The 143,966-nt window shown below is 33.9% G+C and overlaps 2 protein-coding genes and 4 long non-coding RNA genes across 30 annotated transcripts; 5 read left to right on the top strand and 1 right to left on the bottom strand.

Annotated features, from left to right (window-relative positions):
- Window positions 1–11,316: 11,316 nt before the first annotated feature.
- On the bottom strand, window positions 11,317–13,135 carry LOC147388229 (uncharacterized). The gene is made up of 3 exons (XM_086420302.1): window positions 12,348–13,135; window positions 11,721–11,796; window positions 11,317–11,388 (listed from the first exon to the last, which is right to left on the bottom strand). Exons 1-3 carry the CDS (start codon window positions 13,133–13,135, stop codon window positions 11,317–11,319), a joined length of 936 nt encoding a protein of 311 aa, XP_086276428.1.
- A 20,118-nt stretch (window positions 13,136–33,253) lies between these two features.
- On the top strand, window positions 33,254–34,601 carry LOC147388228 (uncharacterized). The gene is made up of 2 exons (XR_015171419.1): window positions 33,254–33,399; window positions 34,001–34,601. It is a non-coding gene; the product is annotated as an uncharacterized LOC147388228 (long non-coding RNA).
- A 24,131-nt stretch (window positions 34,602–58,732) lies between these two features.
- Window positions 58,733–64,432, top strand: LOC147388227 (uncharacterized). The gene is made up of 4 exons (XR_015171598.1): window positions 58,733–59,491; window positions 60,019–60,082; window positions 60,408–60,466; window positions 62,492–64,432. It is a non-coding gene; the product is annotated as an uncharacterized LOC147388227 (long non-coding RNA).
- Window positions 64,433–77,764: 13,332 nt separating this feature from the next.
- On the top strand, window positions 77,765–85,257 carry LOC147388226 (glyceraldehyde-3-phosphate dehydrogenase GAPCP2, chloroplastic-like). Of its 25 annotated transcripts, none has more exons than XR_015171429.1 (9): window positions 78,250–78,601; window positions 78,719–78,744; window positions 79,542–79,678; window positions 80,221–80,850; window positions 81,904–81,974; window positions 82,115–82,321; window positions 84,174–84,248; window positions 84,938–85,027; window positions 85,117–85,257. XR_015171429.1 is itself a non-coding variant. In XM_086421448.1 (9 exons), the coding sequence occupies exons 1-4, from the start codon at window positions 78,539–78,541 to the stop codon at window positions 82,211–82,213; spliced, it is 489 nt and encodes a 162-aa protein (XP_086277574.1). In that variant the 5' UTR covers window positions 78,250–78,538; the 3' UTR covers window positions 82,214–82,321; window positions 82,709–82,766; window positions 82,914–83,087; window positions 84,174–84,248; window positions 84,938–85,027; window positions 85,117–85,257. The 25 variants fall into 25 exon arrangements, 21 of the variants coding, with proteins under 21 accessions (XP_086277572.1, XP_086277574.1, XP_086277583.1 ...); XR_015171427.1 differs by having other exon boundaries at window positions 78,716–78,744; XM_086421448.1 differs by lacking the exons at window positions 79,542–79,678; window positions 81,904–81,974 and adding exons at window positions 82,709–82,766; window positions 82,914–83,087 and having other exon boundaries at window positions 78,716–78,865; window positions 80,221–80,397.
- A 13,406-nt stretch (window positions 85,258–98,663) lies between these two features.
- LOC147388225 (uncharacterized) lies at window positions 98,664–99,756 on the top strand. The gene is made up of 2 exons (XR_015171472.1): window positions 98,664–98,718; window positions 99,320–99,756. It is a non-coding gene; the product is annotated as an uncharacterized LOC147388225 (long non-coding RNA).
- Window positions 99,757–101,501: 1,745 nt separating this feature from the next.
- LOC147388224 (uncharacterized) lies at window positions 101,502–102,930 on the top strand. The gene is made up of 3 exons (XR_015171599.1): window positions 101,502–101,793; window positions 102,265–102,384; window positions 102,710–102,930. It is a non-coding gene; the product is annotated as an uncharacterized LOC147388224 (long non-coding RNA).
- Window positions 102,931–143,966: the final 41,036 nt, after the last annotated feature.

Raw genomic sequence — 143,966 nt, 5'->3', positions numbered from 1 at the left:
AGGCCAGTAACAAAGTTCTTCAAAGATCTGTTAGGCAAGACCGAAAAAGTCTACATTGACGATTTACTAATGAAGAACAAAAAGAATGATGATCACATTGCTGACTTGGAAGGGGTCTTTTATTGAGTAAGGAAGGTTAGAATGAAGCTTAACTCCAAAAAATGCACTTTCTGTTAACTTCAGGGAAGTTCCTTGGATACTTGGTGACGAAGAGGGGGATAAAAGCTAACCTAGACAAGATTAGAGCACACTGCAAGAAATGCTATTGCCAAAAATACATAAACTAGTTCAAAAGTTGGCAGGGAGGGTCGTAGCTCTAAATAAGTTTATTTCTAGGTCTTGTGGTAAATGCAGGCCTCTATACCAGTTGTTGCGAAAGAACACCAGGTTTGAATAAACAAAGAAGTGTGAACGTGCTTTCATAGAGTTGAACAAGTATTTGGAGCGACTGCCTATCTTCTCCAAAGCCAAAGTTGGGGAGGAGCTTGAGCTATACCTGACAATTTCACTAATATTATGGAAAACCTTAGTTAAATTTCCTAGATATTTATATTTTGCACTTTGGTGAAAGGATTGCGAGTTTTTTTCTTCATAATGGAATTATTGTCATTTGTGGACATACCTCAATTTAGAGGGAATCACTTAAAATCTCTGCATTTTCTTTCTGTGATTGTGTCTTGTGTTTGGTTTTTTCTATTTGTTTTCATGTTTTGATTGAGCCATTTTCATTTGACTCTGCTTGTATCATGTTTTAACTGAATAAGGTAATGAATCTTTAAAATGGACTACGTAATGTGTTTAGCATTCCTAAACAAACTAGATGGTGAAACACTTCTTCATAGGTTTATTGTCAAACTTTTTAGACCTTGACATTGTTGATAAAGGTGTTGAATGTGGGAGATGCCTGCTAAAGAGGTAAGCTTAACCTTCATTAATGATATTTCTAGCATTTGAAAATAAGGTCCTTTTCCCAATTAACTAGAGAATTTATATTTCTCGCGGAGAATCAATATACCCAACTGTAGGAGAGAGAAATATTCTTTCCTTAATTGATGACGTCATTTATGCTATTTGTCAAACAAGCGTTGGATTATGATCAAATGGTTGGGGGGGGGGGGGGGGTGTAAGGTGGTAATAAAACATTAAACCACTCACTTAGCAAATGAATAAGAAAATAACAAGTGCTTATTCGACTCTACGTCCTTATAACACATTGCTCATTCAACGTCAAATCATTTGTGAGCGAATTTGATCTCTCTCTAAAACTTCAGCTTATCAAAAAAGGGGGGGGGGGGGTAATAAAACTTTATACCACACTCTCTTAATAAATGAATAAGAAAATAACAAGTGCTTAAAGACTATGTCCTTATAACACATCGTTGATTCAACGTCAAAACTTTCACTTGGAAGATAATTAAAATATTAGAATGACAGTTTCAACAAAACTATCTGATCTTGACATTGTATAAAAATGAAATAAAAAACATAATCAAAACTCAATGCTGGCGATGATTGCTAACGTGTTACAGGATATATACTTGAAATGATGATGGAATTCACTATTATTATTATTCCTTTGAAAGGACTTCTCTGAACTCAAAGATGTAGTAGAGATGGAAGGAAAAGTAACCAGCCTATCTAGAGAAGAGCACATGTTTCTGATCTATCTTCTTAGAGAATCCCTAGGAATTTCCTTTGACATAACGTACTTTCCTATTTTATTTGGTGTTTTGTTAAGGGGCATTAAATACACCTTTGAATCTATTTTTGGTAAGAAATATTTTTTTTAAGGCATTTTTGGTAAGAACATAAATTTTAAAGGTATATTTAATCCACTTTAATGTGAGCCGTACGATACATTTTAACAAAACCATCCTAAAATCCTCAAACTAAATTTTCTTTTTGAAGAACTTATTAGAGAAAGAAAGAACTTTCCATATCGGCCACTATTCAATCAATTGAGTCATTCAAGTCTTTCAATCAATCGAACGGATGAAATAGGATGATATTCCTTAGGGAACCTTCTTGTAAATTAGCCGTACGATTGAATAGATGGCTGAATCCTTGCAACTGAAACCCTAAAACTAGATTATAAATACCCTATTTTCTAAAGACTCATCCTCACTAGCCGTTTCAAGCAAAGACATGGAAAGACAATATTTGAAAACTATGGCTACTCTTCTCTCTCCCTCAAATCGCTGGTAAGATGAGATTCCATTAGATCCTGAAGTCGGTGATAATCGGGGATCATTAATGATGATGATGACGATTGCGTCCGGTATATGATTGTGTAAATTTTTGGTTTTTTATTATTTATAATAATAGTTCATTTTAATAAAATGAAATTGCTCTGTCATTTGATGAATATATTGATTTTAATTATTTGAGAAATTGTTAGTGAGATATGTTGCGTAGAAAATAATCCAAGTAGTTGGCCCAACAAATAGAGGGGAGAAATAACCTCTCAAATTCAATCTTAGATGCATCATCTAGTATAGCAAGACCATGTATGAGAGTTGGAAATGGGAGTAGCAATATTAGTATGATATGTTTTATTAAGTTATTTTAAATACCTTATAGTATTATTAATAAAATGCTTGTCTATATGAGTTTTCATTGACATATTTTTTTGTTCTGTTATATATTTTAACTCTTTGGATAGTTTTTAGCAGCACAAGGAGGAGATGGCTTACGTAAGGCATAGGTAATTTTGGGTCGTTTGAGGCGGCCGAAAGTCCCCTGAAAGAAATTTTCCCAAGTGTATTTTCATAATTTCACTAATATCATGTAAAACCCTAGTTAGATTTCTTGGGTACTTATATTTCTCATTTTGGTGAGACGGTGTATTCTCTAACTACAAGTTTTTTTTTCTTCATTGTGAAATTAGTATGATCTGTGGATGTACCACAATCTAGAAGGAACCACCTAAAATCTCTCTGTTTTCTTTGTGTGATTGTAGATATCCCATTTTTGCATCTGCCTAATTCGACAATTCGTCACCCGGTTACCATGGATTCCTAATGATGATTGTAAAGAATTCGAAGGCTTGTGAGTACGATCCCTGATTCCCTCCGTTTCTACTTTTTTCATCTCCCCTACTCGTTACGAGTTGACATAGAAATTCACGCACGCTTAGAATCGCTACATCTTACACCCGACTTAGCAAGCACGTACGCCTTAGGTTCGATACACAGTTTGATAACTTAGAGACCTCGCTACGTTAGAAAAATGTAACTTTGAAACATAGAAATAATCACGTTGGGACTGAAAGAAACTTCACACTAAAATTCGAAAAAATTTGCAAAAATTGACAGAATGACAAAAATACCCTTCATAAATTTCGGACCTCCGAAAGACTTCGAAAGTGCCTCCATTGCACTCAGAATATGATTTCGAGTTAACGGGACCCAAACCTACGAAAACAGAGAAATTTAAGAAAAATCATAAAAATGATCGAAATGCCCCTCAACCTCCAAATTTGACTTAGAGATTCCGATCCTTAAGAAAATGTAACAAGAATCAAACCTAATTAAAAATCCAATTTAAACTAAAAAAAATAAAATTCAATTAAAAAAATTAAACAATTCAAATAAAACAATTCCAAACAATTCAAACTCAAATTTAAAATTAAACAATTAAAACTTAAAATTTAATTCAAAATTAAACAATTAAAACCTAATTTCAAAATTAAACAATTAAAACCTAATTCAAAAGTAAACAATTAAAACTTAAAATTTAATTCATAATTAAACAATTAAAATGTAATTCAAAACCCAAACAATCGAATAATTAAAAATCAAACAATCCAACAATTAAACAGTTAAAATTAAATCATTAAACAAATAAAACTTAAATTAAAAATTAAACTATTAAACAATTAAAATTAAAATTAAGCGACAATTAATTAAATAACTAAACATTTAAAATTAAAATTGAACAACCAATCAAATCAAAATCAAAATACAACCAATAAATCGGATTAAACTTGAATCAACCAATTAAGTTAATACTAAAATTAATCGATAAAAAATTTTCAAACCAAAAATTGATCCATAAGATTCAAATCAAAACAACCAAAATCAACCAATTAAGACGTAAGCATCGAAGAATTAATGAACTACGAGTAACGTGGGATCGCCCCACTACCATTCTCCCAAAAGACGTGTAAAATAAAAAAAAAGAAATTAAAAGCAAAAAAGAAAGAAGGAAAGTAGGACAAACTTGTTCTTTTTTTTTTTTGTTAGAAACAGATTTTCTATAAGAGGCTCTCCAACGTCTTCTTCAAAAGGGCTGGATTTTTTCTTCTTCAAGGCTGAACGGCTTCATCTTCTTCTCCATTGGACGGATGAACATCTTCCTCTCTGATTCACGCCTCCCTCTCAAGGTCATTGGGCTGAACCTGAAGCCAGCACTGCTGCTGCAATAACAGACATCTCCTTCTTCTTGTGGTCTGTCTAACGTCCTTGGGGCTACTCTCCTTGAATTCTCTCTCCCAACTCTTCTTCCTTCTCTCTTCACGTCTCATCCTCTCTGCTGGTTGCAGTACCCACGCTCCAACCCTCTCATCTTTCTATACGCTCTTCTCCCTCTCCATGTCTTCTTCTCTATTGGACTGCTGTACCTTCAACAGCCCAGCAACACTGCCCTATTCCCTTCTCCACGTCCTCAACACAACTCTCCTCTCTTCTTCCTCATAACTCTACTACAGTAGCACTCCATAGCTCTACATCTTCCCTTCCCCACACTCTCTCTCTGTTCTCTCCTTTACAGCCATATTCTGCCCAGCCACTAGACCTGCACTCCATTAAACCTGCATTCACGTCCTTCACCTCTCTCACACCTCAGCCCTTTCACCTTCTTGGCCGAACCTGCAACACAGCCAACATCCTCCTCTCTTTCACGTTTTCAACCCACTACTGAACGCCTTATCCCTTGCTGCTCCATCTCCATTGTATGCTCCATAGCCTCATTACAACTCATCTCTCAGCCCTCATTATTAACGCCCCAACAGACTCCTCTCTCTGATCTTTCCTCCACGTTTTTCAGACAATAAACCTACTCTCTCCGTTTCCCATGTGTTTCAGCCATTAAACTTGTTTTCTCCCTGCTGTGTTCATGTCCTAACAGCCCTTTGTTGCCCCTTTTTCTCCTTCCCAATTAAGCCTGCAACGTAGCCAAAACGTCCTCCTTGCTGCCCAATTTTTCTGCGCGCCACTACGACATTTCTCTCGCTGCCCTCGTCTCCCACGTCCCCACAGCAGCGAATACTCGCAAGTTTTTGAATTATACCTGAAGGAATCGACTCCCGAAAGTTCTCTTTATAGGTAAGTTCATTGTTGGATTTTTATTTATTTTTATCTTTGTTCTTCTTTTACTCTTCGTCTTTACGACATTTTTTTCATGTATTGATAGAATTAGGGAAACGTTAGTTTATGTGATCTTTGTTTATCTTTATTTGTTTTTGCATCGAATAGGATTTGATAGTTTTTTTGTAGTTTTAATGTATTCTTATATTTTTTATAGAGGTAGGACTAGGAGGTTTTCACTTATTTTATTTGTATTTTTTTGCATATTAATAGGTTAGGAAAATATTTTTAGGCCTCATCTTGCTTATTTTTATTTGTTAGTTTTCATTGTATTTTTTTTTTTTTTCGCATTTTAGTAGGATTATAGGATTTTTTTATCATGGTTATTATGATCAAGTTGGACTTACATGACTTATAATGATGTTCGAGATCCTCGCATTATTTCAAGGCTATTATTCCATGTGTTTAGAGTATTCCTTGACTTGATGAGCACACATGCCTTGATTGATAATTGTTTCGGAAAAATTGAAAGGCATGTTGTTGCGTGATAGTTGCTTTGAAAAAACTGAAGGACACATGTGTTTGCCCGTTTGGATCGATTTAAGAGTCATTTGAAATTAAAAATCTTATATGCGTTGGTGTTTGTCGATTTCCAATATTTTATATGCATTGGTATTTGTTGATCTACAATTTGGTAAGCATGGTATTGTGACCTTTTTTCCTTGTTATTTCATAAATTTTCAAATTGGTGATCCTTGGTAAATCTACACTTTTTGATTCGGAAATTCCCATTCATAATTTCGTTTTGAAAATTGATATTTGGAGTTTTCTGATATGGAAATTATACAATTTTCTATTTAAGGAAGGATTATATTTATAAATTCCTGTTTTAGGAATTTCACACTTCGCAATTTCTAATTTAGATGGTTTTGCAATTTCATATTTAGAAAGTTCATGGATTTAGAAGTTTCTAACTCAAAATTGTGATATCTTTGGAAAACTTCTATTTTGGGAAAGTTTCATTTAAAAAAAAAATTCTAATTTAAGAATTCAGCATATATTTTTGAATATTGATTTGGGGAACTTCGGATCCCAATTTGGAAATTCTTTGAGTTCTAATTTGACAATTTCTATTTTGGACAGTTTAGGAAATACTTGCAGGTGGAATTTTGTAACTGATTTTAGATCATCGAGCTAATCAGGGCTTTCTCAAACCCTTCCATATTTTATGGAATTCAAAGGATGATCATATAACAGTTGGGACAATTTTTAGCCATAGGATTTGTTTGGCAAACCCAACATAAATTGATGATGATAATTGGACTATGACCTTGACCGTAGTCTCTGTATGTTGACCATAGGATGATCTTTGATTGTAGTATAGACCGATCGTCTTGATCGGGCGGGTTCGGTGCCTAACACCTTCCGAAACCAATAATTTGACCCCTTACCCATTTCTTTGATCTGTGGATCGATCCATATCCATTTAGAGTTATTTATGGTTCCTAGACCTAAATTAGGTGGCAACTCCCATTTTTCAAAAGTCCCCCATTTTACAAATGGAACCCCTATCCACTATTTAGTGAAGAAGGTTCGAGACGATTTCAGTGATTACATCTAGTGTTTGATTTTTTCTATTTTTTTCTTGTTTTGATTGAGTCGTTTTCTTATGACTTTGTACCAAGTTTGGATGGCATGAGGTAATGAAATGTGTTTAGCATTCCTAAGCAAACTGGGTGGTGGAACACATCTTCATAGGTTTATTGTTGAATTTTTTAGACCTTGGCGTCGTTGATAAAGGTGTTGAATGCTAGAAATGATAGCTAAAGAGGTAAGCTTAACCTTCATTAATGATATTTCTAACTTTTGAAAATAAGTTCCTTTTTTCCCAATTAACTAGAGTATTTATATTTCTCGTGGGGAAGCAATATACCCAACGGCAGGAGAGAGAAATATTCTTTCCTTAATTGATGATGTCATTTATGTTATATGTCAAACAGACGTTGGATTGTGATCAAATGGGGGGGGGGGGGGGGGGGGAGGGTGTAATAAAACATTATACCACTCTCTTAGTGAAGGAATAAGAAAAGAACAAGTTCTTAATTGATTCTACGTCCTTATAACAAATCGCTCATTCAATGTCAAATCATTTGTGAGCGAATTTGGTCGCTTTATAAAAGTTTTGCTTATCAAAAAAAAAAAAAGGGAGGGGGATAACAAAACTTTATACCACATACTCTCTTAATAAATGAATAAGAAAAGAACAAGTGCTTAATCGACTCTACGTCCTTCTAACACATAGTTGATTCAACGTCATAATTTTCACTTGGATGGTAATTAATAGATCAGAATTACAGTTTCAACGAAACTATCTGATCTTGACATTGTATAAAAATGAAATAGAAAACATAATCAAAACTCTATGGCTGGCGATAATTGCTAAAGTGTAACAATATATATAACCGAAATGAGGACAGAATTAACAATTATTATTGTTCCTTTGAAAGGATTTCTCTAAACTCAAACATGTAGCTGAGATGGAAGGAAAAATATTCAGGTTATCTAGAGATGAGCACATGTTTCTGATCTATCTTCTTAGAGAATCCCTAGGATTTTCCTTTGAACATTAGTGCTTTTTCCTATTTTATTTGGTATTTTTGTATGGGGCATTAAATACACATTTGAAGGTATTTTTGGTAAGAAAATAAATTTTCAAAGTGTATTTACTCCACTTTAACCTGAGCCTTACGATGCATGTTAACAAAACCATCATAAAAACACCAAATTAAATTTTCTTTTTTAAGAAATTATTAGAGGAAGAAAGAACTTTCCATATCTGCCACTATTCATCAATCATGTAATTCAAGGCTTTCAATCAATCGAACCGATGAAATAGGACGATATTCCCAAGGGAACCTTCTAGTTAATTAGCTGTACGATTGAATAGATGGATGAATCCTTGTAACTGAAACCCTAAAACAAGATTATAAATATCCTTTTTTCTAAAGACTCATCCTCCCTAGCCGCTTCTAGCAAAGACTATTTGAAAACAATGGCTACTCCTCTCTCTCCCTCAAATCGCTGGTAAGATGAGATTCCATTAGATCCCGAAGTCTTAGATTTTGGAGTTTAATTTCTTGTTTGAAGATAGGATACATTTTAACCATTTAAAATGAGATTTTATTTAAGACTAGTGCACTTTTTTTTATGATTGTTCTACTAAGAGAATCCAATGAAATATCCTTCCACTTTAGGATATTTCCTTATTTCAGAAGTAGGCTTTCAATTTTTTAAATAAAACCTAATTAATGTTCCAACCAATGGTACATTTTTTTTAAGGCAATACTAGCTTCAACCCACATCATTTTTAGGAAATACTAACTGACGGTGATGGATGACTCGTTGTTTTCATTATAACGATATGTGGTTTAGGCTGGATTTTTTAACCTAGTGGTCTTTCTTTTGGTTTTCGAGGAAGCAGCCATGAGAGTTGTAGGTCCTCCTCTAGGGTTCTGCTGTTCGTCTTCTTCTTAATATTATTTCTCAAATTGGGTCTCATTTTTATGTTTTTCTTTGTATCTGCTACTACTCAAATTTCCCAAGCCGAATCTTGTAAATGAAAGCTCATTCGCATTGTCAAAACATGCGCAATTCTCTGTTGTATAGTTATTAATTGATATAAATAAGTCTTCAAAAACTTTTTTTTTTTATGCTAAAACACCAACGCAATATGTTTTATTCTCTTGGTGTGTCTTCTACTGACCCAAACAAGCAAGAGTTATTTTGATTACATAGCTAAAAATCTAGAGCATAAGTTACTGAATTTCCCTCTGTGAACACATTACTTCCCACTGAACACTCTTCAAAGGATGCAGGAAATCCCTTACTTCCCACTCAACACTCTTAAAATATCCAGGCATGAACTATGGTGTCGTGCAACATATCTTGAGATAACAAAGAAAAGAAGAAGATAATTATGAATTAATTTCATAAATTTGATGCAGAACTTTCTCAATGACTAAAAGGGACTTATAATCTATGAATTTTTATTTTGATTGTAGGATTTATAATTGAGACTAAACTTCAGGGAATTTTGTAAAGATGACAGTTGGTTGTATTCTTGAGATAACAAATAAAAGAAGAAGATAAATATCAATTAATTTCATAATTTGATGCAGAACTTTCTCGATGACTTAAAGGGACCTATAATCAATGGATTTTTATTTTGATTGTAGGATTTATAATTGAGATTAAACTTGTGGGAATTTTTGTAGAGATGACAGTTGGTTGAATTTTTAAGCCTTTTGTTCGATCATGGAAATTAATTGAGGAAAGAGATGATGGAAGATGATTTGTTCTGTTTAGAATTCCATTTTTGTCTTATTTATTATAACTTCTTGATAGTGTTTGCTTACCTTCATAAGGTAATTAGGATTCATGAAACTAACCAATCATAGTTATACTCTAATTATATTGCCCTCCTAATTTATTTTAAATCAAGCAAAACTACTAGACAATTATATAGCTTTTATTATCCCTTATGAATAAAATAGATGCCAATTATATTAATAAAAGGAGATACACGTAATCACTAACATGCACCCTCAATATGCAGGTGATCCACCAAGTTATCAATCCAGAACACAATTCACTTATAAAGAAAAAATGAATTCAATTAAATTTTCAATATCTTACATGATGGAATGAAGTTTCGACATTGGAATACAAAAATTCTCATAGAATGAAGGAGAAAAAATTCTACAAAGCGAACAAGTAGTTCAATGCAAAAGCAAAATGAAAATAGAGGATGATGAAAAATTCTAAATTCATGTGAAGTGAAGAATAACAAAGGGACGTGGAAGCACTAGGCTCAATAGCCCTTCCAATGGAACATGGGTTTTTATTGGGCCAAAGGAAGCTTGATAATAGGGGATGTAGAAGCTTCAAGACCGGAGCTTAAAGCGGTGAGGATGATCATGTACCATTTCGAGGCATGAGATACAGAGTTTAATCGCTAAAATTTCAGATATTCAATTGAACTTAAGCCAATTGAGGTCACTTAATTTGTGTCAAGATGATAATTGAAATTTAGTCTGGAGAATTGAAAGGGTAAGAAGGAATTTGGTTACCCCATTATAAACGTGGAGAAGATAGACCATTAGAGAGAGATGGAATTTTTTTATATGATCAATTTTGAAGAAGAAGGTGTTTTCTTATCATCGGCTAATATGGGAGATGTGAAGAAAGGCTGATCAGCTGAAGTTGGAGTCTTATAAGGACTTGTCTTCCAAGATCTCTAATTAAATAAGCAAGCCCGTTTCAAAATATAACTCCCCTTCTTCTAATTCTAATGGAAAAAGTAAAGGGATTGGATTGAAGGTCTGGAAAAAGTCTTCAGTCTAATTCGATAAATCTCTTTGAGCATGGAACGTGATTAGGCTGAAATATTCAATTATAAGGAGATCAATAAAGGAATTCATACTTTTCGATGTTTAATTGATGGACCCAATCCATGTGATGACTCCAGTTCAGGTTTAAAAAGGTGTTTGAGACTAATTAAATGATTTATTAATGTTCATGCAGTCGCCTCCTTGATATTTTCAATTTGAAACATCATTTGTTTATGCTGCAAACTTGGCTATATATAGGTCTTCGTTGTGGGGTGATTTGAGAAGGTTAAGAGACTACTTACGATCAGTGGGTGGTGTTAGGCGATTTTAATACTATCAGTGCATTCGTTAATGGATGACTTAATCCATGGAATTGGGTCTCCTATCAATTGTGCCTGCCTATGTCGGTTTTGCAGGCTATTTTTGTTATTTACTTGTTGGAGAAGTGATTGCTAAGGCTTAGAATGTGGATGTTGGAGATAACTTTATGTATAGGGCAGTACTACGTTAAAAATATCAAAACGGCGAGAAAAGTGTGGAATAGAGGAAGGTTTGGGAGGATTGAGAGCAGAAAAATGATAGCCAAGGAAGGACTCCATGATAGGTTCGAGTCTTGCATTTCAAGAGAAGACTGAATTTACAGAGGTAAATAAAGCGTTCCCCATCGAGGAATCGGTCTTTACAGTGTTGACCTGCAAATGTAGAAGAGAATGCCAAGGTGGGAGAGCAACATAAATTGAACAAAGCTAGCTTATGATGCAAGAGACGATGCACTACAGCTAATGTTCAAATAATGGGTGCTATGATTATTTTTGGCCAAGCAAGCAAGAGGAATGCATCAATAAAACTTTTCGTACAAGAGTGTTTTGGATGAAATAGGAAATTAGGACCAGTATTAGGTCTTTCAAATTATTAGACAAATTTTAACTCGTTCATCAGCCAATCAAGGAACATAGAGCTCGATTCAAGCATTACATCTTAGCATAAAAAATCAGAACATCTATGTGACTAAAAACAGATATACCAGCAGCATACACCATGCTTTGCTCATCTCTAAATTAAAAGTGTATCCACCACCTGCAAAACCTGGATCAGCAATGCTACAGCCATGAACATTGATTATAAACCAATCTATTGATTTTGTCTACGACTTCCTCAACACACAACATCACTTAAAATATGTATCCTGCGAACTCTCTCCACCAAGCAAAGGTGCTATTCAATCGAAAATTTGAAAATGATAATATCTTTTAGTAATTCATTTCTCCATTTGATCAAGGTTCATCCCAGTACCATTTTGTCAGATATGGGCCACATAGCTCAACACTACAAGTAATCCACATGCTCCACAATTATTAACTTCCACTATTGATTGAGTAAATATAAATTGAGAAGTTTGATATATAGGCAATGCTGGGTAACAATTTAGTTGGAGATTCTGTTACAATTAAAAAACAGCTAGCAATCAATTTTTTTTTTGTGGTCAGTGAGCTGAGGCTATAGAGGGCCCCACCCTTAATATTAAAAACTGCTAATGTCGAACAAAACAAACATTTATATCCTCTAGGAGGATATTATGCAAGGCCCTCGGAAGATTTGAATAATTAAAAAAACAACAATTTTCTATAATTGAGCTCCTCTTCGCGCTAACCAATCTGCTGCGTTTTTTGTTTCTCTCCACTCGAACTCCAGCACAACCGAATTAAAGCATCTCATAACTAACTTAATATCCCTGACTAGGCTGAGCAATCTCCATGGAAAAGTCCATTCTTCCTTAATACTATTGATCGTGACTAACGAGTCCGAATTAATGACTATATCCGTGATCCCTTGCATTTTTATATGGTTCAAACCCATAAGGATTGCTTCCATTTCAATAGCATTAATGTTAATATGATTTGAACGACCCATACCTGCTGTAATCAGCTCACAATTACTGTTTCTTGCAAGAAAACCAAAACCTGCCCCACTCTCTGACAAAGAACCATCAGTATTTAGCTTGATAACTCCCATAGGAGGAGGACACCATCTAAAAATAGAGCTCACCTTTGTTTTAAAAATCGCATTACAACTCCATCTCTGAATCACTTGTAAGATTTCAGCATTCTTCGTTTTAATACCTTCAAGTCTACGACAAACATCAGCCATAATTATTCGATTCAGCTCCTGCCCATTCACTTCTTTTTCGTTGAAAATTCGTCTATTACGCTCACACCAAATATGATAAATCGTAGAACAAAACATAATGCTGAGAATAGGCTTTATAGGATGATTGCCACTGAATTCCACTTCCTCATCTATGCTCCCCACTGTATCTCTGTCAATTGCAGCCCAGCTCAATACTGATTTCCAACAGTCTCTACTGTAAGCACAATTGAAAAATAAATGATCGTTATCCTCAACATTCATACGGCAAAGTGCACATCTAGACACCACCATCACCCCTCATTTCCTTAAGTTTTTGCTGTTAATAGGCTTCTATTCAACGCCATCCAAGCTATAAAGGAATGACGAGGAACTTTCTTCTTATTCCATATCACTTTGAACCACGTAACCTCCTGATCATGACGTCTAATAGTGTTCCAAGCTGAACTCAATGTGAATTTCCCATTCGCAGTGGCCTTCCAGACTATTTTATCTTCTTCATTCGGCCAAGGAGAATGGTGCGCTTCAACTTGATCGGGAATTTATGAGAGTCGGATATCATCTCTAATTAGACCTTCCCATCCATTACTACCGGCGAAATCAGAAACCTTAGCGCCAATATTACTATTCATGCGAAGAACAGGCCTTCTAACGAATTGATCAATCAAAGCACCCCCTTCTAGCCAAGGATCATTCCAAAATAAAGTCTTAGACCCATCTCCCACAAAAAAATGAATCTGATCTTTAGTAACATCACAGACTTTCAGGATGCCTTTCCATGCCCAAGACGAATCTCTCGGAGGAAGACATCTACAAATGTTACCTTGCTTTACATACCTCCTTCTCATTCAATCAGACCATAGACTATTATTATTGATTAATTTCCAGAATAATTTCATCAGGCCAATAGTATTCCAATCTCTAAATCTTCTAATACCAAGTCTACCCTCTTCAAAAGGCCATCAAACTTTAGACCAACTAACTAAATGAAAGGATTTACTCAAAGAGGACCCACTCCAAAGGAAATTACTCAACAAGGATTCGATTTTGTTTATAACCACCACCGGTAAAGAGAAGCAAGAAGACCAATAAATTTGAAAATATGATAGTACTGCTTTAATGAGTTCAATCCTACCACCGAACGATAAAAATCTCAATTTCCATCCCTCAATCTTTTTTTTGAATTTTCTCAATCAATGGATAACACATAGAAAATGTTAAATGCGAGGAAAAAAACGGAAGGCCCAGATATCGAATTGGGAGATTTCCCTCTCTAAAAGATAAGGCATGAAGAATAAGATTCTTATTTGAACATGAATTACTGAAGAATACATTACTCTTCTCGACATTAGTTTGAAGGCATATGGAAAAAATCATCAAGGAGCACTGATATGAAAAGCAGATTGACTACAATCTTTGGAAAATAGAACAATATCATCGACAAACATAAGATGACAAATATGAGAAATATTGTTCTTAACAGGAATAGAAATAAGATTCTTCCCAATTCCATCTTCAAGCATGCAAGAGAAGCCTCCATAATAATAGTGAAATGTATATATAGCGACGGATCAAAAAAGGTGCTGTCGGTGTAATGTTACTCTCCCGTTTTGATATTGTACTCTTGATCTCGTTATCTCTCTCGATTTCGATCTTGCTTTCTCTCGATCTATTTATCTCTCTCGATTTCGATCTTGTATTCTCTTGATCTCTTCTTTTGGAGTGCTATATTTGATCCGAAGAGATCGAGCTGAATCAGCTAGGCTTATTGGGAACGAAGTTTTAACTCTTACAAGGACTACTTCTTTGTAGTCGATTCTTTCAACAAAATCGTTAGAGACAAAAGAAGAGTGGAGGAAGCAAAAAGATTTGTAGTCATTGAAACGATAAGGAGGAGATTTTAGAAACAGCGGAATTTCAAAGCGAGTAAAGATGATAAAGGCTGAGGTCTAGGGTTTCTCATAAATCAAATCAATGTAACTCTCTCTTTGTGTTTGTGTGTGTGTGTGTGTGTTGCAGATCTAGGGTTTGTTGATGATTTTCCTAGTTGATTCAAGAGATCTAGGGTATGTTATTCCACAATGACTCTACTTCATGCTTCTTCCAATCTCTTCTAATTCAATTCTCAATGACTTTATTTCATTGGTTCTGACTAGTTGAGCCATCTTTGATTATTCAGAGAGCTCCAAATGTATTGGGAGAAAGATTTTTACATCTCTATATGGTTTCTATTAGAACTTGAAGATTGATGAGATAATGTAATGCGTCATTCTTCGTTCACAGAAAGTAAATTGATTGTTGCTTTCAAGGCAGTTGAAACATGGTGTTAGCATGGATTATTAAAAAGAAAAATGTATAACAGTGTGCAACAGATTGAAAAATAAACATTAGATTTCCATCTGTATAGTTCTCTATATTCTTTTTTAATAAAAGTTAACAACCAGAATGGTTGTTTCTTTATTCAATTTTATAAATACTCTAGTTGACTTTTTTGTGTTCCCACATGTGCTCTTTCTTAACCAAAAAAGCAATTAACAATATTTGTAAATATATACAATTGAGCAAGGTGTGGATCATGAACTATGTTCATTTTCTTTCTCAGTATGTCAGTAATATATTGTGACATCTGTACTATGCTTTTTTTTTACTACTTAATCTACTAAATATTTTACACTTTTTATCAATGAAATTGTAAAATCCTTTGTAATTAATATATCATATATGTGTTGCCTTCAAATTATATGAAACTTTTCCTTTATACCCCCTGCCACCTTCTCCACCTATTCTAGGATGTAGCGTTCGACACTCAATGATGTTGTTAATCTCTTTCCATCTATTATGTTATTTCTTCATTACCATTTTGGATTTTAAAACGCATTTGTAAATATCACTCTCAATCCTTGTAGTTGTTCTTAGCATTTCTAGCAAGGCAATGCATTGCCAAAAAAATGTGGAGGGACACATTGATGAACTTTCTATGAGAAAGTGACCAACCTGGTTGAACTCATTAGATTATAATGAACATGGATTGTGGTCTATCAAATAAATGATCCAGATTAAGACACATACAATAATATCCTTGCTTACATACCATCTCATTGACTAGCTTTAAATTAAGGTACTATAGAGACTCAATTTTTGCATCTGCCTAATTAGACAATTCATCACCTGGTTACTGTGAATTCCTAATGATGAGCGTAAAATACTCGAAGGCTTATGAGTATTATCCCTAATTCCTTTCATTTCTAGTCCTTTCATCTTCTACTAATTACGACTCGACATAAAAATTTACGCACGCTTAGAATCGCTACACCTTACACCCGATTTAGCAAACACGTATGCTTAGGTTCACTACACAGTTCAATAACCTAGAGATTTCACTACGCTAAGAAAACATGACTTTGAAACTCAGAAATAATCACATTGAAACTGAAAGAATCCTTATGCTAAAATTCGTAAAAATCTACAAAAATCGACAAAATAGTTCATTACTCTTTCACCCAGAGTAAGTATAGCAAGACTTATTAGAAAAATAGTTCATTACTCTTTCACCCCTGAGTAAGTAGAGTAGGACTCTCTAGAAAAATAGTTCATTACTCTTTCACCCCGATTAGGTAGAGTAGGACTTCCTAGAAAAATAGTTCATTACTTTTCACCCCAAGTAGATAGAGTATGACTTCCTAGAAAAATAGTTCATTACTTTTTCACCCCAAGTAGGTAGAGTAAGACATTCAACTGTTGTTCAGATTATGCTTAAATTATGCTCAGATTACACCCAGACCTTATGCTCAGAGAATGCTCATATTTTACTCAGTTTTACTTAATTTTTAATTCATAATTTTCTTTGGTTTTGTTCAGATTTTATTATGTAGTTTTCAATCAATAAGTTTGTTATCCTTTAATCATGAATACGTTGAATGGAGGTGCACCTTTTTAAAATAATCACTAACGAGTCTTATTTTGAGTAGTCGGCACCACTTCCTCAATAAAAATAAAAAAAGATGAGTAATATTGCAAATATCATAATGTGCGGGCCCATACTACCAACCAGTGCCAAGCCTTGAGACAATTTCTATAGAGGTTGGCGGAGCAAGGTTGACTGAAGGACTTACCTAAAAGACAAAGAAAAAATCCGCCTCAAAACAAGAATTAGAGGCAAGATCAGCCACCTATTGAGGAGTAGGATAGAAAGGCAACGGTTATTCACTTTGTCCTAAAGCAAGAACCTAAGAGGACAAGCTCGAAAAAATTGACAAGAGAGTCAAACGGCGGCAGGCAAAACACCTCGTGCATGTCTAAACGATAAGGAGTGGGCCCACCGAGCAGATGAAGCCTTACGAAAAGCAAACTATGGCCTTCATAGAGAAAGACTCGGAATGTATGGTGAGTCCATACTATGACGCGTTGGTAGTAACCCTCGAGGTTGGCACCTTCATTCTCAAACGTATGTTTATTGATAGCAGTAACTCAGTTGACATTCTATATGCCTCAATTTTTCTAAACATGGGTCTTAGCAAGAGCGTGCTAACCCAAGTAAGAGCCCCTCTAATCGAGTTTGATGGGCGGACAAGCCAACCTTGGGGAAAACAGTTTTTCTTGTGCAGGCAAGGTCGATAACTTTGATGACTAAATTTATGATCATTGAGGCAAGCTGCCCTTAAAATGCTATACTGAGCAGATGGTGAACCCACGAGATGAGGGTTATACTTTTATCATACTATCAAGTCTAAGATTCCCAACACTACAGGGCATGTGGGATGTTTGGGGAGATCTGGTGGTAGCCCAGTTTTGCATACTAGGTAAGGGAGAGCTCTCCGTGAAAAAAACTCAAGAATAACAATTGTAGTAGGGGAAGTTGAGATTAATTAGCCCCCATGCCTGGAAAACATCCGGATGGCGGATATAGGGAAAGGAAAGCAGATTGGGGTAGGGGCAAAACTAGGCTTCGAGGAGCTAAAGGAGTTAACAGACTACTTGAGAAAAAACGAAGAGATTTTTGCTTGGTTGATAGACAAAATGTCGGGGATAAGCCCCGAAATGATCTACCATCACTTAAACGTTGAGCCAACTATGAAGCTTGTAAAGTAGAAACCAAGAAGACTAGTACCTCATTTCAAAGAACTAGTAAATGCAGAAGTGAACAAACTGATCAGAGTAGGATTTATCAGGGAACTGCATCTCCCTTATTGGATAGCTAATATAATGGTAGTACAAAAGAAGAATGGAAAAGTCAAGGTGTTTATCGACTTTACAAACTTAAGAAAGGCCTGCCCGAAGGATTGCTTTCCCTTGCCAAGGATCGGCTAGTTAGTAGACGCCACCTCAGGTCATGAAAGACTATCCTTCATGGATGGCTACTATGGTTACAATAAGATTCAACTCAGTCCTGTAAATATAGAGAAGATGAACTTCATCACCAAACAAGGGCTATACTATTACAGGGTCATGCCCTTTGGTTCATCACCAAGTAATAGAGTTCTTCAGAGTTTTATTAGGCAAGACCGCGAAAGTCTACCTTAACGATTTACTAATGAAGAGCAAAAAAAAATGAGGATCATGTTGCTAACTTGGAAGAGGTCGTCTCTCGAGAAAGGAAGGTCAGAATGAAGCTTAACCCCAAAAAATGCAGTTTTTTGGTTAGCTTCAGGGAAGTTCCTTGGATACTTGGTGAGGGGGATTGAAACAAACCGAACCAAATTATAGCACACTACTAGAAATGCTATAGCCAAAAATGCATAAACAAGTTCAAAAGTTGTCAGGGAGGGTCGCAGCTCTAAATAGGTTCATTTCTAGGTCTTCTGATAAATGCAAGCCTCAGTACCAGTTGTTACGAAAGAACGCCAGGTTCATATAGATAGAGGAGTGTGAACGTGCTTCCACAGAGTTAAAGAAGTACTTGGGTCGACCGCTTATACTCTCCAAACCCAAAGTTGGGGAGGAGCTTGGGCTGTACCTGGCAATACTAATATTATGAAAAACCTTAGTAAGATTTCCTGGGTATTTCTATTTATCAGTTTGGTGAATGAGTGTAATATCTAATTGCGAGTTTTTTTTTTCATAGTGGAATTAGTGTGATTTATGGACGTACCTCCATGTAAAGGGAAGCACGTAAAATCTGGGCATTTTTTTGTGTGATTGCATTTTGTGTTTGGCTTTGTCTATTTGTTTTCTTATTTTGATTTGAGCCATTTTCGTATGACTCTAGTTGTATCATGTTTTGATGGAATAAGGTAATGAATCTTTAAAATGGACTGCAAAATTTGTTTGACTTTCCTAAGCAAACTAGGTGCTGAAACACTTCTTCATAGTCTTATCGTCGAATTTTTTACAACTTGACGTTGTTGATAAAGGTGTTGAATGCTAGAGATGCCTGCTAAAGAGGTATGCTTAACCTTCATTAATGATCTTTCAAGCATTTGAAAATAAGGTCCTTTTCCCAATTAACTAGAGAATTTATATTTCTCGTGGACAATCAATATACCCAACGACAAGATAGAGAAATATTCTTCCTTAATTGATGATGTCATTTATGCTATATGTCAAATGGGCGTTGGATTATGATCAAATGGGGGGGGGGGGGGGTGCAAGGTGGTGATAAAACATTATACCACTCACTTAGGAAATGAATAAGAAAAGAACAAGTGCTTAGTCGACTCTACGTCCTTATAACACATAGCTCATTCAACGTCAAAACTTTCACATGGATGATAATTAAAAGATTAGAATAACAGTTTCAACAAAACTATCAGAGCTTTACATTGTATAAAAATGAAATAAAAAGCATAATCAAAACTCAATGCTAGCAATGATTGCTAATGTGTAACAAGATATATAATCGAAATGATGACAGAATTCACTGTTATTGTTTTTCCTTTGAAAGGACTTCTCTAAACCCAAAGATGTAGCTGAGATGGAAGGAAAAATAATCAGCTTATCTAGAGATGTGCACATGTTTTTGATCTATCATCTTAGAGAATCCCTTGGAATTTCCTTCAACATAGCGTACTTTCCTATTTTATTTGGTGCTTTGTTAAGTGGCATTAAATACACCATTGAAGGTATTTTTGGTAAGGAAATAATTTTTTAAGGAATTTTTTGTTAGAAAATAAATTTTATAGGTGTATTTAATCCACTTTAATGTGAGCCTTACCATACATTTTAAGGAAAATATCCTAAAAATACCAAATTAAATTTTCTTTCTAAAGAAATTATTAGAGAAAGAAAGAGCTTTCCATATCAGCCGCTATTCAATCAATCGAGTCATTCAAGGCTTTCAATCAATCAAATGGATGAAATAGGACGATATTCCCTAGGGAACGTTCTAGTGAATTAGCCGTATGATTGAATTGATGGTTGAACCCTAAAACAAGATTATAAATACCATATTTTCTAAAGACTCATCTTCCCTAGCCACTTCAAGTAAAAGACATGGAAAGACGATATTTGAAAACAATGGCTACTCCTCTCTCTCCTTCAAATCGCTGGTAAGATGAGATTCCATTAGATCCCAAAGTCTTTGATTTTTGAGTTTAGTCTCTTGTTTGAAGATAGGATACCTTTTAACCATTTAAAATGAGATTTTATTTAAGACTACTGCACTTGTTTTATGATCCATCCACTAAGAGAATCCATTGAAATATCCTTCCACTTTAACATATTTCCTTATTTCAGAAATAGCCTTTCAATTTTTTTAAAAAACCTAATTAATGTTCATGGTACATTGTTTTTATATGGAAATACTTGCTTCAAGCCTCATTTTAAAGGTCTCTATCTTACTAATGGTTTAGATTTGAGTATTCCAAAAGAAGCTATATAGGCTAATCCTTGAGGTTCTCAATCAATTGAATGGCATAGTAGATGGTTGAAGCCTTGGCACAGTAACCCTAAAAAGATATTACAAATACCCAATTTTCTAAAGACTCAATTTGTCTTCCCTTCGATTTTTGAGCTAGGGTGAGATTTCTTAAGATCTCAAAGGCCAAAGCCTATGATTTTGGAGTTTAATCTGTCGTAGGAAGATAGGATACATTTTAATTTATCTTTCTTTTTCTTTTCAATGCAGGAAAAAAGAAAATTGGCAAAAAAGAAAACTGATGTATACTGAAATATTGACATAGATAAATGATTTACTTTACCTTGACATCCTCCAAGAGAGATTGTTGAAAAAAGATTATTCAAAGAGACCAAGGATTGTAATAGTAGATTATTTGGTGAGGTGGGATTGCGGAGTGTGGCAAGCCAGATCCACTAAGGAGGGAGAGAGAAATGTGGCGGGGAGATGCGAAGTTAGAGACCATCTCGATGATATCCGATGAGGTGCATAATGAATGCATGGCTGACTCATTGTTTTTCATTATAACGATGGGTGGTTTAGGCTAGATTTTTTAACCTAGTGGTCTTTCATTTGGTTTTCGAGGAAGCAGCCATGAGAGCTGTAGGCCGTCCTCTAGGGTCCTGTTGTTTGCCTTCTTCTTAATATTATTTCTCAAATTGGGTCTCATTTTTTTGTTTTTCTTTGTATGTGCTACTACACAAATTTCCCAAGCCGAATCTTGTAAATGGAGGCTCATTTGCTTCGTCAAAAAAAGCGCAATTCTCTGTAGTATAGTTGTTAATGGATATAAATAAGTCTTTAAGAACTTTTTTTTTTTTTTTTCGCTAAAACACCAACGCAATATGTTTTGTTCTCTTGGTGTGTCTTCTACTGACCCAAACAAACAAGAGTTATTTTGATTACATAGCTAAAGAATCTAGTGCATATGTTACCGAATTTCCCTCTGTGAACACATTACTTCCCACTCAACACTCTTAAAATATCCAGGCATGAACTATGGTGTGGTGCAACATATCTTGAGATAACAAAGAAAGGAAGAAGATAATTATCAATTAATTTCATAAATTTGATGCAGAACTTTCTCAATGACTAAAAGGGACTTATAATCTATGAATTTTTATTTTGATTGAAGGATTTATAATTGAGATTAAACTTGAGGGAATTTTGTAGAGATGACAGTTGGTTGTATTTCTAGGCCTTTTGTTTGATCATGGAAATTAATTGGGGGAAGAGATGAAGGAAGATGATTTGTTATGTGTTTAGAATTCCATTTTTGTCTAATTTATTATTGAAGGCACCCCATTTTTCATCTACCTAATTCGACAATTCATCACCGGATTATTGTGGATTCCTAATAATGAGTATAAAGAAGTCGAAGGCTTATGAGTACTATTCTTGATTCCTTCTATTTTTAGTTTTTTTTTTAGTAATCCAACTCGTCACGACTAAACATTGAAATTTACGCCCACTTAGGTTCGATACACAGTTCGATAACTTTGAGACTTCGCTATGCTAGGAAAATATGACTTTGAGACTTAGAAATAATCAGACAGAGACTGAAATAAACCTCGCACTAAAATTTGTAAAAATCAGCAAAATGACGAAAATACCCCTCATATATTTCAAACCTCTGAAAAATCTTGAAAGTAACTCCATTGCACTCAGAATGTGATTTCGAGTCTAACGGGACCCAAATGAATGAAAACAGAGAAATGGAGAAAAAATGACCAAAATGCCCCTCAATATCCAACTCTAACATAGAGACCCTGATCCGTAGGAAAATAAAATTCAAATAGAAAATCAAACTAAAATTTAACCAAGAAACCAATTTAAAATTTAAATCAAATTCAAACCGAAAATCAAGATAAGATTCAAATCGAAAATTAAACCAAAATTAAATCAAGAAACCAATTTAAAATTCAAATTAAATTCAAATCGAAAATCAAATTATAATCTAACTGAAAATCAAATTAAAATGCAAAATTAAAATTAAGTTAACCAATTAAAACGCAACATCAAATTAAAAAAAAACAAAAAAAACAACCAATAAATTATAATCTAAATCAAAATCCAAAATCGAATTCAATCGATAAAACCAAATTGAAATTAAATCTTAATTAAACCATCAAAATTTAAAATCTAATACAAATTTAAATTTAAAATATCAAATTCAAATTCAAATCAAAATGTGGACTCGAATAAAAAATTTAATTGAAATCAACCAATTGGAATCAAAATCAAATTATCGACCAATGACAACTCATCGACAAGGGACCATTAGTGAAACAAGTAGCGTGGGATCCCTCTCCCATTCTCTTAAAAGAAAGATTGAAAGAAAAAATAATAGTAATAAAAAATAATAAAGGTTGCCTTGAACCTACGTCTTCATCTACCTCTCTCTCTAACGTCTCTAGCCCCTTCTCATAACCACCCACTCTCCCATCTCCACTCTCTCTCGATTCTCTCTCATCTCTCCCCACTCTCACACAATAGGAGAACCACCATAAAGCAGCAGTTGAAGCCACCATTGGAAGGGGGACGTTTTTTTTGAGAGATTGCCTTTCAAAAAAAAAAAAAAAAAACAAAAAAAACCTGCAACTTCATCTCAACTCTCTCACGTTTTATCTGCGCTTCACAAAGAAATTTGAGCTTCTTCTCCATCAATGCTTTTTTGGCTGCCTTCCATAGAGAAAAACAACCTGCAGTCCACCTTCTTTTTCCATAAAAAGAAAAAGAACCTACAACAGCCCTAACCTCCATTAGAAAAAAATAAAACAGCAACCTCACACTATTCTCCATCATCCTCAAGTCTCACTTTCTTCACCTTTAAAGAACAGAAGCCTCACCTTCATCAGTGTTTATAACAGTCCCACAGCAGCCCATACCATGTCTGTTAAAAAAAAAAACAGCAACCTCACACCATTCTTCTCAAGTCTAACTTTTTTCACCATTAAAGAGCAGCAGCCTCTCCTCCATTAACGACAGCCACATCTTCTACTCTATCATCCTCAAGTTTCCTTGCAACTCTCCCTTTCTTTACCATTAAAAACTAGCAATCTCACGCCATTAAACCTCATCGCCGCAGTCATAGCTTCATCACGTTTTCTACCATTAACCATCTTCTCCAACAGCCACACTCGCACCACATTAGTTGCCACTAAAGTCTTCTCTAACACCTTTATCAGGTCATCTGCCATTAAACCTTGTGGCACCCATCACTATTAAAATTAGCAGTCATACTCTCTTTGCTCTTGGACACCTCTCTCTGCTCTCCTTACTCTTCACAAGGTCCCTAACTCCCACAACAACAACCATAATCATAATCACATTTTTATTTATTATTATCTCTCTTTGGTATACCTCGTAGCCACATTGAACCGCATTGCACAACTCATAAATTATTTCGAGGTCTTTTTGAAGGAATCCATGCATCCGAAATTATTTGACGAAGGTAATTTTTCTTTTTTACTTTTTTCTTTTATTTTTTATTTTCTTGATTTCATTTTTTTATGTATCTGAATCGATTCATCAATTTTTTTTGGTATACGTGGCACTAATACCTTGCAGCCACATTGACCCGCAAGGTACAACTCATAAGCTATTTCGAAGTCTTTTTGGAGGAATCCATGCATCCAAAATTATTCGACGAAGATAATTTTTCTTTTTTACTTTTTTTACTTTTTTATTTTCTTAATTTCATTTTTTTATGTATCCAAATCGATTCATCGATTTTTTTGGTATACGTAGCACTAATAGTAATCTTTGTGTTTTCAAAGTAGTAGTGGATCAATTCATTGATTTTAATGTTGATAGATCGATCGAGTTAATTTCATACAAAATTAAAGAGTCGGCTCATTGATTTTCAATTAGATTGACTCATTGATTTTGTGATGTTAACAAATCAATTCATTGATTGATTTTTAATTGAATCGATTAATTGATTTTGGGATATTAATGGATAAACCCATTGATTATTAATATTATCGGATTGATTTACTTATTTTGTGATGTTAATGGGCCAAATCTTTGATTTTGCGAAATGTATGGGGTAATTCATTAATTTTTGCACACGTGGTGAGTTAAAAAATAAAAATTTCTTTGATCAAAATTGTCGAGTTGACTCACCGATTTTGTGTACATTGGAAGTTTAAAATTAAATTTTTTTATGAAGTGGGCATGTGGGTCGACTCGTTGATTTTGTGTACATTGGAAGTTTAAAATTAAAATTTTTTATGAAATGGACATGTGAGTCGACTCACTGATTTTTGTATCTGAAATTTTATCTGAAATTTGGCATGTGAATTAACTCACTGATTTTGGTGCATGTAACAATTCAAAATACCAAGTTTCTTTGATTAATAATTTGTGGATTAACTCACTGATTTTAGTACACGTGGCGATTCAAAAAATCAAAATTTTTTTATTAATAATGTGTGAGTTAACTCATTGATTTTGGTGCATGTGGTGATTCAAACAAAAAAAAAACAAGTTTGTTTGATTAAAATGTGTGAGCTAATTCATCGAATTTTTTTTTTTGTGCACATAGGAAGTTTAAAATCGGATTATTTTTATAAATGTTGTCAATGAATCAATTCACAAATTTTCTATACATGGCATTAAAAATCGATTTCATGCTTTTCAAAATATAACTGAATTGATTCATTAATTTTTGGTGCCACGTAAGCCTTATTAAATCGTGGGATTCTACTATTCGAAATTTGAGAAATCATGTAATTACTTTAGCCGTAAGATTTGTTTAGAAAATCTGATGCAATTTGATGAATATTGGACGCTAGTTTGACTTTTAGTTTTTGAATGTTGATCGTAGGATATTTTTGGATCATAGTAGAGACTGATCATCTTCCTCAGGCGGGTTTGGTGCCTAGTACCTTCCGAAACCCATAATCTGACCCCTTACCCATTATTCGTGAACCAACCTGATTCATTTTGGAGTTATCTATGGTTCCTAGACCTAAACTAGGTGATGTCTCCCTATTCTTTAAAAATCCCCAATTTTATGAATCGGACCCCTATTCGCTATTTAGTGGACGGCCGGGTCAAGTGGATTTCAAATATAACTTCTTGATAGTGTTTGCTTACATTCACAAGGTAATTAGGGTTCATGAAACTAACCAGTAATAGTTATACTCTAATTATATTGCCCTCCTAATTTATTTTAGATCAAGCATTGACTAAGTAGATAGATTGTATGATATCATCCACCTAACCATGATATCTTCCCTCATCATAGACATGACATCCGTTCTTGGGTTGATTCTACGTATATTTATAATTTTATAACAATAAAAAAGGGAAGATTACATAAGGTTGAATAGGCTGTCATTACTTAAATCAAGGATTGTTACCAACTGTGATTGCATAAATATAGGGACTGTTATGGTAACAATGTAAATATTATCCTTCTATAGATATCTATTAGACAATTATATATCTTTTATTATCCCTTACGAATAATAGATGCCAATTATATTAATAAAAGGAGATATACGTAATCACAAACATGCACCCTCAATAAGCAGGTGATCCACCAAGTTATCAATGCAGAATACAATTCACTTATAAAGAAAAAATGAATTCAATTAAAATTTCAATATCTTACATGATTGTACTTAGGTTTAAAAAGAAATATTTTATGTGTCAAAAAAATGGAAAATTGACGAAGAAATTTCCAAATTAATTGATCTTAGTTAAGCCTTATTTTATACTGTACACATAAATAGAAAATTGTAAATGGTAATTTACCCAAGTCATCTAAACATCCAAAACTGTGTCTTACCACACACATTGTGATGAGACACACTGCTAATGATTAATGAGTTGGTGTATCTCATGCCTCCTTATAAGATGATGTACTATTGTTCAATAGAAGTTTCGACACTAGAATAAAAAAATTCTGATAGAATGATGGAGAAAAAAGTCTACAAAGCGAACAAGTAGTTCAATGCAAAAGCATAATGAAAATAGAGGATGATGAAAAATTCTAAATTCATGTGAAGTGAAGAATAACGAAGGGACGTGGAAGCACTAGGCTCAATAGCCCTTCCAATGGAACATGAGTTTTTATTGGGCCAATGAGGCTTGATAATAGGGGATCTAGAGGCTTCATGATGGGAGCTTAAAGAGGTGAGCATGATCATGTGCCATTTAGAGGCACGAGATACAGAGTTTAATCGCTAAAATTTCAGATATTCAATTGGTTTCCAATAGGATTGGTCTCTACCAATTAGACTTAAGCCAATTGAGGTCACTTAAGTTGTGTTAAGATGATAATGGAAATTTAGTTAGGAGAAGTGAAAAGGTGAGAAGGAATTTGGTTACCACAGTGTAAACGTGGAGCAGATAGACCATTAGAGAGAGATGGAAGATTTTTATACGATCAATTTTGAAGAAGAAGGGGGTTTCTTATCATCAGCTAATACGGGAGATGTCAAGAAAGGCTGATCAGTTGAAGTTGGAGTCTTATAAGGACTTGTCTTCCTAGATCTCTAATTAAATAAGCTAGCCCGTTTCAAAAAATAACTCCCCTTCTTCTAATTCTAATGGAAAAAGAAAAGGAAAAGGACAGAAGGTCTGGAAAAAGTCTTCAGTCTAATTCGATAAATCTTTTTAGCGTGGAACGTGATCAAGCTGAAATATTCAAATATAGGGAGATCAATAAAGGAATTCATAAGTTTCGAGGTATAATTTATGGAGCCAATCCATGTAATGACTCCAGTTCAGGTTTAAAAAGGTGTCCGAGTCTAATTAAATGATTTATTAATGTTCATGCCGTCGCCTCCTTGATATTTTCAATTAAATGATTTATTAATGTTCATGCAGTCGTTTACTTAAGAGACTACTTACGATCAGTGGGTGATGTTAGGCGATTTTAATACTATCAGTGCATTCGTTAATGGATGATTTAATCAGTGGAATTGGGTCTCCTATCAATTGTGCCTGCCTATTTCGGTTTCGCAGGGCTACTTTTGTTATTTACTTGTTGGAGAAGTGATTGCTAAGGCTTAGGATGTGGATGTTGGAGGTAACTTTATGTATAGGGTAGTACTATGTTAAAAATGTCCAAATGGCAAGAAAAGCTTGGAATACGGGAAGGTTTGGGAGGATTGAGAGCAGGCCAAGGAAAGATTCCATGATAGTTAGGGGCAAATCCGTATGAATTCTCTAAGTTCGAGTCTTGCATTTTAGGAGAAGACTGAATTTGCAGAGGTAAATCCGTATGAATTCTCTAAGTTCGAGTCTTGCATTTTAGGAGAAGACTGAATTTGCAGAGGTAAATTAAGTGTTCCCCATCGAGGAATCGGTCTTTGTAGTGTTGATCTGCATAGGTAGAAGAGAATGCCAAGGAGGGAGAGCAACATAAATTGAAGAAAGCCAGCTTATGATGCAAGAGGCGATCGACTACAGTTAATGTTCAAATAATGGGAGCTATGATTATTTTTTGCCAAGCAAGCAAGAGAATGCATCAATAAAACTTTTTGTACAAGAGTGTTTAGGATGAAATAGAAAATTAGGACCAGTATTAGGTCTTTCAAATTATTAGACAAATTTTCACTCGTTCATCAGCCAACCAAGGAGCATAGAGCTCAATTCAAGCATAACATCTTGGCGAAGAAAACCAGAATATCTATGTGACTAACAACATATATACCAGCAGCCCACACCACACTTTACTCATCCCTAAATTAAAAGTGTATCCCCCACCTGCAAAACCTTTATCGACAAAGCTACAGCCATGAACAATGATTATAAACCAATCTATTGATTTTGTCTATGGCTTCCTCAACTCACAAGATCTCTAAAATATGTGTCTTGGAAACTCTCTTCACCAAGAAAAGGTGCTATTCAATCAAAAATTTGAAAATGATAATATCTTTTAGTAATTGATTTCTCCATTTGATCAATGTTCATCCCAGTACCATTTTGTCAGATATGAGCCACGTAGCTCAACACGACAAGTAATCCACATGCTCCACAATTATTAACTTCCACTATTGATTGAGTAAATATAAATTGAGAAGTCCGTTATATAGGCAATGTTGGCTTACAAGTTAGTTGGAGATTCTGTTATAATTAAAAAACAACAAGCAATCAATTTAAAGTACCTCTATAAAAAATAATAGATCTTATTTATGTTTACAATGTAAAAATTAGCACTATTGGAAAATGTATATATAGTGACGGTCAAATTACATCTGTTGGTGTAAAGTATTATAGTGACGGATCGAAAAAGGTACCATTGGTGTAGAGTTACTTTCCCGCTTTTATTTTTCCTTTTCTTATATTTTCCAAACAAGTTTTCTTTTTTCCTAAGGTCCTATTTTCCTTCAACCAACCTCTCTCGATTTCGATCTTTTACTTTCGATCTCGTTATCTCTTTCAATTTTGATCTTGTATTCTCCCGATCTCCTCTTTTGGAGTGTTATGTTTGATCTGAAGGGATCGAGCTAAATCAACTAGGCTTATTAAGGACGAAGTTTTAACTCTTACAAGGATTACTTCTTTTCAGTTGATTCTTTTAACAAAATCGTTAGAGATAGTTGAATAGTAGAGGAAGTGAAAAGATTTGTAATCATTGTTAGGCTTATTAGGGACAATATTTTAATGGGTATAAGAAAAGAACTTCACCCGATATTGAATGGGGGAAAATTGTTACTACCACATGCATGTTATACAATGGTTTTAGTTGAGAAAAAAAAAGTTTTTTGAATACTTGAAGGATGTAAAAGTACTAAATAGTTATTCATCTAATTGCACAATATGTGTTCAAATCAAATAATGCAAGATATTAAAGCTCAAGAGTCATGATTGTCATGTTCTGTTGCAACAATTTATTCCACTTACGCTAAGAGGAATCTTGCCTAGGAATGCATGTTTGATTTTGATTGACTTGTCCACATTATTTACACAATTATGTCGTAAATTTCTAAGGACATAAGAGTAAGAATGCCTTGAATATCTAATTTAGCTAATATTTTGCAAAATGGAGATGATATTTCCATCAACTTTCTTTGATATTATAGTGTACTTGCCTATTCATTTAACCAATGAGACTAAGTTTGTCGGACCAGTGCAATATAGGTGGATGTATCTAATAGAAAGGTACTTGCATAAGCTAAAGTCATATGTGTAAAATAAAAACCATTTAAAGGATTCTATTGCTGAAGGGTATTTTTCTGAAAAATCGTTGACATTTTACTCGAGGTACTCGCATGGGATTGAAACGAGATTCAATAGGCCAATGTATAATAACGATGTTGTTAATGATGGTTTAAGTGAAAAATTATTTATTTTCAAAGAAAATGGTCATGTTATAAGAAAGGCAATCTCAAAAATGTTGGGACAGAGTGAGTGAGAACAAGCTCGCCTGTACGTGCTAAGCAACTGCGATGAAATTGCTATATTTGTTCGATAAGATAAATCATTTTAAATCTTTTTTATTTATATTCATAATTAATAGTTGTCTCTAATTAAAGGAATAAATTATTTTACAGACAACACAAACAGATGATTAAAGACATTTATAATCACATGAATGTTAGGGATGTGGTACGAAAATATGTGAAGGAGTTCGCTAAGTGGTTTAAGCATCATGTATCTGATAAATATTATCAAAATTTATTAAACCACTTAAATATAGTTCCAAATGTATTAATTTCATTCTTTGATCTAAATACGTTTGACAAATGCGACTAAATGGTTAATACATAGATGAACAAATCTATCAGTTAACTCTTGGTCCTTCCCATAATGTGATTTTTTTAAAGGGCTTCATTGTAAATGACTTTAGATTTCACACCAAAGAATGAGATAGCCAAAGAAAAACTCAAAATAGTGGAGTATTCATCTTTGTAGAAACACATCATTTTGCAAGTGCTAAGGACACTAATTTGGTGACAGGTAATGTAGGATACTATGGCATCTTTAATGATGTTTTAGAGTTGAAGTATCCAGGTGGGAATCGGGTCATACTATTCAAATGTCATTGGTGGGATGTCATAAACTGTGGGGTATTCAAGCAATATGAATATGGTTTCAAGTGTTCGAATGTTACATGGAACTTAACCACCTATGAACCATACACTCTTGCAAATCAAGCATAACATGTATTTTATATAAAAGATACCACCAATTGTGATTGGCGTGTTGTAATAAATACACAACCATGAGACTTATACAATATGGAGCCGGAAGATGCAAAACCTTTCCAAGATAATGAGTTAGGGTTGCATCAAAATGCAATTGATAAAAATGATGATGTTATCATTTGGAAAATGAAGGATATCAAAGGAGTACTTGTCAAAGGATATATCGGTGATGATCAAGGCTTCATTAATGATGATGATGATGATTACGTCTAGCATATGATTATGTAAATTGTTATTTTTTTATAATAGTAGTTCATTTTAATAAAATGAAATCAATCTGTCATTTGATAAATATATTGATTTTAATTATCTGAGAAATTGTTTGTTAGATATGTTGCGTAGAAAATCATCCAAGTAGGTGGTCTAATAGACAGAGGGGAGAAATAACTTCTCAAATTTAGTCTTAGATGCATCATCTAGTATAGCAAAACTATGTATGAGAGTTGGAAATGGGAGTAGCAATACAAGTATGATATGTTTTATTAAGTTAGTTTAAATATCTTTAAGTATCATTACTACAATGCTTATCGAGATAAGTTTTTATTGACATATTTTTTTTGTTTTTTTTTAATATATTTTAACTCTTTGAACAGTTTGCAGCAGCACTAGGAAGAGAAGGCCTATGCGAGGCGTAGGTAATTTTAGGTAATTTTGGGGGGTTTGATGCAGGCCAAAGGCCCCTGAAAGAAATTTTCCCAAGTGTATTTTCATAATTCAGTAATATTATGTAAAACCCTAGTTAGATTTCTTGGGTATTTAAATTTCTCATTTTGGTGAAAGGGTGTAATTTCTAACTGCAAGTTTTTTTTCTTCATTGTGGGATTACTGTGATCTGTGGATGTACCACAATCTAGAGGGAACCACCTAAAATCTCTCTGTTTTCTTTATGTGATTACATCTTGTGTTTGGTTTTTTTCTATTTGTTTTCTTTTTTGGATTGAGCCACTTTCTTATCACTCTAGTTGTATCGTGTTTTGATGGCATAAGGTAATGAATGTTTAAAATGGTCTGCATAATATATTTAGCATTCCTAAGCAAACTGGGTGGTGGAACACTTCTTCATTGGTTTATCGTCGAATTTTTTAGGCCTTGATGTCGTTGATAAAGGTGTTGAATGTTAGAGATGATAGGTAAAGAGGTAAGCTTAACCTTCATTAATGATATTTCTGGCTTTTGCAAAAAAGGTCCTTTTTTTTCCGATTAAATAGAGTATTTATATTTCTCATGGGGAATCAATATACCCAACGACAATAGAGAGAAATATTCTTTCCTTAATTGATGATGTCATTTATGCTATATGTCAAACAAATGTTGGATTTTGATCAAATGGGGGTGAGGGGGAGGGGGTAATAAAACATTATACCACTCTCTTAGTGAATGAATAAGAAAAGAACAAGTGCTTAATTGACAATACGTCCTTATAACAAATCGCTCATTCAATGTCAAATCATTTGTGAACGATTTTGATCTCTGTCTAAAACTTCAGCTTATAAAAAAAAGGGGAGGGTGTAGTAAAACTTTATACCTCACTCTCTTAAAAAATTAATAACAAAAGAACAAGTGCTTAATTGACTGTATGTCCTTATAACAAATCTCTTATTCAATGTCATATTATTTGTGAGTGAATTTGATCTCTCTTTAAAACTTCTGCCTATCAAAAAAAGGTGGGGGGAGGGGGGTAAAAAAACTTTATACCACACTCTCTTAATAAATGAATAAGTAAAGAACAAGTGCTTAATCGACTCTACGTCCCTATAACACATCGTTGATTCAACGTCAAAACTTTCTCGTAGATGATAATTAAAAGATTAGAATTACTGTTTCAACATAACTATCTGAGCTTGACATTGTATCAAAATGAAACAGAAAACATATTCAAAACTCTATGCTGGCGATGATTGCTAAAGTGTTACAAGATATATAATCGAAATGACGACAAAATTAACTATTATTATTGTACCATTGAAAGGACTTTTCTAAACTCAAACATGTAGCTGAGATGGATGGAAAAATATTCAGGTTATCTAGAGATGAGCACATGTTTCTGATCTATCTTCTTAGAGAATCCCTAGGAATTTCCTTCAACATTAGCGTTTTTTCCTATTTTATTTGGTATTTTTTTAAGGGGCATTAAATACGCCTTTGAAGGTATTTTGGGTAAGAAAATAAATTTTGAAAGTGTATTTAATCCACTCTAACCTGAGCGTTACGATACATGTTAAGAAAACCATCATAAAAACACCAAATTAAATTTTCTTTTCGAAGAAATTATTAGAGGAAGAAAGAACTTTCCATATCAGCCGCTATTCAATCAATCGAGTAATTCAAGGCTTTCAATCAATCAAACGGACAAAATAGGACGATATTCCCTAGGGAACCTTCTAGTGAATTAGCTGTACGATTGAACAGATGGCTGAATCCTTGTAACTGAAACCCTAAAACAAGATAATAAATACCCTTTTTTCTAAAGACTCATCCTCACTAGCCGCTTCAAGCAAAGTCATGGAAAGGCGATCTTTGACAACAATGGCTACTCCTATCTCTCCCTCAGATCGCTGGTAAGATGAAACTCCATTGAATCCCGAAGTATTTGATTTTGGAGTTTAATCTCTTGTTTGAAGATAGGATACATTTTAACCATTTAAAATGAGATTTTATTTAACACTACTGCACATGTTTTATGATCCATCTACTCGGAGAATCCGTTGAAATTTCCTTATTTTAGAAGTAACCTTTCAATTTTTTAAATAAAACCTATATAATGTTCCAACCAGTAGTACATCTTTTTTAAGGAAATACTAGCTTCAACCCACATTGGAAAGGTCTCCATCAAACTTATGGTCGAGATTTGAGGGATTGCAAAACAAGTTGTATAGCCTAATCCTTAGAAGATCTCTATTGATCTGAAACTAGAACTGTTTGAGGTTTTCAATCAATTGAATGGCTGAATAGATGGTTCAAGCCTTAGAGCAGTAACCCTAAAAAGATGTCATACAAATGCCCAATTTTCGAAAGACTCTATTTGTCTCGCCTTTGATTTTTTAGTTAGGGTGAGAATTCTTAACATCTCAAAGGCCAAAGCTTTTGATTTAAGAGTTTAATTTCTTGTAGGAAGATAGGATACGTTTTTATATTTCTTTCTTTTTCTGATCAATGCAGGAAAAAAGAAAATTGGAAAAAAGGAAAAAGGATGTTTACTCAAAGATTGACATGGATCAATGATTTACCTGGCCTTGACATCCACCAAGAGAGATTGCTGAAAAAAGACAATTCACAGAGACCAGGGATTGTAATAGTAGATTATTTGGTGAGGTGGGATTGCGGAGTGTGGCAAGCCAGATCCACTAAGGATGCATGGAGAGAGAAATTTGGCGTCGAGATGCGAAGTTAGAGACCATCTCTATGACATCTAATGACGTGTTAGATTGGTTGCATGGATGAGTCGTCGTTTTCCGTTATAACGATGGTGGTTTAGGCCTGATTTTTGAAACTGGTGGTCTTTCTTTTGGTTTTCATGGAAGCAGCCATGAGAGCTGTAGGAGCTCCTCTAGGGTTATGTTGTTAGTCTTCTTAATATTATTTCTAAAATTGGATCTCATTTTTATGTTTTTCTTTGTATGTGCCACTACAAAAATTTCCCAAACCGAATCTTGTAAATGGAAGTTCATTTGCATCGTCAAAACAGGTGCAATTCTCCGTTGTATGGTTGTTAATGGATATAAATAAGTCTTTAAGAACTTTTTTTCTTTTGTTGCTAAAACACCAACGCAATATGTTTTATTTTCTTGGTGTGTCTTCTACTGACCCAAATATTCAACAGTTATTATGATTCCATAGGTAAAGAATCTAGAGAATAAGTTACAAAATTTCCCTCTGTGAACACATTACTTCCCACTGAACACTCCTCAAGAGATGCAGGAAATCCCTTACCCATTCTTAAAATATCCAGGCATGAACTATGATGTCGTGCAAAATATCTTGAGAAAACAAAGAAAAGAAGAAGACAATTATCAATTAATTTCGTAAGTTTGACGCAGAACTTTCTCAATGACTTAAAGTGACTTATAATCTATGAATTTTTATTTTGATTGATGTATTTAGAATTGAGATTAGACTTGAGGGAATATTTGTAGAGATGACAGTTTGTTGAATTTCTAAGTCTTTTGTTTGATCATGGAAATTAATTGCGGAAAAAGATGATGGAAGATGATTTGTTATCTGTTTAGAATACCATTTTTATCTAATTTATTATTACTACTTGATAGTGTTTGCTTACCTTCATAAGGTAATTTGGGTTCATGAAACTAATCTGTCATAGTTATTCTCTAATTATATTGCCCTCCAAATTTATTTTAGATCAAGCATTGACTCAATAGATACATCGTACGACATCATCCACCTAACTGTGATATCTTCCCTCATCATAGACATGACATCCGTTCTTCAGTTGATTCTATGTATATTTATAATTTTTACAATGATAGAAAAGGAAAGATTACAGAAGGCTGAATGGTCTGTGATTACTTAAATCAGGGGTTGTTACCGACTGTGATTGCATGAATATAGGGACTGTTATGGTAACAATTAAAATATTATCCTTTTATAGATATCTAATGAGCTTGTGTATCTCATGCCTCCTAAGAAGATGATGTGCTCTTGTTCGATAGAAGTTTCGACATTGGAATAAAAAAATTCTGATAGAATGATGGAGAAAAAAGTCTACAAAGCGAACAAGTAGTTCAATCCAAAAGCATAATGAAAGTAGAGGATGATGAAAAATTCTAAATTCATGTGAAGTTAAGAATGACAAAGGGACGTGGAAGCACTAGGCTCAATAGCCCTTCCAATGGAACTTGGGTTTTTATTGGGCCAATGAAGGCTTGATAATAGGGGACTTAGAGGCTTCAAGATGGGAGCTTAAAGAGGTGAGCATGATCATGTTCCATTTAGAGGCACGAGATACAGAGTTTAATCGCTAAAATTTCAGATATTCAATTGGTTTCCAATAGGATTGGTCCCTTCCAATTAGACTTAAGCCAATTGAGGTCACTTAATTTGTGTCAAGATGATAATGGAAATTTAGTTAGGTGAAGTGAACGGGTGAGAAGGAATTTGGTTACCCCAGGGAAAACATGGAGAAGATTGACCATTAGAGAGGGATGGAATATTTTTATATGATCAATTTTGAAGAAGATGGGAGTTTCTTATCATTGGCTAATATGGGAGTTGTGGAGAAAGGTTGATTAGCCGAAGTTCGAGTCATATTAGGACTTGTCTTCCTAGATCTCTAATTAAATAAGCAAGCTCGTTACAAAAACTAACTCGCCTTCTTCTAATTCTAAGGGAAAAGGTAAAGGAAAAGGACGGAAGGTCTGGAAAAAGTCTACAGTCCAATTCAATATATCTCTTTCAGCATGGAACGCGATAAGGCTGAAATATTCAAATATAGGGAGATCAATATAGGAATTCATAAGTTTCGAGGTTTAATTGATGGACCCAATCCATGTGATGACTCTAGTTCAGGTTTGTAATGGCTTTTCAGTCTAATTAGTGATTTGTTAATGTTCCTGCTGTCGCCTCCTGGATATTTTCAATTTGAAACATCATTTGTTTATGCTGCAAACTTGGGTATGTATAGATCTTCATTGTGGGCTGATTTGAGAAGGTTAAAAGACTAATTACAATCAGTGGGTGGTGTTTGGCGATTTTAATACTATCAGTGCATTCGTTAATGGATGACTTAATCAGTGCAATTGGGTCTCCTATCAATTGCGCCTGCTTATGTCGGAGAACTGATTGCATGCTAAAGCTTAGGATGTGGATGTTGTCTATGTATAGGGTACTACTACGTTAAAAATGTCAAAACGGTGAAAAAAGTGTGGAATAGGGGAAGGTTTGGGAGGATTGAGAGCAGAAAAATGATTTCCAAGGAAAGACTCCATGATGTTCAGGGACAAATCTGTATGAATCTTGCATTTCAGGAGAAGACTGAATTTGCAGATGTAAATAAAGTGTTCCCCATCAAGAATCAGTCTTTACAGCATTGATTTGCATATGTAGAAGAGAATGCCAGGAAGGGAGAGCAACATAAATCGAATAAAGCAAGCTTATGATGAAAGAAATGATGGACTACATTTAATGTTCAAATAATGCTATGATTATTTTTGGCCAAGCATGCAAGAGAATGCATCAATAAAACTTTTTGTACAAGAGTGTTTTAGGATGAAATAGGGAATTAGGACCAGTATTAGGTCTTCCAAATTATTAGACAAATTTTCACTCGTTCATCAGCCAACCAAGGAGCATAGAGCTTGATTGAAGCATTACAACTTGGCATAGAAAATCAGAATATCCATGTGACTAAAAACAAATATACCAGCTGCCCACACCACGCCTTACTTGTCTCTGAATTAAAAGTGTATCCACCACCTGCCAAACCTGGATCGACAATGCTACAGCATTCAACATTGATTATAAACCAATCTATTGATGTCATCTGTGGCTTCCTCAACTCACAACGTCACTAAAATATGTTTATCATCAACACCACCTATTCTTCTCAGACTTTGACTTTAAAATTCTGCCAACTCTCTTCCCCAAGAAAAGGTGCTATTCAATCGAAAATTCGAAAAAGATAATATCGTATAGTAACTGATTTCTCCATTTGATCAATGTTCATCCTGGTACCATTTTGTCAGATATGGGCCACATAGCTCAAAACTACAAATAATCCACATGCTCCACAGTTATTAACTTCCACTATTGATTGAGTAAATATAAATTGAGAATTTCATTCAATGTTTAAAACATAATAGATCGTATTTATGTTTAAAATGTCTAAATTAGTCACTAATTGTGATATATATATCTGGCATCATATCTTGAAATAACACAGCAAAGAAAAAGGGAACTTATCAATTGATTCGATAGATGTTATGTGCATGCATCACTACAAAAAAATTGCAAAATAGGAACAAATATTTAAAACGGCATTAAGCCATTTCTAATTAAAGACAGTATTAAACCGTTTTACCTATTAAAGCCGTTTCTATTTAAAAACAGTATTAAACCGTTTTACCTATTAAAGCCATTTTAATCATGTTTTAAACATCCTATTTCCATCTCATTCTATGGGAACGAACCACTCTCTCTCTCTCTCCTCACATGGTTAACCACTTCTCTCTGCCTTCATTTTCTTCACCTCCTAGCACAGTTACTTCTCTCAGCCTTCATCTCCATAACTCAATGCAACGTCCCCTTCCTCCACCTCATCACCATAGCCGATGTACTACCCCCTCCACAACTCCCTCTCCCTGTCTTCATCTCCCTCACATACCAGCAGCAATGCCTCCGGCTCTCTCTGCCCAGAACCACTGTTACAACCACACCACGTTCTGCCCAATCTGTTAGACTCACTACTACAGCACCTATAAGAACGTTTCTCTCTGTCCTCATATCTTGCATCTCCACAGCAATGAATACTCACAATTCTTTTGGTCATACCTGAAGGAATCTCTTTTATTTTTTGTTCTCTTCTTTCTTTCCTTATTCCACATGGAAAATTCATTATTTTTCTGTACTTTAGCGTGTTAAATCTGCCCCTCATTGGCATCTCACGTTAATTTTTGGCATCATGATCCTCATAAAGTTTATTATGAAAAAGATTATTTTCCTCTTTGGAATTGCAACGCTATATAATATTTTATCGTGTTTCAAATAACTCACCATATGGGAGATACATATTTCTTTATATTTACTTGTTGCAAATTAATAGGATTAGGAGAATAATTTGTGTGCATCTCTTTTATTTATTTATTTTTATGTTAGTAGGATTATGAGATTTGTTTTTGTTAAAATGTTACGATCCTTTTGCTCAGATTGGATTTGTATGACTTATGATGATATTCAAACTCCTTGCATTATTTTAGGGTTGAATAATATATTTTTACGATGAATTTGTGATGAGTTGAAAATTATTCCATGTCATAATTCATTTCCTAACTTGATGAATATGCAGGTCGGTGAATGATAATTGCTTTTTTGGAAAAATCAAAAATTATGTATGCATACCAGCTTGGGTAATTTCAGAATTGGATGAATGTGTATATTTCTTCAAATTTGGAAATTTTGTATGCATTAATATTTGTCAATCTCCAATGTGGTAAGAATAATAACGTGAATGTTTTTTTTTATTGTTATTTTTTAAATTTCCATCTTGGTGACTTGTTGTAAATTCATAATTTTATAATTTAGGACTCCATGTTCATAAAATTCTTCTTTTGGGAAGTTATATTTGCAAATTGTTGGAAGATTCATATTTCAAACTTTCTAATATGAAAATGCATGATTTTCCATTTTTGGAAATTATATATTCATAAATTTTTAATTTAGAATTTTAACATTTAAATAATTTTCCAAATTAGAAGATTTTACATTTTCATATTTAAAAATTTCACGCTCATAGAAATTTGTGATTTTCTAATTCGGAAATTCAATATTTTGAAGCATTCTATTTTGAAAAATTCATATTTTGCAAATTTCTAAGTTGGAACTCATCATATATTTGTTATTCTCTATTTTAAAAAATTCATTTTTATAAATTTCTAATTTGGGAATTCATCATATTTGCAAATTTCAGATTTGAAAATTTTTCTTAACTTGGAAACTTTATAAATTGCTAATTTAGAAATTTTACTTTCATGGTTTTCTAATTTGAAGATTTTTACAAATTTTTGTTTTATTCGATTTGAAAAATGTTGCATATTTAGATTCTCAACTGAAAGATATTGCCATGTGAATTTTAGAAAATGAGATGAAATGAGGGCATTTCCAAAGTTTTTATTTTTGCGTGGAATTCGAGAAATCATGTGATGCTTGGAAGAATCTTAGCCGTAAGATTCGTTTAGCAAATCTGATATAGATTCATAATGATTGGATACTTGTTTGACTTTTAGACTTTGTATGTTGACCATAGGATAATTTTGGATTGTAAAAGGGACCAATCACCTCGGTCGGACGGGTTCAGTGCTTAACACCTTCTAAAATCCGTAATCTAACTCCTTACCCATTTCTCTAATCCGTGGACCAATCCATGTTTATTTGTAGTTATTTATGGTTCCTAGACCTAAACTAGGTGGCGATTGCCATTTCTCGAAAATCTCCCATTTACTAATTTGACTCCTCTTCACTATTTAGTGAAAAATGGTCGAAGTGATTTCACTTGTGCTTTATTTTTTCTATTTGTTTATTTATTTTGATTGAGTCATTTTCTTATGACTTTGGTTTTATCATGTTTTGATGGAATAAGTTCATGAATGTTTAAAATGGACTGCATAATGTGTTTAGCATTCCTAAGCAAACAGGGTGGTGGAACACTTGTTAATCTGTTTATCGTCGAATTTTTTAGAGCTTGACGTTGTTGATAAAGGTGTTGAATGTTAGAGATGACAGCTAAAAAGGTAAGCTTAACCTTCATTAATAATATTTCTAGAAATTGAAAATGGGGTCCTTTTCCCAATTAACTAGAATACTTATATTTCTCGTGGGGAATCAATATACCCAACGATAGGAGAGACAAATATTCTTTCCTTAATTGATGACATCATTTATGCCATATGTTAAACGAATGTTGGATTGTGATCAAATTTGGTCACAGATCTGTAAGCAAAAAATCACTCTCTAAAACTTCAGCCTAAAGCAAAGGAAGGGGGTGGGGGGGGGGGGGGGGTGTGGCGAGAAGGAGTTATACAAAAGAGCAGGTGCTTAATCGACTCTACGTCCTTACAGCACACCGCTCATTATACGTCAAATCATTGGATCTCTCTCTAAAAGTTCAGCTTATCAAAAAACAAATAAAAAAAAACAACCGGAGGGGGGTTAATAAAACTTCATACCACACTCTCTTAATAATTGAATAAGAAAAGAAAAGTGCTTAATGGACTCTACGTCCTTATAACACATTGCTCATTCAACCTCAAATCATTCACTTGGATGCTAATTAAAAGATTAGAATAACAGTTTCAACAAAACTATCTAATCTTGACATTGTATAAAAATGAAATAACAAACATAATCAAAATCTATGATGGAGATGATTGCTTAAAGTGTAACAAGACATAATCGAAATGACGACAAAATTCACTATTATTATTGTACCTTAGACACGACTTCTCTAAACTCATAGATGTAGCTGAGATGGAAGGAAAAATATTCAGGTTATCTAGAGATGAGCACATGTTTTTGATCTATCTTCTTGGAGAATCCCCAGGAATTTCAATCAACATTAGCGTTTTTTCCTATTTTATTTGGTGTTTTGTTAAGGTGCATTGATTGCACCTTTGAATGTATTTTGTAAAATCTTTTATTAAGGCATTTTTGGAAAGAAAATAAATTTTCAAGATGTATTTAATACACTTTAATGTTAGCCTTACGATACATGTTCACAAAAAAATCCTAAAAACATGAAATTAAATTTTCTTTTCGAACAAATTATTAAAGAAAGAAAGAACTTTCCATGCCAGCCGATATTCAGTCAATCGAGTCATTCAAGACTTTCAATCAATTGAACGGATGAAATAGGATGATATTCCCTAGGGAACCTTCTAGTGAATTAGCCGTATGATTGAATAGATGGCTGAGTCCTTGTAACTGAAACCCTAAAACAAGATTATAAATACCCTATTTTCAAAAGAGTCATCATCCCTAGCCACTTCAAGCAAAGGCATTAAAAGACGATCTTTCACAACAATGGCTACTCCTCTCTCTCCCTCAAATCGCTGGTAAGATGAGATTCATTAGATCCCGAAGTCTTTGATTTTGGATTTTAATATCTTCTTTGAAGATAGGATACATTTTAACCATTTAAAATGAGGTTTTATTTAACAGTACTGCACTTGTTTTATGATCCATCTATTCAGAGAATCTGTTGAAATTTCCTTCCATTTTAGCATATTTCCTTTTTTCAGAAGTAGCCTTTCAATTTTTTAAATAAAACCTAATTAAAGTTACAAACAATGGTACATCTTTTTGAAGGAAATAGTAGCTTCAATCCACATTTTAAACGTCTCCATCTAACTGATGATTGGTATAGCCTAATCCTTAGAAGATCTCTATTGATTTGAAACTAAAACTGTTTGGGCTTTTCAATCAATTGAACGGCTAAATAGATGGTTGAAGCCTTGGAATTGTAACCCTAAAGAGATGTTACAAATACCCAATTTTCTAAAGACTCAATTTGTCTTGCCTTTGGTTTTGGAGTTTAATCTTTCATAGGAAGATAGGATACATTTTAATTTGTCTTTGTTTTTCTTTTCAATGCAGGAAAAAAGAAAATTGGAAAAAAAAAATAGAGAAAAAGGATGTATACTGAAAGATTGACATGGATTGATGATTTACCTGACCTTGACATCCTCCAAGAGATATTGTTCGAAAAAGATAATTGAAAGAGACCAGGGATTGTAATAGTAGATTATTTGGTGTGGTGGGATTGCGGAGTGTGGCAAGCCTGATCCACTAAGGATGGAGAGGGAAATGTGGCATGGAGATGCGAAGTTAGAGACCATATCGATGATTTCTGATGATGTGTATGATTGGTTGCATGGATGAGTCATTTTTTTTCGTTATAACTATAGGTGGTTTAGGCTTCATTTTTCAACCTGGTGGTCTTTATTTTTGTTTTCGAGGAAGCAGCCATTTGAGCTGTAGGTACTCCTCTAGGGTTCTATTGTTCGTCTTCTTCAAATTATTAGACAAATTTTCAGTCGTTCATCAGCCAACCAAGGAGCATAAAGCTCAGTTCAAGCATAACATCTTGGCAAAGAAAACCAGAATATCTATGTGACTAACAACATATATACCAGCAGCCCACACCATGCTTTACTCATCTCTAAATTAAAAGTGTATCCACCACCTACAAAACCTTTATCGAGAATGCTATAGCCAAGAACATTGATTATAAACCAATCTATTGATTTTGTCTATGGCTTCATCAACTCACAACATCTCTAAAATATATATTCCAGCAAACTCTCTTCACCAAGAAAAGGTGCTATTCAATCAAAAATTTGAAAATGATAATATCTTTTAGTAATTGATTTCTCCATTTGATCAATGTTCATCCCAGTACCATTTTGTCAGATATGAGCCACGTAGCTCAACACAACAAGTAATCCACATGCTCCACAATTATTAACTTCCACTATTGATTGAGTAAATATAAATTGAGAAGTCCGTTATATAGGCAATGCTGGCTTACAAGTTAGTTGGAGATTCAATTATAATTAAAAAACAGCTAGCAATCAATTTAAAGTACCTCTATAAAAAATAAAACATCTTATTTATGTTTACAATGTAAAAATTAGCACTATTGGAAAATGTATATATAATGACGGTCAAATTACATCTGTTGGTGTAAAGTACTATAGTGACGGATCGAAAAAGGTACCATTGGTATAGAGTTACTTTCCCGCTTTTATTTTTCCTTTTCTTATATTTTCCAAACAAGTTTTCTTTTTTCCTAAGTTTCTATTTTCCTTCAACCAACCTCTCTCGATTTTGATCTTTTACTTTCGATCTTGTTATCTCTCTCAATTTTGATCTTGTATTCTCCCGATCACCTTTATTGGAGTGTTATGCTTGATCTGAAGAGATCGAGCTGAATCAACTAGGCTTATTAAGGACAATATGTGTTCATCTAATTGCTCAATATGTGTTCAAATCAAATAATACAAGATTTTAAGGCTCAATAGTCATGATTGTCATGTTCTGTTGCAACAATTTATTCCACTTACGCTAAGAGGAATCTTGCCTAGGAATGCGTGTTTGATTTTACTTGACTTATCCACATTCTTCACACAATTATGTTGTAAGATTCTAAGGACATAAGAGTTAGAATGCCTTGAATATCTAATTTAGCTAATATTTTGCAAAATGGACATGATATTTCCATCGACTTTCTTTGATATTATAGTGTACTTGCCTATTCATTTAACCAATGAGACTAAGTTGGCCGGACCAGTGCAATATAGGTGAATGTATCTAATAGAAAGGTACTTGCATAAGTTAAATTCATGTGTAAAATAAAAACCATCTAAAGGATTCTATTGCTGAAGGGTATCTTTCTGAAAAATCGTTAACATTTTACTCGAGGTACTCGCATGGGATTAAAACGAGGTTCAATAGACCAGTGGATAATAACGATGTTGTTAATGATGGTTTAAGTGAAAAATTATCGATTTTCAAAGAAAATGGTCATGTTATAAGAAAGGCAATCTCACAAATGTTGGGACAGAGTGAGTGAGAACAAGCTCACCTGTACGTGCTAAGTTACTGTGATGAAATTGCAATATTTGTTCGATACGATAAATCATTTTAAATCTTTTTTATTTATATTCATAATTAATAGTTATTTCTAATTAAAGGATTAATTTATTGTACAGACAACACAAACAGATGATTAAAGACATTTATAATCACATGAGTGTTAGGGATGTGGTACGAAAAGATGTGAAGGAGTTCGCTAAGTGGTTTAAGCATCATGTATGTGATAAATATTATCAAAATTTATTAAATCACTTAATATAGTTCTAAATGTATTAATTTCATTCTTTGATCTTAATAGGTTTAAAAAATGTGACTAAATGGTGAATACATAGATGAACAAATCTATCAGTTAACTCTTGGTCCTTCCCATAATGTGATGTTTTCTAAAGGGCTTCATTGTAAATGACTTTAGATTTCACATCAAAGAATGAGATAGCAAAAGAAAAACTCAAAATAGTGGAGTATTTATTTTTGTAGAAACACATCATTTTGCAAGCGCTAAGGACACAAATTTGGTGACAGGGAATGTAGGATACTATGACATCTTAAATGATGTTTTAGAGTTAAAGTATCCAGGTGGGACTCGGGTCATACTATTCAAATGTCATTGGTGGGATGTCATAAACTATGGAGTATTCAATTAAGATGAATATGGTTTCAAGTGTTTGAATGTTACATGGAACTTAACCACCAATGAACCATACACTCTTGCAAATCAAGCATAACATGTATTTTATATAAAAGATACCACCCAATGTGATTGACATGTTGTAATAAATACACAACCATGAGACTTATTCAATATGGAGCCGGAAGATGCAAAACCTTTCCAAGATAATGAGTTAGGGTTGCATCAAAATGCAATTGATAAAAATGATGATGTTATCATTTGGAAAATGAAGGATATCAAAGGAGTACTTGTCAAAGGATATATCGGTGATGATCAAGGCTTCATTAATGATGATGATGATGATTACGTCTAGGATATGATTATGTAAATTGTTATTTTTTTATAATAGTAATTCATTTTAATAAAATGAAATCAATCTGTCATTTGATGAATATATTGATTTTAATTATCAGAGAAATTGTTTGTTAGATATGTTGCATAGAAAATCATCCATGTAGGTGGTCTAACAGACAGAGAGGAGAAATAACTTCAAAAATTTCGTCTTAGATGCATCATCAAGTATAGCAAGACTATGTATGAGAGTTGGAAATGGGAGTAACAATACAAGTATGATATGTTTTATTAAGTTAGTTTAAATACCTTATAGTATAATTAATACAATGCTTATCTAGATAAGTTTTTATTGACATAATTTTTTTTTGTTTTTTTTTATATATTTTAACTCTTTAAACAATTTCTTGCAGCACTAGGAAGAGAAGGCCTATGCGAGGCGTAGGTAATTTTGGGGAGTTTGATGCGGGCCAAAGGCTCCTGAAAGAAATTTTCCCAAGTGTATTTTCATAATTCACTAATATTATGTAAAACCCTAGTTAGATTTCTTGGGTACTTAAATTTCTAATTTTGGTGAAAGGGTGTAATTTCTTACTGCAAGTTTTTTTTCTTCATTGTGGGATTAGTGTGATCTCTGGACGTAGCACAATCTAGAGGGAACCAACTAAAATCTCTCTGCTTTCTTTATGTGATTAAATCTTGTGTTTGGTTTTTTTCTATTTGTTTTCTTTTTTTGATTGAGCCATTTTCTTATCACTCTAGTTGTATCATGTTTTGTTGGAATAAGGTAATGAATGTTTAAAATGGTCTGCATAATGTATTTAGCATTCCTAAGCAAATTGGGTGGTGGAACACTTCTTCATTGGTTTATCGTCGAATTTTTTAGGCTTTAATGTCATTGATAAAGGTGTTGAATGTTAGAGATGATAGCTAAAGAGGTAAGCTTAACCTTCATTAATGATATTTCTAGCTTTTGAAAAAAAGGTCCTTTTTTTTCGATTAAATAGAGTATTTATATTTTTCATGGGGAATCAATATACCCAACGACAGGAGAGAGAAATATTCTTTCCTTAATTGATGATGTCATTTATGCTATATGTCAAACAAATGTTGGATTGTAATCAAAGGGGGGTACTACTCTCTTAGTGAATGAATAAGAAAAGAACAAGTGCTTAATCGACTATACGTCCTTATAACAAATCGCTCATTCAATGTCAAATCATTTGTGAGCGAATTTCATCTCTCTCTAAAACTTCAGCTTATAAAAAAAAGCGGGGGAAGGGTGTAGTAAAACTTTATACCTCACTCTCTTAAACAATGAATAACAAAAGAACAAGTGCTTAATCGACTCTATGTCCTTATAACAAATCGCTTATTCAATGTCATATCATTTGTGTGTGAATTTGATCTCTCTTTAAAACTTCTGCCCATCAAAAAAAAGGGGGGGGGGGGGTAAAAAAACTTTATACCACACTCTCTTAATAAATGAATAAGAAGAGGGGGGGGGGGGGGTAAAAAAACTTTATACCACACTTTCTTAATAAATGAATAAGAAAAGAACAAGTGCTTAATCGACTCTACGTCCCTATAACACATTGTTGATTTAACGTCAAAACTTTCACTTGGATGATAATTAAAAGATTGGAATTACAGTTTCAACATAACTATCTGAGCTTGACATTGTATCAAAATGAAACAGAAAACATAATCAAAACTCTATGCTGGCGATGATTGCTAAAGTGTTACAAGATATATAATAGAAATGACGACAAAATTAACTATTATTATTGTACCATTGACAGGACTTTTCTAAACTCAAACATGTAGCTGAGATGGATGGAAAAATATTCAGGTTATCTAGAGATGAGCACATGTTTCTGATCTATCTTCTTAGAGAATCCCTTGCAATTTCCTTCAACATTAGCGTTTTTTCCTATTTTATTTGGTATTTTTTTAAGGGGCATTAAATACACCTTAGGAGGTATTTTGGGTAAGAAAATAAATTTTCAAAGTGTATTTAATCCACTTTAACCTGAGCGTTACGATACATGTTAAGAAAACCATCATAAAAAAGCTAAATTAAATTTTCTTTTCGAAGAAATTATTAGAGGAAGAAAGAACTTTCCATATCAGCCGCTATTCAATCAATCAGGTAATTCAAGGCTTTCAATCAATCGAACGGATGAAATAGGACGATATTCCCTAGGGAACCTTCTAGTGAATTAGCTGTACGATTGAACAGATGGCTGAATCCTTGTATCTGAAACCCTAAAACAAGATAATAAATACCCTTTTTTCTAAAGACTCATCCTCACTACCCGCTTCAAGCAAAGTCATGGACAGGCGATCTTTGACAACAATGGCTACTCCTCTCTCTCCCTCAGATCGCTGGTAAGATGAGACTCCATTGAATCCCGAAGTATTTGATTTTGGAGTTTAATCTCTTGTTTGAAGATAGGATACATTTTAACCATTTAAAATGAGATTTTATTTAACACTACTGCACTTGTTTTATGATCCATCTACTCGGAGGCTCCGTTGAAATTTCCTTCCATTTTAGCATATTTCGTTATTTCAGAAGTAGCCTTTCAATTTTTTAAGTAAAACCTTATTAAAGTTACAAACAATGGTACATCTTTTTGAAGGAAATAGTAGCTTCAATCCACATTTTAAACGTCTCCATCTAACTGATGATTGGTATAGCCTAAAACTGTTTGGGCTTTTCAATCAATTGAACGGCTAAATAGATGGTTGAAGCCTTGGAATTGTAATCCTAAAGAGATGTTACAAATACCCAATTTTCTAAAGACTCAATTTGTCTTGCCTTTGGTTTTGGAGTTTAATCTTTCATAGGAAGATAGGATACATTTTAATTTGTCTTTGTTTTTCTTTTCAATGCCGGAAAAAAGAAAATTTGAAAAAAAAAATAGAGAAAAAGGATGTATACTGAAAGATTGACATGGATTGATGATTTACCTGACCTTGACATCCTCCAAGAGATATTGATCGAAAAAGATAATTCAAAGAGACCAGGGATTGTAATAGTAGATTATTTGGTGTGGTGGGATTGCGGAGTGTGGCAAGCCTGATCCACTAAGGATGGAGAGGGAAATGTAGCATGGAGATGCGAAGTTAGAGACCATATCGATGATTTCTGATATGTGTATGAGTCGTTGCATGGATGAGTCATTTTTTTTCATTATAACGATAGGTGGTTTAGGCTTCATTTTTCAACCTGGTGGTCTTTATTTTTGTTTTCGAGGAAGCAGCCATTTGAGCAGTAAATCCTCCTCTAGGGTTCTATTGTTCGTCTTCTTCTTAATATTACTTCTCTAATTGGGTCTGATTTTTATGTTTTTCTTTGCATGTGCTACTTCACAAATTTCCCAAGCCGAATCTTGTAAACGTAAGCTCATTTGCATCGTCAAAAAAGGCGCAATTCTCAGTTGTGTAGTTGTTAATCGATGTAAGTAAGTCTTTAAAATTTATTTATTTTTGTTGCTAAAACACCAACACAATATATTTATTCTGTAGGTGTGCCTTCTACTCACCAAACATACAAGAGTTATTTTGATTCCATAGCTAGAGAATCTAGAGCATAAGTTACCAAATTTCCCTCTGTGAACACATTACTTCCCACTCAACACTCTTCAAAAGATGCCAGCAATCCCTTAGCCTTTCTTAAAATATCCAGGCATGAACTATGCTGCTGTGCAACATATCTTGAGATAACAAAGAAAAGAAGATGATAATTATCATTTAATTTCATAAATTTGATGAAGAACTTTCTCAATGACTTAAAGGGAATTATAATCTATGAATTTTTATTTTGATTGAAGGATTCAGAATTGACGTTAGACTTGAGGGAATTTTTGTAGAGATGACAGTTGGTTGAATTTTTAAGCCTTTTGTTTGATCATGGAAATTAACTGAGTAAAGAGATGATGGAAGATGATTTATTACGTGAAAAAAAATCAAGAATAACAATTGTAGTGGGGAAGTTGAGATTAATTAGCCCCCATGCCTGGAAAACATCCGGATGGTGGATATAGGGAAAGGAAAGCAGTTGGGGTAGGGGCAAAACTAGGCTTCAAGGAGCTAAAGGAGTTAACAGACTACTTGAGAAAAAACGAAGAGATTTTTGGTTGGTTGATAGACAAAATGTCGGGGATAAGCCCCAAAATGATCTACCATCACTTAAACGTTGAGCCAACTATGAAGGTTGTAAAGTAGAAACCAAGAAGACTAGTACCTCATTTCAAAGAACTAGTAAATGCAGAAGTGAACAAACTGATCAGAGTAGGATTTATCAGGGAAGTGCATCTCCCTTATTGGATAGCTAATATAATGGTAGTACGAAAGAAGAATGGAAAAGTCAAGGTGTTTATCGACTTTACAAACTTAAGTAAGGCCTGCTCGAAGGATTGTTTTCCCTTGCCAAGGATCGGCCAGTTAGTAGACGCCACCTCAGGTCATGAAAGACTATCCTTCATGGATGGCTACTATGGTTACAATAAGATTCAACTCAGTCCTGTAGATATAGAGAAGATGACCTTCATCACCAAGCAAGGGCTATACTATTACAGGGTCATGCCCTTTGGTTCATCACCAAGTAACAGAGTTCTTCAGAGATTTATTAGGCAAGACCGCGGAAGTCTACCTTAACGATTTACTAATGAAGAGCAAAAAAAAAATGAGGATCATGTTGCTAACTTGGAAGAGGTCATCTCTCGAGAAAGGAAGGTCAAGGTCAGAATGAAGCTTAACCCCAAAAAATGCACTTTTTTGGTTAGCTTCAGGGAAGTTCCTTGGATACTTGGTGAAGGGGATTGAAGCAAACCCAAACCAAGTTATAGCACACTACTAGAAATGCTATAGCCAAAAATGCGTAAACAAGTTCAAAAGTTGTCAGGGAGGGTCACAGTTCTAAATAGGTTCATTTCTAGGTCTTCTGATAAATGCAAGCCTCAGTACCAGTTGTTACGAAAGAACGCCAGGTTCATATAGATAGAGGAGTGTGAGCGTGCTTCCACAGAGTTGAAGAAGTTAGAGACCATCTCGATGATATCCGATGAGGTGCATATTGAATGCATGGCTGACTCATTGTTTTTCATTATAACGATGGGTGGTTTAGGCTAGATTTTTTAACCTAGTGGTCTTTCTTTTGGTTTTCGAGGAAGCAGCCATGAGAGCTGTAGGTCCTCCTCTAGGGTCCTGTTGTTCGTCTTCTTCTTAATATTATTTCTCAAATTGGGTCTCATTTTTTTGTTTTTCTTTGTATGTGCTACTACACAAATTTCCATCTTGTAAATGGAGGCTCATTAGCTTCATCAAAAAATGCGCAATTCTCTGTAGTATAGTTGTTAATGGATATAAATAAGTCTTTAAGAACTTTTTTTTTTTTGTTGCTAAAACACCAACGCAATATGTTTTATTCTCTTGCTGTGTCTTCGATCTAGTGACCCAAACAAACAACAGTTATTTTGATTACATAGCTAAAGAATCTAGAACATATGTTACCGAATTTCCCTCTGTGAACACATTACTTCCCACTCAACACTCTTAAAATATCCAAGCATGAACTATGTTGTTGTGCAACATATCTTGAGATAACAAAGAAAAGAAGAAGATAATTATCAATTAATTTCAAAATTTTATGCAAAACTTTCTCAATGACTAAAAGGGACTTATAATCTATGAATTTTAATTTTGATTGAAGGATTTATAATTGTGATTAAACATGAGGGAATTTTGTAGAGATGACAGTTGGTTGTATTTCTAGGCCTTTTGTTTGATCATGGAAATTAATTGGGGGAAGAGATGAAGGAAGACGACTTGTTATGTGTTTAGAATTCCATTTTTGTCTAATTTATTATTGTAGACACCCCATTTTTGCATCTACCTAATTCAACAATTCGTCACCGGATTGTTGTGGATTCCTAATGATGAGCATAAAGAAGTCGAAGGCTTATGAGTACTATTCTTGATTCCTTCTATTTTTAGTTTTTTTTTTTAGTAACCCAACTCGTCACGACTAGACATCGAAATTTACACCCACTTAGGTTCGATACACAGTTCGATAATTTCGAGACTTCGCTACGCTTGGAAAATATGACTTTGAGACTTAGAAATAATCAGACAGAGACTGAAATAAACCTCACACTAAAATTTGTAAAAATCAGCATAATGACGAAAATACCCCTCATATAGTTCAAACCTCTGAAAAATCTCGAAAGTACCTCCATTGCATTCAAGCTGTGATTTCGAGTCTAATGGGACCCAAATTAACGAAAATAGAAAAATTGAGAAAAAAATGACCAAAATGCCCCTCAATATCCAACTCTAACATAGAGACCCTGATGCCTAGGAAAATAAAATTCAAATAGAAAATCAAACTAAAATTTAACCAAGAAACCAATTTAAAATTTAAATCAAATTCAAACCGACAATCAAGATAAGATTCAAATCGAAAATTAAACCAAAATTAAATCAAGAAACCAATTTAAAATTCAAATTAATTTCAAATCAAAAATCAAATTATAATCTAACTGAAAATCAAATTAAAATGCAAAATTAAAATTAAGTCAACCAATTAAAACGCAAAATCAAATTAAAAATAACAAAAAAAACAACTAATAAATTATAATCTAAATCAAAATCGAAAATCGAACTCAATCGATCAAACCAAATTGAAATTAAATCTTAATTAAACCATCAAAATATAAAATCTAATACAAATTTAAATTTAAAACATCAAATTAAAATTCAAATCAAAATGTTGACTCGAATAAAAAATTTAATTGAAATCAACCAATCAGAATAAAAATCAAATTATCTACTAATGACAACTCATCGATAAGGGACCATTAGTGAAACAAGTAGCGTGGGATCCCTCTCCCATTCTCTTAAAAGAAAAATGGAAAGAAAAAAATAATAGTAATAAAAAATAATAAAGGTTGCCTTGAACCTACGTCTTCATCTACCTCTCTCTCCAACGTCTCTAGCCCCTTCTCATAACCACCCACTCTCCCATCTCCACTCTCTCTCCCCCCTCTCTCATCTCTCCCCACTCTCCCACTCTCACACAATGGGAGAACCACCATAAAACAGCAGTTGAAGCCACCATTGGAAGGGGGACGTTTTTTTTGAGAGACTGCCTCTTAAAAAAAAAAAAAAAAAACAAAAAAAACCTGCAACATCATCTCAACTCTCTCACGTTTTATCTACCCTTCACAAAGAAATTTGACCTTCTTCTCCATCAACGCTTTTTTGGCTGCCTTCCATAGAGGAAAACAACCTGCACTCCACCTTCTTTTTCCATAAAAAGAAAAAGAACCTACAACAGCCCTTATCTCCATTAGAAAAAAAATAAAACAGCAACCTCACACTATTCTCCATCATCCTCAAGTCTCACTTTCTTCGCCTTTAAAGAACAGAAGCCTCACCTTCATCAATGTTTATAACAGTCCTACAACAGCCCTAACCTCCATTAGAAAAAAAATAAAACAGCAACCTCACCTTGAACCGCACGGCACAACTCATAAGTTATTTCGAGGTCTTTTTGAAGGAATCCATGCATCCGAAATTATTTGGCGAAGGTAATTCTTCTTTTTAACTTTTTTTTTTTACTTTTTTATTTTATTTTTTATTTTCTTGATTTCATTTTTTTATGCATCTGAATCGATTCATCGATTTTTTTGGTATACGTGGCACTAATACCTTGCAGCCACATTGACCCGCATGGCACAACTCATAAGCTATTTCAAAGTCTTTTTGAAGGAATCCATGCATCCAAAATTATTCGACGAAGATAATTTTTCTTTTTCACTTTTTTATTTTATTTTTTATTTTCTTGATTTCATTTTTTTATGTATCCAAATCGATTCATCGACTTTTTTGGTATACGTGGAACTAATAGTAATCTTTGAGTTTTCAAAGTAGTAGTGGATCGATTCATTGATTTTAATGTTGATAGATTGATCAAGTTAATTTTCATACAAAATTAAAGAGCCGGCTCATTGATTTTTAATTAGATTGACTCATTGATTTTGTGATGTTAACGGATCAATTCATTGATTGATTTTTAATTGAATCGATTCATTGATTTTGGGATATTAATGGATCAACCCATTGATTATTAGTATTATCGATTGATTTACTTATTTTGTGATATTAATGGGTCAAATCTTAGATTTTACGAAATGTATGGGTTAATTCATTAATTTTGGCAGATGTGGTGAGTTAAGAAATCAAAATTTATTTGATCAAAATTTTCGAGTTGACTCACCGATTTTGGGTACATTGGAAGTTTAAAATTAAAATTTCATGAAATGGGCATGTGAGTCGACTCACTGATTTTTGTATCTGAAATTTGGCATGTGAGTTAACTCACTGATTTTGGTGCATGTAGCGATTGAAAATACCAAGTTAAATCAATTTCATGCTTTTCAAAATATGACTGAATTGATCCATTAATTTTTGACGCCACGTAAGCCTTATTAAATCGTGGGATTCTACTATGTGAAATTCGAGAAATCATGTAATTACTTTAGCAGTAAGATTTGTTTAGTAAATCTAATGTAATTTGATGAATATTGGACTCTAGTTTGACCTTTAGTTTTTGAATATTGATCGTAGGATATTTTTGGATCATAGTAGAGACTGATCATCTTCATCAGGCGGGTTCGATGCTTAGTACCTTCTGAAACCCATAATCTGACCCCTTACCCATTATTCGTGGACCAATCTGATTCATTTTGGAGTTATCTATGGTTCCTAGACCTAAACTAGGTGATGATTCCCTATTATTTAAAAATCCCCAATTTTATGAATCGGACCCCTATTCCCTATTTAGCGGATAGTCGGGTCAAGTGGATTTCAATTATAACTTCTTAATAGTGTTTTCTTACATTCATAAGGTAATTAGGGTTCATGAAACTAACCAGTAATAGTTATACTCTAATTATATTGCCCTCCTAATTTATTTTAGATCAAGCATTGACTAAGTAGATAAATTGTATGATATCATCCACCTAACCATGATATCTTCCCTCATCATAAACATGGCATCCGTTCTTGGGTTGATTCTATGCATATTTATAATTTTTACAACAATAAAAAGGGAAGATTTCATAAGGTTGAATAGGCTGTCATTATTTAAATCAAGGATTGTTACCAACTGTCATTGCATAAATATAAGGATTGTTACCACTTAAATATAGTTCTAAATGGATTAATTTCATTCTTTGATCTTAATAGGTTTCACAAATGCGACTAAATGGTGAATACATAGATGAACAAATTTATCAGTTAACTCTTGGTCCTTCGCATAATGTCATGTTTTTTAAAGGGCTTCATTGTAAATGACTTTAGATTTCACACTAAAGAATGAGATAACTAAAGAAAAACTCAAAATAGTGGAGTATTTATCTTTGTAGAAACACATCATTTTGCAATCGCTAATGACACTAATTTGGTGACAGGTAATGTAGGATACTATGGCATCTTAAATGATGTTTTAGAGTTGAAGTATCCAGGTGGGAATCGGGTCATACTATTCAAATGTCATTGGTGGGATGTCATAAACTGTTGGTATTCAAGCAATATGAATATGGTTTCAAGTGTTTGAATGTTACACGGAACTTAACCACCAATGTACCATACACTTTTGCAAATCAAGCATAACATGTATTTTATATAAAAGATACCACCCATTGTGATTGACGTGTTGTAATAAATACACAACCATGAGACTTATATAATATGGAGCCGGAAGATGCAAAACCTTTCCAAGATAATGAGTTAGGGTTGCATCAAAATGCAATTGGTACAAATGATGATGTTATCCTTTGGAAAAAGAAGGATATCAAATGAGTACTTGTCAAAGGATATATCGGTGAGGATCAAGGCATCATTAATGATGATGATGATGATTACGTCTAGCATATGATTATTTAAATTGTTATTTTTTTATAATAGTAGTTCATTTTAATAAAATGAAATCAATCTGTCATTTGATGAATATATTGATTTTAATTATCTGAGAAATTGTTTGTTGCGTAGAAAATCATCCAAGTAGGAGGTCTAACAGACAGAGGGGAGAAATAACTTCTCAAACTTAGTCTTAGATGCATCATCTAGTATAGCAAGGCTATGTATGAGAGTTGGAAATGGGAGTAGCAATACAAGTATGATATGTTTTATTAAGTTAGTTTAAATACCTTATACTATCATTAATACAATGCTTATCTAGATAAGTTTTTATTGACATATATATATATATTTTTTTATATATATATTTTAACTCTTTAAACAGTTTCAAGCAGCACTAGGAAGAGAAGGCCTATGCGAGGCGTAGGTAATTTTGGGGGGTTTGATGCGGGCCAAAGGCCCCTGAAAGAAATTTTCCCAAGTGTATTTTCATAATTCACTAATATTATGTAAAACCCTAGTTAGATTTCTTAGGTACTTAAATTTCTCATTTTGGTGAAAGGGTGTAATTTATAACCTCAAGTTTTTTTTTCTTCATTGTGGGTTTACTGTGCTCTGTGGACTTACCACAATCTAGAGGGAACCACCTAAAATCAATCGGTTTTCTTTATGTGATTACATCTTGTGGTTGGTTTTTTTCTATTTGTTTTCTTTTTTTGATTGAGCCATTTTCTTATCATTCTAGTTGTATCATGTTTTGATAGCATAAGGTAATGAATGTTTAAAATGGTCTGCATAATGTACTTAGCATTCCTAAGCAAACTGGGTGGGGGAACACTTCTTCATTGGTTTATCGTCGAATTTTTTAGGCCTTGACGTCGTTGATAAAGGTGTTGAATGTTAGAGATGATAGGTAAAGAGGTAAGCTTAACCTTCATTAATGATATTTCTAGCTGTTGAAAATAAGGTCCTTTTTTTCCAATTAAATAGAGTATTTATATTTCTCATGGGGAATCAATATACCCAACGACAGGAGAGAGAAATATTCTTTCCTTAATTGATGATATCATTTATGCTATATGTCAAACAAATGTTGGATTGTGATCAAATGGGGGGGGGGGGGGGGGTAATAAAACATTATACCACTCTCTTAGTGAATGAATAAGAAAAGAACAAGTGCTTAATCGACTATACGTCCTTATAACAAATCGCTCATTCAATGTCAAATCATTTGTGAGCGAATTTGTTCTCTCTCTAAAACTTCAGCTTATAAAAAAAAGGGAGGGGGGGGGGGGGGAGGGTTTAGTAAAACTTTATATCTCACTCTCTTAAAAAATGAATAACAAAAGAACAAGTGCTTAATCGACTCTATGTCCTTATAAAAAATTGCTTATTCAATGTCATATCATTTCTGAGTGAATTTGATCTCTCTTTAAAACTTCTACTTATCAAAAAAAAGGGGAGGGGGGGGGGGGGGTAAAAAAACTTTATACCACACTCTCTTAATAAATGAATAAGAAAAGAACAAATGCTTAATCGACTCTACGTCCCTATAACACATCGTTGATTCAACGTCAAAACTTTCACTTGGATGATAATTAAAAAAATTAGAATTACAGTTTCAACATAACTATCTGAGCTTGACATTGTATCAAAATGAAACAGAAAACATAATCAAAACTCTATGCTGGCGATGATTGCTAAAGTGTTACAAGATACATAATCGAAATGTTGACAAAATTAACTATTATTATTGTACCATTGAAAGGGCTTTTCTAAACTCAAACATGTAGCTGAGATGGAAGGAAAAATATTCAGGTTATCTAGAGATGAGCACATGTTTCTGATCTATCTTCTTAGAGAATCCCTTGGAATTTCCTTCAACATTAGCATTTTTTCCTATTTTATTTGGTATTTTTTTAAGGTCATTAAATACACCTTTGAAGGTATTTTGGGTAAGAAAATAAATTTTGAAAGTGTATTTAATCCACTTTAACCTGAGCGTTACGATAAATGTTAAGAAAACCATCATAAAAACACCAAATTAAATTTTCTTTTCGAAGAAATTATTTGAGGGAGAAAGAACTTTCCATATCAGCCGCTATTCAATCAAACGACTAATTCAAGGCTTTCAATCAATCGAACGGACGAAATAGGACGATATTCCCTAGGGAACCTTCTAGTGAATTAGCTGTACGATCTCTATGACATCTAATGACGTGCAAGATTGGTTGCATGGATGAGTCATTGTTTTCCGTTATAACGATGGGTGGTTTAGGCATGATTTTTGAAACTGGTGGTCTTTCTTTTGGTTTTCGTGGAAGCAGCCATGAGTGCTGTAGGTGCTCCTCTAGGGTTATGTTGTTAGTCTTCTTAATATTATTTCTAAAATTGGGTCTCATTTTTATGTTTTTCTTTGTATGTGCTACTACAAAAATTTCCCAAACGGAATCTTGTAAATGGAAGCTCATTTGCATCGTCAAAACAGGCGCAATTCTCTGTTGTATGGTTATTAATGGATATAAATAAATCTTTAAGAACTTTTTTTCTTTTGTTGCTAAAACACCAACGCAATATGTTTTATTTTCTTGGTGTGTCTTCTACTGACCCAAATATTCAACAGTTATTCTGATTCCATAGGTAAAGAATCTAGAGAATAAGTTACAAAATTTCCCTCTGTGAACCCATTACTTCCCACTGAACACTCTTCAAGAGATGCAGGAAATCCCTTACCCATTCTTAAAATATCCAGGCATGAACTATGATGTCGTGCAAAATATCTTGAGAAAACAAAGAAAAGAAGAAGATAATTATCAATTAATTTCATATGTTTGACGCAGAACTTTCTCAATGACTTAAAGGGACTTATAATCTATGAATTTTTATTTTGATTGAAGTATTTATAATTGAGATTAGGCTTGAGGGAATATTTGTAGAGATGACAGTTTGTTGAATTTTGAAGTCTTTTGTTTGATCATGGAAATTAATTGCGGAAAATGATGATGGAAGAGATTTGTTATCTGTTTAGAATACCATTTTTATCTAATTTATTATTACTACTTGATAGTGTTTGCTTATCTTCATAAGGTAATTTGGGTTCATGAAACTAATCAGTCATAGTTATTCTCTAATTATATTGCCCTCCAAATTTATTTTAGATCAATCATTGACTCAATAGATAGATCGTACGACATCATCCACCTAACCATGATATCTTCCCTCATCATAGACATGACATCTGTTCTTCAATTGATTCTATGTATATTTATAATTTTTACAATGATAAAAAAGGAAAGATTACAGAAGCCTGAATGGGCTGTGATTACTTAAATCAGGGGTTGTTGCCGACTGTGATTGCATAAATATAGGGACTGTTATGGTAACAATTAAAATATTATCCTTTTATAGATATCTAATGAGCTTGTGTATCTCATGCCTCCTAAGAAGATGATGTGCGCTTGTTCGATAGAAGTTTCAACATTGGAATATTAAAATTCTGATCGAATGATGGAGAAAAAAGTCTACAAAGCGAACAAGTAGTTCAATCTAAAAGCATAATGAAAATAGAGGATGACGAAAAATTCTAAATTCATGTGAAGTTAAGAATGACAAAGGGACGTGGTAGCACTAGGCTCAATAGCCCTTCCAATGGAACATGGGTTTTTATTGGGCCAATGAAGGCTTGGTAATAGGCGATTTAGAGGCTTCAAGATGGGAGCTTAAAGAGGTGAACATGATCATGTACCATTTAGAGGCACGAGATACAGAGTTTAATCGCTAAAATTTCAAATATTCAATTGGTTTCCAATAGGATTGGTCCCTTCCAATTAGACTTAAGCCAATTGAGGTCACTTAATTTGTGTCAAGGTGATAATGGAAATTTAGTTAGGAGAAGTGAATGGGTGAGAAGGAATTTGGTTACCCCAGGGAAAACATGGAGAAGATTCACTACAGGAAAATGTTGATATAGCGACGTGATTTAGCGACGGTAATGTTACTTCCGTCAGTATAATAGCACTATAGCGACGGAAAAAAAATATGCTGTCGGCGTAGAGTTAATTTTCTATTTTTATTTTTCTTCTACTTCTATTTTCCACACGACTGTTTTTCCCAAATTTTCATTTTCTTTCAACCTAACTCTCGAGACTTCAACGAAACTGTCTCGATTTTAATCTCATCTCGTCTTCTCTCTCGATCCTCCATTTTGTTTCAACGAAACTCTCTCGATCTCCTTATCTCGTCTTCTCTCTCGATTTCGATCCTCCATTCTCTCGATCTCCTCATCTCTCTCGATTTCAATCTTCCATTCTCTTGACCTCCCCTTTTGAAGTGCTGGATTTGATCTGAAGAGATCGAGCTGATCTCTTAGGGATGAAGTTTCAACAAAATCGTTAGAGATCGAAGAAAAGTAGAGGAAGTGAAAAGATCGAAAGTCTTAGGTATTCTTCTTCTCCGATTTTCTCATTAATTGGTTACTCTTTCTTTCTTTTGCTCTAGTTTGGATTTCGAAAATCAATTTCAGTTTCTATAGACTTGAAGGTGAATTATCTTAAATTTGCCTAATTTTGGAAAGAATTTTGAGATCTTGATCTTGTATTCATCCTCATAGATTTGCACTCAAATTAGGGTTGATTTTTGTGGCAAAAATTGAGGATATCTTAGCATCTATGGAAATTGATACAGACTCTAATTTCAAGTTGTCTGTACTGATTTTAGTTTTCTTACAATTTCCTCTCTTTAAACATTTTCTCCTAGACAGTCTCTTAATTGAGCATTGTAAAATATAAGCTCCCATGATTGAGCTTGATTTTTTTCTTTTCTCACTTTTATTTGTTTTTTTTCAATGAAGATTGTATGTTTTAGTCCAGAAGATCTTACTATTTAAAAACGGTTATATTTCCTTAATTCAACAACCTTCTTGAGGAAATTACAGATAATTGGAACAGTTTCCTTTGCACTATTACAGCATAGACCCCACACCCTTCAGGATTTTATTTGAATATCCAGTTGTTTCAAGCGAATACTAGAAGGTTAGTACAATGATCTCAGTGCATGCACTTTCTTTTGCATCTGTAGATTGGAAGCTGTTTTATGAACCATCTTTAAATAATACCTCTGTTAATATTTGGAATGTGAATAATCTACTGATATGTTATTCACTAATTTCCAATGTCATGTACTTGACAATGATTCATCTTTTAATATTATTATTATTATTGTGTGTGTCTACCCATTTCTTCATCCTCTTCACGGCCTTCTTGGGGTATGCTTTGGTGATGTCACTTTGCTCCTTCGAATCCTTAGTGATCTTGATCATTGTTGCATATACTGATTTTAGTTTCCATTTGATATCAGCTTCAGAAAGCAAACAAAAAGGAAACTGCATTCATTGTGACAAGATAGCAGAATTGAAGGTGATCCTGCAATGAATTTTATACAGTCTGTTAAATTTAATTTCTTCCAGTCTCTCTCCTACAGTGGGTTATTTGGAACACAAACATATTCTAATTCAACAAGTTTTACAAATAACTAGCTAATTTTATCTCTTTTGAGTTAATTCCACAAGTGCTAGTCAATCACATTTTTGGGGAAACTGTTATTAAGTCAAAAAAAGTCATACTCTTCTCTACCTTTACACACACAAAGCTTGTATAGTATTTTATTGACAAAACTTTCCCAATGCGAAAGAGGAATCATGCTTTTCTATGTATTTGAAAAATACCCCTAATTTTCTCTAGTTTGCTGTACTATTGCTTATCTGATTTTTTTAGGAAACCATTATCCAGTCTGAATTTTTTCCCTTAATGTTTGGTTGTCCAATAGAATTTCCTTTTGTGATTCTTCATATATTTATATCAAACTTTGTTATTAAATTTCCAGCTTTACATTTACAGGTGCATGCTTGGTACTCCCTAGTAGGTTAATTTATGTGAAAGCCAGTATACAGCTCTTTTATACTCTTATCTTTAAAGCATGGTACAATAGCTTCCTGGCCATCATGTGAAATATCTTAGTATCATGTGTTACAGCTATGTGGATCTAATAGGCCATTGTCTAGAGTGTGGTAATGTAAAACTCATAAGCTCGTCTGGTTGACATAGTATGATTATTTAAAATTAGCTAGTGAAATTGTTTGAACAAAGTGTGATAATGTTTTGTAATGTTAATGTTATCCTAAAACTATAAATGCCGTGAATCATGAACACTGCAAAATCATTGGTTTTTAGCGACATTATTTTAATGACGGCCAAAATTCCCGTCATTATAAACACTACAATCTATACATTTTTAAGTCGTTGTGGATCGATCTAGAGTTTGTGTCGCCTTTTCCTTCCGCGCGTGTATTTCGTAAGTCGTAACCTTTCGTTTTATTTCCAAAACCTTTCTTCCCATTTTTATTTCCAAAGAACTCACAACTCTCTTTCTCTCTATCTCTCTCTCGATCCAGAACCTCACAACTCAGAGAAAGCTCAACCTCGCCTCTCTCTCTATCTCTCTCTCGATCGATCCAGAACCTCACAACTTGAGAAAGCTCAACCTTGCCTCTCTCTCTCTCCAAAACCTCACACCTCCCTCACTCAAATCGACCCCTCTTGATCAATCGATCGATTCTAGGTCTTCTAAAACGAATCCAATTGGCTAAGAACTAGGGTTTCTCATCGATCACATCAAGGTAACTCTGTGCGTGTTTGTTGTGGATCTAGGGCCTATTTCAGACAAGAAAGGTTGATTTTATTGTCCTACTTGATTCAATCGATCTAGGGTATCAATTCCACAAAACCTAAGATCAAAATTTTCTTCTTCAACAGGTGCTACTAATTTATCTATTTATGTTGATGCAACATCTCATTTATCTATTTCTTTAGAATATGTCATTTTTTGCATTTTTACTCTTTGTTTATTCCATGACGGAGTCCACTCTCACTGTTTATAAGCTTATTATTGATTTCTCCTCGCTTTCCTTAAGAGAATACTTATATTTTATTTGAAACTTTTACCTCTGTTTAACTGCTGTTTATCATTCCAGAAAACTTCTAGTTGGCTCTAGGTGGTCTACAAGTAGTTGCTCCCTAATTTTAAAATTCATCTAGCCATTTCCACTGCATAAAGTTTTTTCCTTTCTTTTCTTCTGATAATAAGTTGGTCTGCAATAAAATTGATACCTTAAAAAATTCTAGCCATGATCTTTATAATAGAGTCCATTACTTCTAGCTCTACCTATACAATTATATTTACTTCAATCTTAAAATTCATATAATGCTCTTAAAAACTTTATTTTATAACCAACAATAAAAGAGTACAACTGTGTATTTGTATTAAGTAATCCAGTTATAATTTTATGACTATTTCGGTTACATATTCTTAGATATTCATCTAGAGAGGGTTGTATATCATATTTCAGAATAACTTATTTCTGTACTTATTTCTCCATCTTGCAGATTCCAATTCGAATATTTGGGGATAGATGAAGATGTCGAAGCCTTGGAAAGGGCTACAATCTGTTTGAAGAAAGCTGATAAAGGTATGAGCTACTTCTAGTTAATTTTTTATCTGCTAATGTTCGCAACAAGGATCATCCATCAATTACATGCCAACATGTGTTGTCTTCTTTATGTGTCAAGTGTCCAATAGAGACTTCTGTGGTGTGGTGTCCAATAGGGACATGGTTTTAAAGAGCTACAGCCCGTAAGATTTATGTCGCAGAAGTGCTGCTTGAGTTCCTACTAGTAACACTAGGAAGAACGAGATGCTGTCCAATATGTATTTGCTCTACATACTTCATTTTCCCCTTTAGGATGCCGGCCTAGAAATATCTCATTTTGGATATACATTACCTTCATAGCAGATGCTTCTCAATTTGTTCTTCATGCTTCATTTTGGCCTTTAAGATGCTAGTGCCAATAGATGATACATTGGAAAAAGATTAAACAAAGCATTTTCTATTTTATGCAACAAAGTGGCTGGATAATTTGGTAGATAGTAGATTCCAAGAAGTTGTCATCCCAGAATAGAAAGGGGTTATGATTTCAGTGTTAAGATCCAAAGGTGCTTTATGATTCGCCATTTGGCGGTTCACAGTAGAGCAAAGTGGGTTTTACGTTTCTTGGTAAGATTATTTGTAAGAATGGGTATCGCAAAACTTGATTTTCAAGATTATCGTTAGAATAGGAATTCTGAACTGGTCTTTAGTGACTACTTCATAGGAGTCAATAACTTGATTTTCAAGGTTTATACAGAACATTTTGTGTGGAATTAGGGACAAGGTGGATTAGAACTAGTCAATGCATTTTCAATTTTCTCCTTCTCCTTATCCTTTGAGGAGATTAAAGTCCCAAGTTAAGGGGGACATTGAAAGTCAGATTTATAATAACTTGCGTGTGCTTTAGCTGTGAAATTATTGTTAGTTGAACATGGGCATTCCGGTACTTATTAGTGTGGAAGGCCTCCGTATAGAATATTTTATTAAAATTCTTACAATTGAACGTATAGAACTACTTTGAACTTATAGAGCTTTATTTGATATTTTCTTTTATGTTGAATTTTGTGAAAGCTCTCAAATCATCATCATCATTCATTGTACCTGTCTATGACAACATGGGCCTGGTCGGAAGTGAAGAGTTGGGGATGAAAGTTAGCATTCATGATAATTTTTTAAGAAATCTTTCATATCATGAATGCTTCTGTTTTCTCATTTATGACTCATGTGAGAATGCTGAACCTTACATTGATTCAATTTAACAACATGAAAATTTTTTCTCTTTAATGCTAGTCCTTGTATGAGGTGTTAGTGAATCTAACTTGTTTTAATAGTAAATAAAGCATAACTTGTTGTATATGTTTTTCCATAATTAGTACATAAAACATAATTATCTAGATAAATAATTTATTTTTCTGTTGCACTTTACATTTGCAGATGGAACCTGGACAAAGTTCATTTGGTGAGAGGACAAATTCAAAGAGAAAAAGAGGTTGTACTCGATGCTTCTCATTACAGAATTTAAAGCCAGGAGAAAGATTTGAAATAGTGTGAAATAGCCATGGATAGCCTGTGGGGAAGCATGTGGCTAAGCTCCAACGATACTTGGGCATATTAATTTGATTAATGTATATGAATTGTAGGTTAATGAGCAGCACAATCAACCCGACAATGATCAGTGTCTACAACAACCATGATAGATAGTTTTTGTTTTTAGAGTGATAAACATGGATTTATAAACATTAACTCTTAATTCAATCGACTTATTATTTTGTTATATTTGCCTCTTAACTAATTTTATTTGTTAAGTAATTGTGTTTAATTGAGAGGTTGTATAAAAATAGGTATTTAATTACAAATAATATTAAAATAAAAGAAATTTAGAAAAAAAAAAATTCTTATTAGCGGTGATCATTACTGCCACTATAGGCATTTAAAATTACATTTATAGCTACGGTAAAAAATTAATTAGCGGTGGTTTTTAGTCACCACCATAGATTTCACTCATGTCTATAGCGACAGTAATACACTATTAGCGGCGGTTTGTCACCGTCACTATAGGACTCACTCATATCTATAGCGACGGTAGTACAATTATTAGCGGCGGATTTTTGGTATTTGCGACGGTTTTTGACCCTCGCTAAAAACCTAAAATTTTGTAGTGGAAGTAATTGTCTAATGTAGTTGGTTTAGGTGAAACAAAGTGATCGATTAGATGACCACATCGATTAGGGGCTTTGATTTTTGAAAGTGGGTCTAACTGCGGTACCCATTTTTAATAAAAGAATATTCTTAATCATAGGTTTACTTCGAAATTTTTATCTAATATCCTAATCCGTATCTGATAAGGATTCGAACATATAAAACTACCCGAATTCTAATTTGATATCCGATTTTTTGAACTCAAATTCGAATCGGAATTAGAAAGGCTTCACAAAGTCATAACTAGAACAATTGAGAATTGTTACAAAATGTGTCGTGAGTTATTTTTGATGAACTGATCATGATGATACCACCTTTGGAATTGAGAATTGTTATAATGCTAGTTGTTAGCTTATACTTACATTTTTCATATAGAGAATGTACTATATGGATTTTCAACATTTTTCTTATCCCATATACCACTAAGTATTCTCTTTTTTGTTTAAAATTAGCATTCTTGTGATATGTTCTTTTGTGTGTGTGACTATGTGTTATTGGTTTAAATGTGACGTTGTCGTAAAGTGGACATGCCAATAGATAAAAGTTGGATTCAGTTGCCTAGAAGTACCCTTAAGTATGATGAAGGAGTTATTAAGTTCTTAGATTTTGCATTTTCTCGTTCAAGGTTTGGTAACATGATTAAGTGCCCATGCGTCAGATGTCTCAATGTGATTTTAAAGGATCGAGATAATGTATATGGTGACTTATTATGGTATGGGATGAATAAACATTACAGTCGTTGGACGTACCATGGAGAGAAATTTGAAGATGAAGATAATAGTAATGAGTCTGAATAGGGTGATGATATGCAAGGGATTTATAAGATGCATTCGGAATCCCTAATTTTGATGATGAAGAGGTTAATGAGTCAAATGATGATGGTCTGGATGAGCCAAACGATGAAACAAGTTTTATGAAATGTTGAAGGATGTTGAGACTGAGTTATACCCGGGTTGCACTAAATTTTCAAAACTATCTTTCGTTGTAAAGTTGTTACACCTGAAATGTCTTAACGGATGGAGTAATAAATCATTCGATATGTTGCTTGAGTTGTTAAAAGATGCATTTTCTATTAGAGAAAAGTTGCCAAAGAATTACTATGAATCGATTCATTGATTTTTTTGGTATACGTGGCACTAATACTTTGCAGCCATATTGACCCGCACAGCACAACTCATAAGCTATTTCGAAGTCTTTTTTAAGGAATCCATGCATCCAAAATTATTCGACGAAGATAATTTTTCTTTTTTACTTTTTTTACTTTTTTTTTTCTTGATTTCATTTTTTTATATATCCAAATCGATTTATTGATTTTTTTTGGTATACGTGGTACTAATAGTAATCTTTGAGTTTTCAAAGTATTAGTGGATCGATTCATTGATTTTAATGTTGATAGATCGATCGAGTTAATTTTCATACAAAATTAAAGAGCCGGCTTATTGTAGACACCCCATTTTTGCATCTGCCTAATTCGACAATTCGTCTTCCAGTTACCGTGAATTCCTAATGATGAACATAAAAAACTAAAAGGCTTGTGAGTATTGTTCCTGATTCTCTTTGTTTCCACTCTTTTCATCTCCCCTACTCTTTACAATTTGACATAAAAATTTACGCACGCTTAGGATCGCCACACGTTACACCCGATTTAGCAAGCACGTACGCCTAGGTTCGCTATACAGTTCGACAACTTAGAGATCTCGCCACGCTAGGAAAATATGACTTTTAAACATAGAAATAATCACGTTGGGACTGAATGAAAGCTCACTCCAGAATTCGTAAAAATCCATAAAAATCTACAAAATGATGAAAATACCCTTCATAAATTTTGCACCTCCGAAAGACCTCGAAAGTACATCCATTGCACTCAGAACATGATTTCGAGTCTAACGGGACCCAAACCAACGAAAATAGAGATATTTAAGAAAAAATCATAAAAATGACCAAAATGCCCCTCAACCTCCAAATTCAACTTAGAAATTCTGATCCTTAGGAAAATGTAATAAAAATCAAAATCCAGTAAAAAATTCAATCTAATAAAAATCAAATTCAAAATTAAACAATTAAAATTTAAAGTCTAATAAAAATTAAGTTAAAAATTAAACGATTAAAATTTAATCTAATAAAAATCAAAGTAAAAATTAAACAATTAAAATTTCAAATATAATGAAATAAAAAATTAAATTCAAATTTAAAATCAAGCACTTAAAATTAAATCAAATAATTAAAATTTAAGTAATCAAATTTAATCGATCAACCAACAAAACCAAAATCAAATGAACTTAAATTAAAAATTACATAACCCATTAAAATGAAAAATCAAATTAAAAAACTTAAAATTCAAAATCAAAAATCTTAAGTAATTGACCAATCAAAACGAATAAAAATCCAATTGATCGTGCAAAACGAATCTAATCGATAAGAAATAAAAAATCAAAGCTAAAACAAATCGACCATAAGGAACTATCATACTACGGGTAGCGGGGAATCCCCACCATCATTCTCCAATTTGGAAAAATAAAAAAGAAAAAAGGAAGTAAATACGTGTTAATCAAAAAATTAGGAAGAGAAAAAATTTGAAATAGAAACACGATTCTATTTAAAGAGAGACGTCTCTCTCTAAGAAAGAGGTTGGACTTCTTCTTCCTTCACGTCTTCTCCAACGCCTCTCTCTCAACTCTCTCTTCTCTTGGCTGCTAAAAGGTTGAACGTGGCCTCTCTTTCCACGTCTCTTCCCCAACGAATTGGCTGGGTTCACACATGTCTCTCTCCCTGCTCTCCTCCTCTCTACGATCTCCTCTCTTCTCATTCTCAGACCATCTTCTTCTCCAACGAAGTTGCTGTCCAACAGACCTTTTATGTCACGTGTATCTTCGACTACAATAGCCACATCACCGACGTCCTCACAGCATTGCAAACCTCTTCACTACTTCCTTCATCGCCATCATCTCCAGTACCTCACCACACAACACAGCCAGCCTCACTCCACTACAACTCATCTCTCAGCCCTCATCACTAACGCCCCAGTAAACTCTTCTTTCTGATCTCTCCTCCATGTTTCTCAGCCACTGAATCTGCTTTCTCTACTCTTCCACATTTTTTAACCAATAAACGTGCTATCTCTGTTTCCCATGCATTTCAGCCATTAAACCTATTCTCTCCCTACGACATTCATGTCCTAACAGCCAATTACGACCTTGCTGCAGTCGCCTCTTTCCTCTCTCTGTCATACAACCCCCAGCACACCCACTTTTCTGCTTGGGCATTTCGAGTTACTACCACAGCGCTATTACCGTGTGTATGAGAGCGTCTCTCTCTTTGTGCTTATTTCCCAGCAACAAGCACTCGTGATTTTTTGAGTTATACTTGAAGGAACTAACTCATTATTCCCGGTCCAATAGGTAAATTTATTTTTATTTGTTTTTATTTTTTTTTTCTTTTTGCATGACGATAGGGTTGGGAGAACTTTTTATTATTTAGTTTTCATTCTATGTAGGTTTCTAGGTGTTTTATTTTTTTTATTTTTTTTTATTGATGGGATTAAGGGTTTCTTTATATTTATTTTGCATATTGATTGGATCTGGAGAATATTTTGATTTTTGATTTTTTTATGCATTCTTTTTTTTAAGTTTTATTTATTCTTTTGCGTATTGATAGGTTAGGAAATTTTTTTATGCTTCCATCTTGTTTATTTTTATTTTGTTATTGTTTATTTTATTTCTCGCACGTTAGTAGGATTAGATTGGTTTTTTTATTTTTGTTTTTTTTGTTTTGTGTATTTTTTGTGGTTGCATATCAATAGGATTAGAAAGTTTTTTTTTTCTCTTTAATAGTTTTTTTCTACCTTTTTGTGTGTCCTTGCATATTAATAAGGTTAATGAGTGTTTTTATATTGATAGGATTAGAAGGGCATTTTATTTATTTATTTATTTATTTTTGCATTTTTTTTATGAGTTTGTGACGACATGATCTTCGCGTCAAGGCATGATGGCCTTATGTGATTTTTTACAATGAATTTGGGATGAGTTGGTGATGAGTGTACCCTTTGACTTGATGACTATGCATATCATTGAATAATAATGGTTTTAAGAAAAATTGAGAATTAAATACGCATGCCCATTTGGTCTATTTAAAAATTGGATGAATGTGAGTTTCTTTTGCGTTATCTATACTTCCAATTTGGTGATTTGTTGTGAATTCATGATTTTCTACTTTGAGACTCCATTATCTAAAATCGTTCTTTGAAAGTTATAAATTGTTGGAATTTCTTACACAAATTTGCTATTCCAAAAAGGTGTGAACAAAATTTACATTGAAAAATTCAAATTTGGAAAGTTCACTTTAATGGAAATTTGGGAGTTTCAAATTTAGAAACTTACATTTTTTGGGATATTCTATTTTAGAAAATGTATCTTTTTAAAATTTTAATTTAAGAGATTTCATATTCCTAATTTGGAAATATTATAAGTCCCAATTTGGCAGGTTTCTATTTCTAATCTCCCCGTTTAGAATATTCTCATGAGTTTCTATTTTCGACAGTTTGGGAAATACTTGCAAGTGGGATTTCTTAATTGATTTCAGGTTAGGGAGCTAATTAGGGTTTTGTCAAACCCTTCCATATTTTGTGGAATTCAAAGAATAATCATGTAACAGTTGGGACAATTTTTAGCCATAGGATTTGTTTAGAAAACCTAACATAAATTGATGATGATGATTAGACTGTGACCTTTACCGTAGTCTTTGTATGTTGACCATAGGATGATTTTGGATTGTAGTAGAGACCGATCATCTTGATCGGGCGGGTTCTGTTCCTAACACCTTCCGAAACCCGTAATCTAACCTCTTACCCATATCTTTGATCCGTGGACCGATCCATATCCATTTGGAGTTATTTATGATTCCTAGACCTAAACAAGGTGGTGATTCCCATTTCTCAAAAGTCCCCAATTTATAAATCGGGCCCCTATCCACTATTTAGTGCAACGAAGTCGAGGGGATTTCAGTGGCGACTCCACTGGGGATATTAGGGTCAAACTTGACCCGATTCAAGACTATCCTTAGGTTGACCTTTTGCTCGAGTCAACTCAATTGACTCAATGAGACTCTCAGATTAGGTTATATTTTGTCCTTTTTTTCATTGGGTTGTGATTGAACGTAATCAATTATTGTATTCATTGTTATTGGTTTGATGATGGGATGAATGTGATTTGTATGATTGGATATTCTTGAAAACGCCCCGGGCTCACTTTTTCCCTTCGCACACACTCACGAGCATGTATATTCATTTTTGCATTATAACATATTCCTCCAAACCCCGTAGTCGGATCCAAGCTAACCCTGTCCTTCTGGACACGGGGGATGATAGTGAACGCTACAACTTCAGTACAGTACCTTCGGGTATATCAAACTGGAGCACCACGTACTGCTTGACCAAATGAAACTGGGATAGTATATCGGTGTTCTAGGCTGAAATGACCTAAGCTTTGTCCTAACTTAGCCTCAATCATATAGTGAGCTTAGAACCTTGAACCTAAGTACGGTCCCACTAGACCACGACTCGAATCAATCAATAGTCCTCCGAGTTGCTTTACTTAATTTAACCAAAAGGTAAGAGGGTGGACTGGTCCACACCGCTCAAATTGAAACTGCAATATCAGTCCAACCCAATAAATATAACTGATGAAACATGCCGATCAATGTCAATTTATACTACTTAGCCCAATTGGTAAATGGATCTTATGGATCAACACATATACCAGTTGGACTAATTGGTTTAAAAATAGTACATGAAACAATTTGGGTAGAACATTCAGATACATTGGGTCGAACTAGCCCAAACTCAAATGGGTGCCTAGTCCCAATCATTTTTATTGGCCAATTTAATTCAATGGACTGAATATTTTATAATCAACAAGATCGAGATTAGTAAAGTCATTTTAAGGGATGTATCGATTGATACAATCTGGATCTTGCTTTTTGAAGGTCGTGCAATCCTTAATTATGATTTAAAATTTTTCTAAGATTCTTAATCAATCAGCAAATCATTTTCATGTAATCCCTTGCTCGGAATGTTTAATCAGTTAGAGACTTTGAATCTACAGGGTTAATCTAATAAATGCTATCAAGAAGGACCTTTAGTTTTAATTGTTAAAACCTACCCTCGGGTCTTCATCGAATAACCACTATTGATGGGGTTTCAGGATATCATTGCTCCTAAGCTTAAGCGTCTACCATTTAGTTGGAGTCGAGAGTCGGGTCGGTTAGAGCGAACATCAGCACCAAGTGAACCATCAGAAATGGCCTTTGAATCTGAACTTGCAGAAATTCGTAAGATCTTGACCGTCTTCGCAATGGATATAAACAACATAAAAAACAAGGTAGAAGTGCTAGAACAGATCTCTGAATCGACAAGAAATCTCCTTGATGATCAAAGGGGTAAAGGACCAGAAGGAAGCATTGTTAAAAATCTAGAAGATGTCTACGAGCTTGATGGAAATGAAGAACACTTCAATGAAAATTTGGTACTGGCTAATAGAATGACTCAGTTAGAAACAGCTTTGAAAAACATAAAAGGGATTGATGAAATCACAGCAGGCATTGAGGCCCTAAATCAAATCCCTAGAATCCATTTGCCTAAAAAGTTCGTAATGCCAGAAATGAAAAAATTCAATGAGGTAGGTTGTGCAAGAACACACCTCAAAGTATATGTCACTAACATGTGCACTCTGGGTTTAAGTGATGAACATATGATATTACTATTCCAATGTACCCTTTCGGGATCAGCGCTACGATGGCTGATGTCTCAAGATCCGTCTGCAATCGGGACATGGGAGAATATGTCAAAACTTTTTTGGCATAGTACAAGTATAATATCGAGGTCGAAACTTCTCGAAGGGATTTAGAGTCAACTAAGCAAAAGAATGGAGAAACATTTACTAACTTTATCAGTCATTGGAGATTTAAGGTTGCACAAATGTGGGATATACCATCAGAGAAAGAACAAGTGGCGATCATATTGAAAAATCTTTCACAAGATTATGCTCAGCATTTAGTCGCCCAATATCTCCCCACATTCGAGTCCCTGTTACAAGCCGGTAGCCAAATCGAGGATGCCTTCTCTTCCGGGGTCCTTTCCAACCTTCAGATTATAAGCTCAAAAAGCCCTTCCCCAATTCCAAGCCTAGTACTAATCATGCCTATGTAGCCAATACATCTGCTACACACATCCATTCCACTACCTCACCTATTAACGAGGCTAATTCTAGTCAACCTTGGCCGCGTAGGAAATTCACTAATCTTAGGATATCTTTGAACGTTATTTTTCAGAAACTATTAAGTAAAGGGCTCATTACACCTCTTCAACCTCGACATCTACCATGTCCACTCCCCGCCGCTCACAATCCCAACTCATTTTGTGAGTTTCACCAAAATCCTGGTTACCTTACTGATCAGTGTGTTGCCCTTCGTCACACCGTTCAAGACATCATCGATGCCAAAAAAGTTATCGTCCCTACCCCTATGCAACCAAATGTTACCACCAATCCTTTACCTACGTACCAACCTCCCCAGACCTTGAACATGGTATCCAATACCCATCTCCCATTTGACCCTGTCATCCTCATCCACCCAGTCAATCCTAAATCACCTAGTCCTCCGCTTATTGGAATGATAGTCCTCAAGGAAGTTCTCACCACTGACTGTGAACCATTCAACTTAACTTCAGATAGAATATATTGCTTGTCTCTACCTCATCGTGATAGCTCTACTCTCATCACTCAAACGGACTTGGAAGAATCTTGTTTTTTAAAAGATGAAAATCCTTACTTATTGGATCAAGAATGCGAGCACTTCTCCCTCTATTGCAATGAACGTGAACATGTGACTCGAGAAGAAAGAACCTTCAAAATATCTGAACTCAATACGACCTTGGCCAAGGAAGAGGAATCAAGTCTGAATAAGGAAATGTTAGAAAAGGGCAAAGAATCCGAAGAAGAAGTTCAAGACCGGCAAACTAGCACAGAATTTCTCAACATTGTCCAGTTGTTCTTCGAAAATTACCACGCTTCAGTTGTACCAGTTGAAGGCGATGTTCTGAGTCCTTAGTCTGTAATCAAACCCATTCCCAGTCCTAAGCTTACCTATGAAAGTCCTCCTAAGTACCGTGCGAAAAAGTTAAGGAAGGAAACAAAGTATGATCAGACAAATAACCCACTAAAATGAAAAATCAAATTAAAAAACTCAAAATTCAAAACCAAAAATCTTAAGTAATTGACCAATCAAAACGAATAAAAATCCAATTGATCGTTCAAAACGAATCCAATCGATAAGAAATAAAAAATCAAAGCTAAAACCAATCGACCATAGGGGACTATCAAACTACGAGTAGGGGGGAATCCCCACTATCATTCTCCAATTTGAAAAAAAGAAAAAGAAAAAATGAAGTAAATACGTGTTAATCAAAAAATTAGAAAGAGAAAAAAATTGAAATAGAAACACGTTTCTATTTAAAGAGAGAGGTCTCTCTCTAAGAAAGAGGTTGGACTTCATCTTCCTTCACGTCTTCTCCAACGCCTCTCTCTCAACTCTCTCTTCTCTTGGCTGCTAAAAGGTTGAACGTGGCCTCTCTTTCCACGTCTCTTCCCCAACAAATTGGCTGGATTCACACACGTCTCTCTCCCTGCTCTCCTCCTCTCTACGATCTCCTATCTTCTCATTCTCAGACCATTTTCTTCTCCAACGAAGTTGCTTCTAACAGACCTTTTCTGTCACGTGTATCTTCGACTACAATAGCCACATCACCGACGTCCTCACAGCATTGCAAACCTTTTCACTACTTCCTTCATCGCCATCACACAGCCAGACTCACTCCACTACAACTCATCTCTCAGCCCTCACTAACGCCCCAGTAAACTCTTCTTTCTGATCTCTCTCCATGTTTCTCAACCACTGAATCTGCTCTCTCTACTCTTCCACGCTTTTTAGCCAATAAACGTGCTCTCTCTGTTTCCCATGCATTTCAGCCATTAAACCTATTCTTTCCCTACGGTATTGATGTCCTAACAGCGCATTACGACCTTGCTGCAGTCGCCTCTTTCCTCTCTCTGCCATACAACCCCCAGCACACCAACTTCTCTGCTTGGGCATTTCGAGTTACTACCACAACGCTATTACCGTGTGTATGATAACGTCTCTCTCTCTGTGCTTATTTCCCAGCAACAACCACTTGTGATTCTTTGAGTTATACCTAAAGGAACTAACTCATTATTCCTTGTCCAATAGGTAAATTTATTTTTATTTATTTTTATTTTTTGCATGACGATAGGGTTAGGAGAACTTTTTATTATTTAGTTTTTTTTTCTATGTAGGTTTGTAGGTGTTTTTTTTTTATTTTGATGGGATTAAGGGTTTCTTTATATTTATTTTGCATATTGATTGGATTTGGAGAATATTTTGATTTTTTGATCTTTTAATTTTTGATTTTTTTATGTATTCTTTTTTTTTATGTTTTATTTATTCTTTTGCGTATTGATAGGTTACGAAATTTTTTTATGCTTCCATCTCGTTTATTTTTATTTTGGTATTGTTTATTTTATTTCTTGCACGTTATTAGGATTAGATTGTTTTTTTTTTCTTTTTGTTTTTTTTTTTTTGTGTATTTTTTGTGTTTGCATATCAATAGGATTAGAAAGTTTTTTTTTTTTCTCTTTACGTTTTTTTCTACCTTTTTGTGTGTCCTTGCCTATAATAATGTTAATGAGTTTTCTTTAGGTACTTTTGTGTTTTTATATAGATAGGATTAGAAGGGTATTTTATTTATTTATTTATTTATTTTTGCATTGTTTTTATGAGTTTGTGACGACATGATCTTCGCGTCTAGGCATGATGGCCCTATGTGATTTTTTACAATGAATTTGGGATGAGTTGGTGATGAGTGTACCCTTTGACTTGATGACTATGCATGTCGTTGAATAATAATGGTTTTGAGAAAAATTGAGAATTAAATACGCATGCCCGTTTGGTCGATTTAAAAATTGGAATAATGTGATTTCTTTTGCGTTATCTATACTTCCAATTTGGTGATTTGTTGTGAATTCGTGATTTTCTACTTTGAGACTCCATGATCTAAAATCCTTCTTTGAAAGTTATAAATTGTTGGAATTTCTTACTCAAATTTGCTATTCCAAATAGGTGTGAACAAAATTTACATTGGAAAATTCACATTTGGAAAGTTCACTTTAATGGAAATTTGGGAGTTTCAAATTTAGAAACTTACATTTTTTGGGATGTTCTATTTTAGAAAATGTATCTTTTTAAAATTTTAATTTGGGAATTCAGCATATATCTCTTGAATTCTAATTTAAAAAATTTCATGTTCCTAATTTGGAAATATTATCAGTCCCAATTTTGCAGGTTTCTATTTGTAATCTCCCCGTTTAGAATATTCTCATGAGTTTCTATTTTCGACAGTTTGGGAAATACCTGCAGGTGGGATTTCTTAATTGATTTTAGGTCATGGTGCTAATTAGGGCTTTTTCAAATCCTTCCATATTTTGTGGAATTCAAAGAATAATCATGTAACAGTTGGGACAATTTTTAGTGATAGGATTTGTTTAGAAAACGCAACATAAATTGATGATGATGATTGGACTGTGACCTTTACCGTAGTCTTTGTATGTTGACCACAGGATGATTTTGGATTGTAGTAGAGACCGATCATCTTGATTGGGCGGGTTCGGTGCCTAACACCTTCCGAAACCCGTAATCTGACCTCTTACCCATATCTTTGATCCGTGATCTTTGATCCGTGGACCGATCCATATCCATTTAGAGTTATTTATGGCTCCTAAACCTAAACTAGGTGGCGACTCCCTTTTCTCAAAAGTCCCCCATTTATAAATCAGGTGAAAACGGGGTCGAGGCGATTTCACTCATTGATTTTTGATTAGATTGACTCATTGATTTTGTGATGTTAACGGATCAATTCATTGATTGATTTTTAATTGAATCGATTCATTGATTTTGGGATATTAATGGATCAACCCATTGATTATTAATATTATCGGATTGATTTACTTATTTTGTGATGTTAATGGGTCAAATCTTTGATTTTGCAAAATGTATGGGCTAATTCATTAATTTTGGCACACGTGGTGAGTTAAGAAATCAAAATTTCTTTGATAAAAATTATCGAGTTGACACACCGATTTTGTGTACATTGAAAGTTTAAAATAAAAATTTTCTATGAAATGGGCATATGGGTCGACTCGTGATTTTGTCTACATTGGAAGTTTAAAATTAAAAATTTTCATGAAATGGGCATGTGAGTCGACTCACTAATTTTTGTATCTGAAATTTGGCATGTGAGTTAACTCACTGATTTTGGTGCATGTAGCGATTCAAAATACCAAGTTTCTTTAATTAATAATTTGTGGATTAACTCACTGATTTTAGTACACGTGGCGATTCAAAAAATCAAATTTTTTTATTAATAATGTGTGGGTTAACTCATTGATTTTGGTGCACGTGGTGATTCAAACAAAAAAAAAAACAAGTTTGTTTGATTAAAATGTGTGGGCTAATTCATTGAATTGTTTTTTGTACACATAGGAAGTTTACAATTGGATTGTTTTTATAAATTTTGTCAATGAATCAATTCACAAATTTTCTATACATGGCATTAAAAATCGATTTCATGCTTTTCAAATTATGACTGAATTGATCCATTAATTTTTGGTGCCACGTAAGCCTTATTAAATCGTGGGATTCTGCTATGCTAAATTCGAGAAATCATGTAATTACTTTAGCCGTAAGATTTGTTTAGCAAATCTGATGCAATTTGATGAATATTGGACCCTAGTTTGACCTTTAGTTGTTGAATGTTGATCGTAAGATATTTTTGGATCATAGTAGAGACTGATCATCTTCATCAGGCGGGTTCGGTGCCTAGTACCTTTCGAAACCCATAATCTGACCCCTTACCCATTATTCATGGACCAACCAGATTCATTTTAGTGTTATTTATGGTTCCTAAGCCTAAACTAGGTGATGACTCCCTATTCTTTAAAAATCCCCAATTTTATGAATCGGACCCCTATTCGCTATTTAGTGGACGACCGGGTCAAGTGGATTTCAATTATAACTTCTTGATAGTGTTTGCTTACATTCATAAGGTAATTAGGTTCATGAAACTAACCAGTAATAGTTATACTCTAATTATATTGCCCTCCTAATTTATTTTAGATCAAGCATTGACTAAGTAGATAGATTGTATGATATCATCCACCTAACCATGATATCTTCCCTCATCATAGACATGACATCCGTTCTTGGCACTACAACATTTTTGACCTACAGCGGCGTTTTATAACAGCGGATCATTTTATCCACCTCTATATATGTACTTGTTGCAGCGGATAATTATATCCGCCGCTATAGGTACCCACGCAAAATGGCAACCCTGCATATTCAATTCCTACAGCAGCGGAATAGTATATCCGCCGCTAGAAAACAAAATTTTCTTTTTAATAAATTTTTTTAAATTGAATATAACAGCGGATTGAAAAATCCGCTAGTAAAAAAATCAATTTTCTGTGTTATCAATTTATTTTAAATTGAATATAGCGGCGGATTTCTATATCCGCCACTATAAAATTCATTTTTTAAATATTTAGTGAAAATTGATTATAACAGCGGATTAATTTTTCCGCCACAAAAAAATAATTTTTATTTTTTATTTTTTTAGTATAGAAAGTTATATATTTTTTATTTTTTTAAGAAAGTATGGTATAGTTGTTGCAGCGGATAAATTTATCCGCCACTATAGGGACCCATCCTTATCTCGATTTATTTATAGCATTGGTTTATAGTAGCGGATGTTTATTTCTGTTGCAGTATGGTATAATTTTTGCAGCGGATAAATTTATCCGCCGCAATAGGACCCACCCATATCCCCCGATTCTCACTCAATTTATTTATAGCTATGATATACTTTTTGCTGCGGATAAAGTTATCCGCTGCTATAGGACCACTCATATCCCATAACACTCGATTTATAAAGATGGCATCGGAAAATAAAATCCGCCGGTAACGAATATTACACTTACGAAAAAGAAATTTAATTCGCGAAAGAACAACCCACGAAAATCTATTTCCTTCTTCCCCTCTCATTTTCCCTCTATTTTCCTCCTCATTCTTTCTCTGTCACTCTCTCTTGTTCTCTCGTCTGTTGGGTTTTGTAAGATTTATTTGACAAACTGGATTGCCACTAAAGAAGGCAAAGGCTAGGCGAGAGACTAGGCCACCTTACTTCTTACTGCCATGGAAGATGCCGTAGGCTCCATAGACGGAACTATGTTTTAGGTATTAGGGAGGAGAGAAAGAACGCATGTATGGAGATTCTTTCTGTCAGAGGTTCGAGGTCTGGGTAAGCGGTAGAAGATAGATTCCCTGTTGCATTCAGCTTTCCTTTCGGATAGGAGACAAATCCTTGTTTTTTTCTCGCATCTGGTAAGCTCTCTCTGTCTCTCTCTCGCTCGCGTGCATTTCGATCTTTCAATTTTTTCAATTGGTACTCTGCAACTCATCTGATTTAGGGTTTTATTTTTATGTTTTTTATTCAATTTACTTTTCCAACGACCTGATTTTACACGACGTTAGTCGTTTCCACCATTTCCAGAATGGTTCTTGCTCTTGTCAGGATTATTGGTGATTTCATTCCGGAGGTTTACAAATAGATTTGTTCTTGCAGGGTAGGTCTAATAAATGTGCAACTAACTTGAAGTGAAGGATTAGTGAAAAACTCACATTCTTGATGGAACCTCTTGTTGACACTGTTAATCAGAACCAAATCATCACAAAATCCCATTTACTTAAGGTGATGAAAAGGAGCTCTGTTGTTCTTGTCTTTTAATTATTTTCCTACTGTGTTGTTCTAAACTTACTACTGTGCTTCTGATCTGTATAGATTTATTTGATTTCCTGTATTCAGAAGATGGACATCTCTAAGATGGCTTCTGGGTACATTTCCTTTGTGTCACCCTTTGACCTCATGGCAGAACGCAGCCATTACATCCATGCCCTTGTTGCATACTTTGACATCTCATTTACAAAGTGTCGTAAATGGATGGCTTCTCTACAGGTTTCTTTCTTTCTTCTTTCTTTTTTTCCTTTCACCTTACAGTTTTACTTCCACTTAGGTGTCAAATTAACGTAATACTCTTATCTTTATTCATATATGGGACCAGCAATGTAAGCCTAACAGTTAGCAATTAGCATGGTTTTAATTAACAACATTGTTTATTAGATGTTCATAACTGCATTACAATGGTCGTGGGTCATACCACTTTATGTTCGGTAAATAATTCCCATAATATAACTGTTATTAGCACTTATTTCCACTTGGGTGAAACTAAGTGGTGGTCTAAATAGGCCAATGCTAAAGATGTATGGATCAGTTGTGGTTGATAGGGGTTGAGATGTCACTTGTAACCGAAGCTGGCAGTCTTACCTGAAAAGTGTTAAGACGCAACAATGAACTAGACATCTAGGATATATCACCATTTTATTGTGAGCTGCAAGAACCTAGCCATCTCTAGTCAAACTTTGAATACTAGATACGGAGGTCCCCAGCACTTATGTCAAATCATTTGATATCATAAGGGTTATGAGCACATTGCACACTTATGCAGACTCACCAGCCTTTTCAAGTGGCTACTTGTTTAAATACATTTTTATTGTTTGCTAAACACATCTCCAAAACCTTAAGAAATTGTTTTTGCATTTTGTGTTTTTGTCTGATAATCTTTACGCTACAGGAAATGTTGAAAGATACAGTGAAGACTAAGACATATCAAAATTTTATTTACAAGAATAAAGTAGTTTTAGATGTGGGGGCTGGACTGGAATTTTGTCCCTCTTTTGTGCAAAGGCAGGGGCCAAGCATATTTATACGGTAGTTATTTTATTTCCTTTATTTTGTTTCAAATATTCTGCTGTTTTTTTTTTTTTTGGAAACTGAGGTATTCAGGCCTCTTAGAACACCCGTAATCCTTGGGGCATGTGCAGTCCCCTCCCCTCACACTCACCAGATAATTTCTGGGCTAAATCCCTGAGGGTGGCCACTTAGGCGAATTCGAACTCAAGACCTCTACTTCCTAAGGTGTGGTCTTGGTCATCTCACCAACCCTTAGATGGTTTCTTCTGCTGTCATTAGATGATTCTTTTCGTATGTGTGCCATTTAGAATTAATAGTAATATTGTTATTTGGAGTGTAAGTTCTAAACTCTTTTTGGCTGATTTTTGCACTAACTTGTTAGTACTCGGCAGTTTCTATTGTCACTTTATCACTTACTAGCAATGGTGATGTCTCACTTCTTTTGTCATTTAATTAAAATGGTACCAGGATGTGAATGTACTTGTTTTTGGCTTATATATGGTTCAATTATTTTAACAATTTACTTCCTCACTTCCAGAATATGTGGATTTTTCCTACAGGTGAATTGCTCCCAAATGACCGACATGGCAAAAGAAATTGTTGAGGCAAATGGATTTTCTAATGGTGATTATCATTCGTTGAAATTTTGCAGCCATAGTTATCTTCTACCATGTTGTTTCATGTTTCTTGTTACAGAGGAAATAATTATAGTGGTACCCCTGCAAAATCTCATCTCTGTGAGTGCAATCTGCTTGCTTATTTAACAAAGTCAATCTATCATTTACCGAAGAAAAAACTTAATCTCCATTACTTGATTTCTGAAATTTTGGAGCTGTTCATGTTTTTATGAGATGTCCAATGTGCCATTAGTCTCATTCTATCATATTTCTAAAGATTACTATCTATTTGGGCCGACAATATTTTGTTATGTTGTCCGTTTAAAGTTAAATCCTCATTGTTCGTACCGAGGAACCATCAATGGGTTGGCTTAAGTGGTATTTTCCCAAAATGACATCTAACTATTTGTATGCAATAACACAAATTTTGAGATTGATTGAGAACTTACGATCTTCTTCCTCTATCTTTCTTCTTTGATGGACCAAACCCCATCTCCCTTTCACTCATTTCCTCATTTCAACCTAAGTGACCAATGATTGCATGCTGGCACAGGTGGAGGAAACAACTCAATGGTAAGACTTAAAGATTGAAAATTAATGTAGGACGGTGAAAACCAACCTAGAATGATAAATCAGAGATCAAGAATAATCTACTAAAGCAATTATGGTATAATTGTTTTAGACATGGGTAATATATTCGCCACGTGCTGATGTTGCAATTTGCCATGTGGCACTGTTGAAGCTACCACGTGTTCGTTATCAAAGCCACCCCAAGGCGTCTATCGAGAGAGCTAGTTACATTAGTGCGAAAAGATCAACAGCCTGACACCTCGAGCATGACGCCCCACATATGTCGCGAATATTCAATGATAAAGTTGTCATTGTTTCAGATTTTTCTTTTAGATTTTTGAATTTTTGGAGGGTTTTGTGCTTTTATTTAGTCTCTAGTTGTTAATACTGATGATTTTTTTAGTTATGCTTCAGTGATTTTTGAGTTGTTGTTGAGGGATTCAGTTTGTTGGTGATTATCACAAATTTATGGATTTTAGGGGGTTTAGAACATCTATTAATGATTTTAGTAGGATTTTGGATACGAAATAGCTGAGAACTCCTACATTCTGAAACAAATAAAAGGAAATGGCAATTCAAATAGCAGAACAAGAAGAGACCAACACAAGGAAAACTAGAACAATCACCACGGAATGATACTATACTAAGTACCTAAATTCTCATTTATTTAAGAGAAAAATCGCATACATAGTAGTTGATCAATAGGATCATCAAATAAGATTGATTTATTTAATTTTAACCTAGTGTGTGTGTGCACTATGTTTTTGACCTCATTCTTTGTTCTAGTTAACATGTATCCAGCAGGGCACTTTAGAAACTAATATAGTTTACCTGATTGCATCATAAGTTTTTCAATTCTCAAAATTAACTTTTTAACTTGAAACAAAAATTGCTTGTCAAAACCATGACATATGACCTTGAGCTATTCCCAAGCATTTGTGAAACTATGACTATTAAGATTTAAACTTTTCTAAATGATTAATCAGAATATTTAAAGCTAAGTACCAAGTTGGATGATCCTGTGAAGTATTAACTAGTGTTCTTTCTTATTTATAGTTTGGTGGATGCTTTTGAAGTGCAAATAAAATCTGCCATGGATAATTTAATTAGCAAGAAAATTAAAGAAGGTATTTTAAAGCTTAATCCAAAGTTGCAAGCTATTCCTAAAGAAATCGCAATAGATGAGATTGCTTCTTTGAATGTCACATTTGTTAATAGTGCAGACGATTATGGCCTCATTAGCTATTCTTTTATTTGCGATGGTCAGGTACTTCTTATGTGTGTCAAAAAAATCAGTAAAATCTGCTTTGGTGAAGGAATAAATGGTACAGACACAGCCGATATGGATATGAAGCAATGGATATAGAGAAACTGTGAAGATGACATGAAGAGATGGATGGAGAATTCCCCAACCGATCATCTCATTCAACTTCTTTCCAAAACTTCTCCATTTGACGAGTTATTTACCAATAAGGTATCTTGTCTTTCAATGGTATTCTTTATAAGAATGGCCACAGTTGCATTACCAAATTCCCTTGGTGCTTCTCTAGACCATACATAAAAGAAGTATTTACTGAATTACAATTACAGAAAATATTTAGTATGTCTACATCTGTACCTAACAAGTGCTTAATTACTTATTGAGTGTTGAACTAAGAATGGAGTTGTGGGTATCATACTATAATCATGCTTAAGGACCTAGGGTCGTCGATCACCTCATGCTTTTAGAGTGTTGTGGGTATCATACTATAATCATGCAACCTCTCATAGAGTTGCCATGTGCAGTATGCACAATGCCTTGTGTGCTTGTAATGAATCCTGTTTCTCCAATCAATTGTTTAAATATTTTATTTTATTTCAGCCGGTGTGGTCTAATGCATTAGCACATTGGCAAGTGCTAAAAAGGCCTGAGTGTGTTGGTTAGTATCTTAATCCATTTGAAATATTAGTAATTTATTATAGTTTGTTTCTTTTATAATTCTTTCTTTATAGGCATTAGAGAAAAGTATAGTTCTGGGCAATAGTTTGTTTGCTTTGTTAAATCAATTGGTCCTTTGCTTCTGTAGGCCAAGAAAAATGAGCTTCGTGATGAGAAATAGAGGCTAAAATCAGAGAAAGAGAAGTTGTATGGGCAATGCTCCAATAGAAATTTTCAAATCGAATAACTGAGATTTAGGATTTTTTTTGTTTTCAAAAGGTCATATGTTACACATTCATTACAACAATCTGCTGGGAGAAAGGTACTCACCACTTAATCCTCTCTTGTTTCATAGTTACAATTAAGAATGTGGGGCATTCCTTATAACTTGAATCTATTCTCAAAAATTATTTGAGCTATGGTGGCAGCCGTATAATGATGAGAGATGGGAATGAAGTGAGCAAACTTTGAGAGTCTATCTACCACCACAAAAATGGTTGACTTCCTTTTGGATTTAGGAAGTCCTCCCACAAAATCCATTGAAATATCTGTCCATACTAGCATGGTAATTGGTAGAGGCTGTACAAGTCCAACTGGGCTAAGAGTAAAATGACAATTCTATAAGACTAGGAAGACCGATTATGTTTTATAGAGCTGAATGTTGAGAATCAAGAAACAAAATGTGCATAAATTGAGCATGTAGTTACAATTATTTCCACGCTTGGTATCATGGTATGTAGCTACAATTTCATTATATGTGAATCCTCAGAGAATTCTATAGAATGAGGACCCTACCCTTATTAAGTGGGGTGGTGTGTAGGCAGGCCAATGTGGGCAAATAACTCTCTGAATTCTTTGGCCTCTACTTCTCTTCCCTGCAACTAGACTCATGATTCAAATGATTTTAAACTTACAAGAGTACTTCCATGCATGTTATCAGGGTTCATCTAAACGGGGTGAACCATCCATGTTGACATGTTTTTGAATCTGGCATTCCAAGGGTTCTTATCTTAATGCATATCTTATTTTTTCTCCTATTTTTTAATTTAGTATCAATCGACATTTATTTAGGGATAAATCATTCTTACCCCAAACATTAGACATTTGTATGGAAGTAAAACCACTAAATTTATGAATGTCATGTTCAATGACTATAATGTGACTCATCTTGCATCCCATTATTTGTCTACCCCAATAATTTGAATTTAACCATTTAATGCTAAGGTGATTAAATGGTGAAATAAAAAAAAAATCTTTTAATAGATGTTAATGGAGCAGTGGTCATCAGAGTAGAATTAAATATTTCTTGCTTTTTGTGATTTGCCTTTCCAATCTTTTATTCGATTCTTTTTTGATATCTGAATGAATATGTGCATGATCACTTATACTTCATCATTCTACTTTGTAGTACCAAGGAAGCCAGACTTCAGCTTGGATACACGGAGGATGATGTTGTTTCCAATGATTTTGTTGGTGACTCAAGGTAGAAGTCCTGTTTAAAATACTCTTTTTTTCTAGAACTGTAGATGAAAATGTATTAATGAAGAAGAAATAGAGAAGGTTGAGAAGGCCTACCTGGTATAGAGCTAAAGAAACACAACAATACACGAGCAGAAAAAAAAAATATTGCAACTCCAAAAGTCACAAGTTTTTTTTCTAGAACTTTGGTATACGGCTCAAACTGATTTCTCGATGAACATATTTGAGATTCACTAAGATGGATGGCACTTGGTTTGTCACTATGTTACCTGATTCGTTGGTTTGCTTAGTTCGAATTTGCATGGTTCGCCATTCTAGAACGAACCTGGTTCATAGGGGAAGGTAGAGATAATTCATTTTTTGGTTCACTTGTAGATATATATAATTCAAGTACACAAGTTATAAGTTCAATTATAATGTTAAAAAATACCAAGTTAAATATTGATATAATAATTCAAATTCTAATATAAACAATGAAAAAGTATAATAAATTGGTTTGGTTCGCTGAACCTAATCAAAATTCGGTGGGTTCGTGGTTCGTTTGATTTTACTAACCCAGTATGAACCATACCGTGAACTAGTATGTGGTTCGGACGAGTATCAATGAATTGGATAACATAGGTTTGTCACAGGTTGATTTTTGATGTATGTCCATGTACCATTTCTCATTTTCTTTTTGGGACTTATTTTCAGGTCAAGTATTTTCGATGCCAAGGCCGGCATCGGACTGAGCTCCTCCTTCATGAAGCTTGTTTCGTGGTACGACAATGAGTGGGGTTACAGGTACTCTCTCCTCTCTCTCTCCCCCTCTCCCTCTCCCTCTCATCTTTGTGTTGCTGGTCTAAAATGTATCTTTACATGGTTTTGCACAGCAATCGAGTGTTGGACCTGATCGAGCACATGGCTTTAGTGGCTACAAACAACTGAAGTGTGCATGGATATCTGTGGTCTGTTGGGACTTGTGTCATTTGTTTAGTGCAGAGGAGGTATGCTCAATAATTATTTGTGTAAGAATTTATATACAATCATTTCTCTTTTTATAAAATTTATTTGTTACTATTTTAATTTTCTTTTGATTCCAACTAGTTTTTTTTTTATCTTTGTTTAAATTGATGGAGGCACCCAATTAAGTCGACTCTTGTGGCCATATTCATGTGATGTTTAGGTCACCTGCCCAAAATCATAGCTCCTTGATTTCGAGAGAGATCCATAAAAGACAAAACATAAAAACACTTGTGGCCCATGCAGTTGGATACTGAAACAAACATTCAAAAGACCACTACCAACCACCATTAGTTTATACTCCTAAGTCTTTGAGTTTGGGTAACCAACATCAAATGCTTTATACCATTTGCTACCAAACCTGTGGCCTAACTTTCAATCATGATAAGTTGCATTCAGATCATTTATTTCACTTTGGGTTGGTATGACAACCTTCAAAAGCCCAACATAAATTACCAAAAATGGGTTCTTGGCAAGAACTTCAGTTTGGGAGATTTCCTCAGCAAGCCCAATATCACATTAACTATTTTTGTTTATTTATTATTACTTGAAACTATAAACATGTGCAGTTTTTTGGTGATTTACTTATGCATTAGTGCTGGATTAATAAAAGTTAGTGTGGCAATAGCAGCTCTCTTATATTATTTATTTTAAAGTTTTCAATATGTACAGGTTGGAGGACACAGGTTATATATATATATATATGAAAAAAAATTACAGCAGTGGATACAAGTTCCGTCTTTATATATTGTTTTCGAAGGATATATAATGATTTTTTTTTTATAAAAAAAAAAGCGTATAGCAGCGGATTATAATATCCGCCGCTATATGTGTTATATTTTTTTTAAAAAAATTGACCTATTGCAGCGGATCTTAATATCCGCCGCTATATGTATTATATTTTTTTTTTTAAATTTAACCTATTGCAGCGGATCTTAATATCCGCTGCTATATGTGTTATATTTATTTTTTTTTTTAAATTGACCTATTGCAGCGGATCTTAATATCTACTACTATATGTATTATATTATATTTGTTAAAAATTGGATTTATTGCAGCGGATATTTATATCCGCCGCTAAAGGTACCACCTGCAACAGCGGAATACATTATGCGCCGCTATAGTTAGCGACAGAGGAAACAACGACGGATCTTTGGTTCCGCTGCTCATCGCCGCAATACCTTTTACCGGCGGAAAAATCCGCCGCTGTAGATCAAAAATGTTGTAGTGTGGGTTGATTCTATGTATATTTATAATTTTTACAACAGTAAAAAGGGGAAGATTACATAAGGTTGAATAGGCTGTCATTACTTAAATCAAGAATTGTTACCAACTGTGATTGCATAAATATAGGGACTGTAATGGTAACAATTGAAATATTATCCTTCTATAGATATCTAGTAGTCAATTATATAGCTTTTATTATCCCTTACGAATAAAATAGATGCCAATTATATTAATAAAAGGTGATACACGTAATCACAAACAGGCACCCTCAATATGCAGGTGATCCACCAAGTTATAAATCCAGAATACAATTCACTTATAAAGAAAAAATGAATTCAATTAAAATTTCAGTATCTTACATGATTGTACTTAGGTTTAAAAAGAAATATTTTATGTGTCAAAAAAATTGAAAATTGACAAATAAATTTCGTAATTAATTGATCTTAGTTAAGCCTTATTTTATACTCTACGCATAAATAGAAAATTGTAAATGGTAATTTACCCAAGTCATCTAAACATCCAAAACTGTGTCTTACCACACACATTCTGATGAGACACACTACTAATGATTAATGAGTTGGTGTATCTCATGCCTCCTTATAAGATGATGTACTATTGTTTGATAGAAGTTTTGACACTGGGATAAAAAAATTCAAATAGAATGATGGAGAAAAAAGTCTACAAAGCGATCAAGTAGTTCAATGCAAAAGCATAATGAAAATAGAGGATGATGAAAAATTCTAAATTCATATGAAGTGAAGAATAACGAAGGGACGTGGAAGCACTAGGCTAAATAGCCCTTCCAATGGAACATGAGTTTTTATTGGGCCAATGAGGCTTGATAATAGGGGATTTAGAGGCTTCAAGATGGGAGCTTAAAGAGGTGAGCATGATCATGTGCCATTTAGAGGCACGAGATACAGAGTTTAATCGCTAAAATTTCAGATATTCAATTGGTTTCCAATAGGATTGGTCTCTACCAATTACACTTAAGCTAGATGAGGTCACTTAAGTTGTGTCAAGATGATAATGGAAATTTAGTTAGGAGAAGTGAACAGGTGAGAAGGAATTTGGTTACCACAGTGTAAACGTGGAGATGATAGACCATTAGAGAGAGATGGAATATTTTTATTTGATCAATTTTGAAGAAGAAGGGGGTTTCTTATCATCAGCTAATACGGGAGATGTCAAGAAAGGCTGATCAGTTGAAGTTGGAGTCTTATAAGGACTTGCCTTCCTAGATCTCTAATTAAATAAGCAAGCCTGTTACTAAAACTAACTCGCCTTCTTCTAATTCTAAGGGAAGAGGTAAAGGGAAAGGACGGAAGGTCTGGAAAAAGTCTATAGTCCAATTCGATATATCTCTTTCAGCATGGAACGTGATCAAGCTGAAATATTCAAATACAGGGAGATCAATAAAGGAATTCAGAAGTTTCGAGGTTTAATTTATGGAGCCAATCCATGTAATGACTCCACTTCAGGTTTAAAAAGGTGTCCGAGTCTAATTGAATGATTTATTAATGTTCATGCAGTCGCCTCCTTGATATTTTCAATTAAAAGATTTATTAATGTTCATGCAGTCGTCTACTTAAGAGACTACTTACGATCAGTGGGTGGTGTTAGGCGATTTTAATACTATCAGTACATTCGTTAATGGATGATTTAATCAGTGGAATTGGGTCTCCTATCAATTGTGCCTACCTATTTCAGTTTCGTCGGGCTACTTTTGTTATTTACTTGTTGGAGAAGTGATTGCTAAGGCTTAGGATGTGGATGTTGGAGGTAACTTTATGTATAGGGTAGTACTATGTTAAAAATGTCCAAATGGCAAGAAAAGTTTGGAATACGGGAAGGTTTGGGAGGATTGAGAGCAGGCCAAGGAAAGATTCCATGATAATTAGGGGCAAATCCGTATGAATTCTCTAAGTTCGAGTCTTGCATTTTAGGAGAAGACTGAATTTGCAGAGGTAAATTAAGTGTTCCCCATCGAGGAATCGGTCTTTGTAGTGTTGATCTGCATAGGTAGAAGAGAATGCCAAGGAGGGAGAGCAACATAAATTGAAGAAAGCCAGCTTATGATGCAAGAGGCGATCGACTACAGTTAATGTTCAAATAATGGGTGCTATGATTATTTTTTTGCCAAGCAAGCAAGAGAATGCATCAATTCAATTCAAGCATAACATCTTGGCAAAGAAAACCAGAATATCTATGTGACTAACAACATATATACCAGCAGCCCACACCACGCTTTACTCATCACTAAATTAAAAGTGTGTCCACCACCTGCAAAACCTTTATCGAGAATGCTACAGCCATGAACATTGATTATAAACCAATCTATTGATTTTGTCTATGGCTTCCTTAACTCACAACATCTCTAATATATGTATTCTTACAAACACTCTTCACCAAGAAAAGGTGCTATTCACCAAGAAAAGGTGCTATTCAATCAAAAATTTGAAAATGATAATATCTTTTAGTAATTGATTTCTCCATTTGATCAATGCTCATCCGAGTACCATTTTGTCAGATATGAGCCACATAGCTCAACACGACAAGTAATCCACATGCTCCACAATTATTAACTTCCACTATTGATTGAGTAAATATAAATTGAGAAGTCCGTTATATAGGCAATGCTGGCTTACAAGTTAGTTGGAGATTCTGTTATAATTAAAAAACATCTAGCAATCAATTTAAAGTACCTCTATAAAAAATAATAGATCTTATTTATGTTTACAATGTAAAAATTAGCACTATTGGAAAATGTATATCTAGTGACGGTCAAATTACATCTGTTGGTGTAAAGTACTATAGTGACGGATCGAAAAAGGTACCATTGGTATAGAGTTACTTTCCCGCTTTTATTTTTCCTTTTCTTATATTTTCCAAACAAGTTTTCTTTTTTCCTAAGTTTCTATATTCCTTCAACCAACCTCTCTCGATTTTGATCTTTTACTTTCGATCTCGTTATCTCTCTCATTTTTGATCTTGTATTCTCCCGATCTCCTCTTTTGGAGTGTTATGCTTGATATGAAGAGATCGAGCTGAATCAACTAGGCTTATTAAGGACAAAGTTTTAACTCTTACAAGGATTACTTCTTTTCAGTCAATTCTTTTAACAAAATCGTTAAAGATAGTTGAATAGTGGAGGAAGTGAAAAGATTTCTTGTCATTGTTAGGCTTATTAGAGAAAATATTTTAATGAGTATAAGAAAAGAACTTCACCCGATATTGAATGGGGGAAAGTTGTTACTACCACCTGCATGTTATACAATGGTTAGTGTACTTTCCTATTAGATTTGGTGCTTTGTTAAGTGGCATTAAATACACCATTGAAGGTATTTTTGGTAAGGAAATAATTTTTTAAAGAATTTTTGGTTAGAAAATAAATTTTCTAGGTGTATTTAATCCACTTTAATGTGAGCCTTACCATACGTTTTAAGGAAAACATCCTAAAAATACCAAATTAAATTTTCTTTCTAAAGAAATTATTAGAGAAAGAAAGAGCTTTCCATATCAGCCGTTATTCAATCAATTGAGTCATTCAAGGCTTTCAATCAATCGAACGGATGAAATAGGACGATATTCCCTAGGGAACGTTCTAGTGAATTAGCCGTATGATTGAATTGATGGTTGAACCCTAAAACAAGATTATAAATACTATATTTTCTAAAGACTCATCTTCCCTAGCCACTTCAAGCAAAGACATGGAAAGACGATATTTGAAAACAATGGCTACTCCTCTCTCTCCCTCAAATCGCTGGTAAGATGAGATTCCATTAGATCCCAAAGTCTTTGATTTTTGAGTTTAGTCTCTGGTTTGAAGATAGGATACCTTTTAACCATTTAAAATGAGATTTTATTTAAACTACTGCACTTGTTTTATGATCCATCCACTAAGAGAATCCATTGAAATATCCTTCCACTTTAACATATTTCCTTATTTCAGAAATAGCCTTTCAATTTTTTTTAAAAAACCTAATTAATGTTCATGGTACATTGTTTTTATATGGAAATACTTGCTTCAAGCCTCATTTTAAAGGTCTCTATCTTACTAATGGTTTAGATTTCAGTATTCCAAAAGAAGCTATATAGGCTAATCCTTAGAATATCTCTATTAATCTGAAACTAGAACTGTTTGAGGTTTTCAATCAATTGAATGGCATAGTAGATGGTTGAAGCCTTGGCACAGTAACCCTAAAAAGATATTACAAATACCCAATTTTCTAAAGACTCAATTTGTCTTGCCTTTGATTTTTGATCTAGGGTGAGATTTTCTTAAGATCTCAAAGGCCAAAGCCTATGATTTTAGAGTTTAATCTGTAGTAGGAAGATAGGATACCTTTTAATTTATCTTTCTTTTTCTTTTCAATGCAGGAAAAAAGAAAATTGGCAAAAAAGAAAACTGATGTATACTGAAATATTGACATGGATAAATGATTTACTTTACCTTGACATCCTCCAAGAGAGATTGTTGAAAAAAGATAATTCAAAGAGACCAGGGCTTGTAATAGTAGATTATTTGGTGAGGTGGGATTGCGGAGTGTGGCATGCCAGATCTACTAAGGAGGGAGAGATAAATGTGGCGGGGAGATGCGAAGTTAGAGACCATCTCGATGATATCCGATGAGGTGCATATTGAATGCATGGCTGACTCATTGTTTTTCATTAGAACGATGGGTGGTTTACGCTAGATTTTTTAACCTAATGGTCTTTCTTTTGGTTTTTGAGGAAGCAGCCATGAGAGCTGTAGGTCCTCCTCTAGGGTCCTGTTGTTCGTCTTCTTCTTAATATTATTTCTCAAATTGGGTCTCATTTTTTTATTTTTCTTTGTATGTGCTACTACACAAATTTCCGAAGCCGAATCTTGTAAATGGAGGCTCATTTGCTTCATCAAAAAATGCGCAATTCTCTGTAGTATAGTTGTTAATGGATATAAATAAGTCTTTAAGAACTTTTTTTTTTTTTGTTGCTAAAACACCAACGCAATATGTTTTATTCTCTTGGTGTGTCTTCGATCTAGTGACCCAAACAAACAAGAGTTATTTTGATTACATAGCTAAAGAATCTAGAGCATATGTTACCGAATTTCCCTCTGTGAACACATTACTTCCCACTCAACACTCTTAAAATATCCAAGCATGAACTATGTTGTTGTGCAACATATCTTGAGATAACAAAGAAAAGAAGAAGATAATTATCAATTAATTTCATAAATTTGATGCAAAACTTTCTCAATAACTAAAAGGGACTTATAATCTATGAATTTTTATTTTGATTGAAGGATTTATAATTGAGATTAAACTTGAGGGCATTTTGTAGAGATGACAGTTGGTTGTATTTCTAGGCCTTTTGTTTGATCATGGAAATTAATTGGGGGAAGAGATGAAGGAAGACGATTTGTTATGTGTTTAGAATTCCATTTTTGTCTACTTTATTATTGTAGACACCCCATTTTTGCATCTACCTAATTCGACAATTCATCATCGGATTGTTGTGGATTCCTAATGATGAGCATAAAGAAGTCGAAAGCTTATGAGTACTATTCTTGATTCCTTCTATTTTTAGTTTTTTTTTTATAGTAACCCAACTCGTCATGACTAGACATCGAAATTTACACCCACTTAGGTTCGATATACAGTTCGATAACTTCGAGACTTCGCTACGCTTGGAAAATATGACTTTGAGACCTAGAAATAATCAGACAGAGACTGAAATAAACCTCGCACTAAAATTTGTAAAAATCAGCATAATGACGAAAATACCCCTCATATATTTCAAATCTCTGAAAAATCTCAAAAGTACCTCCATTGCACTCAAGCTGTGATTTCATGTCTAATGGGACTCAAATTAACGAAAACAGATAAATTGGGAAAAAATAACCAAAATGCCCCTCAATATCCAACTCTAACATAGAGACCTTGATTCCTAGGAAAATAAAATTCAAATAGAAAATCAAACTAAAATTTAACCAAGAAACCAATTTAAAATTTAAATCAAATTCAAACCGATAATCAAGATAAGATTCAAATCGAAAATTAAATCAAGAAACCAATTTAAAATTCAAATTAATTTCAAATCAAAAATCAAATTATAATCTAACTGAAAATCAAATTAAAATGCAAAATTAAAATTAAGTCACCCAATTAAAATGCAAAATCAAATTAAAAATAACAAAAAAAACAACCAATAAATTATAATCTAAATCAAAATCCAAAATCGAATTCAATCGATCAAACCAAATTGAAATTAAATCTTAATTAAGCCATCAAAATATAAAATCTAATACAAATTTAAATTTAAAACATCAAATTAAAATTCAAATCAAAATGTTGACTCGAATAAAAAATTTAATTAAATCAACCAATCAGAATCAAAATCAAATTATCTACTAATGACAACTCATCGATAAGGGACCATTAGTGAAACAAGTAGCATGGGATCCCTCTCCCATTCTCTTCATAGAAAAATGGAAAGAAAAAAATAATAGTAATAAAAAATAATAAAGGTTGCCTTGAACCTACGTCTTCATCTACCTCTCTCTCCAACGTCTCTAGCCCCTTCTCATAAGCACCCACTCTCTCATCTCCACTCTCTCTCCTCCCTCTCTCATCTCTCCCCACTCTCCCACTCTCACACAATGGGAGAACCACCATAAAACAGCAGTTGAAGCCACCATTGGAAGGGGGACGTTTTTCTTGAGAGACTGCCTCTCAAAAAAAACAAAAAAAACCTGCAACATCATCTCAACTCTCTCACGTTTTATCTACCCTTCACAAAGAAATTTGATCTTCTTCTCCATCAACGCTTTTTTGGCTGCCTTCCATAGAGAAAAACAACCTGCACTCCACCATCTTTTTCCATAAAAAGAAAAAGAACCTAAAACAGCCCTAACCTCCATTAGAAAAAAAAATAAAACAGCAACCTCACACTATTCTCCATCATCCTCAAGTCTCACTTTCTTCGCCTTTAAAGAACAAAAGCCTCACCTTCATCAATGTTTATAACAGTCCCACAGCAGCCCATACCTTGTCTATTAAAAAAAAAACAACCACCTCACACCATTCTTCTCAAGTCTAACTTTTTTCACCGTTAAAGAGCAGTAGCCTCTCCTCCATTAACGACAGCCACATCTTCTACTCTATCATCCTCAAGTTTCCTTGCAACTCTCCCTTTCTTCACCATTAAAAACTGGCAATCTCACGCTGTTAAACCTCATCACCGCAGTCATAGCTTCATCACGTTTTCTACCATTAACCATCTTCTCCAGTAGCTACACTCCCACCACATTAGTTGCCACTAAAGTCTTCTCTAACACCTTTATCAAGTCATCTGCCATTAAACCTTGTGGCACCCATCACTATTAAAATTAGCAGTCATACTCTCTTTGCTCTTGGACACCTCTCTCTGCTCTCCTTACTCTTCATAAGGTCCCTAACTCCCATAACAACAACCATAATCATAATCACATTTTTATTTATTATTATCTTTCTTTGGTATACCTCGTAGCCACATTGAACCGCACAGCACAACTCATAAGTTATTTCGAGGTCTTTTTGAAGGAATCCATGCATCCGAATATATTTGGTGAAGGTAATTCTTCTTTTTTACTTTTTTTTTTTACTTTTTTATTTTATTTTTTATTTTCTTGATTTCATTTTTTTATGCATCTGAATCGATTCATCAATTTTTTTTGTATACGTGGCACTAATACCTTGCAGCCACATTGACCCACACGGTACAACTCATAAGCTATTTCGAAGTCTTTTTGAAGGAATCCATGCATCCAAAATTATTCGACGAAGATAATTTTTCTTTTTTACTTTTTTATTTTATTTTTTATTTTCTTGATTTCATTTTTTTATGTATCCAAATCGATTCATCGACTTTTTTGGTATACGTGGCACTAATAGTAATCTTTCAGTTTTCAAAGTATTAGTGGATTGATTCATTGATTTTAATGTTGATAGATTGATCGAGTTAATTTTCATACAAAATTAAAGAGCCGGCTCATTGATTTTTAATTAGATTGACTCATTGATTTTGTGATGTTAACGGATCAATTCATTGATTGATTTTTAATTGAATTGATTCATTGATTTTGGGATATTAATGGATTAACCCATTGATTATTAATATTATCGATTGATTTACTTATTTTGTGATGTTAATGGGTCAAATTTTTGATTTTGCGAAATGTGTGGGTTAATTCATTAATTTTGGCAGATGTGGTGAGTTAAGAAATCAAAATTTATTTGATCAAAATTGTCGAGTTGACTCACCGATTTTGGGTACATTGGAAGTTTAAAATTAAAATTTCATGAAATGGGCATGTGAGTCGACTCATTGATTTTTGTATCTGAAATTTGGCATGTGAGTTAACTCACTGATTTTGGTGCATGTAGCGATTGAAAATACCAAGTTAAATCGATTTCATGCTTTTCAAAATATGACTGAATTGATCCATTAATTTTTGACACCACGTAAGCCTTGTTAAATCGTGGGATTCTGTTATGCGAAATTCGAGAAATCATGTAATTACTTTAGCAGTAAGATTTGTTTAGTAATCTAATGTAATTTGATGAATATTGGACTTTAGTTTGACCTTTAGTTTTTGAATGTTGATCGTAGGATATTTTTGGATCATAGTAGAGACTGATCATCTTCATCAGGCGGGTTCGGTGCCTAGTACCTTCCGAAACCCATAATCTGACCCCTTACCCATTATTCGTGGACTAATCTGATTCATTTTGGAATTATCTATGGTTCCTAGACCTAAACTAGGTGATGACTCCCTATTCTTTAAAAATCCCCAGTTTTATGAATCGGACCCCTATCCGCTATTTAGCGGACGGGCGGGTCAAGTGGATTTCAATTATAACTTCTTGATAGTGTTTGCTTACATTCATAAGGTAATTAGGGTTCATGAAACTAACCAGTAATAGTTATACTCTAATTATATTGCCCTCCTAATTTATTTTAGATCAAGCATTGACTAAGTAGATAGATTGTATGATATCATCCACCTAACCATGATATCTTCCCTCATCATAGACATGACATCCGTTCTTGGGTTGATTCTATGTACATTTATAATTTTTACAACAATAAAAAGGGACGATTTCATAAGGTTGAATAAGCTGTCATTACTTAAATCAAGGATTGTTACCAACTATCATTGCATAAATATAAGGATTGTTACCACTTAAATATAGTTCTAAATGGATTAATTTCATTCTTTGATCTTAATAGGTTTCACAAATGCGACTAAATGGTGAATACATAGATGAACAAATCTATCAGTTAACTCTTGGTCCTTCCCATAATGTGATGTTTTTTAAAGGGCTTCATTGTAAATGACTTTAGATTTCACACCAAAGAATGAGATAATTAAAGAAAAACTCAAAATAGTGGAGTATTTATCTTTGTAGAAACACATCATTTTGCAATCGCTAAGGACACTAATTTGGTGACAGGTAATGTAGGATACTGTGGCATCTTAAATGATGTTTTAGAGTTGAAGTATCCAGGTGGGAATCGGGTCATACTATTTAAATGTCATTGGTGGGATGTCATAAACTGTTGGTATTCAACCAAGAAGAATATGGTTTCAAGTGTTTGAATGTTACACGGAACTTAACCACCAATGTACCATACACTCTTGCAAATAAAGCATAACATGTATTTTATATAAAAGATACCACTCATTGTGATCGGCGTGTTGTAATAAATACACAACCATGAGACTTATATAATATGGAGCCGGAAGATGCAAAACCTTTCCAAGATAATGAGTTAGGGTTGCATCAAAATGCAATTGGTACAAATGATGATGTTATCATTTGGAAAAAGAAGGATATCAAATGAGTACTTGTCAAAGGATATATCGGTGATGATCAAGGCTCCATTAATGATGATGATGATGATTACGTCTAGCATATGATTATGTAAATTGTTATTTTTTTTATAATAGTAGTTCATTTTAATAAAATGAAATCAATCTGTCATTTGATGAATATATTGATTTTAATTATCTGAGAAATTGTTTGTTTGATATGTTGCGTAGAAAATCATCCAAGTAGGTGGTCTAACAGACAAAGGGGAGAAATAACTTCTCAAACTTAGTCTTAGATGCATCATCTAGTATAGCAAGGCTATGTATGAGAGTTGGAAATAGGAGTAGCAATACAAATATGATATGTTTTATTAAGTTAGTTTAAATACCTTATATTATCATTAATACAATGCATATCTAGATAAGTTTTTATTGACATATTTTTTTTGTTTTTTTTTTATTCTAGCAGCACTAGGAAGAGAAGGCCTATGCGAGGCGTAGGTAATTTTGGGGGGTTTGATGCGGGCCAAAGGCCCCTGAAAGAAATTTTCCCAAGTGTATTTTAATAATTCACTAATATTATGTAAAACCCTAGTCAGATTTCTTAGGTACATAAATTTCTCATTTTGGTGAAAGGGTGTAATTTATAACCGCAAGTTTTTTTTTCTTCATTGTGGGATTATTGTGCTCTGTGGACGTACCACAATCTAGAGGGAACCACCAAAAATCAATCGGTTTTCTTTATGTGATTAAATCTTGTGCTTGGTTTTTTTCTATTTGTTTTCTTTTTTTGATTGAACCATTTTCTTATGACTCTAGTTGTATCATGTTTTGATGGCATTAGGTAATGAATGTTTAAAATGGTCTGCATAATGTACTTTGCATTCCTAAGCAAACTGGGTGGGGGAACACTTCTTCATTGGTTTATCGTCGAATTTTTTAGGCCTTGACGTCGTTGATAAAGGTGTTGAATGTTAGAGATGATAGGTAAAGAGGTAAGCTTAACCTTCATTAATGATATTTCTAGCTTTTGAAAATAAGGTCCTTTTTTTCCAATTAAATAGAGTATTTATATTTCTCATGGGGAATCAATATACCCAACGACAGGAGAGAGAAATATTCTTTCCTTAATAGATGATGTCATTTATGCTATATGTCAAACAAATGTTGGATTGTGATCAAATGGGGGGGAGGGGGAGGGGGTAATAAAACATTATACCACTCTCTTAGTGAATGAATAAGAAAAGAACAAGTGCTTAATCGACTATATGTCCTTATAACAAATCACTCATTCAATGTCAAATCATTTGTGAGCGAATTTGTTCTCTCTCTAAAACTTCAGCTTATAAAAAAAGGGGGGGGGGGGGGGGGGGAGGGTTTAGTAAAACTTTATATCTATAACAAAAGAACAAGTGCTTAATCGACTCTATGTCCTTATAACAAATTGCTTATTCAATTTCATATCATTTGTGACTGAATTTGATCTCTCTTTAAAACTTCTACTTATCAAAAAAAAGGGGGGGGGGGGGGGGTAAAAAAACTTTATACCACACTCTCTTAATAAATGAATAAGAAAAGAACAAATGCTTAATTGACTCTACGTCCCTATAACACATCGTTGATTCAACGTCAAAACTTTCACTTGGATGATAATTAAAAGATCAGAATTACAGTTTCAACATAACTATCTGAGCTTGACATTGTATCAAAATGAAACAGAAAACATTATCAAAACTCTATGCTGGCGATGATTGCTAAAGTGTTACAAGATATATAATCGAAATGTCGACAAAATTAACTATTATTATTGTACCATTGAAAGGACTTTTCTAAACTCAAACATGTAGCTGAGATGGAAGGAAAAATGTTCAGGTTATCTAGAAATGAGCACATGTTTCTGATCTATCTTCTTTGAGAATCCCTAGGAATTTCTTTCAACATTAGCGTTTTTTCCTATTTTATTTGGTATTTTTTTAAGGGGCATTAACTACACCTTTGAAGGTATTTTGGGTAAGAAAATAAATTTTCAAAGTGTATTTAATCCACTCTAACCTGAGCGTTACGATACATGTTAAGAAAACCATCATAAAAACACCAAATTAAATTTTGTTTTCGAAGAAATTAATAGAGGAAGAAAGAACTTTCCATATCAGCCGCTATTCAATCAATCGAGTAATTCAAGGCTTTCAATCAATCGGACGAAATAGGACGATATTCCCTAGGGAACCTTCTAGTGAATTAGCTGTTGGATTGAACAGATGGCTGAGTACTTGTAACTGAAACCCTAAAACAAGATAATAAATACCCTTTTTTCTAAAGACTCATCCTCACTAGCCGCTTCAAGCAAAGTCATGGAAAGGCGATCTTTGACAACAATGGCCACTCCTCTCTCTCCCTCAGATCGCTGGTAAGATGAGACTCCATTGAATCCCGAAGTATTTGATTTTGGAGTTTAATCTCTTGTTTGAAGATAGGATACATTTTAACCATTTAAAATGAGATTTTATTTAACACTACAGCACTTGTTTTATGATCCATCTACTCGGAGAATCCGTTGAAATTTCCTTATTTTAGAAGTAACCTTTCAATTTTTTAAATAAAACCTATATAATGTTCCAACCAGTAGTACATCTTTTTTAAGGAAATACTAGCTTCAACCCACATTTGAAAGGTCTCCATCAAACTTGTGGTCGAGATTTCAGGGATTCCAAAACAAGTTGTATAGCCTAATCCTTAGAAGATCTCTATTGATCTGACACTAGAACTGTTTGAGGTTTTCAATCAATTGAATGGCTGAATAGATGGTTGAAGCCTTAGAGCAGTAACCCTAAAAAGATGTCTTACAAATGCCCAATTTTCGAAAGACTCTATTTGTCTCGCCTTTTATTTTTTAGTTAGGGTGAGAATTCTTAACATCTCAAAGACCAAAGTTTTTTATTTAAGAATTTAATTTCTTGTAGGAAGATAGGATACGTTTTTATATTTCTTTCTTTTTCTGATCAATGCAGGAAAAAAGAAAATTGGAAAAAAGGAAAAAGGATGTTTACTCAAAGATTGAGATGGATCAATGCTTTACCTAGCCTTGACATCCACCAAGAGAGATTGCTGAAAAAAGATAATTCAAAGAGACCAGGGATTGTAATAGTTGATTATTTCGTGAGGTGGGATTGCGGAGTGTGGCAAGCCAGATCCACTAAGGATGCATGGAGAGAGATATTTGGCGTCGAGATGCGAAATTAGAGACCATCTCTATGACATCTAATGACGTGTAAGATTGGTTGCATGGATGAGTCGTTGTTTTCCGTTATAACGATGGGTGGTTTAGGCATGATTTTTGAAACTGGTGGTCTTTCTTTTGGTTTTCGTGGAAGCAGCCATGAGAGCTGTAGGAGCTCCTCTAGGGTTATGTTAGTCTTCTTAATATTATTTCTAAAATTGGGTCTCATTTTTATGTTTTTCTTTGTGTGTGCTACTACAAAAATTTCCCAAACCGAATCTTGTAAATGGAAGCTCATTTGCATCGTCAAAACAGGCGCAATTCTCTGTTGTATGGTAGTTAATGGATATAAATAAGTCTTTAAGAACTTTTTTTCTTTTGTTGTTAAAACACCAACGCAATATGTTTTATTTTCTTGGTGTGTCTTCTACTGACCCAAATATTCAACAGTTATTCTGATTCCATAGGTAAAGAATCTAGAGAATAAGTTACAAAATTTCCCTCTGTGAACACATTACTTCCCACTGAACACTCTTCAAGAGATGCAGGAAATCCCTTACCCATTCTTAAAATATCCAGGCATGAACTATGAAGTCGTGCAAAATATCTTGAGAAAACAAAGAAAAGAAGAAGATAATTATCAATTAATTTCATAAGTTTGACGCAGAACTTTCTCAATGACTTAAAGGGACTTATAATCTATGAATTTTTATTTTGATTGAAGTATTTATAATTGCGATTAGACTTGAGGGAATATTTGTAGAGATGACAGTATGTTGAATTTCGAAGCCTTTTGTTTGATCATGGAACTTAATTGCGGAAAATGATGATGGAAGAGATTTGTTATCTGTTTAGAATACCATTTTTGTCTAATTTATTATTACTACTTGATAGTGTTTGCTTACCTTCATAAGGTAATTTGGGTTCATGAAACTAATCAGTCATAGTTATTCTCTAATTATATTGCCCTCCTAATTTATTTTAGATCAAGCATTGACTCAATAGATAGATCGTACGACATCATCCACCTAACCATGATATCATCCCTCATCATAGACATGACATCCGTTCTTCAATTGATTCTATGTATATTTATAATTTTTACAATGATAAAAAAGGAAAGATTACAGAAGCCTGAATGGGCTGTGAGTACTTAAATCAGGGGTTGTTACCGACTGTGATTGCCTAAATATAGGGACTGTTATGGTTACAATTAAAATATTATCCTTTTATAGATATCTAATGAGCTTGTGTATCTCATGCGTCCTAAGAAGATGGTGTGCGCTAGTTCGATAGAAGTTTTGACATTGGAATATTAAAATTCTGATCGAATGATGGAGAAAAAAGTCTACAAAGCGAACAAGTAGTTCAATCCAAAAGCATAATGAAAATAGAGGATGATGAAAAATTCTAAATTCATGTGAAGTTAAGAATGACAAAGGGACTCGGAAGCACTAGGCTCAATAGCCCTTCCAATGGAACATGGGTTTTTATTGGGCCAATGAAGGCTTGGTAATAGGGGATTTAAAGGCTTCAAGATGGGAGCTTAAAGAGGTGAGCATGATCATGTACCATTTAGAGGCACGAGATACAGAGTTTAATCGCTAAAATTTCAGATATTCAATTGGTTTCCAATAGGATTGGTCCCTTCCAATTAGACTTAAGCCAATTGAGGTCACTTAATTTGTGTCAAGATGATAATGGAAATTTAGTTAGGAGAAGTGAACGGGTGAGAAGGAATTTGTTTACCCCAGGGAAAACATGGAGAAGATTCACTACAGGAAAATGTTGATATAGCGACGTGATTTAGCGACGGTAATGTTACTTCCGTCAGTATAATAACACTATAGCGACGGAAAAAAATATGCTGTCGGCGTAGAGTTAATTTTCTATTTTTATTTTTCTTCTACTTCTATTTTCCAAACGACTGTTTTTCCCAAATTTTCATTTTCTTTCAACCTAACTGTCGAGACTTCAACGAAACTGTCTCGATTTTGATCTCAACTCGTCTTCTCTCTCGATCCTCCATTTTCTTTCAACGAAACTCTCTCGATCTCCTTATCTCGTCTTCTCTCTCGATTTCGATCCTCCATTCTCTCGCTCTCCTCATCTCTCTCGATTTCAATCTTCCATTCTCTTGATCTCCTCTTTTGAAGTGCTGGATTTGATCTGAAGAGATCGAGTTGATCTCTTAGGGATGAAGTTTCAACAAAATCGTTAGAGATCGAAGAAAAGTAGAGGAAGTGAAATGATCGAAAGTCTTAGGTATTCTTCTTCTCCGATTTTCTCATTAATTGGTTACTCTTTCTTTCTTTTGCTCTAGTTTGGATTTCGAAAATCAATTTCAGTTTCTATAGACTTGAAGGTGAATTATCTTAAATTTGCCTAATTTTGGAAAGACTTTTGAGATCTTGATCTTGTATTCATCCTCATAGATTTGCACTCAAATTAGGGTTGATTTTTGTGGCAAAAATTGAGGATATCTTAGCATCTATGGAAATTGATACAGACTCTAATTTCAAGTTGTCTGTACTGATTTTAGTTTTCTTACAATTTCCTCTCTTTAAACATTTTCTCCTAGACAGTCTCTTAATTGAGCATTGTAAAATATAAGCTCCCATGATTGAGCTTGGTTTTTTTCTTTTCTCACTTTTATTTGTTTTTTTTCAATGAAGAATGTATGTTTTAGTCCAGAAGATCTTACTATTTAAAAACGGTTATATTTCCTTAATTCAGCAACCTTCTTGAGGAAATTACAGATAATTGGAACAGTTTCCTTTGCACTATTACAGCATAGACCACACACCCTTCAAGATTTTGTTTGAATATCAAGTTGTTTCAAGCGAATACTAGAAGGTTAGTACAATGATCTCAGCGCATGCACTTTCTTTTGCATCTGTAGATTGGAAGCTGTTTTATGAACCATCTTTAAATAATACGTTTGTTAATATTTGGAATGTGAATAATCTACTGATATGTTATTCACTAATTTCCAATGTCATGTACTTGACAATGATTCATCTTTTAATATTATTATTATTATTGTGTGTGTCTACCCATTTCTTCATCCTCTTCACGGCCTTCTTGGGGTATGCTTTGGTGATGCCACTTTGCTCCTTCGAATCCTTAGTGATCTTGATCATTGTTGCATATACTGATTTTAGTTTCCATTTGATATCAGCTTCAGAAAGCAAACAAAAAGGAAGCTGCATTCATTGTGACATTTGCGAAACGAGAGCAGGAGATAGCAGAATTGAAGGTGATCCTGTAATGAATTTTATACAGTCTGTTAAATTTAATTTCTTCCAGTCTCTCTCCTACAGTGGGTTATTTGGAACGCAAACATATTCTAATTCAACAAGTTTTACAAATAACTAGCTAATTTTATCTCTTTTGAGTTAATTCCACAATTGCTAGTCAATCACATTTTTGGGGAAACTGTTATTAAGTCAAAAAAAGTCATACTCTTCTCTACCTTTACACACACAAAGCTTGTATAGTATTTTATTGACAAAACTTTCCCAATGCGAAAGAGGAATCATGCTTTTCTATGTATTTAAAAAATACCCCTAATTTTCTCTAGTTTGCTGTACTATTGCTTATCTAATTTTTTTAGGAAACCATTATCCAGTTTGAATTTTTTCCCTTAATGTTTGGTTGTCCAATAGAATTTCCTTTTGTGATTCTTCATATATTTATATCAAACTTTGTTATTAAATTTCTAGCTTTACATTTACAGGTGCATGCTTGGTACTCCCTAGTAGGTTAATTTATGTGAAAGCCAGTATACAACTCTTTTATACTCTTATCTTTAAAGCATGGTACAATAGCTTCCTGGCCATCATGTGAAATATCTTAGTATCATGTGTTACAGCTATGTGGATCTAATAGGCCATTGTCTAGAGTGTGGTAATGTAAAACTCATAAGCTCGTTTGGTTGACATAGTATGATTATTTAAAATTAGCTAGTGAAATTGTTTGAACAAAAGTGTGATAATGTTTTGTAATGTTAATTTATCTTAAAACTATAAATGCCGTGAATCATGAAGTAATTGTCTAATGTAGTTGGTTTAGGTGAAACAAAGTGATCGATTAGATGACCACATCGATTAGGGGCTTTGATTTTTGAAAGTGGGTCTAACTGCGGTACCCATTTTTAATAAAAGAATATTCTTAATCATAGGTTTACTCCGAAATTTTTATCTAATATCCTAATCCGTATCTGATAAGGATTCGAACATATAAAACTATCCGAATTTGAATTGGATATCCGATTTTTTGAACTCAAATTCAAATCGGAATTAGAAAGGCTTCACAAAGTCATAACAAGAACAATTGAGAATTGTTACAAGATGTGTCGTGAGTTATGTTTGATGAACTGATCATGATGATACCACCTTTGGAATTGAGAATTATTATAATGCTAGTTGTTAGCTTATACTTACATTTTTCATATAGAGAATGTACTATATGGATTTTCAACATTTTTCTTATCCCATATACCACTAAGTATTCTCTTTTTCGTTTCAAATTAACATTCTTGTGATATGTTATTTTGTGTGTGTGACTATGTGTTATTGGTTTAAATGTGACGTCGTCGTAAAGTGGACATACCAATAGATAAAAGTTGGATTCAGTTGCCTAGAAGTACCCTTAAGTATGATGAAGGAGTTATTAAGTTCTTAGATTTTGCATTTTCTCGTTCAAGGTTTGATAACATGATTAAAGGCCCATGCGTCAGATGTCTCAATGCGATTTTAAAGGATCGAGATAATGTGCATCGTGACATATTATGGTATGGGATGAATAAACATTACACTCGTTGGACGTACCATTAAGAGAAATTTGAAGATGAAGATAATAGTAATGAGTCTGAAGAGGGTGATGGTATGCAAGGGATTTATAAGATGCATTCGGAATCCCTAATTTTAATGATGAAGAGGTTAATGAGTCAAATGATGATGGTCTAGATGAGCCAAACAATGATGCAAACAAGTTTTATGAAATGTTGAAGGATGTTGAGACTGAGTTATACCCGGGTTGCACTAAATTTTTAAAACTATCTTTCGTTGCAAAGTTGTTACACCTGAAATGTCTTAACGGATGGAGTAATAAATCATTCGATATGTTGCTTGAGTTGTTAAAAGATGCATTTTCTATTGGAGAAAAGTTGCCAAAAAATTACTATGAATCGATTCGTCGATTTTTTTGGTATACGTGGCACTAATACCTTGCAGCCATATTGACCCGCACAGCACAACTCATAAGCTATTTCGAAGTTTTTTTGAAGGAATCCATCCATCCAAAATTATTCGACGAAGATAATTTTTCTTTTTTACTTTTTTTACTTTTTTTTTTCTTGATTTCATTTTTTTATGTATCCAAATCGATTCATTGATTTTTTTGGTATATGTGGTACTAATAGTAATCTTTGAGTTTTCAAAGTATTAGTGGATCGATTCATTGATTTTAATGTTGATAGTCGAGTTAATTTTCATACAAAATTAAAGAGCCGGCTCATTGTAGACACCCCATTTTTGCATCTACCTAATTCGACAATTCGTCTTCCAGTTACCGTGAATTCCTAATGATGATCATAAAAAACTCAAAGGCTTGTGAGTACTATCCCTGATTCTCTCTGTTTCCATTCTTTTCATCTCCCCTACTCTTTACAATTTGACATAGAAATTTACGCACGCTTAGGATCGCCACACGTTACACCCAATTTAGCAAGCACGTACGCCTAGGTTCGCTATACAGTTCGACAACCTAGAGACTTCGTCACGCTAGGAAAATATGACTTTTAAACATAGAAATAATCACGTTGGGACTAAAAGAAAGCTAACTCCAGAATTCGTAAAAATCCGTAAAAATCGACAAAATGATGAAAATACCCCTCATAAATTTTGCACCTCCGAAAGACCTCGAAAGTACATCCATTACACTCAGAACATGATTTCGAGTCTAACGGGTCCCAAACCAACGAAAACAGAGAAATTTAAGAAAAATCATAAAAATGACCGAAATGCCCCTCAACCTCCAAATTCAACTTAGAAATTCCGATCCTTAGGAAAATGTAATAAAAATCAAAATCTAATAAAAAATTCAATCTAATAAAAATCAAATTCAAAATTAAACAATTAAAATTTAAAGTCTAATAAAAATTAAATTCAAAATTAAACGATTAAAATTTAATCTAATAAAAATCAAAGTAAAAATTAAACAATTAAAATTTCAAATCAAATGAAATAAAAAATTAAATTCAAATTTAAAATCAAGCACTTAAAATTAAATCAAATAATTAAAATTTAAGTAATCAAATTTAATCGATCAACCAACAAAACCAAAATCAAATGAACTTAAATTAAAAATTACATAACCCATTAAAATGAAAAATCAAATTAAAAAACTTAAAATTCAAAACCAAAATCTTAAGTAATTGACCAATCAAAACGAATAAAAATCCAATTGATCGTGCAAAACGAATCCAATCGATAAGAAATAAAAAATCAAAGCTAAAACCAATCGACCATAGGGAACTATCATACTACGAGTAGCGGGGAATCCCCACCGTCATTCTCCAATTTGAAAAAAGAAAAAAGAAAAAAAGGAAGTAAATACGTGTTAATCAAAAAATTAGGAAGAGAAAAAAATTGAAATAGAAACACGATTCTATTTAAAGAGAGACGTCTCTCTCTAAGAAAGAATATGGACTTCTTCTTCCTCCACGTCTTCTCCAACGCCTCTCTCTCAACTCTCTCTTCTCTTAGCTGCTAAAAGGTTGAACGTGGCCTCTCTTTCCACGTCTCTTCCCCAACGAATTGGCTGGGTTCAAACACGTCTCTCTCCCTGCTCTCCTCCTCTCTACGATCTTCTCTCTTCTCATTCTCAGACCATCTTCTTCTCCAACGAAGTTGCTGTCCAACAGACCTTTTCTGTCACTTGTATCTTCAACTACAATAGCCACATCACCGACGTCCTCACAGCATTGCAAACCTCTTCACTACTTCCTTCATCGCCATCATCTCCATTACCTCACCACACAACATAGCCAGCCTCACTCCACTACAACTCATCTCTCAGCCCTCATCACTAATGCCCCAGTAAACTCTTTTTTCTGATCTCTCCTCCATGTTTCTCAGCCACTGAATCTGCTCTCTCTACTCTTCCACGTTTTTTAGCCAATAAACGTGCTCTCTCTGTTTCCCATGCATTTCAGCCATTAAACCTATTCTCTCCCTATGGCATTCATGTCCTAATAGCCCATTACGACCTTGTTGCGGTCGCCTCTTTCCTCTCTCTGCCATACAACCCCCAACACACCCACTTCTCTGCTTAGGCTTTTTGAGTTACTACCACAGCGCTATTAACGTGTGTATGAGAGCGTCTCTTTCTTTGTGCTAATTTCCCAACAACAAGCACTCGTGATTCTTTGAGTTATACCTGAAGGAACTAACTCATTATTCTCGGTCCAATAGGTAAATTTATTTTTATTTGTTTTTGTTTTTTTTTTTCTTTTTGCATGACGATAGGGTTGGGAGAACTTTTTATTATTTAGTTTTTGTTCTATGTAGGTTTCTAGGTGTTTTATTTTTTTATTTTTTTTTATATTGAGGGGATTAAGGGTTTCTTTATATTGGATTTGGAGAATATTTTGATTTTTGATTTTTTTATGCATTCTTTTTTTTAAGTTTTATTTATTCTTTTGCGTATTGATAGGTTAGGAAATTTTTTTATGCTTCCATCTTGTTTATTTTTATTTTGTTATTATTTAGTTTATTTCTCGCATGTTAGTAGGATTAGATTTTTTTTGTTTTTTTATTTTTTTTGTTTTGTGTATTTTTTGTGGTTGCATATCAATAGGATTACAAAGTTTTTTTTTTCTCTTTACGTTTTTTTCTACCTTTTTGTGTGTCCTGGAATATTAATAAGGTTAATGAGTTTTCTTTAGGTACTTTTGTGTTTTTATATTGATAGGATTAGAAGGGTATTTTATTTATTTATTTATTTATTTTTGCATTTTTTTTTATGAGTTTGTGACGACATGATCTTCGCGTCAAGGCATGATGGCCCTATGTGATTTTTTACAATGAATTTGGGATGAGTTGGTGATGAGTGTACCCTTTGACTTGATGACTATGCATGTCGTTGAATAATAATGGTTTTGAGAAAAATTGAGAATTAAATACGCATGCCCATTTGGTCAATTTAAAAATTGGATGAATGTGAGTTTCTTTTGCGTTATCTATACTTCCAATTTGGTAATTTGTTGTGAATTCGTGATTTTCTACTTTGAGACTCCATGATCTAAAATCCTTCTTTGAAAGTTATAAATTGTTGGAATTTCTTACTCAAATTTGCTATTCCAAAAAGGTGTGAACAAAATTTACATTGAAAAATTCAAATTTGGAAAGTTCACTTTCATGGAAATTTGGGAGTTTCAAATTTAGAAACTTACATTTTTTGGGATGTTTTATTTTAGAAAATGTATCTGTTTAAAATTTTAATTTGGGAATTCAGCATATATCTCTTGAATTCTAATTTAAGAAATTTCATGTTCCTAATTTGGAAATATTATAAGTCCCAATTTGGCAGTTTTTATTTGTAATCTCCCCGTTTAGAATATTCTCATGAGTTTCTATTTTCGACAGTTTGGGAAATACTTGCAGGTGGGATTTCTTAATTGATTTCAGGTTAGGGAGCTAATTAGGGCTTTTTCAAACCCTTCCATATTTTGTGGAATTCAAAGAATAATCATGTAACAGTTGGGACAATTTTCAGCCATAGGATTTGTTTAAAAAACCTAACATAAATTGATGAGGATGATTAGACTGTGACCTTTACCGTAGTCTTTGTATGTTGACCATAGGATGATTTTGGATTGTAGTAGAGACCGATCATCTTGATCGAGCGGGTTCGGTGCCTAACACCTTCCGAAACTCGTAATCTGACCTCTTACCCATATCTTTGATCCGTGGACCAATCCATATCCATTTGGAGTTATTTATGGTTCCTAGACCTAAACAAGGTGGTGATTCCTATTTCTCAAAAGTCCCCAATTTATAAATCGGGCCCCTATCCACTATTTAGTGCAACGAAGTCAAGGCAATTTCAGTGGCGACTCCACTAGGGATATCAGGGTCAAACTTGACCCGATCCAAGACTATTCTTAGGTTGACCTTTTGCTCGAGTCAACCCAATTGACTCAATGAGACTCTCAGATTAGGTTAGATTTTGTCCTTTTTTTTCATTGGGTTGTGATTGAACGTAATCAATTATTTTATTCATTGTGATTAGTTTGATGATGGGATGAATGTGATTTGTATGATTGGATATTCTTGAAAACGCCCCGGGCGCACTTTGTCCCTTTGCACACACTCATGAGCATGCATATTCATTTTTGCATCATAACATATTCCTCCAAACCCCGTAGTCGGATCCAAGCTAACCCTGTCCTTCCGGACACGGGGGATGACAGTGAACGCTACAACTTCAGTACAGTACCTTCGGGTATATCAAACTGGAGCACCACGTACTGCTTGACCAAGTGAAACTGGGATAGTATATCGATGTTCTAGGCTAAAATGACCTAAGCTTTGTCCTAACTTAGCCTCAATCATATAATGAGCTTAGAACCTTGAACCTAAGTACGGTCCCACTAGGCCACGACTCGAATCAATCAATAGTGCTCGGGTTGCTTTACTTAATTTAACCAAAAGGTAAGAGGGTGGACCGGTCCACACCGCTCAAATTGAAACCGCAATATCAGTCCAACCCAATAAATATAACTGATGAAACATGCCGATCAATGTCAATTTATACTAGTTAGCCCAATTGGTAAATGGATCTTATGGATCAACACATGTACCAGTTGGACTAATTGGTTTAAAAATAGTACATGAAACAATTTGGGTAGAACATTTAGATCCATTGGGTCGAACTAACCCAAACTCAAATGGGTACATAGTCCCAACCATTTTTATTGGCCAATTTAATTCAATGGACTGAATATTTTATAATTAATAAGATCGAGATTAGTAACGTCATTTTAAGGGATGTATCAATTGGTACAATCTGGATCTTGGTTTTTGAAGGTCGTGCAATCCTTAATTATGATTTAAAATTTTTCTAAGGTTCTTGATCAATCAGCAAATCATTTTCATGTAATCCTTTGCTCGGAATGTTTCATCAGTTAGAGACTTTGAATGTACAAGGTTAATCTAATAAATGCTATCAAGAGGGACCTTTAGTTCTAATTGTTAAAACCTACCCTCGGGTCTTCATTGAATAATCCACTATTGATGGGGTTAAAGGATATCATTGGTCCTAAGCTTAAGCGTCTACCACCTAGTTGGAGTCGAGAGTCGGGTCGGTTAAAGCGAACATCAACACCAAGTGAACCATCAGAAATGGCCTTTGAATCTGAACTTGCAGAAATTCGTAAGATCTTGACCGTCTTCGCAATGGATATAAACAACATAAAAAACAAGGTAGAAGTGCTAGAACAGATCTCTGAATCGACAAGAAATCTCCCTGATGATCAAAGCGGTAAAGGACCAGAAGGAAGCATTGTTAAAAATCTAGAAGATGTCTACGAGCTTGATGGAAATGAAGAACACTTCAATGAAAATCCAATGCTGGCTAATAGAATGACTCAGTTAGAAACAGCTTTGAGAAACATAAAAGGGATTGATGAAATCACAGCAGGCATCGAGGCCCTAAATCAATTCCCCAGAATCCGTTTGCCTGAAAAGTTCATAATGCCAGAAATGAAAAAATTCAATGAGGTAGGTTGTGCAAGAACACACCTCAAAGTATATGTCACTAACATGCGCACTCTGGGTTTAAGTGATGAACATATGATATTACTATTCCAACGTACCCTATCGGGATCAGCGCTACGATGGCTGATGTCTCAACATCTGTCTGCAATCGGGACATGGGAAAATATGTCAAAACTTTTTTGGCATAGTACAAGTATAATACCGAGGTCGAAACTTCTCGAAGGGATTTAGAGTCAACTAAACAAAAGAATGGAGAAACATTTACTGACTTTATCAGTCATTGGAGATCTAAGGCTGCACAAATGTGGGATAGACCACCAGAGAAAGAACAAGTGGCGATCATATTTAAAAATCTTTCACAAGGGTATGCTCAGTATTTAGTCGCCCAATACCTCCCCACATTCGAGTCCCTGTTACAAGCCGGTAGACAAATCGAGGATGCCTTCTCTTCCGGGGTCCTTTCCAACCCTTCAGACAATAAGCTCAAAAAGCCCTTCCCCAATTCCAAGCCTAGTACTAATCATGCCTATGTAGCCAATACATCTGCTACTCACATCCATTCCACTACCTCACCTATTAACGAGGCTAATTCTAGTCAACCTCGGCCGCATAGGAAATTCACTAATCTTGGGATGTCTTTGAACGTTATTTTTCAGAAACTATTAAGTAAAGGGCTCATTACACCTCTTCAACCTCGACTTCTACCAAGTCCACTCCCCGCCTCTCACAATCCCAACTCATTTTGTGAGTTTCACCAAAATCTTGGTCACCTTACTGATCAGTGTGTTGCCCTTCGTCACACCGTTCAAGACATCATCGATGCCAAAAAAATTATCGTCCCTACCCCTACGCAACCAAATGTTACCACCAATCCTTTACCTACGTACCAACCTCCCCAAACCTTGAACATGGTATCCAATACCCATCTCCCATTTGACCCTGTCATCCTCATCCACCCAGTCAATCCTAAATCACATAGTCCTCCGCTTATTGGAATGATAGTCCTCAAGGAAGTTCTCACTACTGACTGTGAACCATTCAACTTAACTTCAGATAGAATATATTGCTTGTCTCTACCTCATCGTGATAGCTCTACTCTCATCACTCAAATGGACTTGGAAGAATTTAATTTTTTAAAAGATGAAAATCCTTACTTATTGGATCAAGAATGCGAGCACTTCTCCCTCTATTGCAATGAATGTGAACATGTGACTTGAGAAGAAAGAACCTTCAAAATATCTGAACTCAATACGATCTTGGCCAAGGGAGAGGAATCAAGTCTAAATAAAGAAATGTTAGAAAAGGGCAAAGAATCCGAAGAAGAAATTCAAGACCGGCAAACTAGCACAGAATTTCTCAACATTGTCCAATTGTTCTTCGAAAATTACCACGCTTCAGTTGTATCGGTTGAAGGCGATGTCCTGAGTCCTTACTCTGTAATCAAATCCATTCCCAGTCCTAAGGTTACCTATGAAAGTCCTCTTAAGTACCGTGCGAAAAAGTCAAGGAAGGAAACAAAGTATGATCAGACAGATAACCCACTAAAATGAAAAATCAAATTAAAAAACTCAAAATTCAAAACCAAAAATCTTAAGTAATTCACCAATCAAAACGAATGAAAATCCAATTGATCGTGAAAAACGAATCCAATCGATAAGAAATAAAAAATCAAAGCTAAAACCAATCGACCATAGGGGACTATCATACTACGAGTAGGGGGGAATCCCCACCATCATTCTCCAATTTGCAAAAAAGAAAAAGAAAAAAGGAAGTAAATACGTGTTAATCAAAAAATTAGAAAGAGAAAAAAATTGAAATAGAAACACGATTCTATTTAAAGAGAGACGTCTCTCTCTAAGAAAGAATCTGGACTTCTTCTTCCTCCACGTCTTCTCCAACGCCTCTCTCTCAACTCTCTCTTCTCTTAGCTGCTAAAAGGTTGAACGTCGCCTCTCTTTCCACGTCTCTTCCCCAACGAATTGGCTGGGTTCAAACACGTCTCTCTCCCTGCTCTCCTCCTCTCTACGATCTTCTCTCTTCTCATTCTCAGACCATCTTCTTCTCCAACGAAGTTGCTGTCCAACAGACCTTTTCTGTCACATGTATCTTCGACTACAATAGCCACATCACCGACGTCCTCACAGCATTGCAAACCTCTTCACTACTTCCTTCATCGCCATCATCTCCATTACCTCACCACACAACACAGCTAGACTCACTCCACTACAACTCATCTCTCAGCCCTCATCACTAACGCCCCAGTAAACTCTTCTTTCTGATCTCTCATCCATGTTTTTTAGCCACTGAATCTGCTCTCTCTACTCTTCCATGTTTTTTAGCCAATAAACGTGCTCTCTCTGTTTCCTATGCATTTCAGCCATTAAACCTATTCTCTCCCTACGGCATTTATGTCCTAACAGCCCATTACGACCTTGCTGCAGTCGCCTCTTTCCTCTCTCTGCCATACAACTCCCAGCACACCCACTTCTCTGCTTGGGCTTTTCGAGTTACTACCACAGCGCTATTACCGTGTGTATGATAACGTCTCTCTCTCTGTGCTTATTTCCCAGCAACAACCACTTGTGATTCTTTGAGTTATACCTGAAGGAACTAACTCATTATTCCCTGTCCAATAGGTAAATTTATTTTTATTTGTTTTTGTTTTTTTTTTTCTTTTTGCATGACGATAGGGTTGGGAGAACTTTTTATTATTTAGTTTTTGTTCTATGTAGGTTTCTAGGTGTTTTATTTTTTTATTTTTTATTTTATGTTGATGGGATTAAGGGTTTCTTTATATTTATTTTGCATATTGATTGGATTTGGAGAATATTTTGATTTTGATCTTTTGATTTTTGATTTTTTTATGCATTATTTTTTTTATGTTTTATTTATTCTTTTGCGTATTGATAGGTTAGGAAATTTTTTTATGCTTCCATCTCGTTTCTTTTTATTTTGTTATCGTTTATTTTATTTCTCGCACGTTAGTAGAATTAGATTGTTTTTTTTTTCTTTTTGATTTTTTTGTTTTGTGTATTTTTTGTGTTTGCATATCAATAGGATTAGAAAGTTTTTTTTTTTTTTCTCTTTACGTTTTTTTCTACCTTTTTGTGTGTCCTTGCCTATAATAAGGTTAATGAGTTTTCTTTAGGTACTTTTGTGTTTTTATATAGATAGGATTAGAAGGGTATTTTATTTATTTATTTATTTATTTTTGCATTTTTTTTATGAGTTTGTGACGACATGATCTTCGCGTCTAGGCATGATGGCCCTATGTGATTTTTTACAATGAATTTGGGATGAGTTGGTGATGAGTGTACCCTTTGACTTGATGACTATGCATGTCGTTGAATAATAATGGTTTTGAGAAAAATTGAGAATTAAATACGCATGCCCGTTTGGTCGATTTAAAAATTGGATGAATGTGAGTTTCTTTTGCGTTATCTATACTTCCAATTTGGTAATTTGTTGTGAATTCGTGATTTTCTACTTTGAGACTCCATGATCTAAAATCCTTCTTTGAAAGTTATAAATTGTTGGAATTTCTTACTCAAATTTGCTATTCCAAAAAGGTGTGAACAAAATTTACATTGGAAAAATTCACATTTGGAAAGTTCACTTTAATGGAAATTTGGGAGTTTCAAATTTAGAAACTTACATTTTTTGGGATGTTCTATTTTAGAAAATGTATCTTTTTAAAATTTTAATTTGGGAATTCAGCATATATCTCTTGAATTCTAATTTAAGAAATTTCATGTTCCTAATTTGAAAATATTATAAGTCCCAATTTGGCAGGTTTCTATTTGTAATCTCCCCGTTTAGAATATTCTCATGAGTTTCTATTTTTGACAGTTTGAGAAATACTTGCAGGTGGGATTTCTTAATTGATTTCAGGTCATGGAGCTAACTAGGGTTTTTTCAAATCCTTCCATATTTTGTGGAATAATCATGTAACAGTTGGGACAATTTTTAGTGATAGGATTTGTTTAGAAAATCCAACATAAATTGATGATGATGATTGGACTTTGACATTTACCGTAGTCTTTGTATGTTGATCATAGGATGATTTTGGATTTTAGTAGAGACCGATCATCTTGATCGGGCGGGTGTAAACAACCCATTTTTGCACTCGTCTGATTAATCAACTCGTCAATCCGATTGCAATGATTCCCAATGATGGATGTGTATTCCATTGCTTTATTTTGTTACCAGATGTGTTTCAGAAATCCGGATGAGGTATCTCGAATTGACAAAACCTTAGAAACCACGCTACGCTAGGAAAATACGACCCCAGAAACATAGAAATCATCATCTTGCAGACCAAAAAGAAACTTCACGATAAAAATCACTAAAAAATTATCAAATTACCAAAATACCCCTAACCTCAAAAAAACCCTAGAGCCTACGTTACGCTTAGGAAAACTCTCTCGAACACATAAAATAACAAATCGGAACCAAATAAATCATTTCACCAATTTTAACAGAATTTGACAAAATTACGAAAATGCCCCTCATAAAGTTCACAATCATTTCACATAAAAATTTTCATAAATGACACAAACCAACATTCTCATTGAATTCCTTATGAAAAACCGATTCTAAAACATCCTAGAACATTAAAAACCGACTTGAAACGTGAAAAGTCCTCTCCGGGGGCAAAACGGTAATTTCACAATTTTCATAATTCGAAATTAATAAATAAAATATTAAATAATTAAAGTGAAACATTGATGAAATTAATTTAAAAATTTGAACATAAAAAATCGATCAATCGGACTTTCGGGTAAAATTGTTGAGGGTTCGTGGGATATTTCTTTAAGGACCCCTCCATTTGGGGGTCCAAAGAATTAAAGAAATAATGGAAGGGGGTTCTCCAAAATTTAAAGTCAATCAACCAAGACTGTAGTCAAAGTATTAAAGTCAATCAAGTGAGACTAAAGTCAAAATTAAAGTCAATTAAGCAAGACTGAAGTCAAAATATTAAAAGTCAATCAATTAAGACTAAAGTCAAAACATTAAAAGTCAATCAAATAAGACCAAAAGTCATAATAGAATTCTAATTAAATAATAACTCTATCTAATAGAGTTCTAACTTAAAAACAATTCTACCTAAAAAATTCTAATTAAAACACAATTCTACCTAAAACAATTTTAACTAAAACACAACTCTAATTAAAAGATCTCTAATTAAACACTAACTCTATCCAAATCAACCCTAAAAAACATCTATAAATAGAGGTGCTCACACCCTATTTTCGTATCAAATCATAAACCCTAAGAGAAGTAGGTCTAGAAGCTCCCCTAGCCCCCCATAAACCCTAGTTTTGGAGCCCCAACTCCTTACCTAACATCCCTCCTTCAATTTTAGTCTAGAAAACACCTAAAATCCCTCCAAAAACACCCCCAAATCCGCAACAAACTTGAAGAGTTCAGATCCAAAAACAAAGAGATACCTTGATCTAGGAGATCCGAAGTCAAATCCGGAGACAGAACGAAGCAAGGGAGTACAGTACAAGGAGCTCTTTTTGTCAGATCTGAGGGAACAAAATCCTTGCTATCGGAAAGGTATGTAATTTTTTTATTTTTTCTAGGTTTTTAGCAATGTGATATATTTGGGAAGTTAGTAGAGACCGGCTTTGGCCGGGCGGGGTTGGTGCCTAACACTTTCCAACCCCGTAACATGATCCCCGAATTCAGATTTTTTGTGGTAGATTAGTTCTTTTTATCCATGTTAGAGTCAGTTTGGTTCCTAGACCACAATAACTAGGTGGTGACTCCCAAACCTCAAGAGTCAAAAACGGATCCGCGCACCCCGCGGATCGAGGGCACTTTCAGTGGGTTCGGTGCCTAACACCTTCTGAAACCCGTAATCTGACCTCTTACCCATATCTTTGATCCGTGGACCGATCCATATCCATTTGGAGTTATTTATGGTTCCTAAACCTACAGTAGGTGGCGACTCCCATTTCTCAAAAGTCCCCCATTTATAAATCGGGTAAAACGGGGTCGAGGCGATTTCACTCATTGATTTTTTATTAGATTGACTCATTGATTTTGTGATGTTAACGGATCAATTCATTGATTGATTTTTAATTGAATCGATTCATTGATTGATTTTTAATTGAATCGATTCATTGATTTTGGGATATTAATGGATCAACCCATTGATTATTAATATTATCGGATTGATTTACTTATTTTGTGATGTTAATGGGTCAAATCTTTGATTTTGCGAAATGTATGGGCTAATTCATTAATTTTGGCACACGTGGTGAGTTAAGAAATCAAAATTTCTTTGATAAAAATTGTCGAGTTGACTCACCGATTTTGTGTACATTGGAAGTTTAAAATTAAAATTTTCTATGAAATGGGCATATGGGTCGACTCGTTGATTTTGTCTACATTGGAAGTTTAAAATTAAAAATTTTCATGAAATGGGCATGTGAGTCGACTCACTAATTTTTGTATCTGAAATTTGGCATTTGAGTTAACTCACTGATTTTGGTGCATGTAGCGATTCAAAATACCAAGTTTCTTTAATTAATAATTTGTGGATTAACTCACTGATTTTAATACACGTGACGATTTGAAAAATCAAATTTTTTTATTAATAATGTGTGGGTTAACTCATTGATTTTGGTGCACGTGGTGATTCAAAAAAAAAAAAACAAGTTTGTTTGATTAAAATGTGTGGGCTAATTCATCGAATTGTTTTTTGTACACATAGGAAGTTTACAATCAGATTGTTTTTATAAATTTTGTCAATGAATCAATTCACAAATTTTCTATACATAGCATTAAAAATCGATTTCATGCTTTTCAAAATATGATTGAATTGATCCATTAATTTTTGATGCCACGTAAGTCTTATTAAATCATGGGATTCTACTATGCGAAATTCGAGAAATCATGTAATTACTTTAGCCGTAAGATTTGTTTAGCAAATCTGATGCAATTTGATGAATATTAGACCCTAGTTTGACCTTTAGTTTTTGAATGTTGATCGTAAGATATTTTTGGATCATAGTAGAGACTGATCATCTTCATCAGGCGGGTTCGGTGCCTAGTACCTTCCGAAACCCATAATCTGACCCCTTACCCATTATTCATGGACCAATCTGATTCATTTTAGAGTTATTTATGGTTCCTAAACCTAAACTAGGTGATGACTCCCTATTCTTTAAAAATCCCCAATTTTATGAATCGGACCCCTATTCGCTATTTAGTGGACGACCGGGTCAAGTGGATTTCAATTATAACTTCTTGATAGTGTTTGCTTACATTCATAAGGTAATTAGGGTTCATGAAACTAACCAGTAATAGTTATACTCTAATTATATTGCCCTCCTAATTTATTTTAGATCAAGCATTGACTAAGTAGATAGATTGTATGATATCATCCACCTAACCATGATATCTTCCCTCATCATAGACATGACATCCGTTCTTGGGTTGATTCTATGTATATTTATAATTTTTACAACAGTAAAAAAGGGAAGATTACATAAGGTTGAATAGGCTGTCATTACTTAAATCAAGAATTGTTACCAACTGTGATTGCATAAATATAGGGACTGTTATGGTAACAATTGAAATATTATCCTTCTATAGATATCTAGTAGACAATTATATAGCTTTTATTATCCCTTACGAATAAAATAGATGCCAATTATATTAATAAAAGGAGATACACGTAATCACAAACAGGCACCCTCAATATGCAGGTGATCCACCAAGTTATCAATCCAGAATACAATTCACTTATAAAGAAAAAATGAATTCAATTAAAATTTCAATATCTTACATGATTGTACTTAGGTTTAAAAAGAAATATTTTATGTGTCAAAAAAATTGAAAATTGACAAAGAAATTTCGTAATTAATTGATCTTAGTTAAGCCTTATTTTATACTCTACGCCTAAATAGAAAATTGTAAATGGTAATTTACCCAAGTCATCTAAACATCCAAAACTGTGTCTTACCACACACATTCTGATGAGACACACTGCTAATGATTAATGAGTTGGTGTATCTCATGCGTCCTTATAAGATGATGTACTATTGTTCGATAGAAGTTTCGACACTGGGATAAAAAAATTCAAATAGAATGATGGAGAAAAAAGTCTACAAAGCGAACAAGTAGTTCAATGCAAAAGCATAATGAAAATAGAGGATGATGAAAAATTCTAAATTCATGTGAAGTGAAGAATAACGAAGGGATGTGGAAGACTAAGGCTAAATAGCCCTTCCATTGGAACATGAGTTTTTATTGGGCCAATGAGGCTTGATAATAGGGGATTTAGAGGCTTCAAGATGGGAGCTTAAAGAGGTGAGCATGATCATGTGCAATTTAGTGGCACGAGAACAGAGTTTAATCACTAAAATTTCAGATATTCAATTGGTTTCCAATAGGATTGGTCTCTACCAATTACACTTAAGCCAATTGAGGTCACTTAAGTTGTGTCAAGATGATAATGGAAATTTAGTTAGGAGAAGTGAACAGGTGAGAAGGAATTTGGTTACCACAGTGTAAACGTGGAGAAGATAGACCATTAGAGAGAGATGGAATAATTTTATTTGATCAATTTTGAAGAAGAAGGGGGTTTCTTATTATCGGCTAATACGGGAGATGTCAAGAAAGGCTGATCAGTTGAAGTTGGAGTCATATAAGGACTTGCCTTCCTAGATCTCTAATTAAATAAGCAAGCCTGTTACTAAAACTAACTCGCCTTCTTCTAATTCTAAGGGAAAAGGTAAAGGAAAAGGACGGAAGGTCTGGAAAAAGTCTACAGTCCAATTCGATATATCTCTTTCAGCATGGAACGTGATCAAGCTGAAATATTCAAATACAGGGAGATCAATAAAGGAATTCATAAGTTTCGACGTTTAATTTATGTAGCCAATCCATGTAATGACTCCACTTCAGGTTTAAAAAGGTGTCCTAGTCTAATTGAATGATTTATTAATGTTCATGCAGTCGTCTCCTTGATATTTTCAATAAAATGATTTATTAATGTTCATGCAGTCGTCTACTTAAGAGACTACTTACGATCAGTGGGTGGTGTTAGGCGATTTTAATACTATCTGTGCATTCGTTAATGGATGATTTAATCAGTGGAATTGGGTTTCCTATCAATTGTGCCTGCTTATTTCGGTTTCGTCGGGCTACTTTTGTTATTTACTTGTTGGAGAAGTGATTGCTAAGGCTTAGGATGTGGATGTTGGAGGTAACTTTATGTATAGGGTAGTACTATGTTAAAAATGTCCAAATGGCAAGAAAAGTTTGGAATACGGGAAGGTTTGGGAGGATTGAGAGCAGGCCAAGGAAAGATTCCATGATAGTCAGGGGAAAATCCGTATGAATTCTCTAAGTTCGAGTCTTGCATTTTAGGAGAAGACTGAATTTGCAGAGGTAAATTAAGTGTTGCCCATCGAGGAATCGGTCTTTGTAGTGTTGATCTGCATACGTAGAAGAGAATGCCAAGGAGGGAGAGCAACATAAATTGAAGAAAGCCAGCTTATGATGCAAGAAGCGATCGACTACAGTTAATGTTCAAATAATGGGTGCTATGATTATTTTTTTGCCAAGAAAGCAAGAGAATGCATCAATTCAATTCAAGCATAACATCTTGGCAAAGAAAACCAGAATATCTATGTGACTAACAACATATATACCAGCAGCCCACACCACGCTTTACTCATCTCTAAATTAAAAGTGTATCCACCACCTGCAAAACCTTTATCGAGAATGCTACAGCCATGAACATTGATTATAAACCAATCTATTGATTTTGTCTATGGCTTCCTCAACTCACAACATCTCTAATATATGTATTCTTGCAAACACTCTTCACCAAGAAAAGGTGCTATTCAATCAAAAAATTGAAAATGATAATATCTTTTAGTAATTGATTTCTCCATTTGATCAATGCTCATTCGAGTACCATTTTGTCAGATATGAGCCACGTAGCTCAACACGACAAGTAATCCACATGCTCCACAATTATTAACTTCCACTATTGATTGAGTAAATATAAATTGAGAAGTCCGTTATATAGGCAATGCTGGCTTACAAGTTAGTTGGAGATTCTGTTATAATTAAAAAACATCTAGCAATCAATTTAAAGTACCTCTATAAAAAATAATAGATCTTATTTATGTTTACAATGTAAAAATTAGCACTATTGGAAAATGCATATCTAGTGACGGTCAAATTACATCTGTTGGTGTGCAGTACTATAGTGACGGATCGAAAAAAGTACCATTGGTATAGAGTTACTTTCCCGCTTTTATTTTTCCTTTTGTTATATTTTCCAAATAAGTTTTCTTTTTTCCTAAGTTTCTATATTCCTTCAACCAACCTCTCTCGATTTTGATCTTTTACTTTCGATCTCGTTATCTCTCTCAATTTTGATCATGTATTCTCCCGATCTCCTCTTTTGGAGTCTTATGCTTGATCTGAAGAGATCGAGTTGAGTCAACTAGGCTTATTAAGGACAAAGTTTTAACTCTTACAAGGATTACTTCTTTTCAGTCGATTCTTTTAACAAAATCGTTAAAGATAGTTGAATAGTGGAGGAAGTGAAAAGATTTCTTGTCATTGTTAGGCTTATTAGAGAAAATATTTTAATGGGTATAAGAAAAGAACTTCACCCGATATTGAATGGGGGAAAGTTGTTACTACCACCTGCATGTTATACAATGGTTTTAGTTGAGAAAAAAAAGTTTTGTGAATACTTAAAAGATGTAAAAGTACTAGATAGTTATTCATCTAATTGCTCAATATGTGTTCAAATCAAATAATGCAAGATATTAAGGCTCAAGAGTCATGATTGTCATGTTCTGTTGCAACAATTTATTCCACTTACGCTAAGAGGAATCTTGCTTAGGAATGCGTGTTTGATTTTGATTGACTTGTCCACATTCTTCACACAATTATGTTGTAAGGTTCTAAGGACATAAGAGTTAGAATGCCTTGAATATCTAATTTAGCTAATATTTTGCAAAAAGGAGATGATATTTTTATCGACTTTCTTTGATATTATAGTGTACTTGCCTATTCATTTAACCAATAAGACTAAGTTGGCCGGACCAGTGCAATATAGGTGGATGTATCTAATAGAAATGTACTTGCATAAGCTAAAGTCATATGTGTAAAATAAAAATCATCTAAAGGATTCTATTGCTGAAGGGTATCTTTCTGAAAAATCGTTGACATTTTACTCGAGGTACTCGCATGGGATTGAAACGAAGTTCAATAGACCAGTGCATAACAACGATGTTGTTAATGATGGTTTAAGTGAAAGAGTGAGTGAGAGAACAAGCTCGCCTGTACGTGCTAAGCAACTGTGATGAAATTGTAATATTTGTTCGATAAGATAAATCATTTTAAATCTTTTTTATTTATATTCATAATTAATAGTTGTCTCTATTTAAAGAATTAATTTATTGTACAGACAATACAATCAGATGATTAAAGACATTTATAATCACATGAGTGTTAGGGATGTGGTAAGAAAAGATGTGAAGGAGTTCGCTAAGTGGTTTAAGCATCATGTTTGTGATAAATATTATCAAAATTTATTAAACCACTTAAATATAGTTCTAAATGTATTAATTTCATTCTTTGATCTTAATAGGTTTCAAAAATGCGACTAAATGATAAATACATAGATGAACAAATCTATCAGTTAACTCTTAGTCCTTCCCATAATGTGATGTTTTTTAAAGGGCTTCATTGTAAATGACTTTAGATTTCACATCAAAGAATGAGATAGCTAAAGAAAAATTCAAAATAGTGGAGTATTTTTTTTTGTAGAAACACATCATTTTACAAGCGCTAAGGACACTAATTTGGTGACAGGTAATGTAAGATACTATGGCATCTTAAATGATGTTTTAGAGTTGAAGTATCTAGGTGGGAATCAGGTCATACTATTCAAATGTCATTGGTGGGATGTCATAAACTGTGAGGTATTCAAGCAAGATAAATATGGTTTCAAGTGTTTGAATGTTACGAGGAACTTAACCACCAATGAACCATACACTCTTGCAAATCAAGCATAACATGTATTTTATATAAAAGATACCACCCATTGTGATTGACGTGTTGTAATAAATACGCAACCATGAGACTTATACAATATGGAGCCGGAAGATGAAAAACCTTTCCAAGATAATGAGTTAGGCTTGCATCAAAATGCAATTGATACAATTGATGATGTTATCATTTGGAAAATGAAGGATATCGAAGGAGTACTTGTCAAAGGATATATCGGTGATGATCAAGGCTTCATTAATGATGATGATGATGATTACGTCTAGCATATGATTATGTAAATTGTTATTTCTTTATAATAGTAATTCATTTTAATAAAATGAAATCAATCTGTCATTTGATTAATATATAGATTTTAATTATCTGAGAAATTGTTTGTTAGATATGTTGCATCAAAAATCATTCAAGTAGGTGGTCTAACAGACAAAGGGGAGAAATAACTTCTCAAATTTCGTCTTAGATGCATCATCTAGTATAGCAAGACTATGTATGAGAGTTGGAAATGGGAGTAACAATACAAGTATGATATGTTTTATTAAGTTAGTTTAAATATCTTATAATATCATTAATACAATGCTTATCTAGATAAGTTTTTATTGACAATTTTTTTTTTGTTTTTTTTTTATATTTTAACACTTTAAACAGTTTCTAGCAGCACTAGGAAGAGAAGGCCTATGCGAGGCGTAGGTAATTTTGGGGGGTTTGATGCGGGCCAAAGGCTCCTGAAAGAAATTTTCCCTAGTGTATTTTCATAATTCTCTAAGATTATGTAAAACCCTAGTTAGATTTCTTGGGTACTTAAATTTCTCATTTTAGTGAAAGGGTGTAATTTCTAACTGCAAGTTTTTTTTCTTCATTGTGGGATTAGTGTGATCTGTGGACGTACCACAATCTAGAGGGAACCACCTAAAATCTCTTTGTTTTCTTTATGTGATTACATCTTGTGTTTGGTTTTTTTGTATTTGTTTTCTTTTTTTGATTGAGCCATTTTCTTATCACTCTAGTTGTATCATGTTTTGATGGCATAAGGTAATGAATGTTTAAAATGGTATGCATAATGTATTTAGCATTCCTAAGCAAACTGGGTGGTGGAACACTTCTTCATTGGTTTATCGTCGAATTTTTTAGGCCTTGACATCGTTGATAAAGGTGTTGAATGTTAGAGATGATAGGTAAAGAGGTAAGCTTAACCTTCATTAATGATATTTCTAGCTTTTGAAAAAATGGTCCTTTTTTTTTCGATTAAATAGAGTATTTATATTTCTCATGGGGAATCAATATACGCAAGGGAGAAATATTCTTTCCTTTATTGATGATGTCATTTATGCTATATGTCAAACAAATGTTGGAGTGTGATCAAATGAGGGGGAGGGGGTAAGAAAACATTATACCACTCTCTTAGTGAGTGAATAAGAAAAGAACAAGTGCTTAATCGACTATACGTCCTTATAACATATCGCTCATTCAACGTCAAATCATTTGTGAGCGAATTTGATCTCTCTCTAAAACTTCAGCTTAAAAAAAGGAGGGGGGGGGGGGGGGGGGTGTAGTAAAACTTTATACCTCACTCTCTTAAAAAATGAATAACAAAAGAAGAACAAGTGCTTAATCGACTCTATGTCCTTATAACAAATCGCTTATTCAATGTCATATCATTTGTGAGTGAATTTGATCTCTCCTTAAAACTTCTACTTATCAAAAAAAAGGTGGGGGGGGGGGGGGGGTTAAAAAACTTTATACCACACTCTCTTAATAAATGAATAAGAAAAGAACAAGTGCTTAATCGACTCTACGTCCCTATAACACATCGTTGATTCAACGTCAAAACTTTCACTTGGATTATAATTAAACGATTAGAATTATAATTTCCACAAAACTATCTGAGCTTGACATTGTATCAAAATGAAAAAAAAAACATAATCAAAACTCTATGCTGGCGATGATTGCTAATGTGTTACAAGATATATAATTGAAATGACGAAAAAATTAACTATTATTATTGTACCATTGAAAGGACTTTTCTAAACTCAAACATGTAGCTGAGATGGAAGGAAAAATATTCAGGTTATCTAGAGATGAGCACATTTTTCTGATCTATCTTCTTAGAGAATCCCTTGGAATTTCCTTCAACATTAGCATTTTTTCCTATTTTATTTGGTATTTTTTTAATGTCATTAAATACACCTTTGAAGGTATTTTGGGTAAGAAAATAAATTTTGAAAATGTATTTAATCCACTTTAACCTGAGCATTACGATAAATGTTAAGAAAACCATCATAAAAACACCAAATTAAATTTTCTTTTCGAAGAAATTATTTGAGGGAGAAAGAACTTTCCATATCAGCCGCTAGTCAATCAAACGACTAATTCAAGGCTTTCAATCAATCAAACGGATGAAATAGGACGATATTCCCTAGGGAACCTTCTAGTGAATTAGCTGTACGATTGAACAGATGTCTGAATCCTTGTAACTGAAACCCTAAAACAAGATAATAAATACCCTTTTTTCTAAAGACTCATCCTCACTAGCCGCTTCAAGCAAAGTCATGGAAAGGCGATCTTTGACAACAATGGCTACTCCTCTCTCTCCCTCAGATCGCTGGTAAGATGAGACTCCATTGAATCCCGAAGTATTTGATTTTGGAGTTTAATCTCTTGTTTGAAGATAGGATACATTTTAACCATTTAAAATGAGATTTTATTTAACACTACTGCACTTGTTTTATGATCCATCTACTCGGAGAATCCGTTGAAATTTCCTTATTTTAGAAGTAACCTTTCAATTTTTTAAATAAAACCTATATAATGTTCCAACCAGTAGTACATCTTTTTTAAGGAAATACTAGCTTCAACCCACATTTGAAAGGTCTCCATCAAACTTATGGTCGAGATTTCAGGGATTCCAAAACAAGTTGTATAGCCTAATCCTTAGAAGATCTCTATTGATCTGACACTAGAACTGTTTGAGGTTTTCAATCAATTGAATGGCTGAATAGATGGTTGAAGCCTTAGAGCAGTAACCCTAAAAAGATGTCTTACAAATGCCCAATTTTCGAAAGACTCTATTTGTCTCGCCTTTGATTTTTTAGTTAGGGTGAGAATTCTTAACATCTCAAAGGCCAAAACTTTTGATTTAAGAGTTTAATTTCTTGTAGGAAGATAGGATATGTTTTTATATTTCTTTCTTTTTCTGATCAATGCAGGAAAAAAGAAAATTGGAAAAAAGGAAAAAGGATGTTTACTCAAAGATTGACATGGATCAATGATTTACCTAGCCTTGACATCCACCAAGAGAGATTGCTGAAAAAAGATAATTCAAAGAGACCAGGGATTGTAATAGTTGATTATTTCGTGAGGTGGGATTGCGGAGCGTGGCAAGCCAGATCCACTAAGGATGCATGGAGAGAGATATTTGGCGTCGAGATGCGAAATTAGAGACCATCTCTATGACATCTAATGACGTGCAAGATTGGTTGCATGGATGAGTCGTTGTTTTCCGTTATAACGATGGGTGGTTTAGGCATGATTTTTGAAACTGGTGGTCTTTCTTTTGGTTTTCGTGGAAGCAGCCATGAGAGCTGTAGGAGCTCCTCTAGGGTTATGTTAGTCTTCTTAATATTATTTCTAAAATTGGGTCTCATTTTTATGTTTTTCTTTATATGTGCTACTACAAAAATTTCCCAAACCGAATCTTGTAAATGGAAGCTCATTTGCATCGTCAAAACAGGCGCAATTCTCTGTTGTATGGTTGTTAATGGATATAATAAGTCTTTAAGAACTTTTTTTCTTTTGTTGCTAAAACACCAACGCAATATGTTTTATTTTCTTGGTGTGTCTTCTACTGACCCAAATATTCAACAGTTATTCTGATTCCATAGGTAAAGAATCTAGAGAATAAGTTACAAAATTTCCCTCTGTGAACACATTACTTCCCACTGAACACTCTTCAAGAGATGCAGGAAATCCCTTACCCATTCTTAAAATATCCAGGCATGAACTATGAAGTCGTGCAAAATATCTTGAGAAAACAAAGAAAAGAAGAAGATAATTATCAATTAATTTCATAAGTTTGACGCAGAACTTTCTCAATGACTTAAAGGGACTTATAATCTATGAATTTTTATTTTGATTGAAGTATTTATAATTGCGATTAGACTTGAGGGAATATTTGTAGAGATGACAGTTTGTTGAATTTCTAAGCCTTTTGTTTGATCATGGAAATTAATTGCAGAAAAAGATGATGGAAGATGATTTGTCATCTGTTTAGAATACCATTTTTATCTAATTTATTATTACTACTTGATAGTGTTTGCTTACCTTCATAAGGTAATTTGGGTTCATGAAACTAATCAGTCATAGTTATTCTCTAATTATATTGCCGTCCTAATTTATTTTAGATCAAGCATTGACTCAATAGATAGATCGTATGAAATCATCCACCTAACCATGATATGTTCCCTCATCATAGACATGACATCCGTTCTTCAGTTGATTCTATGTATATTTATAATTTTTTCAATGATAAAAAAGGAAAGATTACCGAAGCCTGAATGTGCTGTGATTACTTAAATCAGGGGTTGTTACCGACTGTGATTGCATAAATATAGGGACTGTTATGGTAACAATTAAAATATTATCCTTTTATAGATATCTAATGAGCTTGTGTATCTCATGCCTCCTAAGAAGATGATGTGCTCTTGTTTGATAGAAGTTTCGACATTGGAATAAAAAAATTCTGATAGAATGATGGAGAAAAAAGTCTACAAAGCGAACAAGTAGTTCAATCCAAAAACATAATGAAAATAGAGGATGATGAAAAATTCTAAATTCATGTGAAGTTAAGAATGACAAAGGGACGTGGAAGCACTAGGCTCAATAACCCTTCCAATGGAACATGGGTTTTTATTGGGCCAATGAAGGCTTGATAATAGGGGATTTAAAGGCTTCAAGATGGGAGCTTAAAGAGGTGAGCATGATCATGTACCATTTAGAGGCACGAGATACAGAGTTTAATCGCTAAAATTTTAGATGATAATGGAAATTTAGTTAGGAGAAGTGAATGGGTGAGAAGGAATTTGGTTACCCCAGGGAAAACATGGAGAAGATTGACCATTAGAGAGGGATGGAATATTTTTATATGATCAATTTTGAAGAAGATGGGGTTTTCTTATCATTGGCTAATATGGGAGATGGGGAGAAAGGCTGATTAGCCGAAGTTCAAGTCATATAAGGACTTGTCTTCCTAGATCTCTAATTAAATAAGCAAGCCCGTTACAAAAACTAACTCGCCTTCTTCTAATTCTAAGGGAAAATGTAAAGGAAAAGGACGGAAGGTCTGGAAAAAGTCTATAGTCCAATTCGATATATCACTTTCAGCATGGAACGCGATAAGGCTGAAATATTCAAATATAGGGAGATCAATATTGGAATTCATAAGTTTCGAGGTTTAATTGATGGACCCAATCCGTGTGATGACTCTAGTTCAGGTTTGTAATGGCTTTTCAGTCTAATTAGTGATTTGTTAATGTTCCTGCTGTCGCCTCCTGGATATTTTCAATTTGAAACATCATTTGTTTATGTTGCAAACTTGGGTACGTATAGGTCTTCATTGTGGGCTGATTTGAGAAGGTTAAAAGACTAATTACAATCAGTGGGTGGTGTTTGGCGATTTTAATACAATCAGTGCATTCGTTAATGGATGACTTAATAAGTGCAATTGGGTCTCCTATCAATTGCGCCTGCTTATGTCGGAGAACTGATTGCATGCTAAAGCTTAGGATGTGGATGTTGTCTATGTATAGGGTACTACTACGTTAAAAATGTCAAAACGGCGAAAAAAGTGTGGAATAGGGGAAGGTTTAGGAGGACTGAGAGCAGAAAAATGATTTCCAAGGAAAGACTCCATGATGTTCAGGGACAAATCCGTATGAATCTTGCATTTCAGGAGAAGACTGCATTTGCAGATGTAAATAAAGTGTTCCCCATCAAGGAATCAGTCTTTACAGCATTGATTTGCATATGTAGAAGAGAATGCCAGGAAGGGAGAGCAGCATAATTTGCTTATGATGAGAATGCATCAATAAAACTTTTTGTACAAGAGTGTTTTAGGATGAAATAGGGAATTAGGACCAGTATTAGGTCTTCCAAATTATTAGACAAATTTTCACTCGTTCATCAGCCAACAAGGAGCATAGAGCTGATTTCTCCATTTAGTAACTGATTTCTCCATCCTGGTACCATTTTGTCAGATATGGGCCACATAACTCAACACTACAAATAATCCACATGCTCCACAATTATTAACTTCCACTATTAATTGAGTAAATATAAATTGAGAATTTCATTCAATGTTTAAAACATAATAGATCTTATTTATGTTTAAAATGTCTAAATTAGTCACTAATTGTGATATATATATCTTGCATCATATCTTGAAATAACACAGCAAAGAAAAAGGGAACTTATCAATTGATTCAATAGATGTTATGTGCATGCATCACTACAAAAAAATTGCAAAATAGGAACAAATATTTAAAATGGCATTAAGCCGTTTCTATTTAAAGATAGTATTAAACCGTTTTACCTATTAAAGCCGTTTCTTTTTAAAAAGAGTATTAAACCGTTTTACCTATTAAAGCCATTTTAATCATGTTTTAAACATCCTATTTCCATCTCATTCTATGGCAACGAACCACTCTCTCTCTCTCCTCACATTACTGCTGCAACCACTTCTCTCTCCCTTCATCTCCTAGCACAGTTACTTCTCTCAGCCTTCATCTCCATAACTCAATGCAACGTCCCCTTGCTGCACCTCATCACCATAGCCGATGTACTACCCCCTCCACAACTCCCTCTCTCTGTCTTCATCTCCCTCACATACCAGCAGCAATGCCTCCGGCTCTCTCTGCCCAGAACCACTGTTACAACCACACCACGTTCTGCCCTATCTCTTAGACTCACTACTACAGCACCTATAAGAACGTCTCTCTCTGTCCTCATATCTTGCATCTCCACAGCAACGAATACTCACAATTCTTTTGGTCATACCTGAAGGAATCTCTTTTATTTTTTGTTCTCTTCTTTCTTTCCTAGTTCTACATGGAAAATTCATTATTTTTCTCTACTTTAGTGTGTTAAATCTGCCCCTACATTGACATCTCACATTAATTTTTGGTATCATGATCCTCATAAAGTTTGTTATGAAAAAGATTATTTTCCTCTTTGGAATTGCGAAGCTATATAATATTTTATCGTGTTTCAAATAACTCACCGTAGGGGAGATACATATTTCTTTATATTTACTTGTTGCAAATTAATAGGATTAGGAGAATAATTTGTGTGCATCTCTTTTATTTTTTTTATTTTTATGTCAATAGGATTATGAGATTTGTTTCTGTTAAAATGTTACGATCATTGTGCTCAGATTGGATTTGTATGACTTATGATGATATTCAAACTCCTTGCATTATTTTAGGGTTGAAAAATATATTTTTATGATGAATTTGTGATGAGTTGAAAATTATTCCATGTCATAATTCATTTCCTAACTTGATGAATATGCAGGTCAGTGAATGATAATTGATTGTTTGGAAAAATCAAAAATTATGTATGCATACCAACTTGGTTAATTTTAGAATTGGATGAATTTGTATTTTTCTTCAAATTTGGAAATTTTGTATGCATTAATATTTGTCAATCTCCAATGTGGTAAGAATAATAATGTGAATGTTTTTTTTTTTTTATTATTATTTTTTAAATTTCCATCTTGGTGACTTGTTGTAAATTCATAATTTTCTAATTTAGGACTCCATGTGCATAAAATTCTTCTTTTGGGAAGTTATATTTGCAAATTGTTGGAAGATTCATATTTCAAACTTTCTAATATGAAATTGCATGATTTTCCATTTTGGAAAATTATATATTCATATATTTTTAATTTAGAATTTTAACATTTAAATAATTTCCCAAATTAGGAGTTTTTACATTTTCATATTTAAAAATTTCACGTTCATAGAAATTTGTGATTTTCTAATTCGGAAATTCTATATTTTGAAGCGTTCTATTTTGAAAAATTCATGTTTTGCAAATTTCTAATTTGGAACTCATCATATATTTGTTATTCTCTATTTTAAAAAATTCATTTTTATGAATTTCTAATTTGGGAATTCATCATATTTGCAAATTTCAGATTTGAAAATTTTTTTCTTCACTTGGAAACTTTATAAATTGCTAATTTAGAAATTTTACTTTCATAGTTTTCTAATTTTAAGATTTTTACAAATTTTTGTTTTATTCGATTTGAAAAATGTTGCATATGTAGATTCTCAACTGAAAGATATTGCCATGTGAATTTTAGAAAATGAGATGAAATTAGGGCATTTCCAAAGTTTTCATTTTTGCGTGGAATTCGAGAAATCATGTGATGCTTGGAAGAATCCTAGCCGTAAGATTCGTTTAGCAAAGCTGATATAGATTCACAATGATTGGATACTAGTTTGACTTTTAGTCTTTGTATGTTGACCATAGGATAATTTTGGATCGTAAAAAGGACCAATCACCTTGGTCGGACGGGTTCGGTGCTTAACACCTTCTAAAGCCCGTAATCTAACTCCTTACCCATTTCTCTGATCCGTGGAACGATTCATCTTCATTTGTAGTTATTTGTGGTTCCTAAACCTAAACTAGGCGGCGACTGCCATTTCTCGAAAATCTCCCATTTACTAATTTGACTCCTCTTCACTATTTAGTGAAAAATGGTCGAAGCGATTTCACTTGTGTTTTGTTTTTTCTATTTGTTTTCTTATTTTGATTGAGTCGTTTTCTTATGACTCTGGTTTTATCATGTTTTGATGGAATAAGGTCATGAAAGTTTAAAATAGACTGCATAATGTGTTTAGCATTCCTAAGCAAACTGGGTGGTGGAACACTTGTTAATCTGTTTATCGTCGAATTTTTTAGAGCTTGACGTTGTTGATAAAGGTGTTGAATGTTAGAGATGACAGCTAAAAAGGTAAGCTTAACCTACATTAATAATATTTCTAGAAATTGAAAATGGGGTCCTTTTCCCAATTAACTAGAATACTTATATTTATCGTGGGGAATAAATATACCCAACGATAGGAGAGACAAATATTCTTTCCTTAATTGATGACATCATTTATGCCATATGTTAAACGAATGTTGGATTGTGATCAAATTTGGTCACAGATCCGTGAGGAAAAATTCACTCTCTAAAACTTCAGCCTATACCAAAGAAAAGGGGGGGGGGGGGGGGGGGGGGGGAGGAGTTAATAAAACATTATACCACTCTCTTAGCAAATGAATATGAAAAGAGCAGGTGCTTAATCGACTCTATGTCCTTACAGCACACTGCTCATTATACGTCAAATCATTGGATCTCCCTCTAAAAGTTCAGCTTATCAAAAAACAAATAAAAAAAACAACCGGGGGGGGGGGGGGGGGGGGTTAATAAAACTTTATACCACACTCTCTTAATAAATGAATAAGAAAAGAAAAGTGCTTAATGGACTCTACGTCCTTATAACACATCGCTCATTCAACCTCAAATCATTCACTTGGATGATAATTAAAAGATTAGAATTACAGTTTCAACAAAACTATCTAATCTTGACAATTGTATAAAAATGAAATAACAAACATAATCAAAATCTATGATGGAGATGATTGCTTAAAGTGCAACAAGACATAATCGAAATGACGACAAAATTCACTATTATTATTGTACCTTAGACAGGACTTCTCTAAACTCATAGATGTAGCTGAGATGGAAGGAAAAATATTCAGGTTATCTAGAGATGAGCACATGTTTTTGATCTATCTTCTTGGAGAATCCCCAGGAATTTTAATCAACATTGGCGTTTTTTCCTATTTTATTTGGTGTTCTGTTAAGGTGCATTGAATGCACCTTCGAACGTATTTTGTAAAATCTTTTATTAAGGCATTTTTGGAAAGAAAATAAATTTTCAAGATGTATTTAATACACCTTAATGTTAGCCTTATGATACATGTTCACAAAACAATTGTAAAAACATGAAATTAAATTTTCTTTTAGAACAAATTATCAGAGAAAGAAAGAACTTTCCATGTCAGCCGATATTCAATCAATCGAACGGATGAAATAGGATGATATTCCCTAGGGAACCTTCTAGTGAATTAGCCGTATGATTGAATAGATGGCTGAGTCCTTGTAACTGAAACCCTAAAACAAGATTATAAATACCCTATTTTCGAAAGACTCATCATCCCTAGCCGCTTCAAGCAAAGGGATGAAAAGACGATCTTTCGCTGGTAAGATGAGATTCCATTAGATCCCGAAGTCTTTGATTATGGATTTTAATATCTTGTTTGAAGATAGGATACATTTTAACCATTTAAAATGAGGTTTTATTTAACAGTACTGCACTTGTTTTATGATCCATCTATTCAGAGAATCTGTTGAAATTTCCTTCCATTTTAGCATATTTCCTTATTTCAGATGTAGCCTTTCAATTTTTTAAGTAAAACCTAATTAAAGTTACAAACAATGGTACATCTTTTTGAAGGAAATAATAGCTTCGATCCACATTTTAAACGTCTCCATCTAACTGATGATTGGTATAGCCTAATCCTTAGAAGATCTCTATTGATTTGAAACTATAACTGTTTGGGCTTTTCAATCAATTGAACGGCTAAATAGATGGTTGAAGCCTTGGAATTGTAACCCTAAAGAGATGTTACAAACACCCAATTTTCAAAAGACTCAATTTGTCTTGCCTTTGGTTTTGGAGTTTAATCTTTCATAGGAGGATAGGATACATTTTAATTTGTCTTTGTTTTTCTTTTCACTGCAGGAAAAAAGAAAATTGGAAAAAAAAAAATAGAGAAAAAGGATGTATACTGAAAGATTGACATAGATTGATGATTTACCTGACCTTGACATCCTCCAAGAGATATTGATCGAAAAAGATAATTCAAAGAGACCAGGAATTGTAATAGTAGATTATTTGGTGTGGTGGGATTGTGGAGTGTGGCAAGCCTGATCCACTAAGGATGGAGAGGGAAATGTGGCATGGAGATGCGAAGTTCGAGACCATATCGATGATTTCTGATATGTGTATGAGTGGTTGCATGGATGAGTCATTTTTTTTCGTTATAACGATAGGTGGTTTAGGCTTCATTTTTCAACCTGGTGGTCTTTATTTTTGTTTTCGAGGAAGCAGCCATTTGAGCAGTAAATCCTCCTCTAGGGTTCTATTGTTCGTCTTCTTCTTAATATTACTTCTCAAATTGGGTCTGATTTTTATGTTTTTCTTTGCATGTGCTACTTCACAAATTTCCCAAGACGAATCTTGTAAATGTAAGCTCATTTGCATCGTCAAAACAGATGCAATTCTCAGTTGTGTAGTTGTTAATCGATGTAAGTAAGTCTTTAAAATTTATTTACTTTTTTTGCTAAAACACCAACACAATATATTTATTCTGTAGGTGTGCCTTCTACTGACCAAACATACAAGAGTTATTTTGATTCCATAGCTAGAGAATCTAGAGCATAAGTTACCAAATTTCCCTCTGTGAACACATTACTTCCCACTCAACACTCTTCAAAAGATGCCGGCAATCCCTTAGCCTTTCTTAAAATATCTAGGCATGAACTATGTTGCTGTGCAACATATCTTGAGATTACAAAGAAAAGAAGAAGATAATTATCAATTAATTTCATAAATATGATGAAGAACTTTCTCAATGACTTAAAGGGAATTATAATCTATGAATTTTTATTTTGATTGAAGGATTCAAAATTGACATTAGACTTGAGGGAATTTTTGTAGAGATGACAGTTGGTTGAATTTTTAAGCCTTTTGTTTGATCATGGAAATTAACTGAGTAAAGAGATGATGGAAGGTGATTTATTACGTGAAAAAAAATCAAGAATAACAATTGTAGTGGGGGAAGTTGTGATTAATTAGCCCCCATGCCTGGAAAACATCCGGATGGTGGATATAGGGAAAGGAAAGCAGTTGGGGTAGGGGAAAAACTAGGCTTCGAGGAGCTAAAGGAGTTAACAGACTACTTGAGAAAAAACGAAGAGATTTTTGCTTGGTTGATGGACAAAATGTCGGGGATAAGACCCAAAATGATCTACTATCACTTAAACGTTGAGCCAACTATGAAGGTTGTAAAGTAGAAACCAAGAAGACTAGTACCTCATTTCAAAGAACTAGTAAATGCAGAAGTGAACAAACTGATCAGAGTAGGATTTATCAGGGAAGTGCATCTCCTTTATTGGATAGCTAATATAATGGTAGTACGAAAGAAGAATGGAAAAGTCAAGGTGTTTATCGACTTTACAAACTTAAGTAAGGCCTGCTCGAAGGATTGCTTTCCCTTGCCAAGGATCGGCCAGTTAGTAGACGCCACCTCAGGTCATGAAAAACTATCCTTCATGGATGGCTACTATGGTTACAATAAGATTAAACTCAGTCCTGTAGATATAGAGAAGATGACTTTCATCACCAAGCAAGGGCTATACTATTACAGGGTCATGCCCTTTGGTTCATCACCAAGTAACAGAGTTCTTCAGAGATTTATTAGGCAAGACCGCGGAAGTCTACCTTAACGATTTACTAATGAAGAGCAAAAAAAAAATGAGGATCATGTTGCTAACTTGGAAGAGGTCGTCTCTCGAGAAAGGAAGGTCAAGGTCAGAATGAAGCTTAACCCCAAAAAATGCACTTTTTAGGTTAGCTTCAGGGAAGTTCCTTGGATACTTGGTGAAGGGGATTGAAGCAAACCCAAACCAAATTATAGCACACTACTAGAAATGCTATAGCCAAAAATGCGTAAACAAGTTCAAAAGTTGTCAGGGAGGGTCACAGCTCTAAATAGGTTCATTTCTAGGTCTTCTGATAAATGCAAGCCTCAGTACCAGTTGTTACGAAAGAACGCCAGGTTCATATAGATAGAGGAGTGTGAACGTGCTTCCACAGAGTTGAAGAAGTACTTGGGTCAACCACTTATACTCTCCAAACCCAAAGTTGGGGAGGAGCTTGGGCTGTACCTGGCAATTTCAGTAATATTATGAAAAACCCTAGTAAGATTTCCTGGGTATTTTTATTTATCAGTTTGGTGAATGAGTGTAATCTCTAATTGCGAGTTTTTTTTCTTCATAGTGGAATTAGTGTGATTTATGGACGTACCTCCATGTAGAGGGAAGCACATAAAATTTGGGCGTTTTTTTGTGTGATTGCATTTTGTGTTTGGTTTTTTCTATTTGTTTTCTTATTTTGATTTGAGCCATTTTCATATGACTCTAGTTGTATCATGTTTTGATGGAATAAGGTAATGAATCTTTAAAATGGACTGCAAAATTTATTTGACTTTACTAAGCAAACTAGGTGCTGAAACACTTCTTCATAGTCTTATCGTCGAATTTTTTCAACTTGACGTTGTTGATAAAGGTGTTGAATGCTAGAGATGCCTGCTAAAGAGGTATGCTTAACCTTCATTAATGATCTTTCAAGCATTTTAAAATAAGGCCCTTTTCCCATTAACTAGAGAATTTATATTTCTCGTGGACAATCAATATACCCAATGACAGGATAGAGAAATATTCTTTCCTTAATTGATGATGTCATTTATGCTATATGTCAAATGGGCGTTGGATTATGATCAAATGGGGCGGGGGCGGGGGCGGGGGGGGGGGGGGGGGCAAGGTGGTGATAAAACATTATACCACTCACTCAGGAAATGAATAAGAAAAGAACAAGTGCTTAATCGACTCTACGTCCTTATAACACATAGCTCATTCAACGTCAAAACTTTCACATGGATGATAATTAAAATATTAGAATAACAGTTTCAACAAAACTATCAGAGCTTTACATTGTATAAAAATGAAATAAAAATCATAATCAAAACTCAATGCTAGCAATGATTGCTAATGTGTAACAAGATATATAATCGAAATGATGACAGAATTCACTGTTATTATTTTTCTTTTGAAAGGACTTCTCTAAACCCAAAGATGTAGCTGAGATGGAAGGAAAAATAATCAGCTTATCTAGAGATGTGCACATGTTTTTGATCTATCATCTTAGAGAATCCCTTGGAATTTCCTTCAACATAGTGTACTTTCCTATTTGATTTGGTGCTTTGTTAAGTGGCATTAAATACACCATTGAAGGTATTTTTGGTAAGGAAATAATTTTTTAAAGAATTTTTGGTTAGAAAATAAATTTTCTAGGTGTATTTAATCCACTTTAATGTGAGCCTTACCATACATTTTAAGGAAAACATCCTAAAAATACCAAATTAAATTTTCTTTCTAAAGAAATTATTAGAGAAAGAAAGAGCATTCCATATCAGCCGCTATTCAATCAATCAGTCATTCAAGGCTTTCAATCAATCGAACGGATGAAATAGGACGATATTCCCTAGGGAACGTTCTAGTGAATTAGCAGTATGATTGAATTGATGGTTGAACCCTAAAACAAGATTATAAATACCATATTTTCTAAAGACTCATCCTCCCTAGCCACTTCAAGCAAAGACATGGAAAGACGATATTTGAAAACAATGGCTACTCCTCTCTCTCCCTCAAATCGCTGGTAAGATGAGATTCCATTAGATCCCAAAGTCTTTGATTTTAGAGTTTAGTCTCTTGTTTGAAGATAGGATACCTTTTAACCATTTAAAATGAGGTTTTATTTAAGACTACTGCACTTGTTTTATGATCCATCCACTAAGAGAATCCATTGAAATATCCTTCCACTTCAACATATTTCCTTATTTCAGAAATAGCCTTTCAATTTTTTTTAAAAAACCTAATTAATGTTCATGGTACATTGTTTTTATATGGAAATACTTGCTTCAAGCCTCATTTTAGAGGTCTCCATCTTACTAATGGTTTAGATTTGAGTATTCCAAAAGAAGCTATATCGGCTAATCCTTAGAATATCTCTATTAATCTGAAACTAGAACTGTTTGAGGTTTTCAATCAATTGAATGGCATAGTAGATGGTTGAAGCCTTGACACAGTAACCCTAAAAAGATATTACAAATACCCAATTTTCTAAAGACCCAATTTGTCTTGCCTTTGATTTTTGATCTAGGGTGAGATTTCTTAAGATCTCAAAGGCCAAAGCCTATGATTTTAGAGTTTAATCTGTAGTAGGAAGATAGGATACATTTTAATTTATCTTTCTTTTTCTTTTGACTGCAGGAAAAAAGAAAATTGGAAAAAAAGAAAACTGATATATACTGAAATATTGACATGGATAAATGATTTACTTTACCTTGACATCCTCCAAGAGAGATTGTTGAAAAAAGATAATTCAAAGAGACCAGGGCTTGTAATAGTAGATTATTTGGTGAGGTGGGATTGCGGAGTGTGGCAAGCCAGATCCACTAAGGAGGGAGAGATAAATGTGGCGGGGAGATGCGAAGTTAGAGACCATCTCGATGATATCCGATGAGGTGCATATTGAATGCATGGCTGACTCATTGTTTTTCATTATAACGATGGGTGGTTTAGGCTAGATTTTTTAACCTAGTGGTCTTTCTTTTGGTTTTCGAGGAAGCAGCCATGAGAGCTGTAGGTCCTCCTCTAGGGTCCTGTTGTTCGTCTTCTTCTTAATATTATTTCTCAAATTGGGTCTCATTTTTTTATTTTTCTTTGTATGTGCTACTACACAAATTTCCGAAGCCGAATCTTGTAAATGGAGGCTCATTTGCTTCATCAAAAAATGCGTAATTCTCTGTAGTATAGTTGTTAATGGATATAAATAAGTCTTTAAGAACTTTTTTTTTTTTGTTGCTAAAACACCAACGCAATATGTTTTATTCTCTTGCTGTGTCTTCGATCTAGTGACCCAAACAAACAAGAGTTATTTTGATTACATAGCTAAAGAATCTAGAGCATATGTTACCGAATTTCCCTCTGTGAACACATTACTTCTCACTCAACACTCTTAAAATATCCAAGCATGAACTATGTTGTTGTGCAACCTATCTTGAGATAACAAAGAAAAGAAGAAGATAATTATCAATTAATTTCATAAATTTGATGCAAAACTTTCTCAATAACTAAAAGGGACTTATAATCTATGAATTTTTATTTTGATTGAAGGATTTATAATTGAGATTAAACTTGAGGGCATTTTGTAGAGATGACAGTTGGTTGTATTTCTAGGCCTTTTGTTTGATCATGGAAATTAATTGGGGGAAGAGATGAAGGAAGACGATTTGTTATGTGTTTAGAATTCCATTTTTGTCTAATTTATTATTGTAGACACCCCATTTTTGCATCTACCTAATTCGACAATTCATCATCGGATTGTTGTGGATTCCTAATGATGAGCATAAAGAAGTCGAAGGCTTATGAGTACTATTCTTGATTCCTTCTATTTTTAGTTTTTTTTTTTTAGTAACCCAACTCGTCACGACTAGACATCGAAATTTACACCCACTTAGGTTCGATACATAGTTCGATAACTTCGAGACTTCGCTACGCTTGGAAAATATGACTTTGAGACTTATAAATAATCAGGTAGAGACTGAAATAAACCTCGCACTAAAATTTGTAAAAATCAGCATAATGACGAAAATACCCCTTATATATTTCAAACCTCTAAAAAATCTCGAAAGTACCTCCATTGCACTCAAGCTGTGATTTCGAGTCCAATGGGACCCAAATTAACGAAAACAGAGAAATTGAGAAAAAATGACCAAAATGCTCCTCAATATCCAACTTTAACATAGAGACCCTGATCCCTAGGAAAATAAAATTCAAATAGAAAATCAAACTAAAATTTAACCATGAAACCAATTTAAAATTTAAATCAAATTCAAACCGATAATCAAGATAAGATTCAAATCGAAAATTAAACCAAAATTAAATCAAGAAACAAATTTAAAATTCAAATTAATTTCAAATCAAAAATCAAATTATAACCTAACTGAAAATCAAATTAAAATGCAAAATTAAAATTAAGTCAACCAATTAAAACGCAAAATCAAATTAAAAATAACAAAAAAAACAACCAATACATTATAATCTAAATTAAAATCCAAAATCGAACTCAATCAATCAAACCAAATTGAAATTAAATCTTAATTAAACCATCAAAATATAAAATCTAATACAAATTTAAATTTAAAACATCAAATTCAAATTCAAATCAAAATGTTGACTAGAATAAAAAATTTAATTGAAATCAACCAATCAGAATCAAAATCAAATTATCTACTAATGACAACTCATCGATAAAGGACCATAAGTGAAACAAGTAGCGTGGGATCCCTCTCCCATTCTCTTAAAAGAAAAATGGAAAGAAAAAAATAATAGTAATAAAAAATAATAAAGGTTGCCTTGAACCTACGTCTTCATCTACCTCTCTCTCCAACGTCTCTAGCCCTTCTCATAACCACCCACTCTCCCATCTCCACTCTCTCTCCCCCCTCTTTCATCTCTCCCCACTCTCCCACTCTCACACAATGGGAGAACCACCATAAGAAGACAATTGAAGCCACCATTGAAAGGGGGACGTTTTTTTTGAGAGACTGCCTCTCAAAAAAAAAAAATAAATAAAAAACAAAAAAAACCTGCAACATCATCTCAACTCTCTCACGTTTTATCTACCCTTCACAAAGAAATTTGACCTTCTTCTCCATCAACGCTTTTTTGGCTGCCTTCCATAGAGAAAAACAACCTGCACTCCACCTTCTTTTTCCATAAAAAGAAAAAGAACCTACAACAGCCCTAACCTCCATTAGAAAAAAAATAAAACAGCAACCTCACACTATTCTCCATCATCCTCAAGTCTCACTTTCTTCGCCTTTAAAGAACAGAAGCCTCACCTTCATCAATATTTATAACAGTCCCACAGCAGCGCATACCTTGTCTATTAAAAAAAAAACAACAACCTCACACCATTCTTCTCAAGTCTAACTTTTTTCACCGTTAAAGAGTAGCAGCCTCTCCTCCATTAACGACAGCCACATTTCTACTCTATCATCCTCAAGTTTCCTTGCAACTCTCCCTTTCTTCACCATTAAAAACTGGCAATCTCACACTGTTAAACCTCATCACCGTAGTCATAGCTTCATCACGTTTTCTACCATTAACCATCCTCTCCAGTAGCCACACTCCCGCCACATTAGTTGCCACTAAAGTCTTCTCTAACACCTTTATCAGGTCATCTGCCATTAAACCTTGTGGCACCGATCACTATTAAAATTAGCAGTCATACTCTCTTTGCTCTTGGACACCTCTCTCTGCTCTCCTTACTCTTCACAAGGTCCCTAACTACCATAACAACAACCATAATCATAATCACATTTTTATTTATTATTATCTTCCTTTGGTATACCTCGTAGCCACATTGAACCGCACGGCACAACTCATAAGTTATTTCGAGGTCTTTTTGAAGGAATCCATGCATCCGAAATTATTTGGCGAAGGTAATTCTTCTTTTTTACTTTTTTATTTTACTTTTTTATTTTATTTTTTATTTTCTTGATTTCATTTTTTTATGCATCTGAATCGATTCATCGATTTTTTTGGTATCGTGGCACTAATACCTTGCAGCCACATTGACCCGCACGGCACAACTCATAAGCTATTTCGATGTCTTTTTGAAGGAATCCATGCATCCAAAATTATTCAACGAAGATAATTTTTCTGTTTCACTTTTTTATTTTATTTTTTATTTTCTTGATTTCATTTTTTTATGCATCTGAATCGATTCATCGATTTTTTGGTATACGTGGCACTAATACCTTGCAGCCACATTGACCCGCACGGCACAACTCATAAGCTATTTCGATATCTTTTTGAAGGAATCCATGCATCCAAAATTATTCGACGAAGATAATTTTTCTTTTTACTTTTTTATTTTATTTTTTATTTCATGATTTCATTTTTTTATGTATCCAAATCGATTCATCGAATTTTTTGGTATACGTGGCACTAATAGTAATCTTTGAGTTTTCAAAGTATTAGTGGATCGATTCTTTGATTTTAATGTTGATAGATTAATCGAGTTAATTTTCATACAAAATTAAAGAGCCTCCTCATTGATTTTTAATTAGATTGACTCATTGATTTTGTGATGTTAATGGATCAATTCATTGATTGATTTTTAATTGAATCGATTCATTGATTTTGGGATATTAATGGATCAACCCATTGATTATTAATATTATCGATTGATTTACTTATTTTGTGATGTTAATGGGTCAAATCTTTGATTTTGCGAAATGTATGGGTTAACTCATTAATTTTGGCAGATGTGGTGAGTTAAGAAATCAAAATTTATTTGATCAAAATTGTCGAGTTGACTCACTGATTTTGGGTACATTGGAAGTTTAAAATTAAAATTTCATGAAATAGGCATGTGAGTCGACTCACTGATTTTTATATATGAAATTTGGCATGTGAGTAAACTCACTGATTTTGGTGCATGTAGCGATTGAAAATACCAAGTTAAATCGATTTCATGCTTTTCAAAATATGACTGAATTGAACCATTAATTTTTGGTGCCACGTAAGCCTTATTAAATCATGGGATTCTGCTATGCGAAATTCGAGAAATCATGTAATTACTTTAGCTGTAAGATTTGTTTAGTAAATCTAATGTAATTTGATGAATATTGGACTCTAGTTTGACCTTTAGTTTTTGAATGTTGATCGTAGGATATTTTTGGATCAGAGTGGAGACTGATCATCTTCATCAGGCGGGTTCGGTGCCTAGTACCTTTCGAAACCCATAATCTGACCCCTTACCCATTATTCGTGGACCAATCTGATTCATTTTTGAGTTATCTATGGTTCTTAGACCTAAACTAGGTGATGACTCCCTATTCTTTAAAAATCCCCCATTTTATGAATCGGACCCCTATTCGCTATTTAGCGGACGGGCGGGTCAAGTGGATTTCAATTATAACTTCTTGATAGTGTTTGCTTACATTCATAAGGTAATTAGGGTTCATGAAACTAACCAGTAATAGTTATACTCTAATTATATTGCCCTCCTAATTTATTTTAGATCAAGCATTGACTAAGTAGATAGATTGTATGATATCATCCACCTAACCATGATATCTTCCCTCATCATAGACATGACATCCGTTCTTGGGTTGATTCTATGTATATTTATAATTTTTACAACAATAAAAAGGGAAGATTTCATAAGGTTGAATAGGCTGTCATTACTTAAATCAAGGATTGTTACCACTTAAATATAGTTCTAAATGGATTAATTTCATTCTTTGATCTTAATAGGTTTCACAAATGTGACTAAATGGTGAATACATAGATGAACAAATCTATCAGTTAACTCTTGGTCCTTCCCATAATGTGATGTTTTTTAAAGGGCTTCATTGTAATTGACTTTAGATTTCACACCAAAGAATGAGATAATTAAAGAAAAACTCAAAATAGTGGAGTATTTATCTTTGTAGAAACACATCATTTTGCAAACGCTAAGGACACTAATTTGATGACAGGTAATGTAGTATACTATGACTTCTTAAATGATGTTTTAGAGTTGAAGTATCCAGGTGGGAATCGGGTCATACTATACAATAGTCATTGGTGGGATGTCATAAACTGTTGGTATTCAAGCAAGAAGAATATGGTTTCAAGTGTTTGAATGTTACACGGAACTTAACCCTAACTCATTATCTTGCAAATCAAGCATAACATGTATTTCATATAAAAGATACCACCCATTGTGATTGGCGTGTTGTAATAAATACACAACCATGAGACTTATATAATATGGAGCCGGAAGATGCAAAACCTTTCCAAGATAATGAGTTAGGATTGCATCAAAATGCAATTGGTACAAATGATGATGTTATCATTTGGAAAAAGAAGGATATCAAATGAGTACTTGTCAAAGGATATATCGGTGATGATCAAGGCTTCATTAATGATGATGATGACGATTACGTCTAGCATATGATTATGTAAATTGTTATTTTTTTATAATAGTAGTTCATTTTAATAAAATCAAATCAATCTGTCATTTGAAGAATATATTGATTTTAATTATCTGAGAAATTGTTTGTTAGATATGTTGCGTAGAAAATCATCCAAGTAGGTGGTCTAACAAACAGAGGGGAGAAATAACTTCTGAAACTTAGTCTTAGATGCATTATCTAGTATAGCAAGGCTATGTATGAGAGTTGGAAATGAGAGTAGCAATACAAGTATGATATGTTTTATTAAGTTAGTTTAAATACCTTGTAGTATCATTAATACAATGCTTATCTAGATAAGTTTTTATTGACATATTTTTTTTGGTTTTTTTTTTTTATATATTTTAACTCTTTAAACAATTTCTAGCAGCACTAGGAAGAGAAGGCCTATGCCAGGCGTAGGTAATTTTGGGGGGTTTGATGCGGGCCAAAGGCCCCTGAAAGAAATTTTCCCAACTGTATTTTAATAATTCACTAATATTATGTAAAACCCTAGTTAGATTTCTTAGGTAGTTAAATTTCTCATTTTGGTGAAAGGGTGTAATTTATAACCGCAAGTTTTTTTTTCTTCATTGTGGGATTACTGTGCTCTGTGGACTTACCACAATCTAGAGGGAA

Source organism: Akebia trifoliata, chromosome 13 (assembly GCF_017979445.1).
Source record: "Akebia trifoliata isolate Shusen 1 chromosome 13, ASM1797944v1, whole genome shotgun sequence".
In the NCBI taxonomy this organism is placed as follows: Eukaryota; Viridiplantae; Streptophyta; class Magnoliopsida; order Ranunculales; family Lardizabalaceae; genus Akebia; species Akebia trifoliata.
This window is presented reverse-complemented; position numbering and strand designations above follow the sequence as displayed.

Excerpts from the sequence above, each read along its gene's own strand:
- LOC147388229 (XM_086420302.1), bottom strand. The coding sequence starts at position 13,135 with ATGGTGGTGTCTAGATGTGCACTTTGCCGTATGAATGTTGAGGATAAC. Across the intron at positions 11,797-12,347 it reads ACAAAAAACGCAGCAGATTG|CATTGCTGATCCAGGTTTTG; the intron begins GTTAGCGCGAAG and ends TCATGGCTGTAG. Across the intron at positions 11,389-11,720 it reads AAGCATGGTGTATGCTGCTG|GTCAACACTGTAAAGACCGA; the intron begins GTATATCTGTTT and ends CTACATTTGCAG.
- LOC147388226 (XM_086421446.1), top strand. The coding sequence starts at position 78,539 with ATGGAACCTCTTGTTGACACTGTTAATCAGAACCAAATCATCACAAAA. Across the intron at positions 78,602-78,715 it reads CAAAATCCCATTTACTTAAG|AAGATGGACATCTCTAAGAT; the intron begins GTGATGAAAAGG and ends TCCTGTATTCAG. Across the intron at positions 78,866-80,220 it reads AATGGATGGCTTCTCTACAG|GTGAATTGCTCCCAAATGAC; the intron begins GTTTCTTTCTTT and ends TTTTTCCTACAG.